Below are 121,896 nucleotides of genomic sequence, written 5' to 3'. Positions count from 1 at the left end.
AAACACAAGGCTGGAGATCACAGAGGTCTGAAATTCCAGAAATGCGAGCTGATTCTCTGGTGCCGTACTTAGGTACACCACATAGGCGTTTGAAATCTGGACCATGTACATGTCAAGCTTCTTGTACTATGCCATGGTCTTCCTTGCAGCATTGTGTGGCTCCAGCATCTGGTCTGACCTATCCACGCCTCCCATGTATTTATTGTAGTCCAGGACACACTTGGGCTTGTTTGTTTGTGTGTCCTGACCTCACACTGGAAGTGCTACAGTGACCTCATCGTGGATGGCGATGAGGAGGTGCACATCTTTTTTGGCAGTGTATTTAACTGCCAGCAGTTCCTCACAATACAAAGTGCTGATCTCTCCACATCTCTGTTTGTTGGTTACAAATTGATGTGGAAATCCCTGTTGGGTTTTAGTTTACCACAAGGCATGGTATCTGATGTGTATAATGCCCTAAACCGAGGGATCCCTGTGTCAGTTATCTACATACATATGGTAGCCGAGATTCTGAAGGGGAAAGACAAGCTCCCATGCAATTTTGCATGGGGGGTAGCCAGGTGGTACAAATATCCCATGTACCAATGACTATACACCAACATTAACACACAACACGTAACATATAACATAAATAAGTAGCCGAGGGTCAGAGCACTTTGCCACAGGTTCAATCTAAGAGTCCTTCCCTGTGTACACTCTGAACCGATGAGTGGACCCAGTGTAGCTCTCACAGTCTGTACAGTTTGATCCCATAACAGGCACACTTTATGGAAATCTACTGCTTAAAGAGAACAGCTGGAGGGACTCATCCACAGATATATTTATGCTTCAGATGGTCTAGAAGTGGCTGTCATTTGAAGAGCCTGTCAAACTGAAAATGGTCCCTTGGGATAGCTTTAGTATTGTCATTGAAATGTAAAAGCCTTAACAGTAACTGTCATTTGTCCCCGCTCTTTCTGGAGGGGAAAAGTGGAGCAGAAGGGATTAGGTTTGTGGAGCAAAATAAATCAATTCTAGGTTTATCTCCTATTTCCATTAGAAGAGATAAGCTCCATAACTTTATCATTTAAATAACATTTGTGAGGACCCACTTGCACACCTACAATGTGGCCCCAGGTTGTTCCCATGCTGAGCCAGATATTGTTGATCATACAAATTGATTTGGGTCACCATATATTCATAAACGTCATCATTGATGAACAGCTGGAAGAAGTTAATTGGGGTAAACCCAGTTGTGTCCACACTGGTACCTGGTGTGCCAGAAAAAGGGGATATTTGCAGCTATCAAGATGTTGGGGGGGTCCAGTGGTAGAATGGCTGAAATCTACACCCCTTGGTTCAGGTCCATCTTCTGTACTGGGTTCAGGCAGGGCTCAGGTTCAGTTTCTATAGGCTCCTCTTCCTGACGACTGGTGTTCTCCTCACTGGAGGAAGTGCCACTTGGTTTATATTTACTGCCAGTTACCTGGCACAAAATCACTCCATTGGGAGGTTAGCAACAGCCTTTGCACGACGCCATCTTCTTGCCATTTACTTCCCAAAATAACCTCAACTGCCCAGTACAAAATTAAAAATACAAAAATGCAATAATAAAATTAAAAATAAATAATAATAATAAAATTAAATTGACCCGTAAGCACCTGTGTTTTGTGAATGATTGTGAGTGTTTGTTTTGTTCTGTCTATTTGTTTGATTGTATTCACTAGACAGCTAACACCTTCCAGGGCTGTCGCGAGAGGCCAGCACAAACCCGGAACAGCACTGTACTCATATCACAGTAAATTGTATTTGTACCACAAGCACTAATTCACACACTAAATGGATTTGTGTATGTGTTTTGTATTTAATGTGGGGATACAATAATGGGAGTATTATTTTGGGATGTACAATAACGGGAGTATTATTATAATGTAAGTAATACACATTGTTGTATTAGTTACCTGCATTATTATTTATTGTTTGTTTTGCTGCCAGGCACTGGACATAAAAGAAATGAAAACAAACCTTTACACCTGAATAACAATTGTCTGCCTGTTCGTTAATCACCTGCACCTGCACACTATTAACCACTTTGCCACACGTGGTGTCAGAATATGGCATTATGGATCACACAGCACTTTCAGCATTGCTGGAGGTGCTAGACAGCAGACATGAGGCTGAGGAGAGACGACGAGAGGAGTGGTACACTGCGTTGGCGGAGAAAGTCCAGCGGTACCAACGGCTTATCTCTTCTAACGGGAATAGGAAATAAACCTAGAATTGATTTATTTTGGTCCACCAACCTAATCCATTCTGCTCCACTTTTCCCCTCAGGGAAGAGCTGGGGACAAATTCCAGTCACTGTTAAGGCTTTTACATTTCAATGACAATGCTAAATCTATCCCAAGGGACCATCCTCAGTTTGACAGGCTCTTCAAATGACAACCACTTCTAGACCATCTGAAGCATAAATATATCTGTGGATGAGTCCCTCCAGCTGTTCAAGGGGAGGATTCTCTTTAAGCAGTAGATTCCCATAAAGCGTGCCTGTTATGGGATCAAACTGTGCAGACTGTGAGAGCTACACTGGGTCCACATATCGGTTCAGAGTGTACACAGGGAAGGACTCTCAGATTGAACCTGTGGCAAAGTGCTCTGACCCTCGGCTACTTATTTATGTTATATGTTACGTGTTGTGTGTTAATGTTGGTGTATAGTCATTGGTACATGGGATATAAATGGGTGTGTGGAACACGAGTTGTTTAAAATGTATATTTGTATTTAGGCACAAGGATTGCACAGCACTTCACGTGCAAGTAAAAAGTAATATGTGAGCACAGGGAATTGCACTTTATTAATTCACGTGCAGTTGTACTGAGACTCCAATTGATTGACTGATTAGCAATCAAGTCTCGGTACAGCTGCATAAAAGCAGCATGTTTTTACTCACTTGGGGTTGTGTGTTCGGTGAGTGGAGAATGGTTGTGGAGAAGGAGAGTAAACAAAGTAAAATAACGTAGTTAGAACTGTCTTGACTCACCATGTTTGTTTGTCTGTTAGTCCACTGTCTTCTCTCACCATGTTTGTTTGTCTGTTAGTCCACTGTTTGTTTAGTGTTAGTCCATTTAGTTTCATCTCTTTGTTTTGGCTACCAGTGCTGTGTCCTGTGTTTTGTTTGTCTTGCAACCTTTTATTTTCTGTTTATTGATTAAACTGTGCAACAGCGCAATTCACATTTTACCTGGCAGTACTGAATGTTTCTTCCGGGTCTGACGTCACCATACACGCCATCCTGTTACATATGGTGTCAGAACCGAGACAACAGGGGATCCAAGAGTCAGACCAGGGATACTTCAGGTGAAAAATTCATTTCGGAAAAAAAAAAAAAAATGGGATGGGAGGAAGAAAGGCAGCTATGGCGTAATCGCCAGGAGGAGTTGAAGGAAGGAGGGGCTCCATGGTGCACCTTCTGCATGGAGTATGGGCACCTCCGGGATGTATGCCCCTATGAAGACCCTCTCTTTTTGAAGGCCCTCGATCGGGGAGAGGTAGATGATGCAGAGTAGTGGCTTCACCCGAAGGACCCGAGACCAGCCCACAGAAAAAAGGGGAAGCGAATGCCAGCTCCATAGCCAAAAAGGGAGGAGTCTGTGCGTTTACAGCCCAAGAGGGAGGAGTCTGTACTGATTTCACCTCCACAGCCTGAGGAGCAGGAGACTGAACGTCCACAGCCCAAGAGAGAGGTCCCGGAGCATCCACAGACCAAGAGGGAGGGGACAAAGCCTTTCCCATCCTCTGAGGAGATGCTGGACTGGGTGTCGGACCTGGAGTGGAACGGGGAGCACCTCCCACAGGTTGTTGACCTGCTGTGGGCCAGAGATGGGGAACATTGGGAATGCTGGCAACAACACTACTACCCAGTGCCCTTTGTGAACCCAGCAGCTGTGGTGATCAACTACTTGGATGCAAATATGGGACTGCCCCAGCAGGTTGTATTTCAAGTGGGAGGAGCCACGCCTACCTGCACCCTCATTGGGCTGAAGGTAGACTACTTGCAGCTCCCATCTTCACCAGCAGAGGAAGAATGCCTGCTGGTTTCGCCTCCAGAGCCAGAGAGAGAGTAGCCATCTCCAGCGCCAGAGGGAGAGGTCCCACCACTGTCTCCAGAGTGACAGGGAGAAGCTCTGCTGTTCCCTGCAAGTGAGGGAGAGCTGCACCAGTCTCCTGTAAGTGAGGGAGAGCCTCACCAGTCCCTTGCAATAGAGAGAGAGCCACATCAGTCCCCTGTAACAAGAATAGACTACACAACGCTCCCACCTCCTTTGCCAGGGTGAATGCCTGCTGGGTCCCCATCCACCAGCAGAGGGTGAATGTCTGCTGGGTCCCTTTCCACCAGCAGAGGACGGATGCCTGCTGGTATCACTTCCCCCGCCATCATGAGGAGAGGAGCTGGAGCTGCCTCTGCCTCCATCACCATCAGGGGTAGAGGAGCAGGAGCTGCTTCTCCTTGCACCAGAAGGACCAGGACTAGATGCTGGCTGCCATCAGCAGCCCTTGCATAGGAAGCAAGGGGAAGAACCGCCCAGCCGCAGTGGCCGAGAAGAGGGCCAAAACCCACATCCCAGCTTGTCCTGACTCCCTTCACGTCTTCGCCCAAGGATGCCTGCCTCGCTTCACCCAAGGATGCCTGCCGCGCTTCGCCCAAGGATGCCTGCCACGCATCGCCCAAAGTTGCCTGCCGCTCCGCATCTCCTGGGGTTGTCTGCCGCTCCGCATCGCCTGGGGTTGCCTGCCTCTCCGCATCGCCTGGGGTTGCCAGCCGCTCCGCATCGCCAGGGGTTGCTCTGTCTCTACATTGCCTATGGAGCCACTGGTGGCAGGATGCGAGGAAGAAGCAGAGCTCCCTCTGCCGCCTCTATGGCCAGGAGCTCCCTTCCCGAGTTCTTCTCCCAAAGGTCCGCTGCTGCCTTCGCCTGCAGCCTCCGGCTCTGCTTCACCAGGGTCTCTGCTTGGCTGCAGGGGTCAGCGTGGCCAGAGCCCCACCAGAGGGAGCTGCCGGCTATGAAGAAGGGGGGAGAGGTCAGGAGACCACCTTCCTCAGCAGTCTTTTTGCCATAATAGGTACCATAATAGATTTAATGGCAATACATGTTGGATTTAACATTTAAAACTGCACATGTGAGACCTGGTTCTGACTTGTGGAATTAGCATAACACGTACATGTTGCAAATATGTGCATGTACTAGTTACATTTCAAAACATAGGCCTGAATTAAATCAAAGTTCATGTTGTCACCATAAATATACTTTATAATGACAGTACCTTCAAGAGCATCACTGTTTTGACCATTAACATAATGGAAATAATGAGATTAAGTCATTTACTAGGGGATATTTCTCTATAGTTTTGTCATAGAATGCAGCCTTCTGGAAGATGTTAAAAGACGCTGTCTATATTCCTTAATCTCACCATGTAACATCCGTTGTTAAATTCTTAATCCTTTCCCCAGACATTGCAGTACATTTTTAAGTTTAGCAATAATTCTGCATTTCTAGTAATGAGCTGTTTAATAAATAACTCATAGCAGGAGGCACTCCAACCAGGGGACTTTTAATTGCTTCTTTGCTCACAAGAAACTCTAATCCAGATTCATGGACTAAGGACTGTAACCTTTAATTGAATCACAAATTACTCTGACCATACTTCTTCCTCTTAGAAAATCGACAGACATCACCGTTTTTGCAACTATGGTACTTACAAATTATAAAATACTTCTTAAAACTGTGGAATTATCCATATAAGATAGGATCCCCTGAATCGTATTTTATACACTATCTATGTAGCTGATCCTTTTTGTTGTACATGTACTTATCTTTAAGTTACACTCTCCTTTTTACATGCCATTTTCATTATAATGGTAACATTTTACAAAAAACTGAAATGGGACAGGTCAGCTGATGGTCAGACTGGTAAACATAGGGAACAGTGGAAACTCTTTAACAAAGAAGGAGATTTCAAAACACATTTACTTACAACAAACCAATGATAAAACAAAACATGAAAATCAAAAGGTTGTTAACACAGGGAGCTATACCGTGTAGCTCAGGCACCAAGCAACACTCCTCAAGTGTGTCATCAGATCTTCCCCTCCTCTGGCTGACAGCAACCTTTTATAAATACCTGCCTGTGGAAGGGGTGTGGGTAATTCACTGACCAGGAGACAGACAGGTGTATTTGGAAACACCACACAGGTGCCCAGTTTTATTTTAGACCGGTTCTTATTTCTCTCCGGCAGAGGGCACTGTTGACCGTGGGCTGCCTATCAACGATGATAGACAGCACCACGGAAATACCACAGCTGGTACCCGAACAGCAAATGCACTCGCAGGTGCTCAAAGAAATAATAATGAAAACAGAAGGCGAAAAGAACAAGGGAAAATAAAACAGTAATAAAACTACAAATAAAAAGGTGCTGCACTCGGCAGCGTTATCCCGGTCGCCGCTACCCGCACGACCCGGATCACCGTCCTACTCTTTTGGCTATCTAGCCTGCTCTTTCACAATACGCCGGGGTCTGCCCAAGGGTTCCCCGCTCTCTCTCTCTGTCTCGCTGTGAATCTTTATTTTTCTCCCGGCTGATTCCCGGTCCTGAATCAAAGCTTCCGCACTCTTGGTGCGTCTAAGTGGGCAGACCTGAGGAAACTGATTTTATAGGGCCAACAATCACCCAAGACCCACCTCCCAGCCATTCAGAGAGGGGAAAAGTCCACACACACCCTTTCCCACCTCCCTGTGTCATTGCCATGACTCACAGGTGGCTGTTGGGCGACTGTCGCCCTCTTCCTGCAGCCCGTGAACACGCCAGCAGAGTCAGCACAGATCTCTCCCTGTTACATATCCTTCCCCTCAGAATGACACCACCGGTTCATTCGAAAATCTTACACCCCCATGCCTTCCCGAGAGAAAAAGTCTGCGTTTTGATGCAGCTTTCCTGCTCGGTGGACTACCCTGAAGGCATAGGGCTGCAAGGCCAAGTACCACCGTGTGATTCTGGCGTTGCTATCTTTCATCCGGTGAAGCCACGCTAAGGGGGCATGATCTGTAACCAGGGTGAAGTGTCGCCCAAGGAGGTAGTACCGGAGTGACTCGACTGCCCATTTTACCGCGAGACACTCCTTCTCGATGGTGCTATAATTTTTCTCGCGGGGAAGGAGCTTCCTGCTGATATACAGGACCGGGTGCTCGCTTCCCCGAACCTCCTGAGACAACACTGCCCCGAGACCTGTCTCTGACGCATCCGTCTGCAGGGTGAACCTCTTACCAAAATCCGGGCTGCATAGTACTGGCTTACTACACAGCCTCCGCTTCAAGGCAAGAAAGGCCCTCTGGCACGACTCCGTCCACTGAACCGTATTTGGGGCAGCCTTCTGGGTGAGGTCTGTCAAGGGAGCAGCGAGCGTAGCGAAACTCGGGATGAACTTTCTATAATAGCCCGCTAGTCCCAAGAAAGAGCGCACCTGGGTTTTGGTTGTAGGAACCGGCCAGTCAGCCAAGGCTTTCACCTTAGCAACTAGCGGTCTGATCTGGCCGCCCCCTACTCGATACCCCAAATACTCCGACTCACTCTTCCCAATGGCACACTTCTTTGGGTTAGCAGTGAGCCCCGCCTCCCACAAGGATTGCAGCACCGCCGCTACCTTACACAGATGACTCGGCCAATCCTCACTGTGGATAACCACGTCATCTATGTAAGCAGCGGCGTACTGCTGATGGGGCCGCAAGATGCGATCCATCATCCGCTGGAAAGTGGCGGGGGCTCCGTGCAACCCAAAGGGCATGGTCCTGAATTGGTATAACCCGAAGGGAGTCGAAAACGCCGTCCTCTCTCTAGATTCCGGAGTCAGGGGTATCTGCCAGTACCCCTTCGTTAAATCCAGTGTCGTCATAAAATGAGCCGTGCCTAGACGCTCCAGCAACTCATCTACTCGGGGCATCGGATAAGCGTCAAATTTCGATTTCTCATTGATTCGTCTGAAATCAATGCAAAATCGAGTTGACCCGTCTGGCTTATCGACTAAAACGATTGGACTGTTCCAGTCACTTTGGGACTCTTCTATTACCCCCAGTCTCAGCATTTCGTCAATTTCCGCTTTTATTACCTGTCTTTTACGCTCAGGTATACGGTACGGCCTCTGGCGAACTAGCGCCCCCGGCTCAATATCAATGTGATGATGGGCTACTCGAGTCTGCCCCGGGACGGAAGAGAACACGTCAGGAAACTCCGCCACCAGACCGTGAGCCTGACATTTCTGCGTTGGTGTCAGATTCTCAGCAATCTGTACCGATCCTTTTCTTGCCAACACAGAAAGATCAGGTCCCAGGTCCGTGACGTCATCTGCATGCGCCACTAACAACGCCTCTGGTTGTAACCAAGGCTTTAAGAGATTAATATGATAAATGTGTTTCTCTGTCCGTCGCTCCGGCTGGCAGATCTCATAGTCCACCTTCCCAACCTGGCGTGTAACCTCAAAGGGTCCTTGCCACTTAGCCAAGAGTTTTGACTCAGAACTGGGTAATAACAGAAGTACCTTATCCCCCGGCTGAAATGTGCGCAACCGGGCTCCTCGGTTATACTGAGTCTCCTGTCTGTGCTGCGCCTGCTGCAAATTGTCATGCGCCCATTTCCCAACAGACTCAAGACGTTTGCGCAGGTCCAACACATACCGGACGGTATTGGTCGAATTGTCCTGCTGCTCCTCCCACATCTCTCTGACCAGATCGAGCACGCCCCGGGGTCTCCGCCCATACAGCAGCTCGAATGGTGAAAACCCCGTAGAAGCCTGGGGAACCTCTCTGATCGCAAAGAGAAGGGGAGGAATCAGCTGGTCCCAGTAACGCACATCACTACGAATAAATCTGCGCAACATGTTCTTAAGGGTCTTATTAAAGCGTTCCACCAAACCGTCGGTCTGAGGATGAAACACCGAGGTCCTAATGGTCTTAATTCCCAAAAGCTTACATGTTCCGCGGATTAGCCGGGACATAAAATTGGTGCCTTGATCGGTTAGTATCTCTTTGGGAATCCCCACCCGGGAGAAAACCTTCACAAGCTCGTTGGCAACAGACTTAGCGGACATAGATCGGAGGGGAATTGCCTCTGGATAACGCGTAGCGTAATCCAGAATGACAAGTAGGTGGGTGTATCCTGCCGCACTCCTTTCTAGTGGCCCAACTATGTCCATCCCAATACGCTCAAACGGAGCTTCCACTAGGGGCAAAGGCACCAGAGGGGCTCGTGGAACGGCTCTAGGGCTGGCCTTCTGACATTCCCCACAACGCTCACAAAACCGCTTAACATCGCCATCCAGCCCCAGCCAGAAGAACCGTGACACAAGCCTTGCTTTAGTTTTATCCCTTCCCAAATGACCAGACAGGGGAATAGCGTGAGCCAGCTGCAACAAATCCTCCTTAAAGGGCTGAGGAATGAGCAACTGATGACGCACTTCACCGGTCTGGGGTAATTTATCAACACGGTACAGTAGGTCTCGATCAATTTCAAAGTGGGGGTACGTGGCGGCGCGTCTGGGCTCGACCACCCGACCATTAACCACCGCTGCTTGGTCAAAGAGCCTGCCCAGCACGTCGTCACGCCCTTGCTCGAGTCGGAAGTCACGGGAGCGAGCTAAGAAATCAGCTCCCATGGCTTCCAACTCGGGGTCAGGTCGGTCCCGAGCAGAGGCAGCCGAGCCAGACCCCTGCGCTGGCTCCGCAACCTCCCCCCCGGACTCTTCACCAACCGCCCCCACCTGAAACTTCTCCGACTCCCTCCATTGCCAGCCCTCATTCTTAGCGATCCGACGCTCCCGTTTAGTTTTACGGGGTTTAAATCTATGGCAAAACCATTCTGGATCGCGAAAGGGAAAAATCTCTCCAATTACTTCCTCTTTCTTAGCCAATAAAGAAGACGGGGCTGTCAGAGCAGCCAACCAATCTTTAAACTGCTCACAGTCCCGTCCCAGAACTACTGGTACCGGCAATCGAGGACATAATCCTACCTGCACCTGCGTCACCTGCTGGCCAATAGTCATACACACATTTATCTTGGGATAGGAGCGGACATCCCCATGAATACATTTAATATGCACCCGTCCCAATATACGTTTATGCCCCGGTGAGATTAGGCTCTCCTGTACTAGAGACTGACCACACCCTGAGTCCAGGAGAGCCTGGGTTTTTGTACCATCCACTGTCACAGGAATAACAAAACCCGTGTGCTGAAGCGACTGAGGTAATTGAACGTGCTTACCTGGTCGGCTGAGGTCACACTCCATCACGGGGCAGTCCCGGGAGAGGTGGCCCACCTCCCTGCACGTCCAACACCTCGGTGGGCTGGTTTCTCTCCCCAAAGTTTTGGAAAGAGGGGAAAACACTGGAGCCATAAAAGGGGGGATAAGGCGTCCGCGTGAGACCCCGGTCCGACACTGCAGCAGCCCGTGGGTATCCCCACCCTGCCCCAGTACTCGGGCCGGGAGCTCCCGCCGGCACCCCCCGACCAAATCCTGGACTACCCCTTCCCCCCAGTCCCTTCGCCCTTTCCGGGGCCAGTTGAGGGGACGATCCAGTAGCCACACTCCTCCCGGGCAGTTTCGCAGGCGTTGGCTCCGCTGTACTGCTCGGCAAGTTCGACCGCCCGGTCCAGCGTGTCTGGTGCCTGCCGCTGGACCCACAGCCGAGGTCCCGAGGCTAGACACTCCAGGAAGCGCTCCACCACGATCATTTTGGGTAATCCTTCAGCCGGTGGGCGCGTGGGTGTTCCCCTGCCGCAAACTGCTCCTCCCGGAATTTCTTCCGGTAGCCCTCCGGTGTGGCCCCCACACGATTTAGGATGGCTGCCTTCAGCCGAGGGTAATCCAACATGTGCTCCGGGGACAGCGTCCTCGCAGCTGCTTGAGCCTCCCCGGTGAGTTGGGGCAACACATAGCTAGCCCACTGGGCTTGGGGCCATCCGGCCGAGATCGCCATAGCCTCGAACACCTCCAAGTAGGTGTCTGGTCGATCCTCGGCCGTCATTTTGGTGGGTCTCTGGATGGAGTGGTCTGGAGCTGCGGGTCTAGCCGCCCCCTGTACTGCCGTGGTGAGCGTCTGGCGCAGGAGGTCCATCATTGCGGCAAACTGAGTCGCATCCATCGCTAGTCTGCTCCTTCTATAGTTGCACTGCTTGGGGCAGTGCCAGTGAATCCCACTTCTGACACCACGTGTGGAAGGGGTGTGGGTAATTCACTGACCAGGAGACAGACAGGTGTATTTGGAAACACCACACAGGTGCCCAGTTTTATTTTAGACCGGTTCTTATTTCTCTCCGGCAGAGGGCACTGTTGACCGTGGGCTGCCTATCAACGATGATAGACAGCACCACGGAAATACCACAGCCGGTACCCGAACAGCAAATGCACTCGCAGGTGCTCAAAGAAATAATAATGAAAACAGAAGGCGAAAAGAACAAGGGAAAATAAAACAGTAATAAAACTACAAATAAAAAAGGTGCTGCACTCGGCAGCGTTATCCCGGTCGCCGCTACCCGCACGACCCGGATCACCGTCCTACTCTGTCGGCTATCTAGCCTGTTCTTTCACAATAAGCCGGGGTCTGCCCAAGGGTTCCCCGCTCTCTCTCTTTCTCGCTGTGAGTTTATTTTCTCCCGGCTGATTCCCGGTCCTGAATCAAAGCTTCCGCACTCTTGGTGCGTCTAAGTGGGCAGACCTGAGGAAACAACAGAGCGTCATTTTATAGGGCCAACAATCACCCAAGACCCGCCTCCCAGCCATTCAGAGAGGGGAAAAGTCCACACACACCCTTTCCCACCTCCCCGTGTCATTGCCATGACTCACAGGCGGCTGTTGGGCGACTGCCGCCCTCTTCCTGCAGCCCGTGAACACGCCAGCACAGATCTCTCCCTGTTACACTGCCTTATAGGTAAATCAATTAGTTCATTTCATTGATAAAAACAAGTGTTTATTGGCCAACCAGTCAAAGGGCTGGTTTCCTCCATTTCAGTCACATTATCTCAAGGCTGGAATGGAGGGGACCAAAAAGAATTTCAATCCTATCCCAGCCAAACCACCACCCAAACAACAACATTAATGCCAATAATGTGACAGGGGAAACCTCACCCTGTCACAAAGTTATCCAAAAAACATTTCGTTTTGATGGTAGAATGGCTTTTTAAAACAATTCTGATCAAAAGAGCAAAGCTCAAGTTTGTTGCCTCAGCCTGGCAAAAAAAGCGAACATTGTTCAAGGAAATACAATGAAAACAACATTGAGTTTGGTTTTATTCCGTGTGGGCCTGAAAGCGACCCAACTACTTAAGTGTGTGATATGTCTTGAAACCCTTGCAAAGGAAAGCATGAAGCCTTCAAAATTAAATTGGAATTTAACTGCTCGACACCTTGTTCCAGAAAAAGCCCTCAAAGCACCATATGCTGCATCACTGCGAATCGCCAGATCGAAAGAGCCTCATACAATCGGTGAGGATTTGATATTACCTGCCTGCATGGACATTGTAGAACAAATGCTAAGGAGGCCGCACAAAAGATTGGATTAGTCCCACTGTCAAAAAATACAGTACAAAAACATTTTGAAGAAATGTCTGGGGATATAAGTGTACAGCTCAGAGAGCGGCTTCGTGAGAGTTGCATGTTTGCACTGCAAGTTGATGAAAGTACAGACAGTGCTAAATGTACCCAGCTCCTGGTCTTTGCGCGGTACGTGTGGCAAGGTCAGATCACTGAAGATTTTTTTTTATTTTGCGAAGAGCTTAAGGAAAAAACAACCGGTAGCACAATTTTTGAGTGTCTGGATGACTACATAAAATCAGAGGGCCTTCAATGGGAAAAGCAGTTCTGCAGGACTCGAGACCGGTCTGATGTTATACGTGTATGTGGGACAGGTGAAATATGGGGGGGTGATGGTTGGTTCTCTGACACCCCATCCCTCTCAAAGTTCACCAGCTGCCACTGATTATTATTAATAGTAGTACTAGTAATTATTCTCAATTATTACTTTCCAAATATCCAGCATGTACATTTTTGCAGGACTCAAGGACTTGGTCTTGACTCAGACTCATACTTCAGGGACTCGATCTTGGACTCGGACTGGAATAGTCCTGGTCCTGGTCTTGACTTGGACTCAGCTATAGTGGACTCGACTCCAGCACTGGGGAAAGGTGTGTTGGATTGTGCACGGACAGTGCAGCAGCGATGATAGGTAAACACAGTGAGTTAACGGCGAGAGTGAAGGAAGTGGTGGGCAATGCCACAATGACCCATTACTTTTTGCATCACGAGGCACTCGCAAGCAAGCAAATGCAACCAGAACTGCATGACGTTTTAATGACTGTAATCAAAATGGTAAACACAATTAAGACAGGGCTCTGAGCTCTCGGTTGTTTCTGTCTTGTGTGAGTAAATGGGAGCGGAGCACCAGCATCTGTTATTCCATGCCGAAGTTAGATGGTTGTCCCGGGGAAAGGTGTTCAACCATCTTCTTGAACTTAAAGAAAAGCTGAAGGCATTTCTGAGTGAGCAAGGATGTCCCTTGGTGAAATACCTTGGCAATAACTATGAAATACCAAAGACAAAACTGCCACCTTTCAAAAGAAACTGAAACTCTGGAAATCTTGTGTTGAAAGTGGAGTTTTCTGTTTCCATTGTTTTGCAAAACCATTTCCAGATGTCAAAGATGAAGAAATGGACTGGGTTTGTTGTCTTCAGATAAGACCTTTCAGCTTCAGTTTCTTCAAGACCCAAATGCCCTTGGCACATTTTGGGTACACGTTCATTCAGAATACCCAACTCTGGCTTTGGAGGCTCTAAAAGTGCTTGTTCCCTTTTCTACAACCTACTTATGCGAATCAGCCTTTTCAACTTTGACTGCAATGAAGAACAAATATCGTGCCAGGATGCAACCTTCCCATGAAATGAGGGTCAGCCTATCCAGCATTCCCCCAAGAGTGGATCAAAAACAAGTGCACTCTTCACACTGAGCAGCAGCACCCTTCACACTGAGCAGCAGCACCCTTCACACTGAGCAGCAGCACCCTCACACTGAGCAGCAGCACCCTCCACACTGAGCAGCAGCACCCTCACACTGAGCAGCAGCACCCTCCACACTGAGCAGCAGCACCCTTCACACTGAGCAGCAGCACCCTTCAGACATTATATGTGTGGGTGGTTAAAAGCTCTTGCAATCTTGTCCCCTCCACTGCAAGATATATTTAACATCCAGGACACTTCCTGACTTCACTGACTGACAACCTTGAAGACATAGAAAAGGCTGATTAAAGCGTTAATGACTCCTGTATATTTTCTGTACTTTGTCAGTGTTTTTAGATTCAGTAAACTATCATTATTTATGAGGCATTGTTAAAATTAACTAAACCATGAATGCAGATTTTTTTTTTTTTTTTAATGAAGCAACTGTCGTATGTTTGTTTGTTGATTTGTTAAAAAAATAAAGTTTAAGTTTGGATTTTCTTTAAATGTCAATGATTCTCTACCACAGTTATTTTATAATAATAATTTCATGCTGATATTGGAGTCAGCTCTCACCAAGATAAGCACTAACTGAGACATAGCTTATTTTACTATAAACTAATGTGATCCATCTAATGATGTAGATATCCTTCTGCTTAGTGTTGATGGCTGAAGTATAACGTTGGCTCCAGGGATCTGCCTATTTTGCCTCCTTGGCGCATCAGCACACAAAACAGCTACAATGCTGGCTCCAGGGATCAACCACAATATGGCCTACCTACCGTATCAGCATGACAACCGTCTGGACTCAGCTGAGTAGGGTACTTCTCCGGGGTCTTCAATTGGCCACCTTCCATCCTTGATGTTTCGTCAATTAGCCCACGACACCTTAAGAGGGCTCGACAGTGATTCTGGCATCCCAGCATCACCCTCCTCCGTCCCCCACTCAGCTAAGCCCAGCTTACTTACCTTCCTTTACATCGATATTGCTTTCTTTCTATGATGTTTGAGGTCCCCAACCAGAATCTTTTCATCTCCACCAGAGCCAGTTGCTGCTCCTCGCTGCTGCTTCAAATAAGTTCTTCACTATGCATCGCAACTCTTGACCACTGAATCCGATGTCTCTGAGAAACCAAGTGTTGGAGTGTGCCTCAAATCCTCTACTACCCTCCTCCATTGGGTAAACCTGGACTCTCCATCCTCTCTGTTGCACTTCAGCAGCCAGTTGAGTGTACCAAAGTTCTTCCTTTCATACGCCTCATCCACAGCATCCTCCCATGGCACTGTTAATTCCTGAATGAGGTGAACAAGGTGTGCTGATCCAGACAATCTCAGGTGGGAAAATAAGTCATTGTCCAACATCTGCCAGCATTTTCCAGTCTCTAGCAGCTTCCGGTTGCCATAGACGAGTTGTCCCTGGATGGAGGAATGTTGTTCTTTGTGTGTCATAAATGGATGGAATTGGTGGCAATCTGTTGGTCATGCTGTGCTTGTCTTCCAATATTAATGCCAAACATCTCAGCACCTGGTCATGACGCTGTAACAATCCAGCTTAAATCGTCAGTAATCAAAAAATAAACAATTTAATAAATAATCCAGTCAACAAATAGTAATAACAATAACAAAACAAAATAATATATTGTTCAAACAACAGCAAAGATTACAATAACCTTTTCAATAATGGCACAATTGGGTACATTTCCAAAAATAATAATAAAAAAAAAACTATAAACAAACAAATCAACCCAAAAAGTCCAAAGTCCAAGGTTTGTTAAATATACAGGTTTAAGAGATAACATTGAAGTAGTATACTATACACAGCCAAATCATTTAGAATCACATAGTATCTCAATTTGAAATAATCATTAGTCCAACTTCCATAAAGGTGGGAATAACCAAAATAGAAAAATAATGCTGGTTTGATCTCACTCGTTTTGTTATAGTCCAAAAATAAAACCGAACTAGTACATAACACCAACAACACAATCCATCCACAAAAACCAAGAACAGCCAAAAAGGAAAAAGTATCAAAGAAAAAAAATGTAAATGTTAATTAGCTAAAAGACTTTCAAAGAATTTTTACAAAAAGTTGTATTTTATTCTTCTTTTTTTATTAACCTTGCAATACCTGGACCCAAAAGGTGTATTTTACAAGAGAGGCCTCAAACATTCCCTCCCTGTACCTCACATTGTGTCTCCATATTTCTAAATGGGGTTTCCTAAAAACAAACCAAGGGGCTCAACACAGGCACCTGCTGCAAGAACAATCAGCTCAGGCAAGAATATAAAGATCAACCCCTAACTAACAAAGAACACTAGGGGGAGCAAGTGCTTGCATTATTTAAACTTCAGTATAAAAAAAAAATATTGTTACAATGCCAAGTAAACCGTCCTTGGCTAAGACCCACCTTACACCCTGTCAAAATGTGTCTTAATGTAGCTGGCGATGAACACAAAGGACACCACGGATCCTCTCCTACCCATAGATGAAGGTTCTGTGTTGATGGTAGACCAAATTGAAAGCATCAGAGTTTAAGTTTGCCCGTTAAAGCGCTGCTGTCTATGCTATTCAACCTTCGCGCTGCTTGTTGTCTCATTTCTCCCACACGAACTGTGTCCTTTAAGACCCCATCATACCATCTCCCAAGACTTTTCACAGGCTTCTCAAACACTGTTGGTATTGCCTCACCGTTAGTGTAGAACCTCTTATCCACTACTTTACCTTTAGTTACCCATCTACTATATTCAATGCGGTGGAGGAGTGTACGTGTGTGGATGGTGGAGGAGTCAAGTGTAAGGCGGGACGGGTAAAGGCATTTACTATTGGCTACTGCAGTAGGCCGTCACTGTCATAAAACAAGGTTAATATTTTTAAAAGATCATGAGAACACTATGGAAAAGTACTAAGGAGATCACTACAGAAGACATAAAATCCCCCATTTTTAGCTGAGCCCCTTATCTGAAAAATACTTCCCCCTATTTTTCCCTCATGATTTCCCCCAATCTGGCAACCTGCTTGGGCTGCACACCAGTGAACTAGTTCTGGTTTGTTGAATAGCGGTTTCCTTGTAAACAGCAGTATATATAATGCACCCCTATATAAATATGGCACCCTAGGGCGGCACTGCCCTATAATGTCCCCTACCTGTAACGCTGGTGTGAGCCTCCCCTCTAAATGGGCTACCTTCACAAACTGTCCATTTTAATAAGCCATATGACACACCTCCAGAATTTGAGCTACCATAACAAGATACAAACATTAAGATATGTATTTATGTGAGTTTTGAAAAAAAAAATTAACAGTTTCCATAGCAAAGTTCAATCATTTGTGATCATCATTGTCTATATTATATTATTACGCTGAGGATAATACTGAAAAAAAAAAACCATAAATGTAAACTTAAACTGAGTGTCTTAGTTAAGAGGTTCTCACTTTTTTGTTAACAGACACCTTTTCAAACCCAATAATCATGGACCCCCAACTGAGAAACTACTTTACAAAGGCAGCTAGATAATGTAGGCCTACTTGGTGGGGTTCTGATTTTCAGATATTAATTTATTTTATTTTTTTCAATTTTAGGTAACTTTTTTTTCTTCTTTTTTTTATTATTTTAATGAACAAAAAAAATCAAGAGAACATTTCTAAATATAATCAAGAGAATAGATATTGGGCTTTATGAGGAAAAAAAAGCTAAAATATTTAAAAAAAAAAAACTCTAACTTGAGCTATAAAATGACAAGATCCACTGTCAGCTGGAATTGTTTAAATGCTTAAAGAAAAATAAATAATTTCTCCACTCCAATGCTTTACTTATTTTTAACTTTGGTGCCTTACCAGTCCGGAAGGAACCCAGCAGACCTGAAACAGCCCAGAGACCAGTGGACCCAATTTTGTTCTTGCTTAATTCAGGCAAGTTACAGCCCCTCGGATGTAGGTTATTTAGTTGTGTAGAACCAAGTAGATGTTTAAGAAAGTGGCCAATAGGGGGGTGCTAGTGGTTCTTATACGACATGCGTAATGACAAGAGACTCCTCGAATACGTCCACATCATGGAAATATCACAGAATGCCTATCATTACCATTCTGCGACTGAAGTAGGTGCAGTTCATTCTAAAAAAGATGTGCAATACGAGCAGGGCAGCAGTTAGCAACGCTTGCGTGAAGCTTTCAGTGTGTGCACTCTTTTAACACCCCGGAAAATTGGTAGGCAAGTGAAATAATGTGGTGGGCAATACCTAGACATCACAGGTCGGGAGAGAGAGTGCCGAGCTACCTCCTCCCACGTGGGCCTCTGATGGTCCTCCAGCCACTACTTCTCTGGACGCAAATCAGGATCATCTTACTGGGACCTCCTCCACTCTGCCCTCTCCTTCGGTACCACCACACAGCATCACTCTTCCTCCCCCTTGGACAATGCTGCCTCCCATTCCTCCTTTCTGCTGCAGTGTGCACAGCCCTCAGATGCACATGGCCGACGGGACAGGGTATCTGTGTTGGTATGACTTTCTCCTGCCTGGTGTTGTATTGCGTATTGAAAGGCCTGCAACTGTTTTATCTAGCGGGGAACCTGTCCCTCCGGCTGTCGGAATGTCAATAGCCATTGTAGGGCGGCGTGATCCATCCGGATTGTAAAATTGAGTCCACAGAGGTAGTGGCGAAAATGGCGGGCCGACTCAACCACTGGCAGGAGCTCTCTTCATGTGACATAGTAGCGGCGTTCTGCCTTGCTGAGCAACCAGTTGTAGTATGCCACTACGTGCTCACCAACAGTACGCTATTCATTCAAGAGAATGCCTTCTGGCGCTCAAAGGTCCACACAAAGGGCTCTTCTTTTCACAGGACTCTGTGCAGGGGGGCAGTGATGGTTGCAAAGCCCTACACAAACCTCCTATAATAAGAGGCAAGCCCCAGAAAGCCCCTGAGTTGTTGTGGGTTGACAGGTGTGGGCCAGTCCCGGACAGCCTCGATCTTGCTGGTCTCTGTGCTGATGCCCTCCTCTCTGACCGGGTGTCCCAGGAAAGTGATCTCTCTCCTCAACAGCTGGCATTTCTCCAACTGCAGCTTGAGCCCCGCTGCTGTCATTCGTCGAAGCACCTCTCGCAGAGAAGCCAGGGCCGGCTGGAAAGTCCTCCCATGGACCAGCAGGTCATCCAAGTAAACTAGGCATTTGGTGGGGGGCATCCCAGCTAGCACCTTTTTCATCAGCCATTCGAACGTTGCAGGGGCATTGCAAAGGCAAAATGGCATTACTGTGAACTGCCATAGCCCTAGGCCAGTGGAGAAGGCAGTCTTGGGTCGTGCAGAGGGGGCCAAAGCCACCTGCCAGTGGAGGCTTTGGAGGTCAAGACAGGAGAACCACCGGGATCCTGACACCAGATCCAAGGACTCATCAATGCGGAAAAGCACCACTTGCCATTCTTCTTTGGGACCATGACCACTGGGGACATCCTGGGGCTGTCCGAGGGTTCAATTACACCGGTTTTTCTCATCTCCTGAAGGACCTGTTCTGTGGCCTCCTGCCGTGCCAGTAGTTGTCAGTGAGGGCGTAGCTTAAAGGTATGAGTCTCCCCTGTCTCGATCTGGGGTTGGACCAGGTGTGTCTGGCCCACATCCTCTGAAGTGGTGGCAAAGCTGGAAAGGTACTCAAATAACAGCTCCAACAGCTGGACCTGGTGCTCTTGGCAAAGCCCCTCACAGTTCTGACACCAAACTGTGGTCAGTGTGGCAACAGTGGGGTCCTCTGCTGGGGCTGGCAAGGCCTTGTTGAGATAGTTCGATCCTGTAGGAGCCGGAAGAAGGCGATAGGGGGAAGGAGGTTGATCCATCAGAGCTTGCCACGGGAGGGCTGAATTCCCCCATTCCAGCGGCTCCATCCCAGTGTTCTCGTTGTTCCAGGGCAGGGGCACCATCCCTTGGGCAAGGGAACCAGAGGTCACAGGCTGTAAGCCTCTACAGCAGTGGGCGGCTGTCTTTTTCAGCTGCAGCTAGGCGGTGTCTGACTCCAGTCGTTAAGCGGACCGGTGAAGGGCTGAGGTCCCCCGGGGATGCCCCGATGATGGTGGTGGTGCAGGCTGAAGCTCCTTGCGACGTTGGGCCTGTTGAGAGGCTGCATTGTCCTTGGCGATGCTGGCACATGACAGGGCTGGACTGGTGCGTGGTGAAGCCTGAGGAAAGGCCGATGTCCCTTGGTGGCAGGCAGGGGATTGCAGGGTCGTTGGTTGAAGCTCATTGCAGCGTTGGGCTCGTCGAGAGGCCGCATGTCCCTGGGACTCTAGTGCATAATGGGGCTGGTGGCCTGGGGTATGGTTGAGCCTGGGGGAGGGCTGGAGTCCCCTGTCTCGCTGTAGCGGGCTGTTGTGCACGAGACCATCTCGATATGGATGGGGACGTGGCAGAAATCCCCTGCAGTGGTCCTCCCTACCACTAAGGTTGGCTTGTACTGTCTGCGGTCCATGGTTTCCGTGGAGAGTGATGCCCCACTATCCTGGCTGCAGTAGGTGGGTCCTCGTGGCGGGTGCTGCAGCTGGGTGCTCCATGAGGAAAGGGACTGTGCTGGGGGCCCTCATTGTCCCATCTATGCGGGCCCCTTGGCATTTCTCTGTGGTTGTTGTTTCATGCTAAGCCACTGTCTGGCATAAATCTGTGGGGGCACGTAACCAGGCGTGCCCCCCCTAGGTGTCGCTACTGACCTCTCCTTTGATTCCCACATCTCATCCATGGTCAAATCTTCCTTCTACCATCTTCAAAACATCTCCAAAGTCTGTCCTTACCTTTCCCTCCCGGCATGTGGAGATACTTTGTCATGCATTTGTCTCCTCTCGACTCAGATACTGCAACTCTCTATATGGTGGTCTCCTGGCTGCTGCCAGGATCCCTACCAAATGTAAAAAACCAAAATCATATCACCTCCCGTCTTGCCCAGCTGCACTGGCTACCTGTAAAGTTCAGGATTATGTTCAAAACTCTCCTGCTCACCTACAATGCCCTTCAACACACAGGTTCTGAGTACCTCCTTAACCTGCTGACTCGCTATGTCACTGCCCGCAAGCTGAGGTCCTTCGACCGTAGCTCGTTTTAAATCAACTCTCAAAACCCGCCTGTTCTCTCTTGCATTCCATGCTCCTTAAACCTGATATCTGTTATTAGTTGCTGCTACTCTTTCACGTATTGTTACTATCATGTATTCTGCATTTTTCACTGTATTTATTGTACTATTTCATACATTCTGCACTTTCCACTGTATTTATTGTACTATTTCATGCATTCTGCACTTTCCACTGTATGGTACTATTTCATATATTATGCACTTTCCACTGTATTTAGTGTACTATTTAATGCATTATGCTAGTATCATGTATTATCCACTGTATATCATGTATTATGCATTTCTTTATTTGAAGTATTATGTTTTTTCTTGTATTTACTGCATCTTGTAAAGCGCTTTGTGATGGTGTTCCACTATGAAAGGCACTATATAAAATATAGATTGATTGTTCTTGTACCTATTATGTATTTGCACTGTATTTGTAACTGCACTTATTCTGTATCTAATACGTTGTTAGCATTGTAAGTTTGCTAAATAAATAATTACTTCCTCAGCATGCTGTATGTGATCTATCTACCCTGCAATCTAAAACTACACACAAAGCCTGGCTTTCTGTCTTAGAAGCATCTACATTCCACTTCCAAATACACATCACTGTTATCAAGTTAATATTTTTGCCCCTCCAAATGAGCTGCCCGGGCTTTAGTTGGTTAAAACCTGTACATTTCAGGAAGAACACAGGGTAGTCCATTTGGAGCCGTCATTTCTGCTTCTCCAAATTAACTTCCTCCTATTGTTTGATTTAAGCAGCTCATTTGGAGGGGTGGCGCTATTTATTAGACTCGTCTGAAAACCTATGCTACAGTAGGTGCATTTGCAGGGGGAGGCTCAGATATCCAGAACATCTAGACTGCCAAGAGTTAATTCTGTGTTAAAATCAACCAATTTTAAAAATAAATAAGTAAATACAGTAGTGTATAGTAAGGAACAAAATGTTTTTAAAAGTTTTAGTAGAAGCTGATTATTTATAACAAAGAAAGAAGTTATCTTTATACTGTAGTTGGAATTGCCTTTTACTCATACCGCTATTTTTATTTATTTATTTGTATTTAAATAGACTTTCTGCTCAGCTTTAAAATGTTTTGGTTGTATAAAAATAAGCGGAACAATATATGAAGGATGCGTAATGATCCATGCAATTATGTATGCATAGTTACAGGGCCGATTTTCCTATTGTCATCATGTCCCAGAAAGAGCACAGCCAGTGGCTGACTCCATATATTGGTAGCTACAGCACGACAAATATCTTACTTAACTGCGTTTAAAAGTTGAACACCCAATACACGTCTGTGAAGCACTCGGAGAGGCGTTCCTAACTGAGGCAATTTCATCAGCCAGCCTGGACTACAATTTGTTTACCTAATAGGGGGCTTCTCATGGTGTGATGATTTTTTTATTTATTTATTTCCTGAGCCACGCTACATTGAACGTTTGTTTTCTTCAAAAAAATCACACATTACGCTGCATTTGAGATTCCTGTACAACGGAACAAAGTTTCTGTAAAATCTCGGTGGGAGAGAAAGTCCAACACGGACTAGACCCCTGTCAACACGACAGCAACGTCTTCAACACGATAGCACATTTCAGGAAGTGGAGGTAAGAAACGAGTGTAGTAGTATATTTGTAATAGTAGTGTAATAGTATATTTTCTATTAGCATATATTTGCGGCAAACCGGAGCCCCACGTAACTGAAATCACGGACATATATAACTTGTAAAATACTTACTGGATGTTCAAATTTAAAGTAAAGTAAGGGAAGTGAAGTCAGAGTACGGTTTGACACTTGAACCTCATGCTTGCTTGTGTGATGCTCGGTAAAGCTAAATTACCGGCATGCTTTAAAGTTTGGGAGTAAACACATCTATACATTTATTTTTTAATATTCAAGTCAAAGATTGAAATCTAAATTATTCATATATTTCTACTGTGATTAGAAGCTTTCGACTAGATTTTTTTTTGTTGTTTTTTTGGTTCCAAGTACTTCATCGGGACACGTGTTTGTACTGTTGTATTATGCTTTTACTTACAGTATGTCCGCCACCCGCTTTTGTTAATTTGTTTTATTAGGTTAGAGGAATAGTTTCTTCGGCCAAATTTGTATTTACTGAAATTGTGTACTGTGATCAAGAACTGAGATTAACCGGACAAACTTGATGGATTGAAAATGACGTTCACCAGCCAGTCTGTCTTTGGGTTAACTATATTATTTTAAACTGACCTTTGCAGATAGTTTCACTGTATTTGGAACTTCAAAATATGTGAGGTTCACCATGTTGTTGTTTTAACAGAGTAATTATTTTTTAACTTGATGTGCAGTAATCCTAATGAGAAGTCGCATCCACGTGGGACTTTTTTTTTTTTTAAACAACAGAACACACTTAGGCCTAATTTTTGCTCTTTTTTGACGTTCCAAATTACACTCAACGAAGAGTCTTACTCTTAGTAACGATCTCGTTGCTCCTATTTTTTCATTTATTTATTTTTTTATTATAAAAGCAAAAACATTGTTTCTGGAAGACAGGTCTCACTGTTTATTTACAATATTATAAGCAACATCAACTAGCCTAGTATAACACAGCCTTGGAATTAGCTAGATCATAATTTTTCTCTAACCTTATTGAAGGAGGTAGTGGTAGTTTTAGGCTGCTTTTCTCTACTATTCATCATATGTTAAAGCCAGCATGTACACTTTCATTACCACCCCCTATTGACCAGTGTAATAGTTTACTGAAGGTTTTTTTTTCCAGAATAAAATTGACAATATTAAACTTCAAATTCTATCTTCTAAAACTGATGCTGCCCTAACTGCTGATCCTACTGTCTTTACTAGGACTGTTTAATTGTTTTGTAGAGGTTACTGCTTTATGAGCTAGTTGTTAAAATAGTTGTTAAACCACCAGTTCTCATGATCCTGTTCCGGCCCCTTTGTTTAAGACTTGTTTCTCAGCATTGTGCCCTTCTGTTACTAGCTTAATTAATGAATCACTGAGATCTGTTGTTGTGCCCTCACTTCTCAAATTGGCTGCTATTACTCCTGTACTGAAAAAAAAAAAAAAATCTAGATACTGAAGCTTTATGTAATTACAGGCCAATTTCAAATGTACTTTTCTTGGCAAACATTTCAGAACAGGTGGTAGCGTATCCACTTCAGTCTCACCTTGTGCTTAATCAACTTGAGTTTCATCTAGTGCTTAGTCAGCTTCTTGAACCTTTCCAGTCCGGTTTTAGATCAGCACATAGCACAGTAGTTAAGGTAGTAAACGACTTGTTGACGGCTGCAGACTTAGTTCACCATCTATTCTTGTTTTGTTGGACCTGAGTGCGGCCTTTGATACTGTTAACCGTGATATTGGTCTTTCCGATACTGTCCCTCAGTGGATTACTTCCTGCTTGATTAATAATAGTAATTTTAAATTGGTTATTGATGGGCGTGAGATTAGTCTGACCTCTGAAGTTACCAACCTAGGCTACTAACCTAGGCTTTTGAGGCTGAACATCTGCAAAATGTCCTCCTTTCATTTACAAAACATTGCTCGCCTAGATCATCTTTATCTGTTCATATTTTATCTTTCTGAAAAATGAGCTATTAAGAGCTGGAAAAGTTTGTTTCATTACCATTAGAACAGGCTTTGTGATGGCATGCTGATATTTCACAGAGCTCAGACACGAGGCTCTCAGGGGGGTTCCTTTAATCTTTGTGTTTGCAGTTCAGTGACACAAAACAGTTTCCGGGCAGAAAGCCACAGTTTAGTTACTTTGTATCAGTAAAACTGACAATCATTCAGCTTGGTCTTCATTTTTTAAATGGCTTTTAAGGAATGTATGCTGTGAACCATGCAACCTTTCTTTATTAAAGCCTCTTTCAGTAATTCTGTATTCCACTTGATAAATGGCAAACTCCAGCAATATCAGGGACATACGTTTCTGAAAGCATATTCAATAAGTTACATTTAACTTTACACTTGATTACACTTTGATTTAACATACATCAAAAACATATAGTAATAACTGCGTTGAAGAGCTAAACCCAATGCCTGAAACAGTTTTAGGTGGCGACTTCATATTTGCAGAGTTATAGAGTCTAACCCCTGCATGCTATATATTGCTGACCATGGCATGAACCTCTTACAGTACCTACATGTAATATGGCTGGCATGCTGAGGTCATGGGACAGTCCTTATTATAATTGTTCATTATTCATGTTCATCAGTTCACCTCTTGTCATGTCCACTATGGTTAAATTTAATTTCAAAACTTTGATATTACCACTGTAATCTACTTACTACATATTTGGAGCCCAGTGTTTTTCGCAATATACAAAATAAAACTAAATAAAACATATAAAATAAAACACAATGCAAATATATAAAACGAAAAATCGTAAAGCAAACGTAGCATTAACGTTTTTAATTGGGAGATTTATACAAAAAATACTTTATCTATAAATACTTGCAATTGTAGTTGTCAAGGCTCCACTGTTACCATTGGCATGGTCTGAAGGGAAACAGAAGCTCTGACTAGCACTTGCGCAGATGTATAATTTGGAGCGGGTTGTTTGGGAAGATCCCTTTGCTAGGCATTAGCCGTTTATTCCTTTTCCTTTTGTGGAAAATATGGCTTGTTTGCTTATATTTTGTATTATAAACCTCAGATGAATAGAACGGGAATGCTGTCTTCTGATTGGTTGCTTTAGAGGGCCTTAATGGCTAGGAAAAGCCCTCAGAATGTCCACACAACTGTCAGAACCACAACAAACCAGTGAAATAATGGCTATAACCGGTCACAAAAATGAGTCCTTTATAAAAAAAAATAAATGACTGGATCCATCTCTATCCAAACGAGAATGGTCTTCACATCTTTCCAATGTCTTAACTCCTGCAATTATTGATGTCCCCCAGCTGTCAGTGTGGAAAAATCACATTAAAAAACCGAAGCCCAGTGCACCGCAGGACATACAGAAAAAAATAAATACAAGTTTACAAATCTTAATGTGATTGCTGTTAACCATAAAGACGGTATATAACAGCAATAATAACCTCCAGGCAGGGCATTTCCTGCCTGTTAATGCCCAAGCCAGGAAATGCCCAGCCTGTTGCTTTAATTAGTATGCTAATTCTTTGTTTTATTTCAAGTGGTGCAAACTTTGTACTTGAGCAAATGCTGTTTTGGTTTTGAGTGAATTTCAATGAATGAATCTGCTTTGCTTAGTGTTTAAATACTGAGAAACCCCTAGCTTGTTGTATACTGGAGCCCTGCTTCAGTGCAATGGGATTGAAATACAATACTATCGTTTATTTTTTAAATGGGAAGACAATTGAATGCCCCACAATAGTATGGCAGTGTAAATATATATTTTTATTTTACTGTATTTTATAGAGGGCATGGGCAATATTTAATGTTAGGCAGTTGATTTAAGAGTGGGAAACCTGTACGTTTCCGTTACTGCCGGTAATGAGAAATTATAGTAAAGAAGTTATTTTTCTTTGCGAGGTCTGTTTGTCAAAAACATGATGTATACTATTATTGATATACATATATTTGATATATTTGAGTTGTTTTATTACTGTGTATCTGTAATTAAAAACAAATTTATGAAATAAAGGAAAAATATAAAATAAACACATATTAAGCCGAGTTGTTACCAAATTGATTAACGAATACAGCAATTAACCAATTAGCACATCAAAATCTAATTAAACATTTGTCAGCAGCGAGGTGGCATTGGTCAGGTGAGACTCGCGTGATTACTGATGACGTAAATTAGCCACCCAGTCTCTGTCAAAAGTTAGGGATGTGTCTATGAGTTTTGGTGAGCCAAAACTTTCAAAAAGATGTTTCAAGGATTTTATGAAAGAAGCAAAACACAACTGGAAACCAGATAACATGAGTAATTAGGTTGATAAGACAATAATTTACACCCAGCAATTCTAACTTTATCTGTGAGTGTACCAGTTGAGGGTGCTGAATATGAAATATGATGTGGGAGCTGCTTACTAAAGATTGCTGTGCACTGAACGTCTGTTACTGTAACCAAAGCATTGTGTGTAGTGACGTCCGTGTGAAATGCAATGCATTTATTTCTCATGGATATTTTGGAGCTCCTCACAACTCTGTGAAACTGCCTTTCATAAAACAGGTCTTAAGACTTTATTTTATGTTTTATAACAATAATAAGTGACATAAATGATATTGAAATACAAAAGCTAAATAGTTACCTTTTGTAGGTATAGTAGGCATGGATAAATGGTGTATTAACCCTTTCACAACCAGGCTTGATAACCCCTCTCCTTTTCTCCCTGCCAGCACCACAAATTAAATAGCAGTTCTGAACTTTTTTCAATAATTTCAGGTTACTCCAGTCTCATGCTTGGCAGCAATTTGCAACTACACTATACTATGTAAGCATTCAGGCTGTGATAGTTTTACAGGTTGCTAAATGCATAATGGTTTCTGATACAGTATGTCAACACATACAAATTATACATGTATTTATCTTTCGCTGTATTATTTGTATGAAGAAAAACTATAAATATCCGCAGCGACTACAAACTCAAAATGACAACTCTAGTGAGAGCTTGCCATAAACTGTGAATTAAACAACACCTATTGTTAAATAATAGATAATGTCATATTAAAAACTGTTATTACACACTAATTGCACATAAAAATAAATTGCACGACAAATGACAAATTATTTCAGTTTATGCCATAACCCATATACACGTAGCCTAAAGTTAACATATTGTTAAATAATAATATGAAAAACTTATTAGTATTACAGCAACGTCTTTTAGATTTTTACCACGTATAATGTAGGCTTTAATAAAGATCCTGACAGCATTTTAAGAGTAAAACAATTTACTTGACACACTGGAAACATCGCAATAACAGTCTGTTCTGAATAAAAGTACACAGAAAGTCGATGGCTTAACCTTGCCTTTTAAGCTCTAAGATTCGCACATGCGTAGAAGGCTCAGGAAGGCTCAAAAAGGCAAAGGCAAACGTGACCCCGGTATTTTACTGTAAAGTTTATAGAACCCAAACAAAAAAAGAATACCTTAGGTACACAGCACTATGTACTGATACACATGTAGGAGTAAATACAGGAGCTGTATGATTGTATTATTTGTTTCTTAAAACAAAACATTTGTGGCTAAACACTGTAATGTGACCTATAAAATCGGTGTTGCATTTCGTGCAGAGGGATCAAAGTGAAACAATGTAGGTAGACCTCATTCTAAACACAGGGCATGAAGTTAAGGTCATGAAGGGCATGGCAATGTTGCCTTCCTTGGGTGTGAAAATTCAGGGGCAGCAAAGCAGTTCTAGGGGGCAAAACATAAATCCAACCCAAGGGCACCAAGGCTTTTTAATACTCCTTCATAAAGCAACAAAAAATAAAAGCAGATGCCTGTTGATGAAGTTTTTATTGAAACAAAGACAGATCCATGTTTCACACAATTTTTCTATTGAAAAAATAAAATGGTAAAAAAAAAAAAAAAAAAAATCAAAATTAAAAAGAACAAAGTTTCATGATGAAAAAATGTTCTTTCCTACTTGTTTCATAATGCAGGGACCTGCTACTTGCAGTGTGTGTGTGTGTGTGTGTGTGTGTGTGTGTGTGTGTGTGTGTGTGTTAAAAACTTGAACAAAACTAATAATTATCTAGCTAATATGTGTTCATTTTTAGCATTGGTATTTTGGGGATATATTACTGAGTTACAAATGCAGCAACGGTCATTGAAATGTCTATACACTAGAAATGTATATACAGTGAAGACATGAAATGAGTTAGAATGTGTTGTACTGTTGCATTTTAAGCTTAGAATCTCTTTAGAATGTGTTGTACTGTTGCATTTTAAGCTTAGAATCTCTTATACCATATATGGTCGTATGAATATGTGATTATGTGTAACGTGGTGTTATATGTGATCAAAACACAGTGGAATTCAAACTGTGCAAGTGGCTCTTAACATATGAAGGTACAGCCAATTTCTGCAGTACTTGTTGTTGTTATTATTGTTATTGTCGGGGATGAATTGTTGTGCACCAGTTTCTTACCTGAACACTCCCACTGCCTCTTTAGACAGCTCTTCTTCCTCATTTTAAATGTTTTTGAGTTTGCATAGGCCTCACAGATGGAAAAATCACACAGTGACCCTGCCAGTGAACATGTGTGATTGAAAATTCCTGGAAATGCAATCGTATTAAACTCTGAAAGTCTAAAGGTCTCCACACAACAGATGTGGTGCAATTTTTTTAATTGGTGACGAGACACATTTGCAGCGACATGAACATACACACCAGAAGCGACACAGAGGCATTGCATCAGGTTTGAAAACGAGTGGTGCATCCAGTAAAAGCGCTTCATGCGGTTGTGCCCCATAGCCTAGAGATCGCAAATTCGAATCCAGGCTATTGTCACTGTCGACCGTGACTGGGAGTTCCTATGGGGTGGTCGAGCACCGCCCATAACTGGCAACAAGCTTCACACTCAGATTTACTAACCTTCGCAACTTATATATCAACCTTAAATTGAGACTCCAACATCTCAAGGTAAACCTATCTTTGAGCGCATTCTTGCAAAGCATTAACATAAGTATATTTGCGTCTTTATTGCAGCGGATTCTCTGATTTCCTTCCTGTAAAAATGCACATCACAGTCATACAGAGCTCGATCAGGCGCCAGCGAATCTGTACTAGTACAGAGTGAGCGAAGCAGGCGTCTGGCGATTCTGCCTCTAGAGCTCATGAACTTTGCAGTTTTGAGCTTGTCGTATAATTGAATAGTAATCAGTGAAGCACAATCTTTCTGCATTTATTTCAAAGTATAAATACTCTGGTAAACAATCACAATACTCCTACTTTGACGTTTTTTGTTTTAATTCCCTTTCATAAATATCATTCTGAAGCATTTTGAAATTGGTAATAGTGTAATCAAAATATGAATTGAGTCAAATACACATTTAAGGTTATAGTCTAGTAATTGAAGACATACCGTTTGAAATGTTGTTGTGTTTGTTTTTTTTTTGCAAGTTGAGTTTGTTCAACATGTGACTTCACTCATGGGTCTCTTCTGAAATTCAGCATGGCAGCTGCACCAACGAAGATGCAGTGTTTAAGTTAAAGACAGTTAAAAAGCACTGCATTCTTCCATGCTAAAAAACTAAGGTACGGCAGTACACTCAGACAGGACTTTATTAATTGCATGTTTAATTATTGTTGTAATATAATTATTGCATTTTCCTGCTTATTTAATTCCAGCAATGAGCCAAGTGATGTCTGTAAACATTGACAGGTTTGAAGAGTCTTCAGGTGCTTTACTTACTATTACAGCAACAAGAGTCTGATTGAAAAAAAAAAAAGCTCTTGGCTTTAATGAAAATAAAATAGAACTATGTGAATGTTTGTTTATTTATTAATTTACTTGTTTTAACTATCAACATTATATTTATGTTTGAATGCCATGTTTAAGTATTAATACGTTGATAAAAAGTGAGGGGAAAAAAGGTATTTGCTATTCCCAAAATTGGAAAATCAGTAGCCCTAAAGATAGTTAGATAAGTGAAGGCAGTGCAGATGTCAGTGTTTTGTACAGTAGTATAAAGCAGATATATACAGGCCACTAATTAAGCATGCAGTCTACTGACAGGCTTCATAAAGGTAAATATACACGTCATAAAAACTCTTATATTTTATGTATATAATCAGAAGATGATTCAGAATCAGGGGCAGCACCACAATAAATGTCTTGTTTAAATTTTAAAGCAAATTGAGGAATATTGTTTCAAAATTGTATAATGCAACCACAATAATATATTAAAAGAGTTAATGCGTGGCTGAAGGTTTCTCGCTGATAGTTTACCCTTTCTCAGTCAAAATGGCAAGTTTCTCAGTTTCTGAAAAGCTTAGAGGGAATGCAGGTAATAGTCCCCACTTCACGTCTTAAAGGGGAACTAATAGAAAACGTGTTAAATAAAGCTTTTGATGCATTTTCAGCCTCTCCTTGAGCAGTATATCGTATAAAAACCATTAAAACAAATTAACGTTGAATGTGTTGGAGCTCTCTTCTGTCGCACTTTGTGTGACCGCTTGTCGTTGACTCGCTCTATAGTCACACATAGTATTCCAATATGTTGGCAGCCTGCATTTCCAGCTGACCCAGAAAGCTGACAAAAAAAAAAAAAAAAAAAAACTGAAATACTGGCCAAATCCTTGACTTTTTAACAAAATTGGTGCAGCGAGACGCATTTGTTATGTGTACAGAGCATTTAGAGAGCCTTGTTATTTTGAGTACAGTTCCCCTTTAAGAATTTAGAGTTGACTGATTTACAGTAACAGTATGTACAGCTCTGTTAATTTGAAGTGGTAGGTTCTTGGCAGATAATATATTTAACAAGTAAAGAATGTGCCCTTCATGCTGTCTCCAGCTGTAGCACCCCTGAGTCCTTTTCATATTCTTCATTTCAGGGTAAGCTTAAAATAGTAAAGTGTACCCCTTCTTTCCTGCCAGTGCACCTGCCAAGATCTGAAGGAACATCTGGCATTTAATGCTTACTTTTATTGATTTTCATAAAATGTTCATGCTTCCAGCATATTTCAATCCACACAATTGCGCACAAAAATAAATACAGTACTATTTTATTAATATGTACGTTGTTAAAATCACAATCCATGCAATATCCGAACAGTCCATGCAATAAATGTCTTCATATAAAATGCCTAAAATAAAACAACAGTCTTTGAAAAAGCACTAATTTAATTAGTCAGTTAGCAGAGTACTAACCGTTGCTTTTTAAAATCAAACACCCAACCTCTTATTTACTGTATTACCATTATCACTGGTTACCCTTTTATTATGCTAAGATTATTTTGGCTTGGGTATCAGATACAAACACAGTACATTAAGTCAATAGGTATCACGAACCAGAAGAAAAGTTTCAACTGCAAATTCCAAATTGTTGCTTTAGAAGTAAAAGATACAAACAAACCAAAAGGGGGTTTAATCAGAATCCTTTGTTAAAATAAATATGATAGTTCTGATACAAGGTAAGAAATGGATTTTAAAACCTAGTACTTCTTTTAAGGGCTGTTACTGAAAGGACACAGAAACTACTGCTTTGGATAGGGGCTTTTTAATTGAGTCCTGGCATTGAAAATCTGTTAATGTATTTGAACACTGCTACGCTGTAAATGTCAGTGGCAATGTTTCATTCAAAATGATCCAATTTAAGGTTAAACTTTATATAACATGCTACTTGTTAGTCATACAGTGTGTTCAAGCAGAAAATCTATTGAGGCCTAGCTGAGCACTCTATTCACACGGAGTAAACTGCACACTGCAGAAATGATGGTGCACACCACTTACAACTTGTATTTAATGATTTACCTTTAAGTACATTTTACATTAACCAAAGCATGCCCAGTTGATTTTAAATTTGTCTCAGTGCCAAAGGAACCTATTTTTATATATTGTGTTTACTGACCAAGGTTAGAGTAAGTGGGGGGGTTCTGAAAAATGTAGCGTTTTACATCCCATGTGTTGCTACAACTGTTTAAATAATGTACCTGTAATTTGTCTTTTTCATTGTTAACATCCTGACAACTTTTTACACTTATAACTTTAAAGTCTGTTTCAAATCTGTTTTCAAAATCTTCGCCTAGTGCACTGGGGTTTGAGATCTACCCTCTAAATCACTGCAGGAAGAGCAATTTAAAAAAAATAATAAAATAAATAAATAAATAAATAAAAAACCTAACAAGGAGTGCTCCTCCTTTCCTGTTCTGTACCACATCATGGATGGTTATTGCTGTGTTACCTGTTTGAGAATGTGGGCAATAATCCTTACAGTATCAGTGAACTAGGGCTGCCATTTTGAAAAGCGCTTTGAAACAGACTTTAAAGTTTTGTAAGCATAAAAATTGCAACAAGTAAAACTGCAGCGATGCTACAAAATTAACAAGACGTAACTCAGCTGTCATGTGGTTCCAAGATTTTTTTTTTTTTTTTCATCCAGAAACATGTAAGTGATCTAGTCTGCTAGAAACGCAATCAGTCCTTATTGTTAAAGGCACAGTAGCATCTGCAAGACGGGTGGATCGGGTTTTTTGAGCCGGGCAGTGACAGCCACTTTGCCAGGTGACCTGTCCAACTGAATAGGCCTGGCGAGTACCCTGAGTCTCATGTGCAGTAGTTTTTGTTTTTGGTACAGCCTTTTATTGGTAGAGCAAGCTTAGTATTTGAAAATGAACTATAGATCACCTGGTGCGAAATTTTAAAGTGTGTAGCTGTAAATAAATAACTCTCAAAAAAAAAAAAAAAAAAAAAAACCTTCTAATAGTTTATAAAACACTGACAAATTTTTCATTCAATTTTAATTTCATACCGAGTTGATATCCTGTTACTGTATGTGTGTTCTCTGTTTATCTATTATGCATATAGTCAGCACTACACGTTCGACTATGTAAAATTGACATCAGTGACAGTTAAGAGTGACTCATATCTGATTGTTTTATTTTGACCCGTTCCAACCCTTGTCTGTTTTTCAAGGAACACAGAGTTGCAATGTCAAAAATGCATAGCTGAAAGGACTGTGTTTTAAAAATAAGTAGACTTACATTTAGATGTACTGTAGTTGGTTTTGTTGGTACAGTACTATATTTTCAACAGGAGTGTTTTAATTTGGAACGTTGATTCTAAAAATGTCACTTGCCAAGACAACCGGACACGTGGATTGTAATACAGTACATATTTAAATCTGGTATGTATTGTAGCAGTATGTAAAGCTCCCCATTAACAAACCCAACAGCAAAATTAAATCAAAATGTTACCCATGCACAGAACTGCGTACAACGTAAAAGGCAATTTTGCAAAAGATTTTTAAAAAACAAGAGTTTCCAGAATTGTCAGTATTCAAAATTGCAGAATGTAGTGCTCAATAAGGCCCTAATGTCACAGTTCACTTTCAATTGAAAATGCACAAAAGCAACTCAAGATCACAGATTAAAATAAAAACAAATGTCACAGTGTCTAAAACTAATGATTAACTGTTTCACATTACAGTAGCTGGTTTCATTTGCATTGCTGTTGCTGCACTATGTAACTAGGATTTACCTAATGTTCAGGTAAGAAATGGGCGCACAACAATTCGTCCCTGACAATAATAATATTGTGAACTTACATCAGGTAATGTAGAAACTGGTTGTGCTTTCCTATGTTAAGAGCCGTTAGCACAGTTTGCATTCCATTGTGTTTGGATCATTGGCAGAGGGTTTTCAGGCCATTTCTTTAGCAGCTGCAATTTAGTATCTTTTTGATGCTTCTCTGTCTGTTATTTCACATACACGTGAATACCCTTCAAATAATGCAGACATATATTTAAATTTCCATCTTTAATTTACAACTTAGTAAAAAACACGTCACGTATACCACATCACATATAATCACATATTCTATGATCATATGTGATATAAGGAGATCTGATGCTATGCTTAAAATTGCAATACTTTAAAATGCAATGGTGCAATACACATTTTAACTAATTTAATGTCTTCAGTGTATATAAATTGTTAATTTTATATAGACATTTCAGTGACCTTGCTATTTTGTAATTCTGTTATCCTCCTACCCCCACACACATACACTAGGTAGGTAATTATTAGTTTTGCTTAAATTCTTACACCAAAAAAACCCTCAAAAAACTGGGAAGTTGAAGTAGCTATGGCATGGTTCAAGTAGCAGCTTCCTCTGTTATGAAACGTGGAGATAACAGAGCAATGAACGAAACACAGTCTTGAAGTGCATTGATTTCTGTTTTCATTTATTTTTGTGTAACAGATTCTCACTACCTTACGTAGTTTTACTTTTTAACTAGTAAAACTTGTGCTTTCACAAAAGGGGTTAGAATGTGTGTCTTTAAAAACAGCATGCCTTGTTTTTCCTGTATCGAGTGTCCAACAATGCACCATGACAAGAAAACTGTAAACCCTTTGCAACTGCAAATGTCAAGAACTGTGAAACTGCATAACATCACTGATATGTAAACATCTAGCATTATACGCATCCAGCTATTCATACTTTGATGCAGAGCACTCTACACTGCCTGATGAATTTCTATTTCAAGGTTGTTTTTTTTTCCAGCGTTGCGTGTCTCCACTCTTTCAACAGTTTCCTTCCTGTCATTAACCAACTACAGAAACTGCTTCTTTCAGTGACCTGCTTTGCAGCCAGACCCCAAAGGAGGAATGACCTAAGAAGTGAAATGGTAACAGACGACCTGACAATAAGGCATACAAACTGAGAGCTTTCTTTAACCTAGGTGGTTAACATTTGTATTAAAAGTGAGCACATATGTGTGATTTTAAAACTACACACGTGAGATCTACATACTGTAGTGTAGATGACAAACATTTCTGCAATCTTTCCATTAGCTATAACCCCTTTATCCACAGGCTATCCTTGGGTGAACTCATTTTTTAGTACAGTTTAAATACTGTACACAAGTGTTAAATGAAGGTACAGGATAACCCAATAATTTAACCGAAGAAGCAAAAATACTGGAGGCACGGCAATTATGAAGCATTGGTGCCAAATCCAATTAAATTAGATGTCTTTTAACCACCAGGAATACAGATTTAGGGCCAGAACAAATCAAACCCAGATCGCCCTTGAGAAAGAGTGTTTATGTGATAATATCGCTAGTTTCCATATCGCATTTTTTTTATCCCGAAACCAAAACTAGCCATTTCCAATCCGCGAAAAAGGCAGAGGGAAGATTTGCAAGAGTAGGAGGGACCGCCGAAAGCAACATGAAAACAGCTGTTGACCAATCCCCAGCTGCTAGTTGTGACATTTTGAACAGGCAGAAACAAGGCGGTAACATGCGAAAAGGCAGGCGAATAAAAATAAATAAATAAAAATCTGTGTAGTACTACTGTTTCATTTGAATATCAGTGAATGCTAATACATACAACTATACTAGTAGTAGTAATAATAAAAATATGTTTATCAATAATAATAATAATAATAATAATAATAATAATAATAATAATAATAATAAACACTTTGCAATTACCCTGTTTCCACGACATCAGCAGCATCATGCTGCATTGTTCTGTCTCTGTTATGAAAGTGTGCCACATTGTTTACATGATTTTTGTAAACATCCATTACCATGCAATGCCAGCATCCTCATACCCGACTGGCACTGTATTGCCCAGAGTTCTGTTGTGCACAAGACTGTATAGTAGGCTAAAACTGCACAAGAATGAAGATTTAAAAAAAAAAAAAAAACGGGTAAATAAATGCTGGTTAAATAAATAAATAAATAATAAATAATAATAAAAGTAACACTGTCACCAGGATCAGTACCTGTACATATTATACAATAAGAAGTGCTGTCTATCCAGTGCCGTGGGGGAAAAAACAAACAAGTTGTTTGCAGTCGTGTAGTTGTATTTTATTAGGCTTCCGTAGGCTTGTATGTATTAAAGAGATAATACGTATTGCTTTATTAAACATTAACTCTAACTGTGGCAAAAAAAAAAAAAAAGAGTAGACTAAAGAAGAAAACGGTCTTGTGCATGTTTTGTTTTAAGGGTGCGACAAACACTGCATATATTATGATGATAGGAATAATACATAATATTTGAAACTGTGTAGGAACAATTCAATAATTAATGTTTATCTGGTTTGATTAGTTCTCTCATTAATAATATTTAATCAACGTGTTTCCAAGATCAAGGATTTACTATGAACACACATACATGTGCAGACACAAAGGATGTCTAATCACCAGTAGTATTTTATTAAGTACACAAAGTTAGAAAGTAAATCTCTTAGTCTCTAAGCACAAAGCACTATTCAAAAACTCTCACTGCACTCATGCTGGCTAGCAGGCAATTGAAATATGACACCGCCTGTCTCCTCATATACAAGAAGCACTCGAGCAAGCTGTGAGGTAGCTCGCACACACACTCACACACACACACACACACACGCCCACATACAACTACAGCCTCAAACTGTTCAGTGAGATTTTGCTTGGAATTTTTCTTGTGTTTTATTACAGCAAATGCTTTTGCTTCCTTGTTCACTAAGTGCTAACTTTGATCTGGTCCGGCCCTTACTTTCCCTAAAAATAAATTAAATTCTAAATCCTTTAGGTTTGCACCTTACAGGCAGCAGGGGATAATGGTGTTCTAGTCTGCTTATTAAAGTGAATCTGGGACTAGGAGTCTAGTCAGAGGATTAACATATCTTGCAGTCATGCTGTGAAGCTTGTGTCACTTTAGTAGTCCTTTTACTTACTGTGCTAATGAGGAGCTCGAGCCTCTTGCTGTGTCTGTCTCGTCTTTGGCATCATGCGCTACAGTCAGTCGGGGTGTTTTAGAACTGTCCTGCTGAGTAGCACTGGAGTCCAGTGAAAGTGCTCTGTTCCTGTTCAGTACTTTTTGACTGTAGCCTCCTATTTCAAACAGTTCAAATGTTTGTCTCTGCGGGAATGTTGTTCCTATTTTCCTCTGAGTTTGAAATCCCACTTACACCGACAAAAGAGTCTGTTGTAAGAGAAGAAAGTAGTGAGGACTGTTTTAGACATGAAAGTGGCATTAGAAAAATTCATGTAAACAACAATGGGATGTGAACCAGGAACAGAGAGTAAAGTTATTGATAGTTTTGCCAAACCTAAAACAGATGCAGACCTAAATGTCGTTGCCAACGATCGGTTTTCGAGAAGTACTTAAGTGAGCAATGGTTAAAGCCAGGAACGAAATGCAAAAGCTGAGTGTAAATCTAACGTCTGTGTAGTTTGATTAGAGGTTTACAAATTGATGATGAAATTGCTTTTGTTCCTGAAAAAAAAGTAGTTATTGCTGTTCAAACGAGGACTGAAAAACTATATCTCCCAGAATGCCATTGCTATCCAAGAACATTGATTGACTGGCAATGTTAAACTAATACACCTGTTCGTAAGTTAACAAGCCAGGCAGGTATAAAAAGGACAGGCTTCAAAGATGTAACTGTTTGTGCCAAGGTAAGGAACTGTGTATAAACTTGAATGTGGTGTCTGTTAAAACAAAGTATATTAAATATGTTATTTGTGAGTAATATATTTAAAGTTAGTAAACTGGATTAGCTTCTGACTAAAGTTAGGGATCCTGTTAAGTTTAATTAGCGCTCTAAAACATGAGCTAGGATGTGTTTTTGTTTTGTATTGTTTGTTAAAAGAAGCCATATTCCCACTAGAAAAGGGACAGTGCTGAACAAATAAACATACATGTACTGTCCTGTTTAAACCCATCCTTTGCTGTCAACAATGCTTTATGCACCAAAGACAGTGTTAGGAACCCAGAACTGTGTTCAGATTTATACTGTAAATAAAGAAGCTTTGTCACTAATTTGTAATTATGAAAAAAATGTTAATGTATAATTGTATTACCGTACTAGCAAACAATATCAAGTGCTAAGGTGGAATCGCAAGCCCTTTTCTAAGTGTTACTTACAATTTTTAAAAGCCCATTGAGTTGCTGTAGATTATATAAAGTTTACTATTGGCACGTTTCTCAGTTGTGATTGACAAACGCAAAATGCTTAACAGGTACCAATTAAACTTTTAAAGGAAAGTAGAAAACGGACGCCCTAGCTATAATTAACTATAATTGTTGCGTAATAAAATGGTATTCGCTTTTCTGTTGAGTTGTTCTGACAGCTTTCTGTGGCTTCGTAGCACAAACTGGATTTGGGAATCAACAATTTATTTGCCCCAAACTACCCTTCTCCTTTTCAAAGCCACACAGCCACTTTTAATATGAAGATTTGTGGAATTGATCAGTCAAAAGATTAAAGGGTGACGTAACAGAAGTGCTTTAAGTATAAAACAGTTACAGGAAACAGTTTGTTCTAATTTGCAGTGCCAGTCCCTTTATTGTTGGATAACACTGCCTGATTGTTACTATTTTACTAATTGCAGAAACCTTTTTCTTCTTTGTCTCTTTCAGATTCCTGAGTACGAAGTCCTGACTTGAAGATTTGTATTTGCTTACTACTGTAACAGCTTGACTTTAGATGAAACAAGACATGGCGGATAATTCTGACAAAATCTCCAATAATTCCGTCCGACTCAAGAAGGAGATATCCTTGCTGCACGGCGTCTGCCTCATCGTAGGAAACATGATTGGCTCTGGGATTTTTGTTTCACCAAAAGGAGTTCTATTATACACTGGGTCCTACGGACTTTCTCTGGTCATATGGGCAGTAGGAGGGGTATTTTCAGTGTTCGGTGCTCTTTGTTATGCAGAACTTGGTACCACAATTAGGAAATCTGGAGCCAGCTACGCCTACATCCTGGAGTCCTTTGGTGGCTTCTTGGCGTTTCTTAGGCTGTGGACCTCCTTGCTGATTGTGGAGCCTGCATGCCAGGCTGTTATTGCATTGACGTTCTCAAACTACCTGGTCCAGCCTTTTTACCCTACCTGCCATCCACCTTATATTGCTGTCCGCCTCATAGCTGCCCTTATCATATGTAAGTGATAATCATTCTTTTGTTGAGAATCTTTTCATTTTGCATTAGAGTCATTGTAGATATCTACATAATTAGATTGACTAAATCTTTTAAGCATGTTGCTGTAACATGTTTCTTTCAAAACTGTATGTTTGAGAGCTATGTAGCTAAATGTCTGGCGTTATTGTAAACGGAACAAAACTCAACTGTAGAAGAATGGAATCTCTGCGGTGTAGGTATTGAAAATTGCAGTTAACATAGTCACTGAATTCCAAAGCACAGATATTGCCTACAGAAAGTGTTTAAAACAGCAACCAATCACAACGATTCTTACATCATGTTATGGTTAGTGTTTAGAAGCTATGCTTGCTACTTTAATTCCTGTGTGTAGTGTAAAGTGAGTTATATAACTGTTATTTCACTGCCAATCACTCAATCCATTTGTCTTGTACATTTATTTTGTCCTGAGAAAATGTGAAGCCTATCATTACAGTAGCATAATACTAAATCACATGACCCGTGTTCAGCCAGCATGCTGCTTAAAAGTGCAAACACCAGCCTGAAGCTAAGAGTGCACTGCTTTTACACATATATCTAAAATCTTTGATTCTAAAAGTTTTAAGCAGTGAATCGAATACAGTCACTATAAATCAAACGTCTACAATCCTGGTCCTGTCCCTCCTGGTTTTTGACCCAACTGTACTTTAAAGTACTTCATTGGACCAGTTAAGCATCTAATATGCACTTAATTGGTTCAATTTAGGGTACAACTGGGACAAAAAGCAGGAGGGACATCGGCCCTCCAGGACCCCTGCTGTAAATGATAGCAGAGCTCAAGTGTTGCAGTACTTGTTGTTTTTGCTGTTGCCTTACAGCAGACATTTAAGTCCTTTACCCTTGAAACTCACGGTTTTCCACAGTTGAGAGTCTCGCATCTGTGTAGTAGATTCGAGCGAATACATAGAAATACTTTTGACATCAATGAGAATTTTTAATTATTAAAGTTGAAAAATCTAATGTTATTTATAATGCAACTTTCTGTGGTTATAAAGAAAAAAAGGGATGCCATATGGCAAGAAATAGCAGAACAATTAGAAATTGATGGTATGTCTAGCTCTCTTTATTTCACCATAGTTTTAGTTAGTGATGGGGAGCGCCACACACTGGTTTCCTATTTCCGTAAAATGACACTTCTTTGTTTTAATAATGTTGTCCAATCATGCACACAATAACTGAGCAGATTTTATTAAAACTGAAAATCAATAAAAGTATATTCTATTAAACTAAATTTCTCAGTATTTACAAATAAATATGTGTAAATCTATTCTTTTTTGAATAATTTACATGTTATACCAGGTCACCTATAAACATTCACTGTTAAATTTCATTTTTTAGTGTGTGGTGTACTCATACTGTTTCTTTGTTTTTGTTTATTTTATTTTATCTCCACAAAAGGAAACAGTATTTTCATTTTATAACTTTATGACTTTTTTATGTACTCATGCTACATTCATGTTGCTTGTGTTGCTCCTCGAGTTTGCTCTCTCGCTTGTGTCGTTCGCATCTGGTGTGCATAGCCCTAGGGGGATGGTTTTTTGTTGTTTGAACTGCATGGGACAAAAAATATGTCACCCATGTTCAAAAATCGCAGACCGTCACCAGCAACCCCCACCCACCGAAATTCAAACTGCAGTCCCCTTTGTGTAGCGTACATACACTGTTGCCCTGTACATCATGGTCACGTGATATCTGTTTAGGAACACTTGCTCCATTTGTTATCGGAAGGTTGACCCTTTTCTCCTGTCACAGGGTCAAACTATATATTTCGCTCCTCCACTTTTTTCATTTATTATATATGTGTTATACCTTGTTGTGTTTGGCATCGGTTTGTCTTTTAAAGTTTAAAATAAAATATAAAAATGGAAAAGTATTCAGAGCATGGGACACATATAAACAGTCACAATACATTCTCACTACACAAACACCCAAGGTCTACACCGTCCCTCACGCCAGCTAACAAAAAACAGTTGTGAACCTGGCAGGTGGTCAGAGAGGACAACACAAAATATTAATACTTAAATATAGTATGTGTAAGCATATATTTTGTATTTATTACTTGTACAAATATCTGAAGGAACAGAGTAACATCATTATTAAAAAATAACAAATGTTTGGTTTTAAAATGGGAAAAATTAGGTTAATGTTGCCGGGGGGCCATGAACAAGTTTGTGTTCAATTCTCACCAAAATCTTTTTCTTTTTTTTTTACTGGGATTAAACAATAGTAAATATGTCAAAGTAGCTTTTCAAAATCACATAAGCCTGATTTGTACTTTTATTTTGTAACTTAGTTGTTCTTTGCTGGTGTTAATGTTCAGCATTTCATATCAAAACATGTGTGCTTACTAATCATTTAAACTCACATTCTTTTAATAATAAACATGTAGGTATATTATATCCCTGAATGACTGAAATGCAGAAATATATATGCTGTTTGATAAAAAGGGCGACTCAATATTTACCAATGTAGCTCATGATATACTAAAATCTCTTGGATTTCAGCATATCATCAACTCCATTGGACTAGAATAGGTAAATTTCACATACTCTTTATTTTATTTATTTATTTTGGTGCCTGTGACAGGACGGCTGAGGTTGGTGACGTCAGGCGAGAAACAGGAACTGAAAACACACAGTACTATGGTGCAAAGCACACTGCGGCGCTATTTTTATTTTTAAACAGGCAAAATAAAAAGGTTGTACAAAACAAATCTCACACACAAACTGACATTACAAGTACAGTGCTGGCGCTTCTAGCACCCGTAGCATTTGTTTACTTTCTGTTTCCTTCCTTTCTCGCTCTCTCATTCCTCTGAACAACCACCACGAACAGGAGAAGCTGCAGGCTGTTATCCCCGTGACCTTACCAAATAATAAACACTCAGACAATAATTAAATTAACGGCAGCAGCCACATTCTCACGAGCTGTCTGGCTGATACGAGCTGCTACCATCACATCTGCCAGACCCCATTTGAACCACACAACAACTAAGCAAAAGTATTGTATTTTTAAATAAACAAAAAGGGCTTTTCACCATCATATATTAAATACATAATTCATAACTTACATTCTCCCGTCCCCAGTAAATACCAGCAATACATATACAGTGCCTATAGAGACTACACCCCCTTTAAAAATGTTCAAATTTTTTTGCCTTATAGCCTGGAATTAAAATGCATTAAAATAGTTTTTTTTTTTTTTTTTTTTTTTTCATTTATCTACACATCCTACCCCACAACTTCCAAGTGAAAAAAATATTCTAGAAATTTGTAGATAATTAACTGAAATAGCTTGGTTGGATAAGTGCCCACCCTACTTGCAATAGAATCTAAATTAGCTCAGGTGTAACCAATCGCCTTCAAATTCACACACCAAGTTAAGTGGCCTCCACCTGGGTTAAATTGTAGTGATTCACATGATTTCAGGATAAATTCAGCAGTTTCTGTAGGTTCCCTCTGCTGGTTAGTGCATTTTAAAGCAAAGGCTCAAAGATGAGTACCAAGGCACTTTTAAAAGAACTCAAGTGCGAGTAGGGTGGGCACATATCGGGATGGGCATAAAAAAATATTGAAGGCCTTGAATATCCTTTGGAGCACAGTGAAGATGATTATTAAGAATTGGAAGGTGATTGGCACCACCAAGACCCTGCCTAGATTAGGCCATCCCTCCACACTGGATGACCGAGCAAGAAGGAGACTGATCAGAGAGGCTACCAAGAGGCCAATGGCAACTTTGCAAGAGCTACAGGCATTTATGACCAAGGCTGGTCAAAGTGTGCGTGTGACAACAATATCCCAAGCACTCCACAAATCTGGCCTGTATGGTAGGGTGGCAAGAAGGAAGTCATTACTCAGGAAAGCCAGCCTTGAATCCTGTTTTGAAGTATGCAAAAAAAAAAAAAGAGATTCTGTAGCCATGTGGCAAAACATTTTTTGGTCTGATGAAACAAAAATGGAACTTTTTGGCCTAAATGCAAAGCATTATGTTTGGCGCAAACCCAACACAGCGCAGCACCCAAAGAACACCGTCCCTACTGTGAAGCATGGTGGTGACAGCATCATGTTATGGGGATGTTTCTCATCGGCAGGGACTGGGGCACTTGTCAGGATAGAAGGGAAAATGAATGGAGCAAGTCAGAGAAGTCCTTGAGGAAAACTTGCTGCCCTCTACAAGAAAGCTGAAACTGGGACAGAAGTTCACCTTTCAGCATGACAACGACCCAAAGCACACAGCCAAAGCTACACTGGAGTAGCTAAGGAACAAAAAGGCAAATGTCCTTGAGTGGCCCAGTCAGAGCCCTGACCTAAATCCAATTGAAAATTTGTGGCATGAATTGAAGATTGCTGTCCATCAACGCTTCCTAAGGAACTTGACAGAGCTTTTGTAAAGAAGAATGGTGAAACATTGCCAAATCTAGATGTGCAAAGTTGGTAGAGACCTATCCCAACAGACTCACAGCTGTAATTGCTGCCAAAGGTGCTTCCACCAAGTATTAACTCAGGGTGGGTGGAGACTTATCTAATTATGATCTCTCAGTTTTATATTTTTAATATATAATTTTTTTCTCAATAAAAACTTTTTTCCCCTTAGCAGTGTGGAGTGTGGTCTGTAGATAAGTGGAAAAAATCCTCATTTAAATACATAAAACTGACACAACAAAATGTGAAAAAATTTCAAGGGGGTGTAGACTTTCTATAGGCACTGTATCTTTTTAAATAATAATACAGTACATTCAAACAGCAGGGCTTTGCCCTGCTCCCAGGTTTATATGTACAGGGTTTTTCTACCACCTTATTATAGTGCCTAATGTCTTGGTGCGGGTAGTGGGAGTGTGGCCAAAGTCACAGCTGTTCTTTTTTTAACGTATGAGCAGTGTAAGATTGATCTACGCTTTCAAGACAACCTGTTAGCATTGCTATGTGAGGGCTGGCAATTAGTGTTTTAACAAATTAGCACTAAGCCTTGCCATTTGAGGGCAGGTGCTTATTGTTTCAACCTATCAGTACCATCATTGCACTGCTATAGCGAGCATTTACTTTCCGAAAGTCTTGTAGCAGCTGGTTTCGCTGTGAATCCAATCCACAGCTGCAATCTTTAACCAAGGGGTCATGATTGACGGCATATAAGGGGACGTAGCGAGGTGATCTGTTCCTTTGTTATGGTTAACGTTAAACCGAAAGGAGACCCGTATTGTAATTGTGAGTGTTTTGTCGTGTCTAAAAAAAGGCTAACACCAAACACCAAACATTACACTTGTGTGAAGAGCACTATAGCACTCACTTCGGACTTATGATCGTGTTTATGTTACGTGTGGGTGTTTAAATAACGGGACTATTATTTCGAGGTCAACCCGTGGATTAAAACTAAGCAATACTCAAACCATTATGTATTGTTTGTTATCATTATTGTTTACTGTTTTGCCATCAGACTTTGGATTATAAAAGTAAACCTCCATTTCACCAGTAGGTTGTTGTCTGTCATTGTCTTGAGCACTGCATCACCTCCCTCGAGGGCAATAATTTTCTGATATGTGACAAATGCAGAATGAAATACAGTATTTAGCAAACAGGCCTCCAAGATAGATCTTCTGTTTGCATAAGGAATAAACTACCCCAACGTGTGCGTAATAATAAACCTGTAATCATATCGAGGGCTTCTGGTGGCAAGATAAATGACAAGATCGAAGGTGGAAGATCCGTGCCACCAGAAGCCCGAGATACAATTACAGGCTTTTTATTGCACACTTAAGGGTGATTTATTTGTGGGATATTTGTTAAAGTATAACTGAAAAAGTAGTGCCATATCCCTTAGCTTATTTTTTTTTTAATGCATTTGTTTTGTCATTAAACTTTTATTTTGTTTTTGTGAATTCTGTTTGGTTACTGAGGTAAATTCAGTTGGTGTACTGGTATATGATGAATTTTCCTGTTTTCACCGTTTTTTTCCAGGTATGCTTTTAGTAAATGTATTTCTTGAGGCAGCATTTTCCTGATTTTCAATGAACATGATCAGTAATATAGTAATCTGGTTGTCATTTTTGTTAAACTGCCAGTTTGCATGCTGTACGTGTCAACATTAGTAGTGAGAGTCTAGATCTATTCCGTTTGTTTGCTGTGCTCTGCTGTGTTTAAATGTCAAGCTTCTTGTTGAGTGTAATTAGCAGGAAAATGGGAAGAGGAATAGGGGGCGAGAGATAAGCTTCCATATCCCTGTTATTGTTAGGGTCTCTTTTCTGCAGTGCTGTTTCCAGCCTTCTCATGTTTTCATAACAACAGTTTAAAAGGATCAGTGATGCCTGAGCTAAACCCTGGCTGAAATATCACGAGGAAGTGGACAAGTTATTAATCTTGTTGTATGACTGTGTTAACAATTAACAATACACATATATTGTAAAGAGAGTTTATTGTCTCTAAAACTGGGTATTGATGTGGGGGTGGGGTCTGTCCTATATATTGGACCCCCTCATAAACAGTATAGGAATAAGGTAATGCTAACATGAGCCTAATTATATTCCTGTGTTAAAAATCCATATAATTCAAGCATTCTTTTTGTAAACTTTCCACAGGTCTCTTGACGTTTGTGAACTGTATGAAAGTGAAGTGGGGTGCAATGCTGCAGGTGGCTTCAACATTTGCCAAAGTAGTTGCCCTGATCATTATCATCATTGCTGGCTTAGTGAAGCTGGGTCAAGGTAAATTTCAACTGCATTTTGTAATCACAGAGGTTAGTGTAATGACTGTATAACAGTGAAATATTATCTAACAGTTAATTTATGTATGAAAAGATAACACTGCAATGTAAACACAACTGTTTGGGTGCAATCTTCTCAATGAGAATGCCACCACAAATTAATGGATAAGCCACGGTAATAATGTTTTGTGTGGCTTAAGGGTTTGTCAAGCTCTTTTTAAGTATTGTTTACTCGACCTTTTTTTCCCTCAAACTCTGCATTAGCACCTGCTATTTAGTCCTACAGCCACCAGAGCTAAGTTTCTATAAATTGATGCAACCACCCCTCCCAGAAAAGTTAATTAGGATAACTTGCATTGCCAACTGCAATTAGTCAAACTTTTATATGTGACATTTACTAGGGATGTAAATAAGACATAGCAGTTTCACCTATTCCAGGTTTTACTAGGGCTTGAGTAACCCCGGTGTATAGGTATCAAGCTCAGGTGTGTCTTATTAAACTCCTAGTAAAACCAGGAATGGATCAAACCACTATGCAATGGGAGTCTTATTTCCATCCATGCATATCAGTGTTCCCTCCTAAGCTAGATACTGGGAAAAGGTAAATTATCAGTGAGAAACCTTCGGCCACTCATTAAGACTTTAATATATTTTTGTTGCATTATACAATTGTGAAACAATTTTCCAACACAAGTATCTCAACAATTTAAAATTTTACTTTAAATTTAAACAAGACATATATTGTGGTTCTGCCTCTGATTTTCAATCATCCTCTGATCCTATGCAGCCCTGTCGGTTATTATCATAGATATAGGTTGTTATCATAAAATATATTTATACTACTGCATAAAACACTGGCATCTGCCAGTTCAATTGTAACCATCTTCGTGGCTACTAATTGTTCCATTCTTGGGGAATACCAAATTCTGTTTTTCAAAAACTGCCAATTCCGCTTGTTCCCATTTTTTATCAGTGTATTAATAATTAAAAATGGCATTTGAACATAAATATAATGTTGGTAGTTAAAATAAGTACATTTAATAAATATTACCACAATTCATTTTTTCTTCAATCAGACTGTTGTTGCTGTAATAGATAGTAAAGCACCTGGATACACTTCAAACCTGTCATAATGTTTATTGACATCACTTGGTTCATTGCTGGCATTAAAATAAGCAGGAAAACCTAAGAGTTATATTACAACAGTTCAGAAAACCAAATGTCCGGCAGTTGTGAGAATCATATTTGCAGTTTTCCACTAACACAGTAGTTCAGTTTACAAATAAAGGTGTGTTGCTGGCATTTACAATAGCAATAAAACATATGAAACAGTTAGTAACAGTCCAGCAATGTCATGTGAGAGTAATTATATGTACAGTACTCTGCAAAGTAAATTTATTGGTTTCCAGGCATTGTAATGCTAACCAGGATAAAATATGAAATACGGATAAGGTGTGTTGACTGACTTGTTGCTCTAAAACAGGTTCGCTGCTATGTATTACCCGACTGTAATTTCAGTATCACCCCTGTTGGAAAACATGGATTGAGAATTGATTAGGGGTTTGCTACGCATGTGGACTAGCAGAGCTATACTGGTGTTCTTTTCTGAAAAGAGACTAATATTGCAGATAGCAGACTGTTTGGTTCAAATTGCATGTACTGCTAACCACTGATAGAGACGATGCGTCTACAAACTGCCCAACAATGACTGCAAGCTAATGAGATAACAATGCTGTGGGCTAGAAGGGAACAGGCTCTAGACTTCAGAGAGATCAAAAGAGATAATCCCACTGGCATCAATGGGGGTCGCAAGGAGATAACAAAAGGCAGATGTATGGACCTTTTGTCTCCAGGAGTGTGAAGAATGCACTGAGTTCAGAGGTTGTCACACTAGACCACACACACAGACACACACACATTAACACTCACACAATAAATTAAATTACCCTGACCATTGGTTAATGTCAGAGAAAGGGGAGGTGGACCATCTATACAGAAGGGTATTTAATGTCACGCAAGCATTGTAATTTTGAGTTCTGTATGTCCTGTACCTGGGACCAGACTCCCTGCATATTTCAATAAACCTGGCAACTGATTGAAGAAACGGACTCTGTGCATTTTCTTGAATCTACTTACTCACCATCTATTTTTTAAGTACTTCAACCCCTTTTTGATGTAAATGCACAATTAATCCTCTCAATTGTTTAGTTCTGCAGTGTTATTTGCAAGATTTAAAAAGAGGCGTGTCTCCAGACAGAATGTCTTTATGAAACCGACAGTGTGTAGTGTAGTGACTACATCCTTTACACAGTAAAGTGATCAATTTCCTTTAAGGATTGTATAGCTAGAAAAATAGTTTTGAGCTCATTTCTTCGTCATCAGAAAATATAATTCAATTAAGAAACAGCCATGGTTTAAAATTGCTAATTACAGCTTCTTTAAAGGCAGGTAGCGGGAAAGAAACAAACTGAACAATAATGAAATTCACAATTTAGCTTACTTACTTCGGGAAAGCTCCACCTTAAGAGCAGTAGTTGTTCAGCATAGAATGCAGTGCTTTGCCATTGTTGCCGTCTTATTTGGTTTCTTATTCTCAGCATGTTTATGGCTGGCATTATGATATTTAATGGTATTGACTTGTACGTGATCACATAAATTACAGCAAAACTTTAAGAACACTATCGCACCATCCTCACATAGATAATCAGATTTCTTTTAGCTCTGTCTTACTGAAACTTTTTTTTTATTCGTTGGTGCAGCCGCCACGTTGAGTTTCAGCAGAGACATGGAGTGAATTCACATGATGAATAAACTCGCAAAAAAAATGGACATAGTATTCTTCAATTACTATACACTTAAATGTGTATTTTCGACTAATGTGATTACATTTTTACCAGTTACAAAACACTTGAGATGATTTCTGAAATGGTCGATTTTTTAAAAGGGAAATAAAACAAAAACTGTACTAATGTGCACTAATGTGATGTGAATTTTTTACCGAGGGAAATCGGAGAATTAGCTGCAAGACAGACACAAATATGCTTTAGTTAATGCTTTGTAAGAATGGTCTCAAAATAATAGTTTTACCTCAAAGAGGCTGGAGTCTGGATTTGAGGTTGATATTTATGATAATAACTTGCGAAAGTTAGTAAACTGAGCGCGAAGGTTGTTGCCAGTTACTGCGAAAAATGTGCGCATTTCAGCCTTAGAGGGACCGCTGCTGCGTATACATATTAACAAAATACTTTAAACCCTCTGAAATTGCATCCATTTATTATCCCATCCTGATCTTATTATTTGGCATCATAAATAGTCACCAGAATGTTTTTGAGAAATTTGTTGAGGCCAGTATAAAAATAAACAATAGGGTTTGCACCCTTAACTTGATAAAGATTTGCAATGGGTAATTATGATAAGGTTTGTGGGTTATCTACTGACCGACAGGGAGAGACACAGGAAGTGGCAGTTGTGACGCTGCTTGGGGAGCAGAATGTATTTTAAATAAACACAAGGGAAATCCTGTGGCACTACCAGCAATAGTACATCATGGTTGACTATACAACTAGTGTACAGAAAATCTAAACAAAACAATACAGCTAAAAATAAAAGTTTTCCGTGGGCACGGCAATGTGCTGCTCCTACTGTAAAGGAGGTCATGCTGACACACCCCTCCTAGCTATACTTTTAAATTGGTATTTAAAAATCACTAAACTTAATCCTTTTTCTTTTCAGGAGAATTTAAATTATAAAAACCTTGGTCTTGGTTTCACACTCGGTGATCAGCGGTTTTAAAGTGTTCTGTTTTTCCTTTGTTTGCTCACTGCCTGTCACGAATCGACCCTTTATTTATTTATTTATTTATCTTTTTTTTTAAATCCTATAGTAAACATAAAATGTATAAAGCATTTTCAGTGTTTTAAGATGGGACTGTGAGTGGGTAAAATTGGAACCTTTTTGATGTGAGCCAGTTACTGTATTTTAGTGTATGGCTGTTTGCAGTTACTGTATGTTAGTGTCTGGCTGTTTGCAGGTAACACTGGGAATTTTGACAACTCTTTTGATGGCTCCACGATGAATGCAGGTGATTTGGCCTTGGCTCTTTATTCGGCTCTGTATTCGTACTCTGGCTGGGACACACTCAACTTTGTTACTGAAGAAATCAAAAACCCAGAAAGGTACAGACTGCAATAATCTACATTTAAGTAACCTTTATTACAGAGAAATTCTACTGTCAGAATATCAGATCTAAAACACGTCTCTGCGCAGGATATGAAGACCCTCATGTTAGCTCTCCAGGCAGAATGTTTCCATTTATTGAAGGGTTTGCAGCTAACACAATAATTCCATTGATCTTACCTGTCACGCACTTCCATGTGCTACACAGTGCAGTATCAGACGTGCAGTTTGGAAAGAAATGTAGGATATAGCATGATCTCTGGTATAGCACTTACTTTCAGTTAGTCTTGCATTTCCTTGGTCATTCCACCTGGAGAGTGAAATTGCCCCTATCCCTTAACCTGCTCTTAACCTGTCATTAACCAGCCAGCTGCTTACCATGACTGAAAACACTGCCAATGTGAAAAGAATTGAAATAGTAAGACACTTCTTGAAAAAGGCAAGCACATGGAGTACTTTGATTAAACCTGGTGTAGCACAACAACATTTTAAATTGAAAAAAAAAACATGTCATAACAAATGCGCACAAAAGGTGACATTGATGAAATTATTTGATTAGCTTAAGATTTTTTTAAATACTAATAATAATAATAATAATAATAATAATAATAATAATAATAATAATAATAATAATACATTATTATTATAATACATTGTAAGGTCAAATTGCTCCATGAGATAGATATATATATTTTTTTTTTTTCAGAAATGATGTTCTGCTTTCCATTAACCTGTGGCTCTGTTTAAAAAGTCCCTGAGGTTTAATCCACTAACCCTGCGGCTTTTGTTCTAATGCTTTGCATGAGTATGTAATCTCATTAACAGCAAATACACATTTTCACATTTTGTTCCAGACCTGCTGTACTTTATCGTCTACAGTAGACTTACAGTATCTAATCAAAAGCATGTTTGTGTTTACAGTAATGCCTAAATGAGCACATATGTGAAAAGCAAGAACAATATTTTTTTCTATATTATCAAAATGTGAATCGCAAAGCATATACTGTGCATATACTTGGTAATATTATATTTATACTCGTTTGCCAAAGTGTCACTATTGAAGTTTAGCTATTGAGGTTTAACATATATTTTGCTGTGATTTACAGTTGGAAAATAGGGACAGGATCATTAAACCTGTGATTTTAACTGTTCTTACTTTTGGAATTTTCTACAATACATTGGTAACAGGTAGACTATTCTATAGAGATTGACATTAAGATACAATTTATTTAACTTATTAACAGTTCATGTTCCTGTAAGGTCTCTTCAGTTAAACACAGACATTTACAACTTTGGGAAATTTTGCTTCAATCAGATGCCTTTGATAATACACTATAGTAAACTGACTATAGTAAAAACTTTTTTTTTTTTAAATGTACTAAATCTTGTGCTTGTTTTAACTTTTCCCGACAGGAACCTGCCATTATCAATTGCCATTTCCATGCCTATAGTTACAGTTATCTATATCCTGACGAATATCGCTTATTACACAGTCTTGGACCTGGATACAGTCTTAAGCAGTCACGCTGTAGCAGTGGTAAGTATACCATGTGTGTCTTCAAGATCTTAGTGTAATCAGTTTAGAGCTACTGAGTGTGGAGTATGTAGGTCTCCAGTTTTGGATTTGGCATCTTGAGGGCAGTGAGTGAGACACCTGCTGGACACTATGGAAAACACCTCCAGGGAAAGCTTTGGAAACGCAATGAAAAGCCATGTATATTAAAAACTAACATTGAGGACCCGGTTTCCTGCATAGAAAAAATACTCCCAGTGGATAGTCGTTTCGGCTGCGTCACGTTTTACTGTGGTGGGGAATCGGACATGCTCTGCGTAGGAAGAAGGAAATAAATTTAAGCCTAGCACACAAGTTCTGGTGCTTCTGAATGATACTAAATTTATTGCGTGCCAATGTATACAAGTAGCACCAAAATGTTGGGCTCAGGATAATGGCTAACAATAGGTATCTGCATCCCATTTTAAGTCATAATTAAAACTGAAACTTTTAACTGAACAATTTATTTAGGCACACCGTGGCAATATTGTAATATAGCATAAAAACAAACTAGGGAACAAACTTCATGGCTAATTAACTGTTCTGCCTTTTTCAAATCTGCAATACATTATAAAACTAGTAAAGCCCCCCCCCCCCATTATTGCACATCAAAAAATGTATATGGTGTACAATTTATGGTCAGCGTGGCCTAACCGTGGATTAACTACATTTGCGAATGATCAAATCACGAAATATAGAGGGAGCACTGTGTATAAATACACGTGTTTGTCAACAGTAGAATGAAAACAGTAGTCCAACTAGCATAAATTAGGGGAGTGGGTTAACTGTACTCTTCAAATCATCTAAAATCTGAAGTCCATGCCCCTAACTTCCCAGCCCTTGACAGGGTGAGGGACTTGAGCTTGGCTTGGAAAGGAGCTTGCTATAAAGTGTGGCTCACACTGCTAGACACAATGGAAGTCTAATTCCCATTCCTATGGTTGGAACCAAGATCTATACTACAAGGTCCTGTAGGTTCGGCATCTCTGCCCCAGTTAATGTATGAGTAAGATCGTGTAATTTTACACATTAGCTACATTTACAACTTTTGGCAGCCAGAATGGAATTTTTTTGTTCTAGATTCATGATGTCGTCATACCTTCATCTTACTATAGATTAATAGATTTTTCCAATGTGCGTCCAAGCGTGGAACACCTGGAGTGCGTAGTCCAGTGCCAATTGGGACGATTTAACATCATTTCATGTGTCAAAATGCTTCAAATTCAAGGGATATATTGGAGTAGCCTTATTTTATTGAGACAGAAATACACTTTCTACTGTAATCCTGTTGCAAATCTTGTGTTAAGAAATGCATGTTACACTACATCAAAAGAAACAATGCAAGGGCCAGCGACCCTCGGTATAAAAAAAAAAAAAAAAGCTAACCAGGGACAAGGCACAGATCTACATCAATGCTTCTCCACAATTGCCAAAAATACTTTCTCGGGAATTTGAAAACATGCACCTCTGAATAATGTAAAAACTGGTTAATCTGTTGGTAAATGTTTTATACATACTGTATAAATTGTGAGTGCAATCTACAAGTTGATATACATACCTCCAGACTGTGGCTGATAAATCACTGGAATCACAGCAACGAGCTGAGCTCTCCATTTAAGTCAATTAATAAACCCTTAGCTTACTGTCCTTAAGATCACAGCATTGAATCACACTTTTGAAAAATATTTTAGTACAATATACTTGTCTATAACTAATGATAATTAGTATAAGACTTTCTTTGAAAATGTTCGTAATCTTTTACCTGACACATTTTTTATGAAGTTCATGTTAGTGTAGTGATTCTGATAGTCACGATGCTGAGTAACCAGATTAAAAAAAAAAAGCGCATATTACCTTACGTAGTTTTAAAAAGCAAATTGAATTAGTAGTAGCAGTAGCGATAAAATCTTACAAAGTAGTTATAAACACCCATTTTAATGCAATGCACACTTAATTATTGGGAAATTTTTATGATGCGTGCTATATGAAATATTAGCATAGCGGGTCAATTACCATGAAATGAAACCTAGTAGTGTGGCGCTTTGACGTTTGTTGTAAAGCCTTGTCAAAATATAAAAGTACAGGTATGAGGGATTATTTTTATTTTTATGAATAATAGCCTAGTGTGCTAGTGTCTCTTTTTGTTGTTGCTGGGATTGAGAGATTGTCACAAAGACGGCTGTAGTGGGTGACGTCAGACCAGAACCAGGAACCAACAAATAAACAACAGAAAGGTGGAGTTGGGTGAAGCTGAGCGATTGGTTTCACTCAGCATTTAATAATGAAACAGACAGAAAATAAAAGGTTGTGAAGACAAAACACACAGGTCATGGCAACTCCGAGTGAGTAAAAACATGCTGCTGTACCGAGACTCTTGCTAATCAATCATTCAATTGGAGTCTCGGTACAACTGCATGTGAATTAATAAAGTTCAATTCCCTGTGCTTGCATATTATTACATTTTACCTGCATGTGAAGTGCTATGCAATCCTCGTGCCTAAATAAAGATATACATTTTAAACAACTTGTGTTCAACAGACCCATTTACATCCCATGTACAAATGACTATAACCCAACATTAACACACAACACGCAACATACAACACTGGGCAACAGTGCCACAGAGATCCTGGAAGCCAAGCCAATGAGACTATAACCCGATCCTTTTAAGGGAGAGCTGATTTGTTTTGAGCTACTGAAAGTTGTAAAGTGATCTTTAAATGACAGTAACTGTTTTAAAACTAAGTCTTTACTGGCTTGGTTGCTGTACCAAACTTGATCTAGATGTACGAGATGTTTGCGTTGGATTACTGAGCAAGGTAAATAACTGAATCCAGTTACACCCCCTGTCATTAATCCTAATAATATGATTTTAAGAAAGATGTGTGGTCAACTGTCTAAGAACCATTTGTGCTCAACTGTCTAAGAACCTATTAATATTGTAAAATCTTTCTTGCAGACATTTGCAGATGAAGTTCTTGGCTTTGTTAAATGGCTGATCCCATTATCGGTGGCAATATCATGCTATGGTGGGCTGAATTCTTCAATTATAGCTGCCTCCAGGTAAGCAAGTCCATAAATGCATGCATGTTGGTATGTGTAATTTTATTTTTGTAATTTGTTTTGTAGCACTAGATTGTTTTTATTTTTATATGGCCCCTCTTGTACATAGATGTTGTGCTCATATATTGGCATTAACACAAAAGAATAATTACTACAGTACAGTAGGGCTGCTACTATTAAATCGAAAATTGATTTTCTATCGATTCCATTCCTCAATATATACATTGCGATAAATACTGGATAGTCGATTCAATAATTACATTTTTGTAATATGCATCGTTAATAATATTGTTTAAGTTTATCAACAAAATTGAACTGAATGCCCTGCCTTGCTATTTACAGTATTTCTGCCAAAGACAAGTAGTGGGCATGCTTTTCTTTTCCTGCTTGTGTTCGATAGCATCTGATCTGCTGGACCTTCCTGCATGTATTTGATGTAACCCCTCCCCCACTCACACATTGACATACGGATGTGTTTTTCCAAATAGTTTGGGAACCGGAATTGGACTCAAAATACCTGGTTCCAATGACAGATGCCCTCACATGCCCATCATTAATTTTATCAGCTGTGGGCAGCACTGATTGTACTTACGATGACTAGATGTAGTCATCAATTAGGAAATGCAGATAGAGCACGCAGCCCAGTTAGAAAAATACATCATAAAAAACAGTATTATTCCCAGGTTTAACAGTTCATTTTGAAACTCCAAAGAAGCGCAAACTATAGACAGTCAGTTTTCTTCAATGCGCACAATTTATTTATAGGCTGTTTGCCAGGAATACAAGCCTATCGTCGTGCTCTGGATTCAAGGCGGCGCGCTTTTTGTTTACATCAAATAGACAGAGGGCGCGTACTTACACAGCATTTTCAAAACTCATTCTCTGGTAGTCAGGATAGGACCAGCAAATCAGATGCTAGCTAACACAAGCAGACAATGCTTGTCTTTGGCAGAAATACTGTAAATAGCAAGGCAGGGCATTCTGTGTAGTTTTATTGATAAACTTAAATGTAACGTTACAAAAAGGTAATTATTGAATTGATTATCGTGTTTATCTAAATGTATGTAATGAGGAGTGGAATCAATTGAAAAATCAATTTTTGATTTAATCGTAGCAGCCCTACGTTAGATTCTCCACACAGAGTAACTGTAAAGTTGCGAACTGACCCAAAAACAACCAATATCTTCCAAGACCGCACCAGTGTCTTTTTCGATGTTAAATATCATGATGCTGATCCATTACCAGCACTGCACAAACTGACTTCTTCTGCTCGAAATTGTGCTACCATTTCAGAGCTGGAGCCCCAGTGAGGTACAACATCTCCAGTTTGCTTATTGGACCTTTTTACTTGTTCTTGCCTCCTAGAAAGTTCTAGATTTCAAGCTCTTTATAAAATAATATAATTAACTTGAAATCTACAACTTCTTGGGAGCTGAAAACAATGAAAAATGGTCTAATAAGCAAATTATTAGTTCAATTTAGAGATCAGTTAAGTAATTAAGCACTCAATTGGAATGAAAACCAGCAGACACAGGGCCATCCAGGACCAGGATTGGGACCCCCTGCTCTAAATCACAGCAGGAAGAGAGATTTAATAAAAATAAATAAATAAATAAACATAAGTGCTCTGGCTTTTCTGTTCCATACCACATCATGGATCATTGTTGTTGTGTTTCCTATTTGACAATGGGGGCAATAATCCTTACACTGTCGGTGCACTAGAGCTGACATTTTGAAAAGAGCTTTGAAACAGACTTTAAAGTTATGTGTAAAAAGTTGTCAGGTTGTTAAGAATGAAAAAACAAATTACAGGTACGTTATTTAAACAGCTGTAGCAGCACCTGAAGACAAGTAATGCTTTATTTTTTTCGGAACACAGCTACTTACTCTTTTTAAGTTGAATTAACTGCTCTGTCCAGTGCTCCTGCAGCAAGGTTTTTTTGATATTACCAAAAAAACATAGGTGATTTTAAGAATTATTATTTTTTTGATAATTATGGGGAGCAATTACAGCTGTGGCCAAAAGTTTTGCATCACCCTATAGAATTAACTAATTTTGCTTAATAAAGTCGAATGAAACCTGCTAAAATAATGTTAAGGTAACATAGTGAATTACATATCGCTTTGTAGTTTTCCATATACGAAATGAAAAACTAACAAAAATGGAAAAATTTGACATTTTGAAATCTAACATTATGGCTTCCGGTAGACTTTTGCAATATCATTTTGTAGTTTCTTTGATTTACATGGAGCCTCCACTAGTGTTTTCTACTATTGTAACAACCTTGACTTGAATAAAGAAGGAAACACATTGAGTGAAATAGCTTGCATCATTCGATTTTCAAGGTGTGGTATCTGAAGCATAATCAACAAGTACAGAGAAACATCATCTGTAATTGACAAACCCAGGACTGGAAGACCCAAAAAGCTGTCTAACAAGGATGAACAATACTTGAAGATAATATCCTTAAGGAATAGAAAGAAGACAAGCGTTGAATTGACAACAGGACTGGCAGAAGGCACAGGTACCATTGTCCATCAAATCTACAGTACGAAGGTCACTCTTGAAATCAGGACTAAAGGATGTGTTGCAGTAAGAATACCTCTGTTAAGAAAGTGGAACAAGACTAAAAGGCTAAAATATGCACAAGAACACAGAAATTGAACTGTGGAACAATGGTCAAAGGTGCTTTGGACTGTTGCTGTCTGGACAACAACACCTGTGCCTTCTGCCAGTTTTGTTGTCAGTTCAACGCTTGTGTTCTTTCTATTGGTAGTTGCAGTCATTCATATTCATTGGTTCACCAAGGTGGACCTCAAAGATTTCCATATACCCATAAAAACCTGCACACTTGAGTACCAGCAATTCACTTTTAGGGGACAGCATACGAGTTTTGCCGTTTTGGTCTCTCTCTAGCTCCCCATGCCTTTTTTGAGGCGCAGGGAATCTATGCTGGCTCCACTGAGACTCAGACCTATCAGAGTACTCTATTATTGGACGAGTGGTTTGTTTTGCCCAGTCCCCAGCTCATACATACACTCACACGTAACTGTTCATCGGCCACCTACGGTTAGGGCTTACGGTGAATCTGCAAAGAGCCAGCTCACATTTTCTCACAGTCTCCTATCAAGGAGGGTGCTTGGACTCTGGTTCCATGCTGTCCTCTCTTTTTGGTCGTCAGAATGCAGAGAATAGCCGCCTGTTAGAGCTATTCAGCTCAACAGAGCACTCATGGTCATGACGCTCCAGAACTTTTGGGCTTGAGGGCAGTGGCTTATCAGACCCTACCTCGCATTTGCCCTGTGCAAGCCTGGTTCAATAGCAGAGTTTTTCAGCCTGCATTGAACTGCGGCTGCCTGTTGACGGTGTTCTTGACTGTCTAAGGACGTTCTTGGTGCAAACAGCCTGCCTAACTGCACCTCAGCGTAGCATTGGGCAGTGTCACCAGAAAGAGAGGCCATCAGCATGAACACATCCAGCCTAGGCTGGGGCACTGTGTAGTATAGCACTCCACATAATGGTTTGGAAGTATGCCTTCCATCCGCTTGCCATGCTCCTGCTGTGTCTGGTAAAAATCACACAGGACCGGTCCAGGGTGCTATTAGCAGCTCCTTACTGGCCCAGGGGTGTGGTTTCCAATTCTGATGCAGCTCCTGAGTGGCCAGCGGTGGAGCTTTCCCGAACACTGTGACCTGTTCAGTTAGGTGCGGGGAACATTGTGTCATCCCCACCCATTGAGCCTGCGGCTCTGGCCCCTGAACGTGAACATTTGAACTGACCGGGGCTTTCCGACAGGGTTATTGATACCCTACAGAATGTCAGAGCAGCAGCCACAAGTTCCCAGTATGGGTACAAGTGGGGCGTTTTCAGGCATGGTGCTTGCCTAAGGGCTTGCTGTGTTGACAGGATAAATGTTTGAAGCAGTCTGGATGATGTGTTGTCTGTTCTGGAACAAAGTTCCATGATCAAGCCCTGTCTAGGCATGGCTGTCCAAATGGATCAAGACTGTCTATTCAAAAAAGTTGAACTTTACGTACACAGTGCACGCAAACACCTAGTGACGTTATAGTGTATATGCAAAAACTAAACTTGCTAAATATGAATTCAATATTTTTAGCTTTCCTGAAAAGTTCACCAGTCGTTTTCACATTCTTGCTTGATTCTTGCTGTTTTTTTCTGTTCTTCTTTTGCAGCTGCGTAACTTTCTGGGTTTCTTAGATGTACAAATAAATTGGTCATGTTCACTGTGTTTTCATAGCAATTTGTTTGTCACAGGCCATACAAATAGGCATGCCATATTCAACTGGTTAATTTGGTTTTTAAACCAAAATAATTTGCCATCTTTTTAATTTAGGTGCAAGTCCAGATGCTTTGTCCTGTGTAAACTGAGTCAGTGGAAGTGCTGCCTTGGCCACATCACTTTCCACCTCCAGGTTGAGCTGTCGTTTTATATTAAAAATAAATAAATAAAGGTTCCCACTGCAGCTTAACCCTCCCCCTTCCCTTATTTTGAATCTCTAATTTATGTACTTGGTATTTCAAAGCAGACTGCTAACTAAAATCCTTTTGTTTTGTTGTGTAGTAATAAAACCACAAAATGAAATAACGTTTGACCCCGTTTCAATTGAAACCATAGGAGATCTTAAATTAAACAGAGTGCTATTGATGGCAAAGTGACTACATCGTTTCCCATTATTGCGATTTTCAAATGGTTTAATTTTTATCGTATTCTATGGTATTTTAAAATCAATGTGATAAGTAGTGTCGTAGCAATAGAATTTGAATCACAGCAACCTCAGTCGAGAATAACACCTAGGTTTTCAGCAGGAGATGGAGAGAGTGTGCTATAGTCAAGGGATACTGAGATGGAGAGGTCAGAGGAGGGAGAGGAAGCAGAAGGAAAGTAGAGGAGGTCAGATTTAGAGAGGTTGAGTTTGAGGTGGTGAGAATGCGTCCAAGCTGAGATAGCCGAGAGGCATTCTGAGAACAGATGTGTGAAAAGGAGGGAAAGGAGAGGATCTGGGCATGATCAGCTTAAAGGTGGTAGGAGAAGCCGAAAGAGGAGGTGAGAGTGCCTAGCGAGTGGGTGTAGAGTGAGAAGAGGAGGGGTCCCAGGACACATCAGGAAACCTGTTGGAATTGCTCAGAGCTTGAACCCCTTCATTTTAGCAAGTCTGTGAAAGATTAGACATTGTAAAAGCAAAAACAGTAAAGATACATTTACTATACAGTATAATAAACCGTCATTGATTTTAGTTGTGTTCCTTTATATACTTTATACTGCAGAACATGTTAAACCGATATTTATATAATGTACATTTTCTGATTATTTATTTATTTATTTTTTAATGTATTTCTTATCGCTTAAGGACAAACACATAGGGTTGTTCTTATGAGTGTCTACTGTAGCTATGGGCTACTGTACAGTTAATATATACAATGTTGTTTATTTATCTATAAACACAATTTCTGATGCTTGCCAGTCACATGAATCATTTATCTGCTCACGTTTTCTTGTAGAGTGATGCATGTCATTACACTTTTTTGCTCCTGACAATGAATGACATTACTTTATGCTCGCAGGTTATTCTTTGTGGGTTCCCGGGAGGGCCACCTTCCAAGCGTTCTCTGCATGATACATGTCTTGAGATACACTCCTATTCCTGCCTTGCTGTTCAATGTAGGTATTCCTGAACTTGGAAACTACCAGATAATGTACACATTAACTGTTAGTTTTATATTTATTATATTATTAGCTTCAGTACATTTTGCAACCAATTAGTTTAAGTTTCATGTCTTACTGACTTTTAAAAAAAAAAAAAATACTTTCTGAAGGTCAATCGGTAAAGGACAGCCCTCTTTTTTCCAGCTGATTAGCTCTAGGATTACCTTATCTAAGAAACCTTTCGTAGTGCTAATCAGGGGCTGTGAAACAGCAACAATGTATTGTACATATTGAGAATGTCACTGTTTGCTGTACAGATTGTCCTTTTTTTTCAAAGACAATATTAACTTTGTGTCCTTCACCTGCCCGCAGTTTCAGTATTTCAAGTTGAGGCAGCTTGTATCACATTGCTTTCTAACTGTGTGTGTGTGCATGGAGAAGTGTATGTGTGTGTGTGTGTTTAAAAGTCCCCCGACATCCACTTTGGGGGGGTTGGTTGTATGTGCATGGGGAGGTGGGGGGCTGTGTTTTTCATGGGGAGGTGGTGGGCTGTGTGTGCATGGGGTGGTTTTGGCTGTGTGTGCATGAGGAGGAGGCTGTGTGTGCATGGGGCAGTGGGGGGCTGTGTTTTGCATGGGGGATGTGTGTGCATGGGGAGTGTGGGGGCTATGTTTGCATGGGGAGGTGGTGGGCTGTGTGTGCTTGGGGTGGGGTGGCTGTGTGTGCATGGGGAGGGATGCTGTGTGTGCATGGGGTGGTGGGGGGCTGTGTTTTGCATGGGGAGGTGGGGGGCTATGTTTGCATGGGGAGGTGGTGGGCTGTGTGTGCATGGGGTGGGGTGGCTGTGTGTGCATGGACACAGGGATGCTGTGTGCGCATAGGGAGGGAGGCCTGTGTGCCGGCTGTGTGTGCATGGGGCGGTGGGGGGCTGTGTTTGCATGGGGGATGTGTGTGCATGGGGAGGTGGGGGGCTATGTTTGCATGGGGGATGTGTGTGCATCGGAAGGTGGGGAGCTGTGTTTGCATGGCGAGGTGGGGAGCTGTGTGCATGGGGTAGGGAGGCTGTGTGTGCATGGGGAGGGGGCAGCTGTGTGTGCATGGGGGAGGGGCGGCTGTGTTTGCATGGGGAGGTGGTGGGCTATGTGTGCATGGGGTGGGGTGGCTGTGTTTTTGCATTGGGAGGGAGGCTGTGCGCATGGGGATGGAGGCTGTGTGTGCATGGGGCGGTGGGGTGCTGTGTTTTGCATGGGGGATGTGTTTGCATGGGGAGGGGGGGGCTATGTTTGCATGGGGGATGTGTGTGCATTGGTAGGTAGGGGGGATGTGTGCATCGGAAGGTGGGGAGCTGTGTTTGCATGGCAAGGTGGTGAGCTGTGTGCATGGGGTAGGGATGCTGTTTTGTGCATGGAGAGGGGGCGGCTGTGTGTGCATGGGGAGGGGGCGACTGTGTGCGCATGGGGTGGGGGGATTGTGTGCGCATGGGTGGGGTGTGGGGGCTGTGTGCGGGGTGGGGTCTTCAACAGGTGAGAACCAACAAAGAGTGAGCTAGCATGTAGTGTTCAACCTTTATGGTTAGGAAACCCTGTAATAATTAGTTAATAAGTGAAACCTCAGGACTACAGTACTGTTGAAGAGTAGCTTTTACAAAAGTGTAATGAAAGTCAACTACCACACAGTAAAAGCCTTTAATCAAGGTTCTACTGCTTAAATAAAAGGGCAGTAAAAGTGTTGAAGCTAATTAAAGGTAAGGATATTTGAGTTTTAATTAGGCTGTGCTTGTATGTTCTAAACAGCTAGTGTTCCACATGATTTTACATTCAATAAAGGGACTTATTTATTTTTCATAACCTTAATACTAAATAGATTATGTATGCAGTATTATATATGCAGTTGAAAAAGGAGCATTCTACATATAAATATAGATGGCTTTATTTTGTTTTGTTTTTTATTAAAGCTCCATATTTAGACAGCAGTCTTACTTATTTGATTTGTGTATGTTTGTACTCTTCAGTTTTCATAAGAACTGAATCTCAGCATCCTGAATAATACTGACATAACCTTAGTGCTGCTGATGTAAACCTTAATTAAAACAGATGTTCAGTCATGAGTGAGTGATTTATTTTTTTTAATTGATCTCCTTTCAATCTTTGTATTCCTACTTTTTTTTTTCTCTTAGGGAGGGATGTCCTTGATTTACCTCTGTGTGGAAGATGTATTTCAGCTCATTAATTATTTCAGTTTTAACTACTGGCTTTTCATTGGACTCTCAATTGCCAGTCAGATATACCTCAGAGTAAAATACCCAGACATGCCCAGGCCAGTGAAGGTAAGTGCAACTTTTGAGTAATGTGACTTGAGTTTGTCAGGCCTTATGCTTTTGGTAAAAGTTATTATCCAATGGCTCATTTCATGAGCCCTGATTATCACTTATCTTGGACTAACTAATGTTATTGAGAAAAGCTGTCCAAGGCTTTTGCGAATTGTGTTCTGTGAAACCAGTAGTAAGAGTTATTTTCTTAGTACTCAGTTCACAGTATTTCATATCACAAAACTACAACACATCCCAGCATAATGTGCCAGTCTTTGCTTGGGAGAAGCGGGATAGTGAATACAGTAATCCATCGCGTATCCAACTGTGGTGGGACCAGAGTAAGGGCAGCTATGTAAAAAGTCTGAAAAATGAATCCTGTTTTAAATACCATTATATACAGCTGTAAGAATTACTATATTCACACAGTGATTGTTTTAAGATTCAGCTTTTATTAGGGAGCTCCCCCTAAATAACTTGTTTAGAAAGATACAGGGTATTAATGCTGGAGACAGGGTAGCCGTCTGCTATGCTGGTGCGTGCATTTGCTGCTGAGTGACAGGCAGGAGATCGAGACGGAGATTGAAGTTAATACGCTCCGCAGGTGAACAGGATTTATTTACATATCAACACACTGAACAGCTCACGTGACGCTACCAGCAATGGTAGTGCACAGAGTACATGTAACACAGTGTACGAAGACTTTGGTGGGATCTACATTCTCTGAACTAATCTTCTCTGTTCAATAATAAACTTCAGCTACTCGCCTGTCTGTCGACTGTTTCGATTAGCTTACTCACTGTTCGGTATCCAACCCTGGTTCCGTTTCTCTCTCTCTCTCTCTTTCTTTTTCTTTCTCTCTCACAAACACACACTGTGTTGAAGAGCTTGATCATGGCAGATAAACAGTTAGGGCGGATATGTGACGGGTGGGTAAATGACGGATTACTGTATTCAGGTGTGTTCACGTTGTTTCTGCCCTCAAGGTATGTTTATATCCAGTGCCAACAATGTACAATTTGAAAAATAACTAAAGAAAATAACTAAATAAGGAACCCTTGGTTGTTTCCTATAAAGTAATCTAAAATATGATCTTTTTTTTTTCTCACAGCTGAGCCTATTTTTCCCTATAGTGTACTGCATCTGCAGCATATTCCTGGTGGTGGTACCCCTCTATAGCGACACTATAAACTCCCTGGTTGGTATAGGGGTTGCCCTCTCAGGTGCCCCTGTGTATTACCTCTGTATCTACCTCACCCCAGAGATGAGGCCTGCATTCCTGGGAAAATTACTGGGTACGTTTTAACAGGCTAACATTTCAGTTAACAATGCAAAATTAATGCAAATCATGACATTTGAAAAGGAAAGGAACTGAATTTCCATGTTACAGTGTTGTGAGAAAGTTGTTATGCAAAACAGCTAAAAAGCAATAATTTAACAATTTGTAATTTTATCATAGAAATGCCTTTTGTTAGATGTTCTATACAGTTTCAGAACAATTTCAGGCAACATTTTGTTGAGAAATAATGTAATATCTAGGCACTCTTATAAAATGTTCACTTGCCCTTTTATAGGTTTTCTCTCGCTGAACACCCAGAAGATATGCATGTGTTGTCTGGCTGATGCTGAGTTGGATCTGGATGATGCCAAGAAACACGAACCAAAGAGAGAATAAGGATCTGCTGGAGAAATCTGAACTCTTCAAATGTACTGCAAGATTTTACCCAGAAGGTTAAGCAGTTAAATTGACTTGTTGGTGAATGGCAGCTCAAGTCTTCTGTTTATTTGAGTTATTATTATTATTATAGTTTTTAGTCCTGCTTATTCTGGTCCCCTGTTATATTTAAGTTAACGGTACTGTACAATTTCAGTTTGTGGTATATGCAGGGGTAGTGCTAAGCAATTAAGGACTTTGGCTTTACAACAAATGTCACATGATAATAGGCCACTGTGGTAACCTACTATCCAGCCTGCAGTACTTAGAGTAAGAAGCGGGGTTCTGAAAAATAACATTCCACGTCCCCATGTGTTGCTACAACTGTCTTAAGTAACATACCTATATTTTTTCTTTTTATTGTTAACATTCTGACAACTTTTAACACTTACAACTTTTACTGATAGTGTAAGGATTATTGCCCACATTCCCAAACAGTACGGAACAGAAAAGAGCACAATTTAGAGGACAGATAATTTAGAGGACGGATCTCAAAACCAATGGACTAGAGCGGCCATTTTGAAAAAGACTTTAAAGTTATAAGTGTAAAAATTTGTCAGGATGTTTTATAATGAATAGAACAATTACAGGTATGTTATTGTTGAATGCTCTGCTATTAGAAGACTCATTGAGCTATATTCTGTAGTATTTACTCTCTCTCTCTCTCTCTCTCTCTCTCTCTCTCTCTCTCTCTCTCTCTCTCTCTCTCTCTCTCTCTCTATATATATATATATATATATATATATATATATATATATATATATATATATATATATATGTATGTATGTATGTGTATGTATACACACACACACACACACACACACACAGCTAATCAAAGAAACTAAATAATATCTGAATAATATCACAAAAGTCTACCTGAAGCCATACTAGTAGTACAATATTTATTGTTAGATTTCAAAATGTCAGTATCTTAACGTAACATTTTTCAGCAGGTTTCATTTGACTATGAAGCAAAATGTGTTTTTTCTATAGGGTAATGCAAAACGTTTGGGCATAGCTGTGTGTATATGTATAATATACATATATAAAACCAGTAATAAGAATAAAACCAGTAATAAATCTTGGAATTGGATTTTAAAATCCCACACAGGTATTTAACATTACTTTTATTTAATGTTTTGGCTAATGCTTTTATAGTTATGGATTACCTAGTTCCAGCATGTAATTTTTAGTTGATTTCAATTCACCTTTATTGAATGTGTTTTTAGGTTACTGTGAAACTCTGGGTATTCACTAGGTAATCAGTCTTTCATTTTTCATTTTCAGTATGTTCTATTGTGCTTAGAAAAGTTATGCTGTTAAAATAAAAACATGTTGCTGTTTTTAGAATTGTATTCACTGAGATTTACTTTACATACAGTAGTTATTGAAAAAAAAATGTTATGGTTGTTCAACATAATGTAGTGACCAGGACTCTCCAAAACCTTTTACCATTGAGCGTCCAAGATACTCAAAAAAAATAAATAATAAATTTCATTGCACACACAAGAGGAACAATACCAATGATGGTAAGGTTCCTCTGGTCAGTCCCACTATGACGCATGTGCTGGAATAATAATCAAAACCAAAGGTGAAAGAAAAAGGGAAAATAAAACACAGTAATAAAACTAGAAACAAAAGGTGCTGCTTATGCAGCGTGTGCCCCCCGTCCCCCCCGAAGGCCTGCCTCCTGACCACTCGGAGAGAAGAACAGATAACACACCCTCACCCAACCTCTCCATGTCACTGCCATGATTGACAGGCTGGCCCCACGGGGCTCCCGACCTCCCCCTGCAGGATCATGCCTGCGTCAGATAGCCAACGAAGACCTCCCCTTGTTACATATCCTCCCTCTCAGAATGGCACCACGGTCCATTTGAAAATCCTACACCCCCATGCCTTCCCGAGAGAAAAAAATCTTTGTTTTCCTGTTTGGTAGACTGCCCTGAAGGCATAGGGCTGCAGCGCCAAGTACCACCATGTGATTCTGGCGTTGTTGTCCTTCATCCGGTGAAGCCATGCTATGGGGGCATGATCTGTCACTAGGGTGAAGTGTTGCCCCAGGAGGTAGTACCGGAGTGTCTCAACTGCCCATTTTACTGCGAGGCACTCCTCCTCGATGGTACTGTAGTTTTTCTCGCGGGGAAGGAGCTTCCTGCTGATGTACAGGACCGGGTGCTCGCTTCCCCGCACCTCCTGAGACAATACTGCCCTGAGACCTGTCTCTGATGCATCTGTCTGCAGAGTAACCATCTGCTGAAATCAGGACTGCACAGCACCTGTGTGCTACACAGCCTTCGCTTCAGAGCGAAAGTACAACCTGAAGGGAGTTGAAAACGTGGTTCTCTCTCTGGACCTGTGGTTAGGGGTATCTGCTATTACCCCTTCGTTAAATCTAGTGTTATAAAATGAGTCATGCCTAGACTCTTCAGCAACTCATCTACTTGTGGTATGGGATAAGCATCGAACTTCGATTTTTCATTGACTCTTTGACTTGCCTGAAGTCAATGCAAAATCAAGTCATCCATCTTGCTTATCCACCAAAACAACTGGACTGTTCTATTACCCCCAGCCTAAGCAGTTCCTCAATTTCCACTTTTTATTGCCTGTCTTTTGCATCCAGGTATGCGATACGGCCTCTGGCAAACTGGCACCCCCGACTCAACTTCAGTGTGATGGTTGGCTACTCGATTCTGCTCTGGGAGGGGAGAAAACACAAATTCTGCCACCTGCGCCCGAGCTTGACATTGCTGTGTTGGTGTCAGATTGTTTGCAATCTGTACCAACCCTGTTTTTGCCAACACAGAAAGATCAAGTCCCAGGTCTGTGATGTAATCTGCTTGCACCACTAACAATGCCATGTGTTGCAACCTGAGCTTCAAGAGGTTCACATGATAAATGTGCTTTTCTCTCCATCACGCCGGCTGGCAGATCTCATAGTCCACCGTCCCAATCCGGCATGTAACCTCAAAAGGTCCTTGCTACTTCGCCAGAAGTTTAGACTCAGAGCTGGGCAACAATAGAAGCACTTTATCCCCCGGCTGAAATGCGCTCCTCTGTTGTACTGGGTCTCCTGTCTGTTGAGCCTGCTGCAAATTGTCATGTGCCCACCTTCCCACAGACTCAAGATGTTTGCGTAGGTCTAAGACATACCAGACAGTATTGGTCGAATTATCCTGCTGCTCCTCACACATTTGACCAGATCAAGTATACCCCGGGGACTCCGTACATACAGCAGCTCGAATGGAGAAAACCCTGTAGAAGCCTGAGATACCTCTCTGATAGCAAAGAGAAGGGGGAATCAGCTGGTCCCAGTAGCCCGCGTCACTATTAATAAATCGGCACAACATGTTTTTGAGGGTCTTATTAAATTCCACAAGACCATCGGTCTGAAGATGGTAAACCAACGTCCTAATAGTCTTAATCCCTAAAAGTTTACATGTTCAGCGGAATAGCCGGGACATAAAGTTGGTGCCTGGGTCGGTCAATATTTCCTTGGGGATCCTGACCTGGGAAAAAAAAACCTTCACAAGCTTGTTGGCAACACATTTAGTGGATGCAGATCTGAGGGGAATGGCCTCAGGACAATACGTAGCGTAATCCAAAATGACCAATAGGTGTGTGTATCCGATCGCACTTCTCTAGCGGTCCAACTATATCTGCTCCAGTACGCTCAAACGGAGCTTCCACTAGTGGCAACGGCACCAGTGGGGCCTGCAAGACGGTTCAAGGGCTAGCCTTCTGGCATTCCCACAGCGTTCACAAAAAAGGCAGTCATCACCATCCAGCCCCAGCCAATAGAACCATGTCACGAGGCTCAAGTTGGTCTTGTCCATTCCCATAAAAACAGACAGAGGAATAGCGTAAACCAATTGCAATTGCATAGCACCTGTGTTACCTGCATATTTAACATTTTTTATAATAATTCAGCGATGCGGCTTCAGAACCTATACGCATCCCAGGGACGTAGACAACTGCAAACCTGAGTGTACCCGAATCCCCGAAAGCCTTGTTTTTAAATGTATGAAGACCTACAATAAATCCCTTGACAGAATAAAAAACAAGGAGAGGTAGAACATAAACTAGTAGGAACTATGACTTTAAGAAAAGACTTGACAACTGTTAAACAACTTAAATTCACATGTATTTACTTGCAGAATACAGAAGGCAAATTTGTATATTTGACTATATACAATAAATTGTAATGTATACTGTTACAAAAAACAACCTTTGAAAATCCTGTTTATTTTAGCACTTAAAATGTATTGAGATACAGGACACTCCAATTTACTCCAAGTTACATAGTTGCCCCTTTACTCCCATGTCAGATAAAAGCACTTGCAAGCTTTTTAACGTTTATACAAGTGTACCATAGTAATAGCATAGCAAAGTTTAATAAAACATAGTGAAAGCATGGTAAAGCATTGGGAAGAAATGTAAAGCCCAATGAGGTATTTAAAATAACATGTCAAACCACGGTGAACTATGGGAAATGAAAAAAAATACCTATGGAAATACTGTACTCCAAAACTCAACAAAAGGGAAAAAATGCTAAATGGTTTTGCTGAATACACAAGCTTGGTATTTGAGAAGCTGCAAAGATGGTAAAGTTCCCAGCGTTTTGTTTCTTGTTGCTGCTGTTTATTTTACAACCTATTTGAATTAAACGTCTTTCTGTTAATCGCGTCACCAAGGTACTATTACTTATACATGTAAGCATTAAGACCTGACACAGAGGGCATTACCAGGCATTATGGACCATTTGAGTAACAGCTGTTACAACCAAACGATCCATAATGGCTGGTAATGCCCTCTCTGTAGTCGTATTGCTTGTATACTTCAATATTATAGCACAATCAATTATTATTTTGATTTATTTTAACTGTAATTTAATATATATGTATTTATGCATCCTTACACATAAGCACACTAAAATGAACGTTCTACAAAACATAGTCCTCTGTTATAATAATGTTTCCTATGTGCTTCTCTATTAACTTAGTATACAGAACAGCATTTTGATGGAAGATAGAGGCTGGAGGATACTTTGGAAATGTCATAATATATTTCCCCAGTGACTTGATGGGCAGTTTGGATCATCGGGGCACTCATACATTTAATGATCATATTTTGATATGTTGTAAATAAGACACCACCGTTTTAAATGACTCCTACATGTTTTATTGCAGTGCAGACTGGGGCATTGGGGCAGCTGCTCAGTCGGTGCCTTGCACTTTCTCCTTAAAATCCTCTTTGCAAAAACATGTGGGGATGTGGCTGGACCCATCAATTGAACACATTAAAGCCACAGGGTGTTGGAAGAATTATTAGTGTTGGTGTGGAGGTCTGTGTGATGCGTGTCGTGTTTCGTGCTGTCCTGTCTTGTTTAAGTTCATGAGTTTTTGTTTAGACTTATTTTGTTACTGTGTTTTTTTCATGTCTGTTCAGTTTATTTGTAAATAAATATGCGCATTTGCGCTAAACTGCAGCTTTCTGTGTCTAAGACTCTTCCTGCCGGTAACAACTGACCCGTGACGCTACCCCGTCACAGGCTATATATACTAGGGATTATAGTTTTGAGGACAGTGAACCAAATTAGTAAAACTGATGGTAGGTGTTCACTGTTTCTTTATAGATGTAAAGGCTGTTTTATGCACTTGACAATTTGTAATTGTCAGAAAAACATACACGTTATTAGTTTCAGTCAAATTGTGACTTCCAACAGCTTGTGTGTGTATATGTGTGTGTGTGTGTGTGTGTGTGTGTGTGTGTGTATATATATATATATATATATATATATATATATATATATATATATATATATATAGATAGATAGATAGATAGATAGATAGATAGAAAACCAAATGCATGTTTTTGCTGACATAAGCATTTAGGCAACACAATGTGTTTTCCGGTAAATAAAAACGTTATTTAGTATAATTTAATTACAATGCTATTAATAAATTAATCGTACAGCATGGTTATAGCAGCAGTTTTTTTTATTATTATTATTATTATTATTATTATTATTATTATTATATTATTATTATTATTTTCTTAGCAAACGCCCTTACCCAGGGCGACTTACAGTGTATCCAAAAAAATACATATCAAGAATCACAGTGCAATTAAGAGCAACATACAAAATACAGTGACTTCAGTCCTAATAAGAGCAAATACAAAACACAGTACGATTTGATATCTGGGCAGTTCAAGAGCAGGTAACAGTGTTGATAGTTACATCAGGGTTAGATACGAGTGCAGGTGAAATACAATATACTGCAGATTGGGTTCAGTGCTGGATTAAATACAGTAAAATAGGGAGCAGATAAGTGCGAGTTAAAGTGCATTAAAGGCAGAGTGCTATATTGAAAGCAAACTGCAACTCAGATATTCCCTCCCTTATTTTAGTATTAATTAGGATATTTGCATTTGGAATGAGAATTTATATGGGGAAAAGAAATATACATGGAAACACACATAAGTACTACCAAATAGAGTAAGAAAAAGGTGATTTTTCTTTTTCCATGGAAACTGTCCCAATGTCTTTATTATGTTTGTACATGAAGGGTTTTGGTAGAACTACAATTCACTGTTTATGTAATTATATCAATCATCAGTATAGAATGTGCAGAATTTACTTGAGATGACCACTACATTAAATGTGATGGTGAATAAAACATTATATTGGAGTACTATTGTTATCCTAAAGGATATACAGCACACAAATATCTTGTTTCTGTTTTATTCCCTAGCCACTAGATGGTACTTTGGTTAAAGTGTGTTTTTTTTTTGTTTTGTTTTTTCTGGTACACCATGCAGTAGACTTCAATATTTTGTGCGAAAGGTGAGGTTTATTAATTATGTATTTTTATTGTAAAGAAGAAACCTGTACAGTGTGTTTATGCAAATGTTGACATTGCCTTTTATACAACCTGATTTCATGAAAAACTGTTTGTGTGTCTTCATAATTTAAGTAGTATACTGTATTCTTTATTTTTAAACTCTTGTATACAACTTTAAGTTACTGTGTCCCATGTCCATGTTTTATGTTGCACAAATTTCTTGTTATACATTCTTCTGTTGTCTGTTGCACAGACCTGACTTGCTTTTCAGTTTATCCTCGTTTTTATTCCCACGGTAGCTTCAGCTTCCACTCCATCAATCTGTGTGCTTTACTGGGGCACTGTGCTTTTTACATAAAGTGCCATTTTGTTTTTAGCTGTAAGAAAATACTCCCATTCCCATTGTTCTTTTAAATGGAATGTGGTCATTGGAATTGAGACATCAAACAGACCATCAATGAAGGTATCAAAAACTTTTACATAAATAAATGGGTTGGATTTGTTCTGCTGAAAAACCGTACCTATGAGGATACGAGAGACTGCAGAAACAAGCACATACATGTAAAAGGGGGAGCTATCAAATAATAATAACATTGCAACATTCCAAAGACTACTTTTATTTTTTTCTTTATAACCAACATGCATATATTTAAGATAACGTTATCTTTTTACGATAATGATTTAGGGTTAAAGGTTGAAATGAAGTCAGTAGGGAAGACATATGTGCAATGATGGTAGTGGTGGTGGTGTTGGGTATCAAGAATGATTATTTCTGTTGTGCCCTGAGGAGCTGCAGAGACTGAAAAATCGACTGTAACAGCAGTAACAGAAAACAAACCATGCATTTGGAAGCCAGAACTGAGTTGCTAACTGTATTGCTGTCTGTTTTTTCACTTGTTACATTGCACCTAAAACCACTGATGGCAGTAATGGACAGATAATAGCAGCTCTGTATGAACAGGCTTTTGTAAACACTACCCAGTTAGGGATCGCATTTCCATATGATGCTTCACTGCAGCTGGTTCCCTCTCCAAATGATTGCTTAGACCTGGAGGAAGCAGGCTAATTATGAGCATTGGGTGGAAGAAATTACGTCCTAGATCATGCATAAAACATTGAGCTGAAGAAAGAATGAGACGAGTGAGTATATAGTGTTGCAGCAAGGGGAACAAGTAGATCTTTTTTAAATCCGTAAATAAAATTGTTCTTCACAGGTTAATCCTGAAGAATTTGCTAACTGGTATTTTCCTCAAGGGGTGATGCTCTTGGTAAAGTTTGATATTTCCCCTGCAAAGCAGTACATTCTCAAGAAGCCATGGATTTATCAGGACGACTATACTGGATTCGAAATAGACCTTGGAGGAACAGGGCCAACAGACGTCAATTTAACAGTAAGTGTTATATTATCCTTCATGAGATCAAAGTGCTGGCCCATTCTTTCATGTTATAAATTTCTATATCGCGTTATTTTATTTTTCCATTAAAATAATACCATTCAAGCAATAACAAAACAAAGGGTATAAGCACTCTTGGTATAAACATGCTTTGTTGAAGCATTGCTGTTTGATTATTTATTTAAATTTGTATCCTTGTGGAGGACAGTTAAATGATTTCAAGTGTATCTTTTGTACAATAATTAAGTAGTTTTCATTCAGTATGTATTCAGTGTGGCTACAATAACTTTTTAACTTGTCAGTGTAGGAGATGATGGGGGGCAGGGGGGGGGGCGGTGGTGGGCAGTGATATTTTGTCTTGTTTTCTACTGTAGTTAGGAAGCATCCATAGCAACAACAATTGTCCTAATTGAAAATAACCACATCAAAAAAAAATTCTTCTGGTGGCATTAAGGAAATTCATGTTATGATGCAAGGTCACTATGACGCATAAGTAGCCTGGATGTTGATTACCCACCTTTAATTGTGTTACACAGAGAACATCATATATAATCCATATACACAAATGTATTTACATTGACTAAAACAAAAATATATATCCTGTCCTTTCTGAGAAACTGTTCTTTACCTGCTGTTCACGGTTTTCGGGTTTATCCAATAAAAAAACAATAAAACACCCCTGATTCAAAACTAATGAAATAGGTTATATCCAAAAAACACTGGAAATGGTTACTCAATTCAAGTTGACTTGATCCCTTTCCCTGTGAAAGACTTTGTGCAGTGCAGTTGGCAATGTCTCTCCTTGATTTGTGTCTCGCATTTATTCGTTCTGAATACTTTAACCCACTACTGAGTGGAAGCAAATTCCAGCATTTCTATTGGAGGATTGTAACACGCTTGCAAGATTTATAATGAGATTACAAGAAACGGAGGATTGTTCTTGATCATGAGATTTAAAGCTATACTCCAGTTCGATACAGAGTATTTAAATGCCTAAACACAAAAACCCCAAAAGAATATGACAGTGACCATAAGGATTTAGTTGTGGAAGACGGCAAAGGAAATAAGGTACAAGTACTGTTGAGTTGCTATACATATTATTACAGAAAAAAGCGAAAGCCCAGAAAAAAAACAAAAAACAAACATTTACGTATAACTCAAATAGCGAACAATAAGAACAGAAAAATGAAATTAATGTAAGTCTGTGGCAGGGCAGAAAAGCCCTGCATGCATTTTAGAGGGGGCAGGGCAAAGCCCTGCATGTAAATAAATGTGTTGTTTGTTAAACCATGGGTGAATGCATTGTATTATGCAACAGAGAAATGTATCGTTTGTTTGTTTTAGAACAACGTATTATGATTTAAAAAGAAAATTTATTTTGTGTTTAGTTAAAAACACTCTGTGTTGTTGTTATTGTTTGAATGTGGTCTGGCAACGGTGGTGCTAGCTGTTTGTTTCTGCCAGACATCTTATGTGAACGCATGGTCAGCAGTCAGTGGTTATTGACTGTCGGCCTTGCAAGAAAAAGCCCTGGGCAGAAGGTGACCGTCTCCAGATTAATTAATTCATTCATTCATTCATTTATTGCTAGTCTGGAGATGGACACCGGTTTATAAGCCTGCAGCTTTCCTTGTTCAGGGGGGAGTGTTCAGGAAAGAGGAACTGTTTGGTGTCAGTGTGTGCATGATTTGTTTATGTTCAACTTTTTATTTTGCTCTGTGAGCTGTGTTTTTCATTTAAATATTGATTTTATTTTTATTTGATAAAAACAGCGCCGCAGAGCGCTTTCACCTGAGTGCCTGCCTGCCGGTGTTGTGTCCATCATCTGTCTAATCTGGAAACATCATTACTCGGCTTCCCTGTCACAGCCCTCTATATAATATATGTAACAACAGTTTGGGATTGGCAAACTGCTGGTTTAGGACAGGAATACCCAACAATGATCAATACACATTTTTTAATTACAAATCTTTGGATGCACAGAATAAAAAGACAGTATTTGGGAATCTATATAATAACTAACAATGATCATTGGCTTGGCAGTTTCTGTAGACTCTCCTGTGTTTTCTAATTTCATTTTTCTTTTGAAGGAAGAAATGTATACATTTCTGACCCTAGAACGGACTCTATCAAATACCTAAAACAAAATCAACCAGCTGCTATTGCTGTTAATAAAATGCGGCTGCGCCTAACAAACAAAAAAAAACCGTCAAAGTATTATTATTATTATTATTATTATTATTATTATTATTATTATTATTATTATTATTATTATTATTATTATTATTAATAATATAATAATAATAATAATAATAATAATAATAATAATAATAATGTTTACCAGAGCATGTATACTTCTACAAGATGCAAAAAGGTTGTGCTTCACTGATTAATATTCAATTACTTGACGCACTGAAAACTACAAAGTTTATGAGCAACAGAGAGCGCTCTCCATAGGTAGAATCACCTGCTTCACAAAGTTTAATATCACAGTGCAAATCCACTCAATCGAAACCATGCATGTGTGGTGACCACTGTAACCTTTGAGCTGCTAAACAAAAATGAAATATTTATGCACTGTGGTTTATATAATACTGTTAAATAAATCAATTCATGATATACTAATTGTAGGACTTTGAGACTCATGATATTTCTCTTGTAAGCAATGCTACGGTTCTTACACCCTTTAGCTTGGTTGTTGCTGTGTTGTCAAAAAGCAAACTTCTTTTGATCATTTTGTTACTGAAGTCTTTCAGCATTTTAATTAGCTTTAAAAAGTCAGCCTTAATATGTCATCACAGTAATTTTAATGGAGCTGGAGCTTTTTCTCTCAAAGAATAGCTTGATTGCAGGTCTGAGCAGATCATTGCATTCACCGTACTGAAATGAGTTTTGATTACCTTGTCATTATTCACAGAATTTAATATTCATGCTTAAAGTCCCCTGCTATCCATGTATTGTTTAATGTGGAAAATATTTCCAGATTTATTAGTCAGTGGGATTAGGTGCAGCCATATGCAGAAAGACTTACTTCAATTTATGTTAAAGAAAAAAAGTAATATCATATCTAAATACATTTATGCAAAGTTGTTGTTTTTTTATATCCTTACTGAGTTTTGAATGCATTTGTTAATTCAGCTACAACAGAAAGGAATTGTAGGAAGAAGCTATTTGATTGTTGTTGTTGTTGTTGTTGTTGTTAATGAAGCTTAGTCCCAGAGGGTGCCTCACAAGTATGCAGCTTTGTGTTCAGTGGAATGCAAATAGCTGTTATCAAAATATCATATCAGTCATAAATAGGACAACAGATGTTTACAGTATATTATTATTTCTCACAGAATATGACAACCATTAGCAACATGTCTTATGTAAACTAAGTGACAGTTTTCCTCACAACATGTTTGCCATACTTTTCAGGAAATGCGTTGCTATGCTGTTCTGATTTAGGGGAAAAAAATCGGCCCTACCAATGCAGATTACTCAATTCATAGTCATTTAGGGGAGGGGATATTTGAATCTGTGTCTGTCCAGTAAACATCCTAACATTGGGCCAACGTTGGTACAACATCAGGCATTACGTTGGGCCTAAGTCGTAATCCAGCATTGGGCCAACATATTTTTGCTCATCTGCAGAACGTTGGCACAACGTTGTTTGGTGACGTAAATATCATGTTTTGTCAATGGTGGTCCAATATAGTTTTTACGTTAGCAATTCATCGAATACCACGGTTGCCCAACATACTGTAGGTGTATTAATAACTGATTACTTTAGTCAGTACTGTTTATAACAACTCATTTATACAATGGTGGAACAAAAGCACATTTATTTATTTTCAGACACATTTTTACAGACATTTTAACTTAAAGCAATAGACAAAGAGAAGAATAAGTGATACCTTTTATTGGACTCACTAAATAATAATTATTCACAAGCTTTCAAGACCTCAAAGGTCTTTTCTTCAGGTAAAAGTAGGAAAGAGAGATTGATGTTTATATTCAAAGGTTGCATCAGAACTTTAACAAAAATAACCTATTTTGAATCACTACAATTCTAATATAAGGAAAAATGTTGCATGTCACACACACACACACACACACACACACACACATATACATATATATATATATATATATATATATATATATATATATATATATATATATATATATACACACATATACACATATACATTTATGCAATGCAAACAATATCCCGATTGAGTCCTTTGTTTTTCGAGTCCAGGAATTTTATAAATTTAAGTTCCCAAGTTCTCCTGTCTTGTGTGTTTTTGAAATTGCCCTTTAAAACAAGAACCGTCAGATCATGTAGAGATTGGTTAAGCATGTTAAAATGGTTACCAATAGGAGTGCTGGTAATTTTGTTGCTGATGGTGTGTCTGTGTAGATTCAACCTTGTCCGAAGATGTTGTTTGGTTTGTCCTGTGTGAGTACCATCAGAGCATTTGCTACATTTAATCATGTAGATTACATTTTTGGATCTGCAGGTGATTGATCCTTTTATGTCCAGTTTCCCTTGTGCTGTGAGGATGGTATTCTGCGTAGAGATATGGGGACAGGTATTGCAGGTAGTTCCATTGTGTGCATTGTTTAGATCAATTGGTAGTTTGATCCAGATGATACGTTGGGACAGGTTAGGTGGTTGTCTGTAGGATAGGAGAGGTGATTTCAAGAAAATATTGGAGAGGGTGAAATCTTCAGCTAAAATTGAATGTAATTCTCGGATGACTCTGAGGAGGGGTGGTAGGAATGTATTGTATGTAATAGTTAAGGGTACTCTATTAGACGCAAGTTTTACTTTGTATTCCAACAATTTTTCTCTTGGTATTCTGATGGCACGTTCCATTTCTCTGTCAATCTGTTTCAGAAAATATCCTTGTTGGACGAGAGCATCACGAAGACTGCAAAGATGTTTGTTTCTGTCAGTCGTTTCAGAGCAGTTTTGGTGGTAACGAATAGCTTGACTGTAAATGACAGATTTATGTGTGTGATTTAGAGATGTGTAAGTATTTTTGGCTGTCGTGGATTTTCTGTAGATGGATGAAATAATATTGCTGTTTTTGATGGTTATTGTTGTGTCTAAGAATTATATCATTTCTTTTGAATAATTCATTGTCAGTTCAATGATGGGATGGTAATTATTGAGAGCATGGTGGAATTGGTGTAATGAGGCTTCACTTTCTGTCCAGACAATAAATATGTCATCTGTGTATCTTAAGTAAAATTGTGGTTTGTAAGGATATTGTTCTAGAAATGTGTTTTCCAGATTGGCCATGAAAAGGTTAGCGTATTGTGGTGCCATTTTGGTCCCCATAGCTGTTCCCATGATCTGTTGATATTATTTGTTTTTAAAGGTAAAATAGTTGTGCGTAAGAATAAATTCAATTAGTTTGCCAATGATGTGAGGGGGAACTTTAAGATTGTTGGTCTCTTTTTCTAAGAATTTTAGACAGGCTGATATACTATCATGATGAGGGATGTTAGTATACAGGGCCTTTACACCCATAGTGACCAGTATAGAATTTTGGGGTGGTTGGCCAAATTACTTGAGTTTTTTTAGGAAGTGTGTAGTGTTTTGGATTAATCTATCTGTTTTTGTCACCAATGGCTTTAGTAAGGGTTCTATAAATTCAGAGATTCCTTCTGTGTGTGTTCCTATGCCAGACACAATGGGTCACCCAGGATTACCAGGTTTGTGGATTTTGGGAAGCAAGTAAAAAGTACCCGCTCTAGTTGTTTCAGGTATGACATCTTGCAAGGTAGATTGACAGGCAATGATTTTATGATGGTGTTTAGTTTTTGTATGTATTCTTTAGTAGGATCTTCTAAAAGTTCTTTATAATAGAGTACATCAGAGAGTTGACGGTCTGCTTCAGCAATGTAATCTGTGGTGTTTAGTACAACAACAGCACCTCTCTTATCTGCTTGTTTAATTACTATATCGTGATTATTCTTTAATGATAATATAGCAATTCTTTCAATATTTGAAACGTTGTTAGGGGTATCTAGTTGTTTTTGGATAATCTGAGAACTTACTTTCTAACTGAAGGTGGTGATGTAAGCTTCTAGGCTGGTATTACGTCCACTTGGTGGTGTCCAGTCAGAGGTTTTAGTGCTGTTACTTTTGTTGTATGGAGTTTGTATAGAAATATTGTTGTCAGGTTGATGAAAAAACTCCTTTAGTCTGAGCCTTCTGAAAAATGCTTCTAAGTCTCCACAGAATTTTATTTTGTCCAGGTTTTGTGACGGGCAAAATGTCAAACCTTTCGATAAAACTGAGGTTTCTGCTTCAGTTAAATTGTGTTTAGAAAGGTTTATGACACTGAGTTGGTTAATAGAAGTGCCTTTTGTTTTGATTTCTGTAATTTATCCAGTTTTTAAATTTTCTGTTGCATGTCTGCGTGTAGATGTTTCTTTTAATGTTCCATAGATTTAGTATAGAAGTATGCTGCTGTGCTGGTTTTTGTTTCTAGGTTAATATACAGTGTTTCAATCTGTTTCTTTAAAGAGGTTTTCTTTGCACACATTAGGTGGATTAGATGGTTTCTTATTTCTCTGAAGTCTTTTTACAAAGATGTTCTGCATATGTAGATTTGAATGTAGTGCTCAAAGGATTGTAGATGATGAGTCCTTTTGGTATTAAATTCTGTTTCTTGCATCTAGTTAGGAAGAAAATATCGCTGTCCAGTTTTGCTTCCTTTTTTCTCATGTTGGTAAGTTTCCGCTTTAGACAGCGAGTTTTGGTATCTTCCATAGTAGTAGACAGATGAAATGGTAGCTGTATTAGTCCGGAGATGATAGACAAAGAGAAGGAGAAGTGATACCTTTTATTGTACTAACTAAATAATAATTATTCACAAGCTTTCAAGACCTCAAAGGTCTTTTCTTCAGGTGAAAGTAGGAAAGAGAGATTGATGTTTATATTCAAAGGTTGCATCAGAACTTTAACAAAAGCAATAAAATCAAAAAGAAAACTACACAAGAACTTTATTGCTGGGTAAAACAACAAATTATAAACTGCTCAACTATAAAAATAAATTAAAAAAAAACACCACCTAAAATCCTCTTCTGCATTTTGTCTGGCATCAGCGTGCTGCTGTCTTCCACCATTCCCGTCCTTGCTGTACTGAAGTTCATCCACCTGTTTATATCCCGTGTACCAGTGACTATACACCAACATTAACACACAACACACAACACAAAATACACACAGGGGAGGGCACTTTGCCACAGGCACACAGGAATTAAACCTGCATGCACTGTTAATTCAATAATATAGATACACTACCCCAGCTGCAGATGAAGCGCATATTATCTAAAACATGCAAATGAAAACAAAATTAATGAACAAAAGTCTTGTGTCTGTTCATCCCTTTTAGATCATTTGTTTGTATTAATGATGCGTGAACTGCTTTTAATGGCAATGTTTACAAATTAGCTTTTTTTTTACCCAAGGATACAATATTTGTAAAGGGATACTGTATTTGTGGCCTCATTTACGAAAGGGTGCCTAATGTAGCTGTAACTTGCACATTAAGTAGTGAGCCTGAAGTGTACCATAAATCAAAATTTGCTGCCCCATTTACTAACCGATATCATTTATGAGTACACTATTTGGCTAATTTGCGTACCATAACATGCACACTACATGCATTGTGAGCGATAATTTAATGTGCACGATAATGTTGGAGACTTGCCTGTGACCACCATGATATAAAAAGCCTCAACATTCCAGGAGTAGCTTTTGATCGGTGGCTTACATTGACCGAAAATAAACGCTCCATAGGGGACAGGCAGAGGCAATGCAAACTCAAACTGCACGCAGAGGAGTTACACATTCTAGTGGAGGAGGTTGTTTTAAATTATAATGCCTGTTTTGGTCCAGCCTCTTCCAAAACTCCAGAAAGCAGCAAGCAATATGGGCAGCCATACAAGGTCAATGCTCTGGGTCACAACCAAAGAGCCATTGACCTGTTAAAAAAATGGTCAAAAGAAAAACTGAAGAGATGATTGCTTAGAACCGCTCAGCAGCAACATGCACAAAAGGAGGACCATCCGGACAAGTGGAACTGACCAGCCTGGAAAAGAACATTGAGAACATCTTCTCCCCAGAACAACTTGGTGTGCAGGGCGTCACTGACATGACAAGATTAAATGATGATTCTCAACCAGATAAGCTACAAGCGACACAAACCACATAATTGCTTTTATAAAGTCTTTCACATGCAACATACAATACAATATAATACATTACTGTTTTTTATATAGAGCCTAATCGAAAATGAACATTTGTTACTACTTTTAATGATTAGAAGACATCTTAAGGTAAAACTGTAAGCTGATTTAAGAATTAAAAGTGTTTTATTTAACCACTTTATCATTTGTACCAGCGTATAAAGTATAAAATTTAATCTAAGAAAATATAACATTCATTGATGTTTATTCATGCTTAATAGAACCTGTTATTTACAGGTCATTTTCACTGCTCTATATGAAAACTTTAATGCAAGAAAATGCTGAATTTTGTGAGGCACACAGATTCGTTCCATGTGTTCGATGTGGAACAGAAACAGGTTTTAGCCATTTTGTGAAATAATTGTGTTAGTTTTTCAAACACTATTTCAAGTTGTAAGAAGAAATCTTCCATTTCAAATTCATAACTCATTCACTTTCTGTAGCTCTTCGGATCCTACCCATATGGCATCTGTATGCAAGTAATGTCTCCATGATGAGATTTCAGCCCAAAAAATTGGTTTAAATAGTGCGCCTATCAGTGGTTAAAGCCTGGTTTCCAAACAAACTACTTATCATTCACTTTAAGTTGCACACTACTATTATCACCAATAAAGCTCATCTCATTATTCAGAGTGGGGTGCTTCATTTAAATACGTTATCATGCATTACCATACAAATCATATGATCATACTGATTACCATAGTGTGGAACAATAAAATCAGTGAGTGTCATAATATGCCCACTATTTCACATGAAAAGGAATACAATTGCCTTAGTGAATACGAAAATCATGATCATGCACACTAATTGCAATTGTGGTGCACCATAATGTTTTAGTGCCCTTTCGTAAATGAGGCCCTTAATTTCTTACCTGTTTAATGTTTAATTACCTGCTTGAGTTTGTTTGCAATATTTGTCATTAGTGTTTGTGCAAGATCAAGATTATATATATATAATATATATATATATATATATATATATATATATATATATATATATATATATATATATATATATTATTAATGAACTATTTTACATTATACTTTAAGTACACAAAATAGTGACAGTATTGTAGTGGAGGGTGCAGGCTGTGGCTGAATTGCATTCTGGAACTGTTAATTTGCGGGACTTGATTGCTTGCAGCATGAGGCAGGGTGCTGGGACTTGGCACTGGATCAGGCAGTCTACACGGGTGATTGGGTGAGGAACGTGATAATATTTTACATTGTTGTAAGTTAAAGGTCAGTGGGCGCTGATTGGTCGAACCTAACATACTTGTAACTTTGTGTTTCCTATGTCTGGGTCTGACGGTGGATAAAAGAGATGCATCAGGTGTGTGAGTGTCTGTGGATTCAGAGAGTGGAGAATAATGTGCTGTGAGCTGTGATATTTGCTGTGAACCTGCTGCTGCAAATAAAGAGCCTGCTGGCTATTGAACAAGACTTCTTTCTTTTTCCGATCAAGCAATTTCATCCAGTGCTGCAATATATACTAAAATGTATACTGTATACTAAAATGAGTTTATAATCTGTTGCATTAGATTCTTAAACACTTAACAGTTTTTCCTTTTTTGAAGCACATGGTCTGTCGTTATTGTGTAATTAAAAGGAAAATATCTATTCAAAATCAGTCATTGCTGGTGGTCATTTTTGCAAGTTATTTGATAAATTCAGTTTTTTGAAGTAGAAGCAAATCCAGTGAGTAATTAAATAATAAGCCAGGTAAATAATGATACAGAAGCAACAAGACAGAATAATAGGGAATGCACATACAGTTAGGAAAGTTAGAAAAACATAACTGGAGCCATTACAAAATCAGTGCATTACCGTGAAGAAACCATTAGCAGACCAAAGCATAAACAGCAATGGCAGCTCACAGGTACTGTACAATGTTGCACAGTGGTTATAATAGGAGAGCATAGTACCTCTATTGATATGGCACTATACAATAATACATGGATGACTGTGGGTTTAGTTCATACCATCATGATACCACTATTTTATGAAAATTGTACCATTGTGGTTCTGAAAATGGCTCATATTGGTTCCTAACTAACAAGAAGTAAGAAAATGTCTTTTAGAATTTTTTGCCGCTCTTTTAGCTCTTTCTCTCTCACTTTGTAATTATGTTACTTAATAACGCTGAAATTTCTGCTTGATCCAGTGACCAATTTTCTAAATGTTTCTTCTTTTACATATATCAGCAATGAAGTGCACAAAACAATATTTTTTCACACAGAGACAAAAATCAGTAATTGACCCTCCAGGGGGCTTAGTCAGGCCCGATGCCGCAGGCCCTGGAAGGTCCGGTATTGCCTATACCACTCACCCTGGCGGGTCTTACTGCGCTTAGAAAATGGCCAACTGTTAAGAAAAAAAAAGACAGAAACAAGTTTTATGGTTTAAAACTTGAACATAAAACTTTGATTTATTTTTTCAAAACAAGAAAAAAATGTCTTTAAACAAAACACTGCCTTATGGGGTTGGTAAAGACAACTATTTATTGTGGATTATGAAGTTTATAGTGTTTATGTTGAGCTGTCAGACGGTCTGAGGTGGAGGTTTAACCCTTAGCAGTCCACTTATTCAGTGCTTGACAGGTGCTTTTCAGAGTAAAACAGGTTTAAAAGGTGTATGGTAAAAGGAAATCAGTACTGTATCTCCAGCCAAGCCCCACCCTTTGTTTGCTGTATTTTTCACATACCTCTTTATAGATATGCATACTGATAAATCCTCCCTTGATCACTCGTTTTATCACCTAACTCCTCAATAATGCAATCCAAGTCATTATTTTATTACTATAACATCTCAAAAAGCTCTGAAAATGTCTGTGATATTCTTTGAGTGCTGGATACAGAACCAGCTAGCTCCTTTGTTTGTGTCTGTGTTATCTCTGTGGTGCATGGGGCTATCAGATACGCCTTTTTATCGGCTTCATTTGGCTCCTATTGGTCTTACTCGGCCATTGAAAGGTTTTCTCGACTTTTTCCTGGGAGAAAAAACGACTAGAGACCTGTGCTTGACGTCTTTTTGATGATGTTGGACAGGATCCGTATCGGACTGGAAAGGGAAAATTGTAATGTCGGACCTGGTCCGACATAGGACAGCAAGGGGTTAAAGCCGTGTGCAGAGAACAGTTGCCGGCCATGGAGTAGTTTTCTCCTGCAGCTGTTCTGACCTCTACGTAACATTTACGAAGGTGATTATTTCCTTGGTGTCATTGTGCCAGTCAACAGTGATGTACTTGTGCCCAGCCCACTGTTCAAAAACTGTGATGGCCCACTTGGTGTTTTTTATTTGCGTGTTTATTTCCTCAAGCTCCATTTCGATCTGGTTTAGCCTCCTGTCATCTATTGTTACAAATCTTTTACTTAGAGTTTGTTCAGATTTTTTTTCTTCTGTGGGGGCATTTGTGAGTCATTTTCCTGTAGGAACATTCTGTTCATTGTTTCTTCTGGGTTAAGTTCAAAACTGAGAGAAATATTGTCAGACATTTGTTTTTTATTTTTCTGATGTTGGTTTCTTGAGCAGGTGGCACAAGGATATCTGTCCAGGGAAAAAAACACTTATACTGGTATTTTTTATGTCCCAGTCGTGTATAGCAGGTTAATGTAGCCCTATTCCAAGGGTACTAGCCAATGCGAAGCCAGGAAATAAAAAGCTTGTTTTCTAATTACATAATTAGATGGCATTATTGAGTCCGTCTTGCTAGAGGTAATTGATACACATTCCCTTTTTTCAGACTGAATAATCACCAATACAGATCAGAAATGCAGTCTCAGGAAAGCAATTTGCACTCCTCTGTTCAAGTAGGTCACAGATAGAAAAGCTCATTTTAAGGTGTTGTAGAGAATTATGAAAGTACTTCCATGTCTCAGACTCATTCAACTGGACTTTTCAATTAATGTCTTTGAGTCTGAGTTGCCTGTTTGATTTAAGTGTTGAGAAGAGTGGAAGGAATGGAAAACATAATTTGATGTGCATGAAACCAAAACTGAATAACAAAAACAGTGGGAGCTGGTAAGTGGATGAGAATTATGTATCTATCACTGAAAGATAAAGATAATACACTTGTCTAAGTGTATTACTGTTAGAACCGGTAAGAATAGATAGATAGACAGATATCATTATTTAGTATTTAAAAATATGTATGCACCTGTGTCTTCAAAAGGCTTGTCCATTTTTTTTTTAATCAAATAAGTGAAGCATGTTTACATTTTAATCTCTTCAAATCTTCACCACTGAAATCAACTGCTTCTTCCAGCTGGTTTCACTGACCCAAATTTGCATTAATATTATACTACCCAAGCTAAAATAATATTATGTAGTCCAAGATTAGTACAAATCAGGGTCTATGAAATCAGCCTCATATGTTACTGTCTAACTGGATGAATCCATTCATATAAAACTCTCACTTAAAAGATATTTAGACATACAAAATATTTATTTTAGTATTACTACATATCTAACTGGATTACTTTCAATACAACATCTTAAGCAATTTATCAGCATGTTCAAAACAGAAGCCAACATGACCAGAAAAAGGCAGTCTTTTTGTAATATCTCTCAAACATTATTATAAAATGGCTTGGATAAATGAAGTGCTGTTATAAAATGGCTTGGATAAATTAAGTGCTGTGATTGGTTGAACTAGATCACATGACCTTGCGATAATAATTGTCTTACTTCACGGCTGTGACATCATAGACCAACTTACTTACCTGATCTATTAATATTACTATGCCTTAATAGTAACAATTATCTAATCAGTGTTTATGTAGGTAAAAATGTCAACATACAACTGAAACAGCATTTAAATCACTCTTTTTTTTTTCAGCCAATCACAGCACTTAATTTATCCAAGCCATTTTATAAGTAAGGAATAACCCACGACAGGGTGTGAGGTAAGAATTGTCTTACCACACACCCTGTTGTGGGTTATTTCTTATTTATTTTTCATTAAACACTGCTACAAGGTTTCTTGTCCTGATTTGTACTTTGGAATGGACAAAAATGGCAACTACTGATTTGTCAGCGGGCTGTGAAAAGCATATATATCAATATGTTTCATAATCCAAACATAATGCAGCCAAAGAGTAAGCTGCAGTATATTGACCGGAATAATTGTCAGAGCCAACACATGACAAATTACAAGTACTATTGATGTAGTCATGTAACTAGAAACCTGTTCCCAACACAGTGGCCATTGTATTTGCCCTGTGGCAATGTTGCCCCGCCCCTGTGTATTTCTGTGTTGTATGTTACATGTTGTGTGTTAATGTTGGTGTATAGTCATTGGTACATGGGATATAAATGGGTCTGTGTAACACAAGTGTTTAAAATGTATATTTATATTTAGGCACAAGGATTGCACAGCACTTCACATGCAGCTAAAATTAATATGTGAGCACGGGGAATTGCACTTTATTAATTCACGTGCAGTTGTACCGAGACTCCAATGGAATGATTGATTAGTAATCGAGTCTCGGTTCAGCTGCATAAACAGCATGTTTTCACTCACTCTGGGTTGTGTGTTCGGGGAGTGGAGAATGGGATTGGAGATGGAGGTAATAATAGATATCATAATAGCAGCTCACCGTGTTTGTCTGTGTAGTCCTTTTTGTTTGTCTCTTTGTTTTGGCTGCCAGTGCCGTGTCCTGTGTTTTGTTTGTCTTTACAACCTTTTATTTTCTGTCTGTTCAATTATTAAATGCTGAGCACAGCTCAGCTTCACCAAAACTCCACCTCTCTGTTTATTTTGTGTTGGTTCCTGTTTCTGGCCTGCCGTCACCCACTGCAGCCGTCTTTGTAACATTCATCCTTTACCCTGTTGTATAAATTGGTATGACTGAGGTGCAAGAAAGTAATGTGACAAGTCTGCAAATGTTGAATTTCTCAATAAGAGTAATAATGAGGTTATCTTCTATTAAAAATCTAAAAACACTGTAACCATGGTCTTTCATTATGCAGTTCTCTACTACACATAGGAGGGATAGCAGAAGCAATGGCAACATAAGAATCCTCAAATAACCATGTGTGTATACCTAAAGCTATGTTTTGTACCTTTTCTTAAATATTACAGTTTTGTTTAATATGGCCTTGATTCAAGCAGACCAGTACATAAACCATCTGCGCTACCTATAGTGTTTTGAAAGGTCTTACTCGACTCTGAAAAGCCCCAGGAAGACCTTTGTGTCTTAACAGCAAGCACTGGGAAATGCTCCAAGAAAGAGGCCAAAAGTTAGCTTGTTGTTACATTTACAAGAGAGGTGTAGGAGACAAGGATTCCACAGGTAGTGAATTACTTTACAAGGACAATGGATGAAGAGAACCTGTTGTGCTGTCAGTGCTCTGAATTATGTTGTGAGGGAACATGTTATTGTAACAGACATCTGTGCAGTATCAGCAAGGGAGAGCACTAAACCATACTGCAGTGTATAATACATTTTATCAAGTGGTAAAAAAACAAACATGCATACATTGCTATGTAATTTTGATCAGTACTCTTATAAAAGTTTACAGAGATTTGTAGAGATCAGGTTTTTCTTCATTTGATTTATATACAGTGCACACTAAAATGCAACCCCAGCCAATCCTCATTTATTCATTTTTGCTTGTGTGGGGAAATAATATTAAACATATACCATAGGAAATACAGAATGTATGCACAAATATTTGTGTCAAATACAGCAGAATTTGAACTTGGTTTTCTCTGGGATATCAGTATCAGGCGTTAAAATGAAACTGTGATAAAAAAGCAACTTAAGAGTATTATTCTCTGCATAAAGATATGTGATCCTTGACAGCATGTTTTATATTTGAACAAGAATAAGTCTACTTTAACAGGCCAGTTTCATTGTATAGATAGAAACAAATCATCAATATCATAAACTGAACAGGATAGTATTCAAAGCTTAGAACATGGTTTAATGGCCAATGCATCCTGAGCATATTTTACCACAACATGTTTCTACAGTAGTGAGTTTCAAGGCTGGTATCACATGTATCTTTTCATCTGTCCTAATTGTTGGAGCCCAAGAGTAGCATTTATGAAGTTTAAGATGCATTTTTATTGGGGCCACACAAGTGTCCTGTTTTTGCTTGCAATTCAGATGTTTTAAAGATCTTGCAGTGGGGCAGATGACATATGTTTTATATAGTTTTACGCTTTGTTTTTAATTGATAATAATTCTTACAGTAACTCGTTATAGCATCTACACTGCAGCAACTTGGAAAACAACAAAGAAGGCCTTCTAATCAGTTATAGTAATTATTGTTCTTATGTTTATTGTAATTATAAGGTGCTTAATTTTAAGGTACCAGTAAACTTTTACTATAAGCATTTGCTATCTCTCAGTTTTTAAACTATGGTTCACCAAACACAGTGGAACGATCACAGTACCACCATGCAGTAATTGTAGCTCAGTATTGCCACGTGTGAAATCTTTACCAAAATAATAAAGGCAAAACAAAAATGCTTTTATTTGCTTCAAAATCATTTTTCAAACTGGTTAATAGACTAGCAAGCATTGGCAAAATTAGTTAACTTTTATACAGTGCAAAAATGTTTCAATGTTGTGCTGTGTTTCTGGACTTTGTGATACCTGCCCAATGCCTGCACTAATAGTTGTATTTACAACGTATTGACAATAATAATCAACCATTTTGTTACAGACTTTGTAACAAGTCTGACACAAACAATTTTGTCCACTACTTAATTAAACTTTGTAAAAAAACAAACAAAAAAACCCACAAAAATGCTTAATATAAAAAAAGAACAGTCCTACTGTAGCAGGCGCCATTTACATTGCCTCTGGGTTTCTGATTGCGTAATCAATATCTGATTTTTTAAATCCATTACTTTTAACGTTTTTAGGCAAATTGGCTCCATCACTGCCATTCTGATATTCACTTTGACATCTGACGCATTATTTCCCTTGTCCAGCGTTTCTTTAACCTGTTCTGTATACCAGTCTGACAGACGTGTGGGCCAAATAAATTATCAGCCCATTATAAGATATAGCCTAGGTTAAGATGTGCACTGTAATAATAATAAAACAATAATGTATATTATTCCCCCCCCCCCCCCAGGATACAGTCTGCACCCCCCAGTTTGAGAAACACTGCTCTTAATCACCCCCCAAAACAACAAAAAAAAAGTTCAACAGCAAGATATTTTTTGTTCTGGATTGCAAATAAAAATATTTAAAATGACAGTATGTCCCTTGATAAAACTTTGTTTCTGTAATGTGTTTATATGGCTTTAATGTTGTAAGAAGATCCTTTTGACAGGAAAGCACCATTACTTCTGTGGCTTAAGCCTATTACATCCCTAATTGCTTGTTGTCAAAACAGTATTATTTAACAAACTGGAAAATGTATATATGGAAAGTAAATGTCGTCTTATAACATTTCTTTAATATTTTATTTGGATCTTATCCTGAATCACTGTGATGCAACATCTTGTTTACAGGGATGACCGGCCTGCATCTCCGGGATTTTAGACTGAGCCAGAGTACTAAGGGCTGTTGTGACCCATATAGGGATTTTAACCATGGCACAGTGGTTAACACACCTGCTTACAGGACAGATGGTGGCTAGGTTTAACGTCTGGAAAAATTATTATAGCACACAGTAGATAATTTCAGCAGCATCAGTCACTTGTTAATTTTCAATTGACACCCTCCCCCACCCCCCACCCCCAGGTTAATTAGGACATTCTGCTAAAGCATGATATTTCAAGAGTTCACATTGTCTGTAAACTCACAGTCTCGGTTTTTTCTTTTTTAAACTTGTATGTCAATAGCAAGATATGCAATACATCCAACATTAGAGCTTTCCCAACTACAATCCTGATTGTTTGAGGGTTAGGGTGGTGTTACTTCTGACTGAATATGAATAGTTATATATATAAATTTCGGTCATCTGGCACAATTGGTAGTCTCTGTTTGACTCCTCCACCTGTCCATCTCCGTCCGACCTCCTCCTCCCAGTCCCTGACTGCACAAGCCCCGCCAGCCAACCGTGCTTCCACCCAGCCTTCAGCTAGGCAAGCATGTGGCTCAAAGCACAGTTACACCAGCCAGCCCTAGCTGCAACTTCATTAAAAAGATTGGATGACACCTAAGCTGCTGAACGTTCTCTTTGAGAAGTCTATCCCCATCCCTGTTGGCGGAGATTGGATCCAGTCTTCTATCTGCCCTTTCTCAGCAATGTCAAGATATCTTTCCAGCAGGAAAACCTGCCCCCCCCCCCACCCCCGGGACCCTCTATTCATCAATTCCTCTCACTCCATAATCACTCGTTACTAGTTCTCAACCCACCTCTTCACCCTTGTTTCCAAAGCAGGCCACTCTCCTCGGCTTTACACACCCCTCATTTGTTCTGTATAGGTGCAGCCACCTCCGCTGCAAGGACCAGCATCAAATAGAACATGATGAAGAGTGTGGGGCGCTGGTCCTCTTATACGGTGGATTCTTATATTCAAGTGTCCTCATCTGACATAGTTGCAGCCCATTCTAAAATTGCTAGTATGCCTGGAGTGGGGGCTTCCTGTCCACCGGGGCCACCAGAGGTTTTCCCCTAACCAGCCTCAGCTGGTTTTTTCCTGTCCAGTGAGCAGCAGATATCTACATAATCACACCCTACTAAAATCACCAACCGTCCCTCTGTTTGTCCGGGTTGTCTTTTTGGTCTTGTGTTTATGTTATGCGTTGGCTGTATTTTGTGTTTGTCTCACGGTGTGGCCGATTTTGCGAGGAGCCGGGGGTCCATCCTTTGAGGGGCAAATGTCTCACTTCCCTGACCTCAGGGCTAGACATCCGCCTCTCTCCCCTACCTTCAGAGGGGTTCTCACAATGTGATTCAGAGAGGACCCCCCGCCACACTCTGTCCTTTTGCAGCTCCTACACTTATCTTAACCTCACCTTGTGAGGCTCCGTTCTATATTCTGCCTTTTTTTTGGGACGTGGCCACTTTCAGGGCTTGAGTCCCATACTAACCTCCATGTTTTGTCCTTATTTCAGGTCCCAGGCAACATGAAGTCTCAACCAGTCAGAGGGTTTAACGAGTGCCCCTTTACAGAAGTCTGAAATGCTGGGTACCTTCTCTGCTTTACACCTCCTTTCGTGTCCTGGTTTACCGAGAATGACTTCCTCTCCAAGGGGCGGCTCCTTGAGTCATAACCCTCGTATGTGTTTTCGGTCGCTGGGTCCTTCTAGCCCCTGGGATGTGTCGGTATCGTTGTCCTCAGTCAGCGACCACTTTCTATACTAGTTTCCAAGTCCATGCCAGTCAGTTTGTTACTACAGTCAAGGCTTCACCCGCTCATCTATCCTGTCCAGTCCTCTGCCCTATCCTTACATGCCCCAGCTCACTCCCTGTGAAATTCTGTAGAATGGAAATGTTTATATTATTGTGTGCATATCATTTTCTTAACATAAATGTAAACATATACACAATATCTTATTATCAAAGCAGTATATTACAAAGAGCAAGAACAACATAATAAATAGTGCTATATTAAAAAAGTGAACTATTATAAGTGAAATTGCAATGCTGCAATAAACTTTTATTCTCAGGATCTTTATAAATTAGGCCCTGTGTAAATCGTGATTTCACAGGCTGTGTGTAAATCCTGAAATTAGCCCAATACTGCAATTTTTACAATATTCTTAGAAATAAAAATTAATTTTCATAATTATTTGTATTTCATACAAAAAAAACCAAAAAACTGTACAGCTCTGCTGTCTGTCTGCATGTATTTTTAGCCATGGATATAGTGCTGTGCAGTGATTATGTCATGTGACTGTGCAATCTAAGCAGGAAATTAAAATACTACACACTGTAAAGAAGAAAATGGATGTCTCTAAAAAGGCTAAAAATGTGTCTGCAGCAGATCACATAAAGCAGTATCCAGCAGGAGTTTACACAGCGATGGAGGTAAGCTCTTCTGTACCTCCGGGAACATTACTCTAGATCACTACCGAGAATCGGACGTTGACAGGCATTTAGATTCAAGTATTCAACGAAAGACAAAGGAAGAAACCCAGAGCAGTACTGCGACTGCTTTACTTGCAAAGAAACAAAAAACAGTGGCATCCATGTTCCAAAAGTCCACTGAAAACCGTGAAGCACAAAACACATTAACTTTTGACCTGACAGAGGCATTTCTTTGTGCAAATATCCCTCTTGAAAAACTGGACAACTAAAAGTTTCTTTAATTCTTAAGAGTGTAGCAAATGGAGTGTAGCCCAGCTAAGACATGAAATACATGAAATACGATACTTTACCTGTGAATTTCTAAATAAAATTCTTCATTCCATTATTACCAGTAATAAGGAAAAAAACATAAGATATTAATATAGTTCTTGAAATATCTACTATATCCACTTGTTTCTTGATATGTATAAATGTAAAAACATATATACTGTATATATTAAAACACGAAACAGAATAAATGTTCAAATATACAAATGAACCCACTTTAAATCATGAGTGCATGCATAATTTGTGATATAAACCTGGTTTGCCTATAACAGCACATTAAAGAAAACGGTGAACTAAAGAGCAGTGTTTTAAAACTGTACGTTTAATCATTCTTTACATTTAAACAAACGCATATAGTTTACTACAGGACAAATATGTTTTGCATCATTAACTAGAACAGAACAGTTTATGTCGTTATCTAAAAAAAGCATGAATTGTCGACTGATGAGAGCAATACTTGATGTTTTATTTGTGTGCGTTTGTATAAGACTGTCTGTTAAAATTTTGGGATGTTGGTGTTTTGTAACTGAACTGTATCCCATTAAGAACTCCCACAAAATGTGTGTTTATCGGCCGAGATGATTATTGCTTGTTAGTTGGGTTGGTAATTAATTATATCCTGTGGTTACTTAGCAAAGCCCAGCTACGCAGCATTTGACAAACCCTTTATTTTACAATAGATCTGCGCACCAGCACATTCATTCATTACTCCAGTGCTGACTGTTGTCTGTCTATCTTCCAGGTCTGTGATGTCACACAACACAGCCAGCTTGCCACATTCCTCTATCCAATGATATGTGATTCCACCTATAAGGCAAATTATCTTGGCCCAGTAAGTCAATAAATTGAAATGTGTTTTATATCATGTTTACCCTGTCGCGGGCCCAGAAAGACACTGCCTAAAGCTGAGGGAACATAGAGACACTCTTCACTTGTAACTTGGTTTCAGGAAACTAGGTTTCAGGGTCTGCATGACAAACCAGGGGAGACTTGAGTTTTGATATAGCAACGTTGCCTCAAACTAGGTCTCCAGGTCTCCTGGAACCAAGTTACAAGCCACTGTGCGTTCTTAGAAAGCGGCCTAGTGTTCTCTCAGCTTAACAAACGTGATAGCTATTCGCTGTGATGTGTTTACTAAGCAATCATGAAAAGTACAGTAGTGGCTGAAGTTATTATGGGATGTCATGACTGCACCTTTCTTTTGGAACACTTTAAAAGGTCAATTTTGAGATTTATATATATATATATAAATAAATGTCAGATTTTCAGTTGGGGATGTGTGAACTGGTGCGAGTGGTGTGGTAAACAAAGTGAATGTCCAGACAGTATTGTACTACCAAAAAGAACCGCCACTCTACCAGCAATGGTGTCGGGGGGAACACGGCTGGTCAGGTCAAAACTTGCAGGTCAAAACAAAAACAACAACAACAGCAGCAGTTTGCAATCCACAATCCCGTGCACGAAAGTGTGCTGTCCAATTCCGCTGGGTCAATAGGTCGGGCTGGCTCTGTGGCAGCAGCCCCTGTCTCCATCTTCCTCCTCTGTGAGAAAAAAAAAAAAAAAAACATGTAACAAACAAAACAAACATGCAATGCTTTGGCCATATGTTACGTTTCAGCGCAAGGGGTTGTACTCATGCAGCTGTGTCCCCTTTGTACTGCCAAATTCCTCCCTGCAATCAGCAATAACCAATCGCTGCCTGCCCCGCAGCTGATCACATGGGAATTGTTTTGCTACGTGCTTCCTCTAAGATGGCCGACTTCCTGTTTTCGCCCACTGTCGAGTCGACCCGTCTATAGGAAAGTGTACTACCAACCTTACACAGAGCCCTTTCTAGTCAGGAGGAAGATTTACAGCTTCGATTCTTTCTCTCTTCATCACAGGGGGATAAAATAGACAAACAGCAAAACATCATGGCAAGCGTTAATACATCTGTAGTACACAATTTAAACAGTTACTATGAGAATCATCAAGTTACTTATTTGTTATACCGAATCAACTGCTAACAAATCTTTAGGAATCACACATTTGCCAAATCTGCCATCATGGAGGATAAATGCAGTTATTATTTTTATGGATACAGTATCAAAAGGCAATAACAAAAACTACCTATGCTTACAGCAACTAACTCATGACCGTTAAAAAACACTGCATACATTTTGTCGTTTGTTATATAAATATATATATATTATATATATATATATATATATATATATATATATATAACAAACTCATTTTATTCTGCATAGTTTTTATGCATAAAAGCTTTGCACACAGCTTTTGTACCAGCTTTCCACACAGTGTCGGAGTGATTTTGGCCCATTTTTCTTGGCAGATTTGCTCCAGGTTGTTCAGGTTGGTTGGACGACACTTGTGGACTGCAATTTTCAAATAGTGCCACAGATTCTCAATGGGATTGAGATCAGGACTTTGACTGGGCCACTGTAGGACATTCACCTTTTTTGTTCTTGAGCCACTCCAATGTTGCTTTGGCCTTGTGCTTGGGATCATTGTCCTGCTGAAAGGTGAATTTCCTCCCAAGCTTCAGTTTTTTAGCGGACTGAAGCAGATTCTCTTGCAGTATTTTCCTGTATTTTGCTCCATCCATTCTTCCTTCAATTGTAACAAGATGCCCAGTCCCTGCTGATGAGAAGCATCCCCACAGCATGATGCTGCCACCACCATACTTCACTGTAGGGATGGTGTGTCTTGAGGCATGGGCAGTGTTATGTTTGCGCCACACATAGCGCTTTGAGTTTTGGCCAAAAAGCTCTATCTTGGTCTCATCTGACCACAAAACCTTTTCCCACATCGCAGCTGGGTCACTCTCATGCTTTCTGGCAAACTCCAGACGTGCTTTCAGATGGTACTTTTTGAGTAACAGCTTCTTTCTTGCCACCCTCCCATACAGTCCAGTGTTATGCAGAGCTCTTGATATGGTTGACTGGTGCACCATTACTCCACTCCCAGCCACTGAACTCTGTAGCTCCTTCAAAGTGATTGTTGTCCTCTCTGTGGCTTCTCTCACAAGTCTCCTTCTTGTTTGAGCGCTGAGTTTTGAGGGACAGCCTTTTCTTGGCAGTGCCTGGGTGGTGTGATGCAGCTTCCTGATTATTGATCCAACTGTGCTCACTGGGATATCCAAACACTTGGATATTATTTTGTATCCTTTCCCTAATCTATGCATTTGTATTACTTTATCTCTAACTTCTGAAGAATGCTCTTTGGTCTTCATTTTCCTTCAGATTCACAGCCTTACCAATGCTCCTTCAAAAGTGGGGTTTTCATCCAGAAAATGAAACAGCAGCTTTAATGGTTCACAGGTGGAGGCCAATGGTAAGGTAATTGTGTCCTCGTTAGGGCAATTTCTTTCATCGGTGCAAACTGGGAGCTTCCACAGCACAGGGGTTTAATACTTATGCAAGCAAGATATTTCAGTTTTTTATTTTTCTTAAGAATATTTCCCAACATAAAACCAATGTCACCTTACAATAATTGATTTTGAGTTTCAGTGTTTAAAAATAAAATATCAAACAGAACGAAATTTCAATGTACCATTTGTAATTCAGTAATATGAGAGAATTGGTCAGGGGTCTGAATACTTTTGCAAGGCACTGTGTGTGTGTGTGTGTGTGTATATATATATATATATATATATATATATATATATATATATATATATATATATATATATATATATATATATATATATAATATATTATATGTGTGTATTTATATACATATTGCAGTGTATGAAACAAATATAAACATAGGCAATATAATAATACTACATTTTTATTTTATCTATCAATAAGCTCTCTAAACAGGAAAATGCAAATATAAAAACTACCCATTCAAACAGTAACTGACCTTTCCAAGATTAACTGCCATCACCCTGTTATAACTGCTGTCATAAACTGTCCTAATCAGGCAGGTGTACAAAAATCAAACAAGTGTTACTTATTTCTGGTGTCTCATTTTTGACTCTTAGTCGGCACTTGTTTACAAGTTTTCTTCAGTTCACAAAACAGACACAGTATGACTTGAAGACAACCTGACTTACCCCTACTTCTCCGTACACTACACACACACCAACTTGCTCTTATCCATATGTACTTATTATTGTAAGCATCAAGGCTTCTATACACCTTTCAGCTTCTCGGATGTAACACAACAGCACCCTGTATCTACTAAGTAATGGTACATGTCCAGGTATATTTCTGAAAACTTTTAAAATCACTTGAAAACAACCAACCTTGTGGTTGTATTAATCATTCATTTTTCCCTATAACAATTTCTTTCTAAGTTTGGAAAATGTTGAAAATATTTGGTGGTCATCTTAGTGCCGATTTACATTAAACCACTGTTTTATTCACAGTCAACTGGAAGACTCCATGGGCACACAATATTGGCGCATGCACAGTACTCTTTGTTTATGTTGTGTGGCAAAGTGCCTTGCCCCTGTGCTATTTATTTGTGTTATATGTTATGTGCAGTGTGTTAATATTGGTGTATAGTCATTGGTCCACGGGTCTGTGTAACACAAGTGTTTAAAGTGTATATTTGTATTTAGACATGAGGATTGCACAGCACTTCACGTGCAGGTAAAAAGTAATAATATGTGAGCACAGGGAATTGCACTTTATTAATTCACATGCAGTTGTACCGAGACTCCAATTGAATGATTGATTAGCAATCTAGTCTCGGTACAGCTGCATGAAAGCTACATGTTTTCACTTACTCGGGGTTGTGTGTTCGGTGAGAGGAGAACGGGTGTGGAGAAGGAGAGTAAACAAAGTAAAATAATGTAGTTAAAACTGTCTTGGCTCACTGTGTTTGTTTGTCTGTTAGTCCACTGTTTGTTTAGTGTTAGTCGGTTTTGTTTCATCGCTTTGTTTTGGCTACCAGTGCTGTGTCCTGTGTTTTGTTTGTCTTGCAACCTTTTATTTTCTGTTTATTGATTAAACTGCGCAACAGCATAATTCACATTTCACCTGGCAGTACTGAGTGTTTCTTTCAGGTCTGGTGTCACCATACACGTCACCCTGTTCCAGTTGTCATACAGAATAGGGTCTATATAGCCCCATCCAATACAATGCATCCCTTTTAGTCCCAAAACACCTTCTACCCCATTGGCTCCTGTCCACCCCTGCCCTGCATCCTAAGTGACACCCACTCGCAAGAGGCTAAAAGAGTAAATCAACTAACCCTACCAGGCAGATAGGCTGTGTTCATGATACTTTTTCGCCGACTAGACTGCAAGTTGCGTTCTTGTAGCACTGATTTCTGCAGTTCTGCAAGGGATGCTATGTGACGTCATAAAGCTCCACCCTCAAAAATCTGTGCAGATCCAGCACAGCCGAGCGCAGCTTTGAAAAGTAGCTACTGCTGGGGACTGGCTGCGGCTGTGAACCAAACAGACGATGCAGAGATCACAAGTGACCTGCCAATCGTGATTCAAATAGCTACTAAAACTACTGCTGCCTCCTTGGGACGACATGTTATCTTTATGGAAAAAAGGGTGAACATCCTTGTCAGCGGTATATTAAATACATGGTAACACTTTAAAATGCATCTGTTCATATGTAATTGATCAGGAATTGCAGAAACAGAATTAAATTATTAGAATTAGAAGTGTATTCATGAATTCTTATTTTATCATGCTGATAAATTAGTTCATACGTAATTCATGATGAATTACAGACACATTTAAAGGTGTTAATTGCATAAATAAATTAAATAATTGACATAAAATAGTAATTAATAGTAAATTAAACATATTGTAGTAATCCATGATAAGTACGGTATACTTTTACAATAAATGTATGTTCAACAACTACATCAAACTGATTGTATAGTCTGATAATCCAGAAACTAACTATAGGACATTTCAAATTTAAAATTAAGTTATAATGGACTGCAAATGAATGCAATCCCCATGTGTCATACATTGTGATAAATTAAATCTTCGATGCAGGCTCTACTGTGTGGTACATGACCGCGACTGGAGTTATGTGTCCCGAGCCGTAGGCGATGGTGCTAACAGAAGTCAAGCTCATCTACCACATGGTAGAGTCCTCATCGAGAGGGCTCTATCGCTATTACAAAATGATTTATTTCTTTATTTTCTCTTTAAAAAAAAACTTTAAAACCCTTATTTACCTTGAACTTCTGATATTTCGCCAGGTAACATTCCACTGAGGAAAATAGTCCCTAACATAATTAGAATAGAAAAACGACATACCCAGAGAAAAAACATTATTATTATTATTATTATTATTATTATTATTATTATTATTATTATTATTATTATTATTATTATTATTATTATTTCTAACACATTTCTTTATTGGGGTCTTACTTACTTTTTCTTATTATAATTTATCTGGACATGTATAATTGTTGAATAATCCCTGTAGTATTGAGTCTGACTCGAAACTTGTTGTTGGAGGCGGGGCGTCATTCAAGCAGGCAGGGAGTGGATTGACTGGTGCAGAAAGAACTGAAACAGGGTTGGGTTTGATTGGCCAGTTTCAAGGGAGGGTATTGTTTGGATCCAGCCAATGACAGAATTGTGGACCAATTGTGTCTTCCCTGTAGATTTGCTGTCCAGTAGCTGCGAATTGAGCCTTCATTACGATGTCCTGTCACAGACATGATTTTGCTTGTCTCTAGACCAGTGCCAGAAAATATGTTTAAGTAGCTCTTTATGTTTTCAGATTAGTTGTAGATTAGAATGTAATTCACAGTTAAGAACTTCAACATTCCATCGGGCATCTATGCGAAATAGAAGCCCGCTAGATCTGGAAGCTGATTGGCTGTTCGTACTCAATTGTTTTCTAATTACAATAGAATGCATTATTAATTATACAAATAGAGTATAATTAGAAAATGATTGAGTGTGCACAGCCAATCAGCTTCCAGATCTAGCGGGCTTCTATCTCTGTTCTGAGTCATGAAGGAGTAATGCGTAGTAGAGAACTTACCTGATGTCCCGTTCTACCTTTGAGGTTACAGAGCCTGTGGCACATGATCTGTGTATTAATATTTGATCTTCAGTAAAAGCTATCACCCTTAAAGGCAGATAGGTGTCCAATGTCTTGTATGTATCCATGGAACGTTTTAGAATTTTTTTTTTCATTTTCAAATGCAGCTTTATTCAAAATGATATCCAAAACTATATCACTGCTTAAGTTGTCTTTTCTCACATATTCAAAATGTTTTGATAAACAGACAGACTTTTTGCATAGGTCAGATTTCCAGCCTCTAGTGACTCCACATCTGCTTTCCTTAAACTTTTAAAGCAGTAGGATGATGGAGTTTTAAACTCTGACCTATTCATATTCTGTTTAATTTACATGTGTGTCTGGCATGCTGTATGCTTTTCAAGAATATACCATAGCTGCTGACATCAATAAGTGCTGTTTCCCCACAGACAGCTTCTTTGGAGATTTTAAAAGTGAATGTTTTGCATCCTATAAATTTACATTTAGCTTGAGCCTTGATAAAGAGACATTTCCTTTTTCGTAATTGTTCTACAGTAACAGGGCTGTGTGTGAACACAGGATCACATGCTTTATTCACCTTATAAAAATGTTCATACAGCACATCAGTCCAACCTTTCTGCAGGAAACGGTTTGAGAACCTTTTTTTGTTCTTTTTGGAGATATCTTTGACCATTCAGAAAAAGTGAGTTGGATAGTAAACTTCTCCAACTAGTTAGCAGTAAAACTATAGCCACCATCTCCACACTTTTGGTTTTTCCTCCTCTATAACAATACATTCATCTTCTTTAGATCCATTGTCTTTTTTTTCAATTCCAGGTGCACTGTATAGAGAAGATTGGTCTTTGCAATGAGGACAAAAAAAAGGACTGATATCCTTAAAAATATGTTATATATGCATTTCGGATGAAACCAATTCATGCAGTTGTCACAGAAAATAATTTGTTCTCCTTGACATTGCATATTACGCCAGCAATAACAAGCACCACCATTACTTTTGGCGTTACATTTTCATTTGCTTGATTTGAAACATTTGTTTGTATTAGGTGATCCTTTATTGCTTCATCATTTGAACGCATAGACATAACAGAATTGTGGACAAAAGTGGAATTTCTAGAGAATCCAGACTTTTACCTTCTAACTTGTGAGGTAAGGCATTAACGTTATCTGCAGTGTGTAGTGTTTTGCAACTTTTTGGTGTTGATGTAATGAGGTCTTGGACATTAAAATCTGTCACTGAATCTGTAGGTGACCATTGTTCATTTTCCAAACCATTAAAACCACTTCTGAATGAGTATCCCAACCTGTTTCCACAGTGTGATTACTGGTATCCTTCTTTTCACTTTGCTTCTTTTAATTTTTTTAACAACTTTTATTTGCCCAAGAACTCGCTGTTTTACCCCTTTACGATTATTTTTAAACAGGGTATACAGCACAGGCAATTGTTGGCATTGTTTCATGGAGTGTTTTTGCTGCAACCCCCCATAACGGTGTTGATTACTTCCAGCCACATTTAAAATCTTTTCCATGTTTTCCAATTGTAATTAATCATGTGAGTATACGATCGGTAGTTAATTTGCACAAACGGTTATTTGTAATAATATTTATTTTATTACTTGCCATTCTGCTTATTCTTCTCCACCATTTATAAATTCTGTATGCAACAACTGTGAGTTTTGTTGATGTGCTGACAAAACATGTTTTCTGACAAGAAAAAAAAACAAGCAATAGGCCAACAGTTAGTTCTTTGGACTAAACTGTGTCAACTAAAATGTGAGGTAATCATTCTGGCAAAAAATATGTTTGCAATAGGAAGTCCTTCATGCTATAGTATTAACAGATTTCATAAACCTTACACATTCCTTTGATTAACTTAACATATCTACATACACACCCACATTTCCTTGAAACTTTTGCAATGCATGTCACGTTACACATTATATCACAAACTTTTTTTTGACCTAAACTATTAACTTAATGATTTTTAATTTCATGAAACTTTTTTTTTTTTTTTCAAACTTCAAAAATAAATATAACTTTCAACTGGAACTGTTTAAACTGTATAGAAAGCATACTGCAATGGGACACTGAAATGGAGTGAAGGAGGTTGGGGAATCACACAATGCCGGTTTATTAATTATATTTGCCACCTTTGAAAAGGCAGCCCTCTGATCCAGCAAATGCGGTTCCTTCCCAGGCGAACTAGCTTGTTTGCAAATTAGAACAAAGCACCAGATGTGCACTTGTATTCAACAACTATGCACAAGCTCACCAAACAACACTGCTTCATAGAACACAGGCTGCCAGGCCGAGCTTCTATTCTATAATATATTTCTGACCCTCCTTCCCATAGGCTAAAGGGTTAATTGTACCCTGGCAATTTTTCCTTCCTTTTGTTTAGCAAGGTACAAAACGTATACCTTGTAAATGACAAACCATTCCTGCTTTTATTTTTATTTTTTTGATAGGAGCGATTGAAACTGACACTATAATTGTAGTATTATAAGGTGTACTGCGAATGTCCAATCACAACAACTTAAGCCTGGTCGGTACTCAGAGTCACAGGAAGGCAAGGCAGACAGGACCAATTCATCCTGCCATGCAGAGTTCAGCCATTGGCCAGGGTACTGTGCACAACATTTATTGTGCTTTTTTTCTTGCTCCCCATTTTCAAATCAAACTAGTAACTGTCACCTTATACCTAAAGAAAAAGCTTATGTACACCTTAGCCCGCTAATTTCAAAGTAGGCATTTTGAATGACAGGCACTGTAGTTGGCAAATGAGAGCATTCTAGCACTGCTTCAGTGAACGAGATCTGCCAGAAGAGGGTAACGAACTACAGTACTAACGGACCACTGAGATGACTGACAGCGACCCCCAGCAAGTTACATACTACTGCTGCATTAAACAAATAGTGGTACAGCATAATTTTTTTTTAAATCATTTTACAGTAGCAGCTAGGGGCATTAGACTACTCTCAAATTATTAAAAAAAAAATTGTCAAAACGAGACAGGGGTAAGAATACATTTGAATAATTTTAAAGCAGGGGTTCTCAAACTCTGTCCTGGGGCCCCCCTGTGTCTGTTGGTTTTTATTCCAACTAAGCTCTGAATTACTGAACTAGACACTTTAATTTAACTCATAATTTGCTTAATTAGCCATTTTTACTGTTTTTCAACTCTTAAACAATTGCAGAGTTCAAGCTAGCTATAACAATTAAAAAAAAAATTAAAAAGGTCTAATTAAGCAAACTATTAGTTTGATTAAGGGTTTAGTTAAGTGATTGAGAACTCAGCTGGAATGAAGACCAGACGACACAGGGGGTCCCCAGGACCGGGTTTTAGAGCGTCCATTCGAATGCATCTCATCAAATTTAATACATACATACACCTCCAGTGAAGTTTGATACATTTAACCTGCTTTCCACAAAGAATGACACTTTGTATCAAATATATAAACCAATGAACATAAACTACTAAATAAGCACCGCCTTCCAGTGAATGGTGAAAGAAGAAATATGTAGCAAAGTTTAAAATAACATGTTTACATGCCACTGAGAATCGTGACTAAATAAAAATATAAGGGGGTAGCGCAGGGGTGTCAAACTCAGTCCCTGGAGGGCCGTAGTGTCTTCTGGCTTTTGTTCCACCCGAGCCGAGCCGAGCTCTCAGTTACTTAATTGGTCTAATTATTTGATTAACTGGACACATTTAACACTTCTCTTCAAGCCTCAAAATGTTTCATAGGTAGTGTACCTTGAATCAAGTGCATTTTTAAAACCATCAACTGTAAAAGACCTGTCTTTAGATATGTCAAATTCAACAAATAATTATGTTAATTGAGAGCTTACATTGGAATGAAAACCAGAAGACCCTGCGGCCCTCGAGGACCGGAGTTTGACACCCTTGGGGTAGCGTCTCACTTTCATCTTGGCAAATTTGTCAACACCAGCATGTATTTTTAAGTCTAATGTTTTTTCTTGTTGGGTTAGCTCGCAATAACCAAAATATCGCTCAATCTCATCGCCAGTAGCGTCAGGCAAATATGTGCTGACCCTTTTCATGCACGAAAACAACCTTTCATTTGCCAAACTAATACCAACATTTGCATACGGTGAAAATATGTTAGAAAAATAAATCCATTGATTTTCATGTATAAAATTGCCTTAATTTCTTTCCATATAAATGCATATTTAAAACAGTAATTCAAACAATACATTTCAACCAGAGTGCATCTAATAATGTAGTGCAGTGTTTCCCAACCCCTGGTTATTTTCTAAGTAACTTGAAATATACAACTGTTTAAGAGCTGAAAACAAGTCCAGCAGTGTCAGAACCAGTTTGACCAGTCACAGCAGTGTCCGCGCCAGTCTGATCAGTGACAGCGGTGTCCGCACCAGTCTGATCAGCCCCAGCAGCACCAGCACGTCTTGCCAGTTCCAGCAGTGTCCAGTAAACTCCCAGTCTTACCATTTCCAGCTGTAACAGGTGTCACCGGTCTCACCATTAACTTCAGTAGCAGAGAACCAAATGCATGTCTCAAAATGAAGGTTAAACCCATCTACTTATTCATATTTATAAGTTCTATTCTTGTTGCGCTTTTAATATCACATATTTCTGACTGTGAATAGGGTAATTTTAGGTTGGTGTGGTTTTGCTGGGAGACAATTTGTTTTAAAAAATATGGGTCATGATATTTCAAACATTATCCCAGGTGGGTCACTGGCTAAAGAGTTAGTAACATATATTGCTTTGCAGTTTGCATTAAATTTTGCCTTGGTAAAAATGTATTCCTAGCTACGCCCATAAAATATTTTTTGAAGCCCATGTCCACCACATCAAACAAGAAAGGAAAATAATAATAAATAAAATATATAAAAAGAAGCTAGCATTTCATTATTTTGACTCATTAACTCTTCCTGCATACATCGATGTTGTGGGTAATAATAAACAAGGCTAAGTCAAATTTGGATTTTGGCTTTGGTATGTTATTTAAAATGGAATATCTATGGGACTATTTAGAAGTTTTCCTTTAGAAGTGTAATTAAAGCACAAAGTGGACATCTTCAAGGATTGTTCAATGCCAAATCCACCACAATGCAGGAAAAGTCCCATCTCAAGATTTAACGTGTATTTTAAGTAGTGGAAGATATAGATCAGGTATAAAGTCATGCAAGCTATTAAAGCTCATGATGAATACACAAGCAATTTGAAAATGATATATCTACCCCCAGCAACACAACTTCATTTTACACAAGGCCTAACTTCCTGTCTGTACAAAATAATTCACTGGGCTATTGACATTCTAAATACCATTTTCATGAACTCAAAATCACTCTAAAATGAGACGCTTTGTAATGTTTTTGAACCACACCCACCAAAGGGGTTATGTGAAGTTTAATATGAATCATGGTTTCATACCTGACCAGTAATTTTCACTTCACAAAATAGAATCTAAACGAAAGTATACAAAAAAGTGTACAACTTTGAAGTGTGGTATGTTCTTTCAGTGAGTTTGTACCCTTACAGTTTGACTTAGAAAGCAATTTATGTTTAGTTTTTTTTCCCAGTTCAGTTAGTGTCTCTTCTACAGTTTTATTGTCAGTGGCTTTGTTCTCTACAAAACTATGGTACCATCTATAAATAAAACATGTTTTCTATCACTGCAATTTTCCATTCCCCATTAAAAATCCCAAATATTGAGTTTCTGTTTTGGCAGACGCACATTTCCTCAAGTTAGCTGTCAGCCGGGATGCCCTTAGAGACTGAAGAACGGCTGTAACCCTAGCCAAATGCTCTCGCCAGGTGGAGCTGTAAATCACCACGTCATCAATATACGTTGCTGCATATTCGTAATGTGGGCGTAAAACCTGGTCCATCAGTCTCTGGAAGGCAGCCGGCGCACCATGTAGCCCAAATGGCATGGTTTTAAAGTGAAACAGCCCTTCTGGTGTTGAAAATGCGGTTTTCTCTCTGGAGCTGCAGGTTATAGGGATTTGCCAGTATCCCTTCGTCAGATCCAGAGTGGAAATAAACCTTGCTTTTCCCAGTCTGTCTAAAAGTTCGTCGACCCCAGGCATGGGATATGCATCGAACTTAGCAATAGCGTTCACCTTTCTGAAATCCACGCAGAAGCGGTTGGTGCCATCTTTCTTAGCCACTATGACGATTGGACTGCACCACTCGCTCCTGGAAGGTTCAATCACCCCAAGCTCGAGCATATCCCATACCTCTTTGCGAACGCCACTTCGTCGACTTTCTGGGATCCGGTACGGTCTCTCTCGCACTGTGACACCTGGTGGAGAGATAATGTCATATTCAACTAAGTTTGTTCTGCCGGGCACGTCAGAAAAAACATTGCTGAACTCCTCAATAAGCTTACGCAGCTCTCTTTGCTGATCTGGAACCAATTGTTCCCCCATAGAAATCGCTCTTGTGCTCTGGGTCTCTGGACAGGGACCTAAATCATCCTCCATATTGCCTGGGGCTATAAATAAGACCTCCCTTGCCTGCCAGGGCTTTAACAAATTGATATGGTAAATTTCACGTTCATTTCTGCGATCGGGCTGTCTAATTTCATAATATTTCATAATATTTCCTTATAGCCCGAATCACCTCATATGGCCCCTGCCATTTAGCACACAGTTTTGATTCTGATGAGGGAAGTCGTAGCATTACCGACAGGAGAGGGAGGGAGTGGTCGGCTGCTCCGAAGTGCAGGGGCGGACAGGATTCCGACCCGGGCAGAAGTCAGGGAGTCCTCGAAGTTTGACAGCCTCCTCCAGGGTGTCAGGGTTGTGGCGCCGTATCCACGCCTGGGTTTCGGCGCTGACCACATGGCAGAACTGCTCTATCACAACGGCTTCCCCCATCTGCTGGGCGGTCTTCTTCCCGGGGGTCAGCCAATGCACCATGTGGTCGCACAACTGCTCTGCAACCACCCTGGGGCATGTCTCCGGGGCTCTCCGGTACTCCCTAAACCGCGCCCGGTGGGTCTTGGTAGTGATGTTTAGGCGGCGGAGGATAGCCTGCTTGACCAGGTCATAATCGGTGGCGTGATAGTCACCCAGGGTTTGGTAGGCTGCCTGAGCCTCCCCGATCAGGCAGGGTCCTAACTAGCTGGCCCAGAACTCCTGCGGCCAAGCCGTCGCGGTAGCCAGCCACTCGAACGCCACCAAATACGCCTCCGGGTCATCCTCCGCCGACATCTTCATCGCCCATGCCTTCGGGGGCGACATCACCGGTGCTGCGGTAGGGGTCGTCGCTGCAGCGACGGCCAGCCCTACCCATTCAATGAGCGCCGTGTAGCGCTCCTCCCTCCTTCTCTCCTCTGCGTCGCGTCTGCTCTCCAGCGCCTGCAGCAGCTCCGCCAGCACGTTGCGGTCCATAGTCCCGTGTTCTGACACCATGTGTGGCAAAGTGGTTGGTAAGGGGAACAGGTGTAGCGGTGATGCGGTGCAGGAGTGATGAACAGACAACGGTAATTCAGTGAACAAATGTTTATTTGTGCTGTTTCCAGGTCTGGCGACCATCAAATAATAAATCCCCGGCAGTACACAACAATGTGCAAAGTGCGGGGATGGTGAAGAACACAGTACAGTCTCGAACAGAAACAAAGGCACAGTGACCAGTCCTGAGTGATATTCAAACGTGCAGGTACTCTGTGCAGTGGTGCTCCGTATAGTGCTTTACGTGGCGACAGCTCCGGAGGTGTGCTTTAACTGTCTAGTGGTGCGAGAAAAGACAGACAATTATAAACAAACAAAGACAACACACAACATGTATTTCACTCTGAGAGCTCCTCTCTCAGTCCTTCTCTCCTCACGTTACCCAAACTAAGGAAAAAATCAGCGTTACCCTGGCCCCTATATGTAATCCTGTATGATATCTAGGTAAACGGTTGCAGCTGCCTTATTACTTGCAGCTGCCTCTCGTTTACCTTTCAAATCAATACAACAGAGTCTCGCTTCTTTCCAGGCTGACACCTCCCTGACCCGGAAACGAACTGTCAGGCCAGCCCTTCCAGATACTTCTCCTCTAGTTCTTTAGTGCCCTCACAGGTCGGGAGGAAGATTCATCACCATAACTCATATTTCTGTCACAGTGCTGTATGAAAATAAATGCATTTATACTTACATATTTGAAGGGTAAATGTAAAACTTTAATGGTCAGTACAGGAAGTTCTATAAATTTGTTTTCAAAAGTACTTCTTGATAATAGAAACAGTAGTTGAGATTGAGATACTCTTCAGATAGCTCTTTCCTCTTCGAAGACTTTCCTCTTGAGGCATAAGGGTAGTTTCCCTTTCAGAACCATGCTTAATCTTCCAAAGGCACTCCAGCCCATTTTTGCTCTTCTGTTGATTTTGCACATTTGGTTCTCCCTTGCCAAAACTAACTGTCCTCAGTATATGTAGTTATTGACTTCTTCAAGCTTGATCCTATTGATTTCAATTATCTGTGGAGTGGTATATTTATTGAACATGACTGTCGACTCGCTGCTCCAGAGTTTCTAGTTTCACTTTAGGGTCAGGATTTCGTGAAGTCATGCTCCACCGTACTTCCTGCATGAGCCAGAGAGGATACAAAACAGTGCCTTTTTATTTAGTCACAGACCCCATATAGCCCCACCCCCAAGCCAGTGACAGAGCATCAGCCAATTCTTCCCAGTTGATTCCTGTCATTCAGACATTGCCTGACAGCGTGGGAATACACGGGGTGTCAGAACCCCCTACAAACGTACACATGCGCCTACCGGCCAGTCCAGATCCCTCCCCTCTCACAGCATGTCATTAAATAGAGGCTGCAGCTGCTTGGTTAATGATGGGGGTGAAGACGTTAAAGTAGTAGTATTACTGTATGTGTGATTTGCTTTTGTACACAGAAACACAGCTATCTGGTTCAATAACAGTAGTTAAATGGTGGTTTTTTTACTTCATTTTTTTTTTTTTATAATTGTCTTAAATGGCTGAGGAGTAATTACCAGTTTATAATAATAATCTTTATATAGCGCCTTTCATAGTGGCCCACCATCACAAAGAGCTTTACAAGATATGAGACTAGGGTGTGTGAACTATGCATCAGTTGCAAAGTCACTTACAACAACATCTCACCTGAAAGACAGAGCACAAGGAGGTTAAGTGGCTTGCTCAGGGTCACACAGTGAGTCAGAGTCTATTTTAAAAAATGAAGTATGAACATTGAGTTAATGTTAATAGCTTAGAATAGTTTCAGTTTATTTATTTAGTGTTAATAACAGGTGTGTATTCTTGATAATTTATTTAAGTCTTTGACACAAAATGTAACTGTTTGTCGCACTCCCTTAAAATATATCTAAAATGCAATTCTCAAAAGCAAACTCTAAGCTAGAACTGTCACCTGTGTAGTCATTTTCAGGCCATCCTTAAAACCTGTAGGATTTTTCCAACGGTCTACCCAATCCTAATCCTTCTACAATTCGATAAAAAAAAGAAACATACTTGGTATTCAAGTTTAACAGTTTGCTGTGAAAGGTTTATATATTGAAAACTGTAGTGTTAATTATATATATATATATATATATATATATATAATTATAGCTATATATATATGTGTGTGTGTGTGTGTGTGACAGAAATACAATGATTCTTGGTTGTAAATCTCCCTCCAAACCTGTAAGGGCATTAAGAAACGACAACAGAGTTCTTTGGACAGGCTGGTCTGACTGTTCTTTCCCAAGGTCAGGAAGTCGGCCAGTCTGGAAGAAGGCGAGACTCCGTTGCAGAACGCATTGATCCGGAAGGGAAATGATGTGGCAGCCGTAGATTGGAGAGGCGGTTGCACTCGTTTACCAGGGGGTCATGTGTAACAGCATAAAAGGGGACAGAGAATCGTCATCTGTTCCTTCGCTTTGGTTGTTATTAAGTGACCTGGAAGGACCTGTATTGTTATGGATAATTGTGAGTGTTTGTTTTGTTCTGCCTATTTGTTATGTGTTATCACTTAATAGCTAACAAGTTCCAGAACTGTCACCAGAGGTCAGCATAAACCTGGAACAGCACTGCACCACGAGCACTAATTCACGCACTAATGGACTTGTGTATGTGTTTTGTGTGGTTGTATAATAAAAACAGGATGATTATTTGCAGGGTAACACAGGGATTATAAGTTAAGTAATACACGCTGCTGTATTACTTACCTCCATTATTATTTACTGTTTGTTTTGTTGTCAGGCACTGGACTTTTCACCTGGATTACAATTGTCTGTCTGTTCTTTAATCACCTGCACTTGCACACTATCAACCACTTTGCCACAATATACTGTATATTTGGTTAGGAGAGAAAATGATGGGCAGGGTGGAATACAGCAAATCATCGTAGTTGAAAACACAGCAATTGTGTAACATTGTGTAAGTTAGCATATACACGTGTACCTGGTGCAATAATATAGGTCAAGGCCCAGCAATGAATTCACCCTGCAGCTAGACAAGCTGTGTAATAAGCACCTGTCATACCAAAACCACTCGGACCAAATTCTGCTCTAGTTAATATCAACTGAAATATTTCACCATGCCATAGGGATTTACTGTATGACAGAAGTGTATGTCCCTCTATCTGCACACTAACATTTTTCATTTATATAGAGAACTGCATTACACCTTATCCTGGTGTAATGAAATTGTGGATATTCTCTAGCATTAGTTATGCTTGCCTTGCCAAATAAAGTATAAAAAGGCCCATTTTAGTATTGGCAAAGCATAATAATTTAGTTCTGTTTTGGTTGTTTCTAGAATTTAGTGGAACCAAAATACAGTTGATATATTGTCAGGCAGGTTTTAGAATACTAATGTTATTAAATATACACTGACTTCCTGATCTAGTTTGATTGTTGGTTTATAATATGCTCAGTAGAGGGAGCAGTATGGGTATTTCTGTCAAGGGAAAGTGAAAACAAACACTGTACTTCCAATTTTCTGACTGTTTTTGATTGCTTAAATTTGTAATATCCTATGTGTGAGAGTGTTCTAAAACAAACATATTTCCTATTTGAAAACTCAATAAAAACATTCCAGTGTGTCAGCTAGTATCTTCAGCATAACCATTGTAGTTTACGTAGTATATGTTCAGTGTTACAAATATATATACACAGGCTCTATGTATATATTTTCAAATGGGATAGCTTAAAATGTGATGATTAATTTGAACAACTTAGTATGGGTGTGAAATGTCGGTTACTTATGTCGGTTTGCCCGTTGTTTCAGACCCTGTAATATGGCACATTTCTGTAATGAGGCACAGTGCTTGACCAGCTAGATATAAAAGACCAATTCACTAAGGCGAGCCTTCTCCTATTTGGATGATCTCTCTATGAATTCATTATTAGCTTCACTACAATGTTTCACTCAACCCCAAGATGGGATGTATGGAAATATGTTCAACTGCTGCTACATCCTGGTATCTTTGTAGTAGACCATTGATGTAAGATTTGAACTATAGTAAAACACATGACTTGATTGACACAGCAGCAACCACAGATATAGAAACAGAGATCACGTTTATTTTTCATCGGGCCCCTCCTGTTGTTTCTAAGAGCTCAAGTTGTTCTAAATATGTGTCAGATCCACCCTAAAGCACCCACCCTATTTTCAGTATGATGTTTTGCTTAGTGTTTCAAGACAAAGCAAGTTATTTAAATAGGACCTTCTTTACCTTGCTGTAAAAATATACGGTAGTCTTAGTGCTTATGGCTCTGTGGTCTGGCAGTTAAAATAAAGGGCTTGCAACCAGGAGGTCCCTAGTTCAAATCCCAGCTTGCCCATTGACTCACTGTGTGGACCTGGAGAAAGTCACTTAACCTCCTTGTGCTCCTTCTTTTTCAGAAGTGACTCTGCAGCTGAGATATATTTTACACACTCTAGTCTCTATAAGTTGCCTTGGATAAAGCTGTCTGCTAAATAAACAAATAATATTGTTTAATACCAGGGCACTCTTCTAGGAAGCAATGTTTGATGATATTACAAAGTTAACCAAGTTGTTTGTGGGATACACTTGAAAATACAGCTAATGTGCTCTAGCTACACTGTACTAACATGTTGGTTACCATATTTATTACAAAATACAAGTGCATGTAGTAAATAGCAGTAAATGGTAACTAAAGTGTAACTACACATGGTAATGTACCTGTAGTTATAAGTCAATGCCATTTCTCTTGCCACAGAATTTCAGTTCCCTCTAATAATACTTATTTTTTTACCATTGCCACATCAATTTTCATATTGATATTGTATTGCAATTTCTACCTTCAATTACAGAAGACTGTTGGGACACATCCGTTCCAATAACAGATAGTTCCAGTAAAAGGATAGCTACAATACACACACATGGTAGGTACAGTAGAATAAATAGCCCTGTTAGGTGATAGCTTATCTTTATATAGTGCTAAACACTGAGAGATACGTATCTAAACTATGTACAGATATATAGATAAATGCATGGTAAATTATCAGATGGGTATGAAGATTTTTCTAAAGCTACAGGAGTCTTAATGGAAAGCAACAAGGGTGGAGGTGATGTGTGGTTTGTAACACATAATCCACAAGTTCCGTTCCCATGAATCATGTGACCACATTGGTGTCTGAAAAGGGAACTGAGACCTATTGCTGCAACAGGAAAGCCTCCTTGGCAATAATTGAAAGCTGGCTTTTAATATTCATGTGGTTATGAGTCTCTGGATTTATCAATAACATTTTTCCTTCTGACAAATCATTAATGTATTTTATCTTATTATGCATTGTACAAACTGGTGCATGGGGACCATTAGATCTATTGTGATAACTGCATGTCGTGATACATATCATATTGTGACTTATTTATCATGATATGGATTGTATCGTCACCATAGTGCAGGCATGGGCAACTCCGGTCCTTCATGGCCATTTTATACTAGTTTTAACAGCTATGTAAGCAATAACACATGCCAGGATGTAGAGTAATTATATAATTGCTTTCAACCACCCAGAAAGTGTGGTCATTTTATGTTTCATGTAATTCTATTGTGTGCATAGAATTACATTATGTTAATTTTATAAAAAGAAAACAAACACAACATTTTAAACTTTAAATGTATATTTTTTATTGAATGTATTTTATTGATGTCTGCAATTTCTATACTGTTGTTTATGCACTTTGATGTTTATGCAGCTAATTTAAGTTCTAAGAACGTGATGAAGCAAAAAAAAGTTCAGACCTGTGCAGTAGTGCAAAAATTCCTGCGTGGTCATGTGATCACTAACAACCAATCAGAGCGCTTAATTTGACAGTGACCTGTTGTATACATTTTGTTTTCTCACACTCTGTTCTGTGTTATTGTTCTACGTAATAAACTGCTTTAGGACCTGGATGGAGGTTTAACTGGTTCAATGGTTGTAGCATAAACCTGGTCTGGAGGAGCCATTGCTGCTGTACTGTATCATTGCATCCCTACTAAGAATATCTGATTATTACAATTATTGAAGATTTTGGTGAAACCATAGCATTTTAAGCCACAGGGCCGTCTATGCATTTTCCAAGGAAAGTGTGTAAAGGAATTTCCCGATTGTAAATATGTATATACAGTAGTGCTTGTCACACTGAATGCATAACAAATAGAGATTGGGCAGCATTACTGTAGGGAGGTAGTTTGAAATGTTAGTGTTCAAACATTTGAACTTTGCTTAGCCATTTAACCATTGTCAAATATGTTAGAGTTTACTGTACTTGTTTGCTTTTCCATGATTTCAATATGCTTTACTGGACCTTTTTCTACTTGTGCCATAGAATATTATGCACTATGTATTTGAACTTCTGCATAACTGTATAACTGTGCACACATGTAGCTGAATGGCATAAACAATCCTTTTTTTAAAAAGCATAAAGGTCAATTTCACCCTGTGGCAGAGCAGGGCTCTGCCCTTGGAAACACTGGCAGGGATGGAGTTAAATTCTCCTCCCTGCCCAGGTTGATTGCCCCAAGTGGGAGCAATCAACTAATGTAATTAATCAATTATCATTTAGCCACCTGGCATAAAAGGAGGCCTCAGCTTCCCAGTAGAGAGGAGGGAGCTGAGGAAGCAGGTTGGTGTTGTTTGGTTGTCTAAATTTTTCTAAATCCAGTGAAGGCTTTGCCCAGCCTGGAAATCTTTATTTTTGTAAGTTTTGCTTTTTTTGTTTGATTATTTGTGTTTAAACATCATTATTTTTGCCCTTGTGCCTTTTTATTTTGTGTTTATTTATAATAAAAGTATATATTTTTTTGAACTGCAGTCTGTCTCTGGGCCTCTATCCACTCGTCAGCCTGCCACACACCCATTCTCTGCTTGAATTGAAAAATAAAGATTTAAAAAAAAAACTGTTAAAATTCTGTTGGGGTTTTTTTGGGGGGTTACATTATTAAATAAATAGAATGGGATGGAAGGTGGATAGAGGTGAAGGACAGGGAGGAGGAGTGTCGCCTAATGGCCAGACATCCATGGCGATTTAACAAGCCATCGCTGGGGTGCCTCCCCTGCGACCAAGACTATCTGTTTGCCAACTGTCTCTTTATGAGGAGGAGGAGGAACTAACGTCTATACAGAGGGACCGCGAGACTCCAGCGCCCAGACGGGGGGACCGCGAGAGTCCAGCGCCCAGACGGGGGGACGGCGAGAGTCCAGCGCCCAGACGGGGGGACGGCGAGAGTCCAGCGCCCAGACGGGGGGACGGCGAGAGTCCAGCGCCCAGACGGGGGGACGGCGAGAGTCCAGCGCCCAGACGGGGGGACCGCGAGAGTCCAGCGCCCAGACGGGGGGACCGCGAGACTCCAGCGCCCAGACGGGGGGACCGCGAGACTCCAGCGCCCAGACGGGGGGACCGCGAGACTCCAGCGCCCAGACGGGGGACCGGAGAGCGCCCAGAAGACCGCGAGACTCCAGCGCCCAGACGGGGGGACCGCGAGAGTCCTGCGCCCAGACGTGGGGACCTTTAGAGTCCAGCGCCCAGACGGGGGGATGGCGAGAGTCCAGCACCCAGACGAGAAGACCACGAGAGACCAGCACCCAGACGGGAGGACCGCGAGAGTCCAGCACTGAGACTGGGGGACCGCAGGAATCCTAAGCCCGTGAGGTCTCCACCATCAGAGGAAGAATGCCTGCAGTCCCCATGTCCACCAGCGGAAAAAGAATGCCTGCTGCCCCCACCTCCACCAGCAGAGGAAGAATGCCTGCTGTCCTCATCTCCACCAGCAGAGGAATAATGCCTGATGTCCCCACCTCCACCAGCAGAGGAAAAATATCTGTTGTTCCCATCTCTACCAGCAGAGAAAGAATGCCTGATGTCCCCATATCCACCAGCCCAGGGAGAATGCCTGCTCGTTCCCCTGCAAGTGAGGGATAGCCATACCAGTCCCTTGCAAGTGAGGGAGAGCTGCACCAGTCCCTTGCAAGTGAGGGAGAGCCACATCAGTCCCCTGTAACAAGGGTAAATTTCACAGCGCTGCCTCCTCCGTTGCCAGGAGACTACACGTTGCTCCCACCTCCGTCTCCAGGAGCAGAGGGTGAATAACTGCTGGTTCAGCATCAAAGTGGGAGGACTGCTTACCGCTCCCACCTACACCACAAGAGGGAGACTGCCTACAGCTTCGCCCTCTACCACTAGAGGAAGGACCAGGACGTGATACCGGTGGTCCTCAGCAGCGCCTGCATAGGCTGCTGATGGAAGCACGGGGAAGAACTGCCCGGCCGCAGTAGCCACGAATAGAGCCAAAACCCACATCCCAGCTTATCCTGACTCCCTTGACATCATCGCTCGGGGATGCCTGCATGACACCTCCCAAGGATGCCTTCATGTCATCTCTTGGGGATGCCTGCACGACACTGCCCAAGGATGCTTTCAAGTGATTGCTCGGGGATGTCTGCACGACACTGCCCAAGGATGCCTACCTCCCTTCATCCAAGTATGCCTGCCTCACTTCACCCAAGGATGCCTGCCTTGCTTAGCCCACGGATGCCTGCCTCGCTTCGCCCAAGGATGCCTGCCTCGCTTCGCCCAAGGATGCCTGCCTCGCTTCGCCCAAGGACACCTGTCTCGCTTCGCCCAAGGATGCTTGCTTTGCTTTGCCCAAGGATGCCTTCCTCACTTTGCCCAAGGATGCCTGCCTCACATCACCTGGGGTTGCCTGCTGCTCCACATCGCCTGGGGTCGCCGGAACTGCCAGCCCAGTTGCCATTAATGGCTCTGCTACCAGTCGGTAAGCTGATAGCCTTTCCGCTGTCAGCTAGGGAGCCCCTGTTTGTAAAGAGGGGGGAGGAGGTCTGGAGACCAGCATCCCAGCAGCAGTTTTGCTGTGTGTTCGGTCAGTGGAGAATGGGTGGGGTGAAAGCAAAAGGAGAACACATAAAGAGAAGTAAAAGTAAATAATTAATTTAACTCACCGTGTTTGTGTGTTCATCTGCTGTTTGTTAGTGTCTGTTTCGTTTTGTGTTAATTCATTTTGTTTGTCTGTTTATTTTGGCCTCAAGTGCTGTGTGCTGTTTTTGTTTTGGTTTCTGTTTGTTCATTTATTAAATGCTGAGGGCAAGCAAGCACTCAGCTTCACCAAACTCCACGTCTCTGTCTATTCTCTGTTTCTGGTCTGACGTCACCCACTACAGCCGTCTTTATGACATGGCGCAAATACAATTTATCCGTGAAAAAAAGTGCTGGTTGTCCGGGTTTGTGCTGCCTATAGCGACAGCTCTGGATTGTGTTAGCCATCTAACAAATACAACAGTTATTCTAAACAAACAAACAAAACACTTGTCCTTTAGTGGTTTGACCTTAACCATAACAAAGAAACAAATCATCTTGCTATGTCCCCTTATCTATCGTCAGTTACACCCCCTTGGTTAACAAGTGCAACCATTTCTCCTCCAATCCAAGGTTGCCACATAGCAACCCTTCTGAGGCGATGACTAGGTGTACTGTAGCCCCACCCCCTTTCTTGATGGCCAACTTCCATCTAACCCTGGGAAATAATTGTCAAGCCATCCAGTCCAGGGCACTGTTCCCTTTACACAGCACCCTCACAGGTCGGGAGGGAGATTTATCACCAAGAATCATTGTCTCTGTCAGGGCAGAGAAACTATGAGCAGCATGCAGAGATAAAAACATCATAGGAACTTTTTTAGAGATAAGAAAGAAATGGAAAAACACTGAAATAAAATCTGATGTAATTGACTTGCAATGGTATCAGAACATTTATTTTGTCTGTATTAATATATATGTTTTTAGAACATTTATAAAAATCAAGAAATGAGTGGATATAAGCAGATACTGTTCCATGAACTAAATCTATATCAGTAACGTTTTTTTTTTTCATTGTTACTGTTAATAATGCAATGAAGAACTATTATTTTATTTAGAAATATTTATTTTGAGAAACATACGAGTGGTGTCCATCATTGCTTATAAAGATCCTGAGAATAAATGTTTATTATGGCATTGCAATTTTACAATGTTTGTCTGGAGAAAATCAGGCAGTACCAGGCCATTGTGTTCCTAGTAGCCCCTTATTGGCCCAGGAGACTAGTTTTCAACCCTGGACATTGAACAGCTGCATTTGAGCCATCTGGGTCTGTCTAGTAGGGTTATTGACACCGTACAAAATGCCAGCACAGTGTCTATGCTTTTTCCGTATGGGTACAAGTCCTCGTGCCTCATGGCTTTGACCCCTCTACCTGTCTCATGACAGTTATACTGTAGTTTTTGCAGGACCTTTTTGACAAGGGGAAATCCCCCTCTCTGTTAAAGGTCTATTTCAGCAGCTATTTCAGCTTGCCATGTCAAAATTAACCTTCCTGACGGGCAATTTTTGAAAGGAGTTCGGCGGCTTCTGCCGCCTATGAAGGACATTGTTCCCCGCTGGAGGTTAAACCTGGTGCTCAAGGCACTCATGAAGCCTCCATTTGAGGCCATGCATTCAGCTGAGTTGAAATATTTATTGCTACAAGTGTCTTTCTTCCTTACTATCACCTCTGCAAAGCGGGTGAGTGAGATGCAGGCATTCTCCATTGCAAAAAGCCTGCTTAATTTTTACAGAGGCCAGGATAAAGGTTATGCTCCATATCAATCCTGATTTTTTTGCCAAAGATGATCTTGGCATTTCATTTTAACCAGTCTGTGGAATTGGAGGCTTTCAATCCACCTCCTTTCCAGTATGACAGAGAGCAGCAGCTCCATACGCATTGCCCAATGCAGACCCTGGAGTCAGGTCAAGCCCTGTCTAAGCAGAGATTGTCAAAATGGATAGCAGACATGGTCAGGACTATCTATGAGCGACCCAACTTGCCCTCTCCAGAAATGCTCATTGCCCACTCCACCAGGGGCATGGCAACTTCGTGGGCTTTATTCCAGGATGCATCTGTCAAAAACATTTGCAATGCAGTGGTGTGGGCTACTTACCATATCTTTACTAGTTTGTACAGACTTAATGTTGTGGATCCTCAAGAACCCTGGTTTTGGAACTAGAGTTAAGGGCGGCTTCCCAGTCGACCCTTACAACACAGGCATAGTGAGATTGTCCCTCAATTTTTTCACCCTAGCTACTTGTTACTGGGTTTCCATATAGTAACGTACAAGGCAGCCTCTTGCCTTAGTCTTGCAGCATTCCAGTTGCTCTCCAATCTTGCCCTTGCGACAGCCTCTCACCCATACGGTAATGGTTACATTTTGTACTTAAAAGGGAACATTATGTTATTATTATAACCCTGGTTAAAGGTTGCTGCATTCATGATTGCAGCAGGTTGTGGGGAAAAACGATGCAGTGCTCTGTGAGCACAGTAGTTTTATGACATTGGGGGTGGGCCATGACTGCATCACAGGCTTATTCAGGTTTCTGGGTTTTTAGGTGGTAAACACCCATATGGTAATGGTTACATTCCTATTTCAGGAAACCAGGGTTATGACAATAACCTAATGTTTTTTTTTATATATGTCATATCTAGTCATATTGGAGATGATTACTGTTTCCTCACTGCTGCTGCAATATTGTTTGATGTGTATGATTTTGAGTAAAATATAGGAGCAGATGGAACATGAAAGACTGGAGTTATTGACAGGTACACTTCATTTTCATACAGCATGTATATTAAATATTTAAACAATGAAGGCCAAAAAATAAACATTTTCCATAACAAAATAGTAATAGAAACAGGAAAATGTTTAAAAACTTGAGTGAAACTGAAATGAAAAAATAAACATAAAAAACAAATATTCTGAGTCGTATTAATGTCTTTTCAAGAAAATGCTATATAAATAATGGAATTTAAATAAAGTCAGCATGTCGGGTTCAGCAAATGACAATGGCATCTACCAAAGCAACAAAAACAAAGAAACAGTGGCTGTAACAGTGACTGGGGTAAACAATATTAATTAACTCTGCGCAGTACAGTGAGTGAAATGATAGTGAGTGCTTGCGTGTAAGAGTGCTAAACAGAGTCCAAATGTAGGCAATTATGTCTATGGGCCTATTCATGAGCCCTAGCCATAATCAGACCCATATTCAGCATCATAATAAGTGATTTAGGTCACAAAAGGTTATAGGAAGTTATCAATCAAATTTTGACATGAGGCATATACTACTCACAAGTTTCATTTATTACCATAACATGTTTTCAATAAGCCCTTAAATTTGTCTGTTTAAAATAGCTTTTCAGTCCCTATCATGAAAATAAAGACATCTTTTGCAGACAATTTTGTATTTGGTTTGGTGTGTATTGTTGATAGTAACAGCACTACAGCACCCCTGTTATGTAGTTGGTTTTCACTACAGGTCTTTGCTATGCTGCTGTATTTGAATGTGAACCTTTATTGCTTAAGAGAAGTGGATGAAATCCAGATATTGATGGTGAAATGTACAATAGCCATTATGGGTTGCACAGAACTTTCCTTTAATGAAGCAATGCATCGCACAGCCCTCACTACCAGAAGCAGAAGTTAAGAAATTGTTTAGAGGAAATGGGCTACCCAGAAAACATTTAACAGTAAATGTACTTGCTTAGAAACTGCAAGTTGACACTCGTGGTCACGATGAAGAACACTGCAGACAACCTAGATGCCGTTATGCATGAGGAATCTGAAGATGTCTTTTATGAAGGTACAGTGACCTATGTAAACAGTGTGTACTGAAAATAACTGTTTCTTATATTTGAATACTGAGCATTGCTTACACTTTATTATTTAAACACAAACATTTTCTTTTAAACTGTGCCCTTGACAGCATAAGAACAGCCTTACAGTATATACCGGTACATTAATGTGAAGTAAAACAATGTTTGACATTGAATACAAAACACATTGTTGTAAAAATGCTGTCTATTTAACTATGGTTTTGTCCTATAATTTAACTTTATGCATTAAGTAAGAAGAATTGCCTTAGAGAGTGACTAGACTCCTGTTGCATGAGAATGAGTGTGTAGGTTACAAAGGGACATGCATGAAATTGCAGTGTCAGTGTCAAAGGTACTTTAATAGAAATAACGTGTTTATATATATATATATATATATATATATATATAATATATATATATATATATATATATATATATATATATATATATATATATCCTTAGATATATAATATATATATAGCATATTGCTTTGTTAGACATGGTTGTAGATTACACTATTATATTATATTTATTAATGATATATATTTGTTATAATTGCTTTGTTAAATGGTTGTAGATTACACTATTTGGACCTTTATGGGGTTTATAGCTGTTTGCTTTGTCTAGAGACCTACATTTTAAGATACAGTATGCAAAGTAATACCTTTGAGTGTGCAGAATCATAAGATCTTGCAGAGAAGGAATAATCTACAGTATGCGATGCAACTGATTTGAGCCAACTGTGCCTTTGAATAAATTATTTCATATAGTTTGCATAGTAATTCTCAATTTATAGAAGCTTATCATTTACTTTTTATCATGCTTTCCATAAGTTTATACTTTGCGTACTTTGCTTCACAATGTATTTTCCCCATGCTTTACTATTCTCTGTGATTCCCTAAACTTGCTTTTGCGTTACTTCACTTTCCATGATGTATCAGTTCTAATTATTATGAAGGTAATGCAGTTTACCATCATTTATCATGTTATAATTAGCTTGGTAGTAGTTACTTGTTCTTTACCAGTCTTGACATGAAGCATAATTGGACTATCATATGTTTTGTGCACATGATGAGGTCTGTACACAGGATAAGTTTATTTTAACTGATTTTTGCCTTTTCTTAGACTTTGTTGGTTGTGACCACATATGAGTCATTTCTTAGTTTGTTTGTTAACAGAGATAGGAAGTCCAAGATGTTTTTGATAGCACTAATGGGTGTGGCACATCAATACCACAGGGAAGAGGAAACAGCTTTTGGGGCAGCTGTTGTTTTCTTGTGCGGGAGGCAAAAACGAAATCACTTATGAGAGAAACATATTTTGTACTACTGCTGTTTTTGTTTTCTTCTCTACATACTACCCTTTTGTACATGGGTGGGGTGTAAGCTGTTTTTTTTTTTTATTATTATGAGCCCATTACTTAGAGACTTATCAATTTTGGGTGTAGCTATATAGCAGATTTCAGTAGATAGGTGGCATTGGGGTGCAACGTGTCCAACTGTAACAATTCTGTTACAGTTGGACACGTTACACTTGACCTGTATTTTTCCAAGCAAAGGACCAAACCCCTCTGTCAGTCTCATCACACCTGGGTGCAAACACTTGTGGTCAGATATTAAAAAGCAATTTCTTTGACTGTACAGCCAGAACAACATTTAATGTAAGCCCTAATAATAACACATAGGATAACGATTCAGACTCACTATATGCAACTACGAAAGAAACTGCATTGACAATTTATTGATCTGTAGAAAAACATTTTGACTGTGTCCATTTCAATGTACCTTGACATTGCTTTACTCAGATTTTCTAATTGGCTGTTTATGTTATATATGAGTGTGGCAGGGCAAAAGCTTTACACATGTAAACAATCTAGTGTTGTGTATATGTGTAGTTTAAAAAAATATTGAATGTAGGTGTGTACTAGATATGGCAGGTTTATGCAGTTGTAAATACAGTTGAAACATTTTGAATTTAAGTTTTGCAGGGATGGGGTTAAATCCAACTCCATGTGCGGATTGTGGCTGGGGCTTAATTGACTAATTGATGATCAATTAAGCCCAGCCACATGGCATAAAAAAGGAGCTGGAAAGCCAGTTCTTTTGTTCTAGTTTCAGCAAGTGTGCAGCCTCACTACTGTGGGGAGA

At 39.7% G+C, this 121,896-nt stretch overlaps 2 protein-coding genes across 6 annotated transcripts in view; both read left to right on the top strand.

Moving 5' to 3' along the window:
• Positions 1 to 22,133: 22,133 nt before the first annotated feature.
• On the top strand, positions 22,134 to 65,201 carry si:dkeyp-120h9.1 (uncharacterized protein LOC566469 homolog). Of its 2 annotated transcripts, none has more exons than XM_041245138.1 (10): positions 22,134 to 22,714; positions 39,117 to 39,640; positions 46,245 to 46,370; positions 50,400 to 50,544; positions 51,959 to 52,082; positions 55,057 to 55,160; positions 60,745 to 60,841; positions 63,003 to 63,152; positions 64,246 to 64,429; positions 64,709 to 65,201. In XM_041245138.1, the coding sequence occupies exons 2-10, from the start codon at positions 39,184 to 39,186 to the stop codon at positions 64,807 to 64,809; spliced, it is 1,488 nt and encodes a 495-aa protein (XP_041101072.1). In that variant the 5' UTR covers positions 22,134 to 22,714; positions 39,117 to 39,183; the 3' UTR covers positions 64,810 to 65,201. The 2 variants fall into 2 exon arrangements, with proteins under 2 accessions (XP_041101072.1, XP_041101073.1); XM_041245139.1 differs by lacking the exon at positions 22,134 to 22,714 and adding an exon at positions 35,024 to 35,383.
• Positions 65,202 to 72,993: 7,792 nt separating this feature from the next.
• The window catches only part of ripor2 (RHO family interacting cell polarization regulator 2), a 116,938-nt gene continuing 68,035 nt past the window's right edge, over positions 72,994 to 121,896 (top strand). For 3 of the 4 annotated variants that reach the window (XM_041245137.1, XM_041245135.1, XM_041245133.1), the window contains exon 1: positions 119,634 to 119,736. In XM_041245137.1, the coding sequence (XP_041101071.1) occupies positions 119,670 to 119,736 (67 nt within the window). In that variant the 5' untranslated portion in view covers positions 119,634 to 119,669. Of the gene's footprint in view, positions 73,085 to 119,633; positions 119,737 to 121,896 lie in introns of those variants that run through there. The other variant, XM_041245134.1, reaches the window with a different exon arrangement.

Source organism: Polyodon spathula, chromosome 3 (assembly GCF_017654505.1).
Source record: "Polyodon spathula isolate WHYD16114869_AA chromosome 3, ASM1765450v1, whole genome shotgun sequence".
In the NCBI taxonomy this organism is placed as follows: Eukaryota; Metazoa; Chordata; class Actinopteri; order Acipenseriformes; family Polyodontidae; genus Polyodon; species Polyodon spathula.
Note: the sequence above shows the minus strand (reverse complement) of the source record. Positions and strands in the feature narration are given on the sequence as shown.

Coding starts and splice junctions, on each gene's coding strand:
- si:dkeyp-120h9.1 (XM_041245138.1), top strand. CDS start 39,184: ATGAAACAAGACATGGCGGATAATTCTGACAAAATCTCCAATAATTCC. Junction 39,641..46,244: donor CATAGCTGCCCTTATCATAT/GTAAGTGATAAT, acceptor AACTTTCCACAG/GTCTCTTGACGTTTGTGAAC. Junction 52,083..55,056: donor GCAGTCACGCTGTAGCAGTG/GTAAGTATACCA, acceptor TCTTTCTTGCAG/ACATTTGCAGATGAAGTTCT.